Genomic DNA, 144179 nt, shown 5'->3' with positions numbered 1-144179 from the left:
AAGCCATTTGAGGCTATTTTTCATTCAACAGGTCAAGTAATCTTACAATTATTTTTTTTCCTATGTCGTTGGCCAAAAGAAAACATTTGTTTTTACTTTTTAGATTTCATAAATTTTGCAATTCTTAGCGATAGCTAAAACCTTTTTGCCTAAATAAAATAGAATAAATCTTATTTCACCATGAGATATAAAAACATCACGATGTACAACCGATTTTCGTAAATTAATATATGTTATATCCCTTCCTATCCTCCCCCCTCGTTAACGCCAATGGGTTTCGGCTAAGAAATCATGGCACCACCTCCCACGTCAACTTTCATACCACAAACAAACCGACACTTGAGAAGACAAACGTCGCAATCTAAATTTATTTTTCTTTATTTTCCGCTTCACGTAATTTTCGAACTTACCCAAAGTGATTTTTATCCACTTCTTTAGAATATTGTTACAAATTTTTTTTCGATTGTTCATCGATCTTTGATCCATATTCGTTTGTATTTTATAAAGCATAAATTCGTACATCATTCTTATTCGCATTATTAAATCGGTTTACGCTTGTTATTTCAAATCTTGTGGTCTATGACCAATTTCCCATCAACGTAAACGTTAAGTGGAAAATTGGGACTATGAACATGTATGTATAGTTACTTAATAGAAATCGTATTTTCATTTCATATTTACATTTGTCTATCAGTAACCGGTTCTCTCCAAACGAATCGTTCACTTAGAACCGGGATTGTGTCCCATGTGCATGCTGAGTTTAGGTTATTTTATACTTTAGTTATTCGTTCGTTCTTGATCCGTTCAATCTTTTATCTGAGTTATTTCGTTATTTTTGATCTCAGTATTTCATCAAGCTCAGACCAACACTTTATATTAAATTTCGAGGTTTCAACTACTTACTTTGATCAGCTCAAGGTTGCTATTGTAACTTTTCTTTTCACAAACTCCATCGATTTTAATATTTTGATATTAAAATTTCGTTTATTCATTTTATTTCAAATTATTAACTTTTATGTTTGCTAGATGTAATGTTCACTTTATTAAATCTCGATGTTGCCGCTAATTGCGTTGAAAATTTATTCGGAGATTTCCCATTTGTTAGACATCTCGATATTTTGATACTTAAAAGTTTCGTTTATCTAAGTTACTCTCGAACCCAATGCATTATCAATTTACATGTTCATATTTTGTTGGTTAAATGCTATGTTTAGCTACCACGTTATTCTCAACCCCATTATCGCAATTACATGTTACGATTCTAATGCTTTCATTCTTTAGTTTCATTTCACTACGTGAAAATTGACCTTTGGTCACACGAAAAAAGTGTGGCCGTAGGCCTTTAGCCACACACATTTGGTTCAGGTCATATGTGACCAAAGGTCGCGACACCGTGGGTATTATATGGACACACACAGTTTTTAGTGGCCTTATGTAGTTATAAGTGTGGCTAAAGGGTACAGACATTAGTTGCTGGCCATCAAGAAGTCTCTCCAATAAGTGTGGCTAAACGGTAGAAAATGGCCACATAACTATTTACTATGAGTGACCATTGCACGTATAGAGCCACATGAATTCATGTTTCAGTTACATGAATTTTATAATAATGTGGCCAATAGGGTTGTGTTAAGTGTGCATTGTGACCTATACCGTGTGGATATAGCAAAGAAATGACCACTTAAAGTTAATAATAGTGTGGCTAAATATATCATATAGACACTGGATATTACATTAAAAGTGGCTAAAAATGTTTACTTGCCACTCAAACACTCCTTTGTAGATTTGTGGCTATTGTCTTACCGTTTGTCACACATAATGCTTTTCGTAATTTAAAGTGTGGCTATTGTCAAACTTTTTGTCACACATAGTGAGGTATTGTGTGGCTAATCATATCACATAGACGCTGGAGGTTATTGTTAATGTGGCTTAAAAATGTGAACTTGCCAGTCAAACACTCTTTTGTAGTTTGTGGTGTGGCCATTGTCTTACCGTTTGTCACACATAATGATTTTCCTAATTTAAAGTGTGGCTATTTTCAAACTTTTTATCACACATAATTTGTTATCTCCATCAACTTTGCTACCCTTTCGTCACACAACAATGTTTTTGTTGTGGCTAATGGTTATTTATAAACTCTAATGTTTGTAATTTGAGGTGTGTCTATTGTCTTACTTTTGGCCACACCTATTTAATGTGTTCTATGTGGTCAAATAATCTGTAATTAGGCAATATATAATTATTTTTATTTTTTGTGCAGTAATATAAAATAGCTGTAAGCAAGCATGACAAAACAAAATTAGAAACAAATTATATTAACAATAATATTCACTTAAGCAAATGTATACATCTTTTTGTAAGATATATGCAAAATATCTTACAAAATACAAAATAACGACCACCTATATACTAGCTAAGGCGTCGGTTTTCTTTGCACTGCTCCTTGTCTTCTGTTTGGTCACCCTGTCAATCGTTGTGTACTTTGCCTTTGGCTTCTTGCCAGCTCGGTCTGGTTCTTTTGAGGATGGGAGTGATGGTAGCTGGAACAACAGAATATGAAAAACAAATATGTATAATTAATGTCATATTTTGTAATTGAATAGAACAAAATAGTAGGCCTGCAAACGAACCGAACGTTCGTTGAACTGTTCGTGAACCATTCGGAGGGAAGTTCGTTTATGTTCATTTATTTAATAAACGAACGAACACGAACACAAAATTTGTGTTCATTTAATTAAACGAACGAACATGAACACATTTTCCGTTCTTTCATTTATGTTCAATTATGTTAGTTTAGATTATAAACAAATGAACATAAACGAACACAAGTGTTCATTTTTTAAAATAAATGAAACTGAACATAGATATTTGTTCGGTTAAGTTTTCGTATAGGTTTAAAGTTAAAAGGGAACAAACTTCCTGGTCACATAAGATTAAGTGTTCTGGCCAAGCAACAAAAGTACCAGTTGCGTTACGAACAGTCATAATTTCACCTGGCTCACAAGGAATAATTGCTTGTTCCTTTATGGCTTCATCAATACTAACTTTATAACAACCCTCTGGGATTACTTTTCCATGCAACTGTTGTGGAACCGGTGACTAATGAACTGTACCACGTGCCACCTTGTTACGCTTGTCATGCGCGCACAAACGACACTCATACACCTATAAACAAGCATGGGAAATTAAGATGGCTTAGTTGAAGTCAATATATAAGTACATACGGATATGCCATGTTGGTGGGAAATTAACAATGTTTTGCGCAGTATATACCATTATTTCAGGAGGTCGGGAAGCTTCATCCGTAGATACATCAACTTTTCTTTTAAGGCTTCTCCGTTTTACCTAAAAACCATTCAATGAATCAACTTATGGATGGAAATCAATCAACAATTAAAGGGAAAACTGAAATTGCCAAATACTTACTGATGGTGTTTTCGAGCCGTTACTATCTGGAGTGTGGTGTAGTTGTGTTGATGTTTGGTCAACATTGTTCCCTACAGGCTTTATTGGTAATAAAAAAGAAACTGGAATTGTTAGACTTATTAGGTTATAAAATATAAAAATTGAAATTGCCAAATACTTACTGATGTCGCGCTATGGGGATCGACTACCGTTTGGTCAACATTTTTGTCCACGGACTTGGCCTGCAATTAAGTAATAGAAAATGAGCACACTCACATTAGAAACGAATTATAAAAAGTACCGAAATTGTCAAATACTTACAGATGTCGCGATCTTGGGAGCGAGTACCATTTGGACAACTATTTTATCCACAGACTTGGCCTACAATTAACTTATGCAAAATCAGCACACTCACATGGAAAGTTAATTATTAAAAAAATCAATCAAACTATCAAATGCTTACTAGATGAGCGGATTCTTGTTGCACAGCCTCACCTGAGGTTAAGATGTTTCCCATAGAACTGGCCTACAAATCAATTTATTAGGTGATGGAAAATGAAAAATCACATGGAAAGTTTTAATAAACAAAGAAACTGTCAGATACTTACTGGTGCTGGCATTTTATTTTGCCCCACAGCACTAGTACTTTGGTTAGAACCAACCTGAATGGGAACAATATTTACCTACGAACTGTGACAACAAATAGTTCCAGTTATGTATGTTGAATGCATTAATTAATATGTTTATATGTAACATACATCACTTACTTGACTTGCCGAAAACATTCCTTCAAGATGTCTAAACCTGGCCTCAAATGCTAACTGTTCCTTCTCACGGCTTGCTAGCATAGCATTCGTGGATTCAAGTAGAGACGTCAACTTCTTTACCACTTCATCTCTCTACATTGCCTCATACTCAAGTTGGGCAATCCGTTCCTTAAATGAGCCTTTTTACCCGACTCACATCCCAATATTTACCTGCTGTCAATACGTACCCAATCCCTTTTAAAAACCTACCTTTCTCTTTGCCAAGCACTAAGGTGACGGCATATGTGCACGGTTCAAGTGTCAGGGCTCCGAAGGCGATCTGCTCCTCATGCTGAACCTGCAAGAAAACAAATGTCAAACTGCCGATTCCTTAGAAGCATAAAACGTCAGAATTCATGAACTACTGTAAGTAAATAAACACTTTGTAAACGAGTCTATTACGCTTGTAACACGCTTATGTACAAAAACATATATAAATATTCTAATACTTTAGTAAGACGCTTATGTACAAGAATCAAGTGTTGATACAAGTTAGACAGACTCAAGTTTGTTTGAATTGACTTTAACATGATTTAAAATGTTTAATACTAAAACATACTAATTTGGATGCCACACCTTCGAAAACAGCATTCTTGTATCCACCATCTTTGTCCTCCCTTGCTTTCATCCACATTAATGCACGTCTGGGGATCTCATCCGGTTCAATTTCCTTCTTTTTGACCTTTTAAAATATTCAAGAGAAAGCATTAGACACATAACCAACAAATCATTGAACTAAAGAGTGAGGTGATTACCAGTTTCTCTCGAAGGTAGGTATAATTATCCCCCTCGTCCCATGTGATGATCAAAAACATTCTTTGCTCGAGCTTCCTTTATTGAATCCGAGTGTTTCTTCAACCACACATTTAATTATATTTAAAAAAAACATAAACTTCTCTGATAGTGTAGAGGATTTATGCCTGGAACTTCTCTAATAGTTTGTACTCAACGAAGCGATCCCAGTCTTCTTGCCCGGTCCTCGTCCTGTGTCCCTTGGGTATCGCCTTCAGCTTCATAGGTTTATCGATGTTCGGCATAATGTATTTGACATACATTTTTCTTCGGAAATTCCGAAGAAGGTGTCCGAGACGATTCATCACAGAAGGCCTGTGACACGCCTCAATCTCAAAATATTTCTGCATAATATAATACAGTAAAGGTAAATTACTTCTCAAAACATAAAATGCACAAATAAAAATTAAGAATAACCATTATTTGTTCCCACGGTTTATCTCTAAGCTCCTTTGTGACCTCCCTCCAACTTAAATGTCTCAAGCCAACTATTTCCCTTACAACATCCCCTAAAAAACTTGCAAACTTTGATTTGGTTTGGCCAGTGAACCTACCCAGATTATCAATCTCCACTACCGGTCTGACACCACCAGAGTTTTCATAATCGGTATGTAGCTTAGGTAACCTCATCAACCCCCTTGTAGGTTTTTTCGTAGTAGCGAAACTGTTGATGGGTTCGATAGCCATCGTCGCTATATCAGCGTCGTCGTTGGCTTCCTCGCTGGAGTAGCCTTTTAGTGTCATCTGATTGAGCGTCTTCGTCGTTAGCTTCCTCATCGGAGTATAAAACATGTTCTTCTTCGATTTTTTGATCTATAAGCTTCATCTTCGATTGTTTTTTCTGGAGTAGCCTTCAGTGTTGTCTGATTTGTTGAGTGGAAAAGTTTTTTTAATAATTTGGAGTGTAATTTGATTTTTGGAGTGTTAAATAATTTGGAGCCAATTTGGAGCTTATTGAGTTTTGCCTCCCTTTTAATTAAGAACCAATAGAGAATTGGCATAGTTTTTACGGCAGAGAACCTGTGGCTGAAAATAGACACTTTGACAGAAGATGGTTTTTAATATATACTATATAATTAAAGGGGACAAGCGTGTTACTAGCGTATTAGGATATTTATAATGTTTTTGTACATTAGCGTGTTACAAGCGTAATAGACTCGTTTGAACAAATATATACAGTAACATATTTTAACCTGATCGTTTACAAAGTGTTTTTTTGTTTTATTTTTAGATTTAACAAAGTGTTGTTTACGATTTAATAAGCGTATAACAAGCGTTTTTAACAAAGAAAGAGAGCCATTAGAGGATCCATAAAACATTTTAAGAAAGCATTTTAAGATAATCCATAATTACCATTCATCAACAGATGCCATGCAAAAAGTACCATTAATTAAAATACATCACAAAAAAACCAAGAAGAGAGAAGCTAACATCACCATCACTCCGCCTTGTCCTCAGTCTCCGACCCCATCTCCTTAAAACTCATGTTGGTTGACACCGTAGTTACGGTGTTAACCAGAGTCCTATACACTGAGTCGTAGCATGCAGATTGTTGTTTCAGGTAATAAACAGCCTTTGCCTTAAACTCAGTGTCTGGTACCATCAACATGGTTTACATGAGTCGAGGGTCTTTGATTTTTCAAATGTGAGTCTAGCCCTAATCTCTTCGACTGTCTTCAACAAAGTGTCGTCTTTCTCAAGATTCATCCTTGCTTTCACCATGTTCTTCACAGTTTTGTCAGAAGAATACATTTTTATTACTATCCTTTTGAAAATGTTAGTGCGATTGAATAACAAATTAGATGTTACAATATATAGACCTAAAATTTAATTTTTGGTAGTTGAGACAGTAATTTAATGTAGTTAAGTTGATTTGTAGTCTATCCAGTAAGATATACGGAGTAGTTTATTTAAAGCGTAATACAAGCGTGAGATATAGGTTTTTTAAATTTTAATTAACTTGAATGTAGACTATCATTACATAAATATTTTTCCAAGATTTTTGACAGGTGAGTAAGTATAGATGTAATTAAGTTCCGAAATTAATTTTGGCAAGTGTATAATATAGTAATATTTTTCCCAATTTTGACATGTGATATAAATGTAATTAATCTCTAGTTTAAAGAAAAACACATGAGACAAGTGTGAGTGTTTCCCAAGCGTGGGACACCCTTTTGTTTTTTTATTACTGAGTTACTACTATTTGCTTACATATTAATTGTTTGGTCCGTGAGCCTTTTGATTATATATACCTACACCACATTTGGCCACACTATTAAAACATGTGGCTAGTTAAATGTTACAGTTCTTCCTTAGAGTGTGGCTAATGCATGTGTTTTTTTGTCACATGTATCAAAGATCAAACAAACTATGACTATAGGTCACATTTTGCCACATATTTTTATAATGTGGCTAGCTTATGTCACAGTTTTTTTCAAAGTGTGGCGAAAAGTACCTGAGTAGGTATAGAATGGTCACATGAAGAAAAACATGTGTGGCCAAAATATTCTGGAAGGTTTTCAAACGTGGTCAAAGATCTTTTAGCCACACATTTAAGCTGAAGTGTGGCAAATCTCCCAGACCACATGTGTGGCTAAAAGGCGACTTTCACGTAGTGTTTCCTCGTTTATTTCGTTTTCAACATCGATTACTTGGTTTAGACCACGATGATTTCGTTTACTTAACTTAATGTTTTCGCGTTGTCCTTGGCCTGAATATTCTAACAATATGTTTTGTAATGTGTTTACCCTTTTTTTAATTCATTGTTGTTGATTTTCAACGTTCCATATGAGAATTTTAATTATTTACCTAAAGTCTATGTCTTAAACCATACAATAGAGAAAGTTATAAGGACCATCCGACGATAGAGGTAATTATCGGTCGACACGTAATTATCAAAGTCCTCGCATGAAAAATATAATAAGTCTGGTTGTGTGAAATAACTCGAAACTAGGAATGATTTCGGGGAACGAGACAAATACAATATGATAAGAGCATGATGGATACGCCGCAGGTACATCCTATATATAAGTGTCATTGTCATATTTTCTATTTGTGGCGTTCTCTTGGATCATTAAAAGATCGGCGTTATTTTATTTTTTTTATTATGTATGTATAAAATTGTTTAAGCTTCTAACAACTCCGTATATTAGTTGATCTCTTTTAAATTTTATTTTAATTTCGGGACGAAAATTTTTAAAAGTTGTAAGTCCTATAACATTCGTTACTTTTCAAACCCGAAAATCCGACACGTTTTATATTATATATATATGTGTGTGTGTGTGTGTGTTCCATTTGTTAAACTTTATAATTCGTTAACCCTCTTGTTTACAAAATAAAATGTACCAATAGCACCAATATTTCCGTAATCTTTATAATATCTAAACATAACATTAATCTCGTAATGTTTTAAATTAATAATTTATTAAAAAAATTGTTAAAATTTGTTAATGTATAAAAACATATTATAATATCCAACTCCATAACAAAATATACATTCAACATTTCTAATCCCCGATGTGACACCCGACATTTTCAGGTTAACTCCGTTAACTAAACCCAGTTAAATCCTGTTGACTGTGTCAGTAAACCCAGTTAGTTATGTTAACTACGTTAATGAACTCTCATGCATGTAGTGTCATCTATGCATACATTTGAGTTAGTCGTGTCGTTGGTGACTTAAACCAAAGTAACTTGTTACACATGTTATAATAATAATATGTTACATGTACCTTTTACGATAGGTATAATGTTTTATATGATCAATATGTTACATGACTAGTTGTTATATACTTATGTGATTTATAATAAAGTTAGATGATTAAACTTGTTACATTATATGATATGTTACATGCTATGTTGCCTAGGTAGACCAATAACCTTAGAAAATATAATACATAGAAATGGTTTAAAAAGTTGTATCATGTCACCTATTTTAATATAAAAGTTACCTAAGGATGAATTTTATTAAAGTGAGATTAAAAGTTTGTTATTAATTCAACAAGGAGTTACAAACTCTTGGTAATCAAACTTTTCCCTTTCCTTTTTGTCCCTCTTGGCCGAAATCTATCACTCACACACACACAAAACACTTTTGCAAAAACTCTGTCAAAGTATCATCATACACAAGTATTGTTTTGGTGATTCTTGGAAGCAAGATGATTGAATCTTTGGATTAAGCAACTAGATAATCATATTTAACATATATATGTTTTTTGTTTTTCTTTATGTTTTTATCTTAGAAACATGATATTTGTATCCAAATGATTTGGATTATAGAGATAAATAAAGAATGATCAAAGTTTGATTTGATTAAAAGTATTTGTTGTGTCTTGGTATAAACGTCTGAATCTTTTATATATATATATATATATATATATATATATATGGATTTAGATTAATAATGAAAAAAACTTGAGTTTTGAGTTTATAAAATGATTTATTAGTGATTTAGGATCATATAGATATGAAAATCATGATTGTTGTGCACATAGGTTTAGATCTGCTCACTGACAGATTCTGTAACCTAGGTTGTTAGTTGTATAACTTGTTGATATGTTAGTGTTTTTGGTTGATTCTTGATGCTAAGGTCCAGCACTTTGGGTCTAGTTTTCAAAAAGTCAAAAATCATAATTTTGGACTCTGTTTGATTAGTTTTTATGAATTTACAAAATCGGGTTGCAATTGAAAAAGTAATTTTCGGATTTGTTTTGTAAATCGTATAACATGTAATTGAAAATGGATAATTGTGTGATTTCACTACTGGAATGTTATAAATTGAATTAGAAATACAATGCAATTGGTCTTGCATCAATTGGACATATATGGAATTTTTAGCAAATATTTACATTCTGTTATGCTGATAAGTTAGCTGAAATAGGTTGCTGTAGTGTATGAATTTTCATGATGTTTGTGAGTGTTGAAAAATTACAAGAAAATTTTATGCTGTACATAATACTTGAAAGTATATGTGGGAATTAGTTGGTAAATTATTTGCATGTTTTGGCGGGTTATAAAAATAGGTTTTGGTGACTTAAAACCTACCCAAATTTGTCCAACATGCTGTTTGGTAAAAATAGTTGTAGTTTGTACAAAGATTGTTGTGTTATTTTGGAATTTGACTTTATTGGTCAACTTTTTAAATTATTATGAGAAATGAAATTGATAAAAGTGTGACTTATTCATAGGGTTACATGGAAAATGATTAAGTGCAAATTACATGATCGATTATTAGGTTGCGACTATGAATATCTTATGACTATTTTAAGTCTAGATAATTGGTTAAAAGTCACAAACGGGTCGTCGGTCAACATTTAGATTCAACGGTCAATATTTTGGTCAACGATCAACATTTTTAGTCAACGGTCAACAACTTGGACCTTTTGGTCAAAAGACAACGAAAAGTCAAACTTTGGTCAAAGTCAATGGAAAGTCAAACTTTTAATTATCTATGGGATTGTTTGGATACTAAGGATTATAGGAATCGCTTAGCAAATACTTATAGTGCTTATATGATTTAGGCACTAGAACATTTTGTGACGTAAATCAGTGACTTCTATTTTAAACCGCATTCGAGGTGAGTTTTCTCACACCCCCCTTTTTTTCTTTACCTTTTAATAACTATTTTGGGGGTAGCATATATATCCTATCAACAATTCTATTTCTTTATTTATTATTTACAAATTATAATTCGTTACATGGGCTTTTGTGTTTACTTGCTCAAATATTACGTGCATGGATTTCTTCGATAAGTATGATCATACGCCCCCCTTTGCACTAAGGACCGTGTTTCAAGTGGAAAAGGGTCCCCGATCTGAGTAGTTGGTGCACAATCCCAACTGGAAAAATAACCTTCATTTATTCTTTATACTCAGGACCTTTGATTCGAGTGTAAATACTTATTTGCTTTTCACAAGTTTTCATGGAATTGTATGATTTTTATGTAGTATTTAAACTGTGTGAACTCACCAACTATTAAGTTAGTTGATATTATTTTATGTATATGTTACATGAACAATTATTAGAGGATGAAACGGATGAAGACACTAGAACTTAGGTTATATTAATAAACGGACAAGTTGTCAATTGTTCTTGTATTTCCCTTTTATTTCTTGTTACAAACTTGTGTACTTATTGTTTAAATTAACTAATGATAATATTGTCACTTAATAGTGTCACATGTGTTTTGAGCAATCTGTACGTCACACTCGGGCGTATTTTGCTTTAGTCGGGGTGTTACAGTTTCTGGTGACAATGAGATGATGGGTTTGTAGATCGGAACGAGACGGTTCCATGGCCACTTGAATCATTCAATTCTGAGTTCGTTTGATATGGTTTTGGTCTATTCGAGTGATTTCGAAAACAAACCACAAATGTAAGTTTTTGTTAAAAAGGTTTACTTTTCCTGTATGAATTTGCATGGAAATTGGTAGGATGATAGAACAGGTCACGATTATTGATAAAGTAATGAACTTGTGAGTAAATGGGTTAGTTGGTTCGTTTCGGGTAAAACGAGTAGTGTTCGGTTCGTGAAAAGGACGAGTAAATGAAGTTGGATTTGCATGAAACTTATTAGGATAGTAAATCGGACCTTATTATGTGAGAAAATGTAAACTTGAACATAAATAAGTTGTTTAGAATGAAACGGGACAAACTGGTAACATTTGAACCAAGTTAGTGCAATGAAACAATATGGTTAAAGTCCAAGGCTCATTTATTATGCAAGTTGGGCAAAACGAGTCGAAAAGAAGGATGGAAAATGATGGGGGATAAAATCAGATTCAAACGAAAAGTAATCGAATCAAATGAACTAAGTAATCGAATTGAATGGGCAAAGCAATCGAATCGAATGAGCAAAGTAATTGAATCGAATGGACAAAGTAATCGAATCGAATTTATACGATTAGAATCTGCCATTCGATTAGAATCTTCTATTCGATTAGAGTTTGTCATTAGATTAGAATATTTCATTCGATTAGAACTACCATTCGTTTAGAATTTGTCATTCGATTCGAACCGTCATGCGATTAGAACTGACATTCGATTAGAATATGTCATGCGTTAGAACTGTCATTCGATTTGAATTGTGAGTCAATTAGAATGGTGATTCAATTAGAATGATGATTTGATTAGATGATATACTTAGAGATAGTTAATTGATACTTATAATTATTACACAGTTAGCCGTATTACTGTCAATTCATAAAGAAACATGACCCAGTTGAGTTTCTAGCCCCTTTCTCTGTTTATGTTTTCAGGGTTGTGTGCATACTCCTATGTGATTAGTTAATACACTTACCTTAAGTGTAAATGTATGTTATATGAATGATATGGAATGTTAAACGAATGTAGATAAGGTTTAGGAGTACGTATGTATGTATGTATAAATATATAAAGGAAAGGTATGTATGGTTGTATGATAACATATTTATGGTTTGTATGTTTGTATGCTTAAAGGGTTGCAGACCCTAATAATGTATGCAAAGGTTAAAAGGTTGCAGACCTTAATAATATATGCTAAGGTTAAAGGCTTGCAGACTCTTCTAAATTATGAGAAGATTAAAGGGTTGCAGACCCTAATAATATCTGCGAAGGTTAAAGAGCGAAAGGCTCTTTAAAATATAGAGATAATTATGTATTTATAAGTAAGCTAAAACAAGAAAATATGAAAGAACGAAAGTATGAAATAGTGTAAGTATGAAAGTATGAAGGAATGCGAGTATGAAAGTATAAAAGTATGAATGTATGTATGTATGTATGTATGAATGAAAGAAGAAACTTAAGTATGTAATATGTATCTATGGATACGTATAAGTATGTGAATGTAATGTATGTTTCCTGATTTACTAGAACTCACTCAGTGTAACTGACTTTTGGTATGCACGCAAGCAAACAGGACGAAAGAGTTGGCTTGAGGGGGACACATGGCATGTACTGAGCTGACTGGCATCTAGCGAAGAAAAGTTATGATGTTTTATGTTACCATAATTTAAAATTTTAAAGACAAGATTCGAATATTTTGTAACGAATGTTTGAGGTTTTTGTATTCCGCGAAAAGTTTTAATTCACTCAGATATTTAGAACTGTGTTTATGAGTAAATCCAACACCAAAGTTGTAACATCCTACTTTCGATAAGAAATACTAAAATAAATTCCGTTATTTTATAGTGTGTCGTTTATCGGTTTTGATAAATAACTAATAGAAGGTGGGCTTGGACTTTAAAAGATGGGATAAGAGATGGAATGGGCCTTAGGTCCATGGGCTTAAGGGAGTATAAATACCCCTTAAACCCTAATCCTTTCCATTTTTATCCATCTCTACACCATAGCCTACACCATCAAAAACACACACAAACACCATCCTATATCCTGAACCAAGATCCGAAGGCGAAAACCCGAGCTTGTTGGTGCTAGAACGTCGTGACGAACCAAACTACATCAAGACTAGACCGTGTTCCTAAACCGACTCGTTTAAGGTACGTTTATAATAATAAATCATTCATTTAGGTTCGGATTCGTTTAGGAAATCTTAGATCTGTATGAATGTGACGAAAATGAATCAAATGAACTAATTCTCAGTGCAATTCATTAACAATAGATAGGATAATTGAACAGATTATGAGCCGCACCTATATGCATCAATCGCACCCTTTAAAACTGTAGGTTCCTAGCCGGATCTACACGAGATATCTCGTTCTACGTAGGTGCGGAATCCCTACGTAAGACGTTACGAGCGTAGAAGACGATACGAGTTAACACAATCGAACACACGTTACAATAAACAAATACTCGTTATATTGCAACCTTAAACACGTGATATCAATCACTGATTACAGGACTCTCTGACTCGTAAACTCGAATAATAATACTTCTTCTTGTTCAAGCCGTAACCTAATCAATATATATCACGACAACTTCGCCTGGCATGTTCAGGCGAAGTTGTCCCTAACTTCGCTTGTCTAACAAGTTCGCCTATATCAGCGAACTTGTTAGCTAACTTCGCTTACATCAAATACAAAACATTACAAACTCGATTACAGACACTAGACACTGAACTACTAACACCATGCACCAACAGACTCCCCCTTGGCAGTAGCTTCATCTCTTTATCTTCAAGCACGTGTCTTGTAATCTTCAACAATCTTGAATCTTCATCTTTAAGCATTCACTCCTTCTCGTACACATACCGAAACAACTCTTTGATATTTCCTCGCTTCATCTTTCCAAGCAGGAATATAAAAGATTTTCTTCTCATTCAGCGCCTGCAGATCAGCTCGAGACAGGTTCACTAGATGCATCGGATCATAGACTCTCAGCAGCTCTTGTTCATCTTCATCTTCCATCACTGCTTCAGCTGTCTCACAATCTATATACCACCACTTCAACTCTTTGAGCACATCCTTGGGCATTTGTTTCATCGGCACTTCTTTCAAACACCGGATCGGTTTATACTTCATAATCATCCAAGGCTTGCCATCTGCTCTCAACCCTCTATCTTTATCTTTGATAAGTTTACCCTTCTGTGGTTTCAGCAGCTCGAACTTCTTTTCCTTTATACTCTCCTTCCATACTATCTTCCCTATGACTCTAGCCATATTATCATCACTTCGATTTATCAATCCCAATCTGGCTAAGTCTTTCACTTCACATTCTGGCAGTGTGTTCAACGATCTCAACATTCTTTTGAAGTACTGAATACCATCATATCTCTTAATCACGAAGAGCCTCAACTGCTCATCGTATATCCAACAAATAATCCCTTTTCTCGCTTCAGCATAGCCTCTAATGTTGTAAGTCTTCTTAAACATAGTAGGGACCGCTGGTTTCTTAGTTTTGACGAACCACTGAGCATATCCTTCTTTCCATCTAGGCTGCTCTTCCCATTCAGTCTCATCATTTCCCATCTCTTTACTCATATCTGCGTTATCGACTTCTGGAATCTCATGCTCTACATTCTCTTCTACTATCTCTCCCTCTTCTATCTCATCATCAATCATAATCTGTTCACCAATCTTCTCTATCTCATCACTCGGTAATACATCATCATCACACATAAAGTCATCATCCATCTCCTCAACCTCCACTACCACCACATCATCACCACCAGCTGCAGTTGTCGACTCCCCCTGAGTTGTGGATGTCCCAAGAGCTTGTACAGTTCTTGGCAACTCACCACCTGCACCTTTCGATGCATTGGGATCATCGTCTCGATCATTTCTCCTCTTGGTCCTCAACTCATCGCCTTTACAGCTCGTCTCCCCCTGAGATGCCAAGAACTCCTTCAGAGCATCTATGATTTTTCCATGTTCTACCAACAGGGACGACTGCATCTGATTCTCTGCAACTAGGCGTTGAATAGCCTGGGTCTGGATAAGATTAATCCTTGACTGCTCTGCCACGACCCGTTCAAGTGCTGCTATTCGTTCTGAGTCTGATAAGGTTGCATCGAAATCAAACCTCAGATGTGATATATCTTGAGTGTACTGAGGAGGGATTTCCGATGTAACCGGGACCTCAGAAGTAGACGTAACCGCAGGTGGTATCGTCACCGATAACCCTGCAGTGGCCACAACCGTCGACTCAATAAAATGTGCCACGACCTCCGTTGGAGTAAGAGTTGGAGGTGGCAACGATATGATTTCCGGAGCCGAAAGTTGAAATGAAGTGAGTGGGAGGCCAAATGAGGATGAGGTAGCCACCACGGGAATGTCCGTGGCGCTTGGCCTTGTAACCTGTAATGATGAGGGAACCATTGTCATACCGGACAGTGCGGGTGGGGTGAAACGTACCACCCTCGAGCTCTCACCAGCTCCCGATCCTGCACCTGCCTGTTCCCTTCTTGATCTCCGGATCAACTGTTGAACTTCTTCTTCATAGTCTGACTCACTATCATCATCAGCTCTCTTTCTTTTCCCATGAGTCCGTTCATGTGATACCAAAATCCGTCTCGCTTCGGTCAATTCATCATCAGAATTTGAGTCAGCCACCGTTGTAGCTGCCCTAGTAACATTCACACCCGAAGCTTGTGCAACAGAGACTTGCACAATCTCCTCTGGATCAACCCTCTCCATGTCAAAAAATCCTTGACCGCCAAACTCTGCGTCAAGGTCAACGTTCTCCTCCGGTGACACAACAGGAGCAGCAGGTATAGCTTGAGGTGCTCATGCCTGTTGTGGTGCCGGGTCCCGAAACTCGTCCCCTCGAGCAGGCACATACCCCGGGTTGATCAAGTACCCAAATAGTGGAGTATGTCGAGGACGGAGCTCAGGTTTGCTCCTCGCACTGGAGGATCTGCATTGGGCAAAGATCCATTTGCTCACACTTTCTACGTATCGGATTGGTCGGCGCTGAGGTAGCGTTGGAGCAACATGATTCAAGATCATTTGGAGAAATCTTGGATACATGATAAATCTCTCACGCGCCACCGCTCTTCTTTGTCGATCGATCTCGTAGAAGACCATCTGACTAAAGCTGTAACGCTTATTATAAGTCAGAGCAGTCATTGCCGACTGCATGGTCGCGCCCATGCCATCAGTGCCCGCCTTTCTCTCTGACATGCAAACAATCATGACATGCATGAGAAAGCGCCACTGGTCAAGCAAAAATCCCTTCCTTCTCTGCGTATCTCCCAAGGGACCTGAGTATCCCATCCTCAAAAACGCTCCATCACGGAAAGGAGCTCCAAAGTCTGTCGGGTCATTCCTCGTCTCATCTCCAAAACGTAAAGCCGCCCGGATCTGTTCAGATGAGAACTGAACAATGTGATTGTTGACTGTTGCTCGCATCACCGGGGGCTCGACCCTACAATCATATTCCACGGTTTGCCAAAAATCCTCAATGTTTGGCAAGGATATTGGCAGTGTTGTCGTAATCGCGTGGAATATACGCGAGCGTAGTAGGAATGTGATGATTTCGCGGAAATCATCAACTCCGCTCGCCTCCGGGTCTAATGTTATATACATGTTGTGACCCGGGAAGTACTGTCTTTGGTTATCACCACCGTCATCACCGCCTGCACCACCTATAGCAGCCATATCTGCACCAAACAGACTAAGTTAGATAAGCGACAAAGCAAATCACAAGTTCGCCTGTTACCATGAGCGAAGTTGTGATCTTTTCAGTATAGGCGAAGTTAAAGATGGGGCGAAGTTGGGAAACAACTTCGCTTCAACTTTAACTTCGTCTGTTAACTGTTAAGTAAAAAAGTCCAGGCGAAGTTAATGGTAACTTCGCCTAACCACAACATCGCCTCATAAACTGTTTCAAAAATAATTATCAGGCAAAGTTAAACCTCAGGCGAAGTTACGGACAACTTCGCCTAAACTGTAACTTCGCCGAATATGAAACGACATCAGTTAGGTTTATCGAACGACGTGATTTGGTCAATTTTGAGCTTGCGGATCCGTAAAACTTGATTTTATGATGATTTGGACGTTTAGGTTGATTATGAACACGTAAAGATACGTTTGAAAATCGGTTATTAAGGGTTCGAAAAACGAGAACGTGAATCGGGTCAAATCGACCGATGATAAACGTTAATGAACATGATTAATCGATTCGATTACCCTACACACCTTTAAACACGGATTAGAAACTGGAATAAGAACACAGATGAAGATCGATAAGTTCGATGTGGGTTTAGAGGTTAAGTTCGCTGGATAAGTTCGCTGGGTTTTGAAAATAATGAACCAGTTTGACCTATGAATTCCTTTATATAGGGTCAGAGTTGTTCCGGCGAAGTTATGGATAACTTCGCCTATAAATGGCGAAGTTATGCTCAACTTCGCTGGAATAAAAAAAATTTCAAAACAAACCCCATAATTTGAACAATTTGCAATTAAGTTTTAAAACAACCTTTAATGTGTTAAATGATACAATCAAGACCAAGTAACCAGATATAAAATCATACAACTACATAAGTAGAAAAATTTTAAAATTTAAAGTACACGGGATCAAATTTCAGTCTCGATAGGGACTACCATGTTTTAGAAAAGATCCGAACAGGAATCATACTAACTACGTGACTGTCACACAGATCTGTGTTCAGCTTTATTATGACATAAAGAAACAGGTTGTAAGCAGGTAAATAACTTAAAATGGTTTTCATCGTTTCTGTGATACAGGTTCGGTTCAATTAAGCTCAAAACTTAAGTGGGCAACAACTCAGAGATTATGATGTCTCCTATCTATTCTCAAAGCGTATTTGGCTTTCCCCAAGTCACCTCGAGTTGACCTCGACCCGTAGTGTCTGATTAAATAGTAGGAACTCTTCGATCTTTGGACTCTTAATTCCGTTCTCTATCTTGCATCTTGATTGAGAAGTCTTATCATTATGAACTCTATAATGTCTCAATAACTAATTTTTTTTATTTTTATTTTTTTTATTTTTATTTTTTTATTTTTTATTTTTTTTAAGTATTTACACAAACTTCAGATAAACTACTGCAAGTCCCGAATCTGGATCACTGCAGTTTCTTGACACGCTATCTTTACGGGAATCAGAACACTCACGGGCTCGTGTATGACTGGGTAATCGCTTTTCTGCCTATCATTCGGAAAGATATATATGGAGACATGCACAATTGTTAAGGAGTTTCCACGTAAAATCGAGTAGATTTAGTTAGTATCACTTCTACTTTTACGCACCATAAAAAGCTACCATGACATACAATAACTGTTCTAAAGTATTTTAGGCCTAATAACTTCACTAGTTAAGCACACAGAATCAGTATATCTATCACTTTCCAAGGTTGGATCAATTTTCTGTGAAACATAGTAAAGGAACTTCTTACGAAGTAGTAGACTTGAAAAATAATTTCATCTCCCGTAAAAATTTTTAACTTCAATCGCCCCGATCAAATTGAAGTTTTCAGGTAAACGGCTATCTCGAAGATCCAATGGATCAGCTGGACCGACCACATACAAGTATGTGTCCTTCTAACTAAGTATGATCGACTAATTTTCAGCGAAAGAATAAAAACACATCATAAACCGCCCCGGTCACTTTCAGTCATCTGGTTAATGGCTATCCTTATATTCAACAAGTAGAAATGAGGACCAAACATATACGAAGATATGTCCTTCAAACTGAGGCAACCGACATAATTCTAAGCGATAGTGACCTTTTTTTTTTAATAAAGATAAAAACACGGTTACTCGGGATTGATCATCCCATTCAGTTCAAGAAGGTTTTGAAATCTAGTTTTGTCAAACGCTTTCGTAAACATGTCAGCGAAATTATCTAGCGTATCAACCTTTTCGAGCACAATCAGTTTCTTCTCAGCACAATCCCGTATAAAATGATGACGGATGTCAATATGTTTAGTTTTACTGTGTTTTACGGGATTGTTAGTTACTGAGATAGCAGCAGTATTATCAATGCAAATAGGAGTATGAGTGAAATTCAGACCGTAATCGTGCAACTGTTGTTGAATCCTAAGAACCTGGGAGCAGCAGTTAGATGCTGCCATGTATTCTGCTTCACAGGTTGAAATCGCGACTGATGTCTGCTTCTTGCATTGCCATGACACTAATCTGCCACCAAGAAACTGACATCCACCTGTAGTAGACTTCCGACTCTGATTGCACCCTCCATAATCAGAATCTGTGTAGGTGACCAACTCCAAGTCTCCTCCTCTCGTGTACCAGAACCCCAACTTAGGCTTGCCTTTGAGATACCGTAGAATCCTCTTCGCACCCTTCAAGTGAGATTCCTTTGGGTTTGCCTGAAAGCGAGCACAAAGACAAACAGCAAACATTTTATCAGGCCTAGAAGCAGTTAAGTACATTAAAGAACCTATTATTGCCCGATATTGAGTTGGGTCCACGTCTGCATCGTTGTCTGAATCAGCACCCAATTTGTGGTTGACGCAGACTGGAGTATCGTATGGAGTGCTGTCCTCCATCTTGAAGCGTTTGAGAACATCATGGACATACTTAGTCTGATGAATGAACATCGCATCTTTTTTCTGATCAACCTGCAGTCCTAAAAAGAAAGTTAGTTCACCCATAGCACTCATTTCAAATCTCTTCTTCATGACGGCCTCAAACTCTTGACACATTGCGACTTTTGATGCAACAAAGATGATGTCGTCCACGTAGACTTGCACCAGTAGAAAGTCGCTCCCTTTTCTCTTAAAGAACAAAGTGCTATCAATCTTTCCCCGTTCAAAACCATTCTCAAGCAAGTAGTCGGATAACGTTGAGTACTAGGCACGAGGTGCCTGATGTAGTCCATACAGTGCTTTACTAAGCTTGTATACGTGATCGGGAAAGTCTGGGTCAGGAAAACCCGGAGCTTGCTCAACGTACACAACCTCATCGACTTTACCGTTAAGGAAAGCACTCTTCACATCCAACTGAAAAACCTTCATCTCCTTATGTGCAGCAAATGCCAAAAACAAACGAATGGCTTCCAATCTTGCCACATGAGCAAACACCTCATTGTAATCAATCCCCTCTTGCTGATTAAAACCTTTTACAACCAGCCTCGCCTTGTTCCTGATAATAATCCCTTTCTCATCTCTCTTGCATTTGAAGACCCATTTTGTGCCAATCGCATGCACATTCTTTGGTTTTGCAACCGAGTTCCATACCTCCATCTTTTTAAACTGGGCTAATTCTTCTTGCATGGCTTCGACCCACGAGTTGTCCTTGAGAGCCATTTGATAGTTCTTTGGTTCAATCTGGCTGATGAAGCAGGTGTATAAGCATTCGTTGATTATGCCTGAATCTTTAATGCTTGTATAAACACATGTGTGCTCATTCAAGCTTTGTCTTGTTTGTACACCGTCGGACAGATCACCTATCACATTCTCCAATGGGTGATTTTTGTGAACTCTCGTAGTCGGAACCGCACTGACATCTAGATTGTCTTCCAGGTTCGAAGGTAGCTCATCAGTGGGTGATTGTTGTTGAGAGTGAAACGGATTGAAAAATTCTTCTTCAGTAGAGGCAGCAGGGGTATCGACAGCTTTTGATGAGGAAGGCTAACATTCATCATACTTCGGTTTTTGCACATAATTGTCTTCCTCATCAAAAATCATCTTCGAAGCAATTCTTTCATCTACTTCTGCACAATCCAAATAAGGTATATTAAAAGATTTGAAAAGTCTATCATAGTCGAAAACCCCAGCAGGTCCCGTGCTTGGTTTTGGTGATTTGTAACTTGTGATATCAGTGTTACAGACCACCTCAACCTTGCAGGTCGATGTATTAAAGACTCGTCTGTTGGGAGTCCCAACAACGTATCCGACTAAGATTCCTTCGTCGGCTACTTCACCAAATTTAGAATTTGCCTTTAATATCGAACACGGGGACCCGAATGGTTCAAGACCACTCAAGTTGGGCTTTCTCTCATGCATAAGTTCATAACATGTTTTATTTAATCTTTTAACGGTTAACACTCGATTAAGGATATAACAGGCTGTTGCAACAGCTTCAGCCCAGAACACCACAAGAAGTTTCGAATCAGCCAGCATGGTTCTGGCTCCTTCAATAAACGTTCTGTTCTTCCTCTCAGCCACTCCATTTTGTTGCGGAGTATACGGAGCGCTGAACTGATGTTCGATTCCTTTCTATAAGCAGAAGAGCTTCATCTGATAGTTCTTGAACTCAGTCCCATTGTCACTCCTGATGAATTTAACTCTTTTTCCCATAATGTTCTCAACTTTGGTAATCAAATTTATTACCATCTGAACCGTTTCATCCTTTGACTTCAGGAAATATACCCAAGAGTATCGAGAGAAATCATCAGTGATCACCAAGCAATACGATGTTCCCCCTAGACTTTTTACATTCACGGGACCAATGAGATCCATGTGAAGTAGGTCTAGGGTACTGACTATTGAGTTAACCTTCTTGGTGCGATGGGATTTCTTGTGTTGCTTTCCCTTTTTGCACGATAAGCATTGATCTTCAAAGTTGAAATTCTTCAAGGGAACACCCAGCACAAGCCCATTCTTGACAAGGTAGTTCATTTTTCGAAGATGAATATGCCCCATTCTCCTATGCCATAATTCGGACTCCGATTCAGTTGCTTTCGACAGAAGACACGATTCTTCTGTGGTCATCTTAGTCGACCTCATGTCCATTATATACGTATTCTTTTCTCTTGGAGTCTTCATAACAATCCAATCCTCTGGTATCTTAAAACCAGGATATAGCATGATCGCTTCATTCTTGGTGAAATGCACGGTGTAGTCTTTGTCACAAATCTGCGAAACACTCAGCAGATTGTGCTTCAGTTCTTCAACAAAATTTACTTTCTCTAACGTCATCTTTCCGTTAGTCACCGTCCCAATTCCTGTAATCCTACCACCGCTCTCTCCAGTGAAACTCACTCTTCCTCCCTTAACAGGTTTCCAATCGTGTAATAATTTCTTGTTACCCGTCATGTGCCGGGAACAGCCGCTATCCACAACCCATTGATTGTTTGCAGCCCTGTTCAACTGTTCCTGCACGATTAAAGCAAATGATTAAAATCTGGGGACCCAAGACCTATTGGTCTTGGAATAGGTCTTGGGTCGATACATCCCGTACCTTGGCTGTCCAAAGTTAGTATCAGAATAGTTTCTGTAAGTCCTGAAAGGATACCTTCTTGGAGATTGACTATGAGGCCATCCAAACCTTCTAGAATTAAGTGAATTATTACTTATGGTTTGGTTGTTAGCAGTGAAAAACTGAGATCTTTTTCTTTGAAAACCTGAATTAGTCCAATTTCTGAACTTTGATGAGTTTTCAGTTTTACCACTATTATAGTTACTGTTAGATCTGTTTTCAGTTTTTGAAGGCCTCACACCTCTGAATCTCTGCTTCAGAGGGCAATAAGCAATTAGGTGTCCTAATTGATTACATCTGAAACAACTCCTGTGTTCAACTTTTTTTTCAGTAGTTGTTTTAGATGTTGAGGCTGTATTACTGCCCGTTTGTCTCACATATGGTGGGACATACGGGTTTAGTGGAGATTTCTTTTCAGTTTTTTTATGTTTCTCTCCACTTTTTGGTAACACTGCATTTTCTTTTGTCTCACACGACTCAGATGACTTGTCCGAGTTTGATGAGACAGGACTTGGAGCAGAAATCTTAACATTTGAAACAGGCTTACTTGTTTCGCCTTTACTAACTTCTGGTTCTTTAATAGTAACCTTAACCGGAACTGTCTGACTATAATCAACATCAACAGATTTCTGATTACTAGGATCATAAGTGTAATTATGATTGTAAGGTGGTGGAACTTCATGATAACCAATTCCTCCCCTTTTAACTGGGGAACCTTGATCACTAACGAGGTGATCAAGTATAGCGGTGGAATTTCTAAATTTCTCAAGTTTCCTGTTAAGTTCCACCACTTTCACCTGGTGATCAGCTATCTGTTTATCCATTTCAGCTATTAGTTTGGTTTTTTCTTCTAACACTTCATAGCTCAGATCAATTACTTTAATTTTTTCAGCTAGATTTGCTTTAAGACTTCTAATATCTTTTTCACTAGCTTTTATTTTTACTTTATAACTATTTTCTCTAGCTTTAGTGAAATGATGTTCTTCTTTTAAGGTTTTAAATTGAGCATCCAAACTAACATACTGATCAGTTATAGTTGACAATTGTTCAGACATATTTTCACACTTAGTGCAAGGGAGTTTAGTACTTACCTCGTGAGCTGATCTTTCACATCTGCCATACAAGCTTCATTTTGAGCCTCTGCCATGTAAGCTTCACTTTCGCCAGTCACTTCCTCAGTATCTGTAGTTTCGATGTTCGCTACATTTGCCTGTTCGAAGACTTCTTCAACATGCAGATTCCAGTTATATTCCCCATTCTGTCTGGAATCATGGCTCTATTATCATTACCACCCCCATTCTGGTGTGTCGACCTGTTCTGACTACTTTCAACTCTTTCATTCGTGCACTCCTTCGCAAAGTGGCCATTCTGTTGACAGTTGTAACAGCGCACCTTTGACTTGTCAAAACCCGGTCTCTCACCAACAAACTTCCTTCCTGTCTTCTTCATAAACCTCTTAACCCTTCTCACAATCATCGCCATCTGCCACTGCAGATCCATCTCTTCCAGATCATCAGCATCGATCTGATCATAGTCTTCCTCCAATATTGCTGGATCAACAATCTTACCCTGAATGTAATTTTCATACGAAGCAATAAAGGATGCATAGAGAGCAAACTGCTGTTCAGCAGATTTAACACTCATGGGCATCCTTGAGTAGTTGTTGTTCGAAACACTTGGGGTAAAACTACTATTGGTTGCTTGAGGGTTAGAAGCATTTGATCATCCAGCTACAAAGCATACATCACCATTCATGTTGAGAGATACATGACCTTCATGTGTTGAGTTAGCGCCCGACTCTCCCTTTGAGTAGTAAGCAGACGAATCAGACTTCGAACTTGAACTTGTATTAACCTTTGCACCATACATTCCTGGATCTTGAATCAGATCAGTAGGTGTCTCTTTTCGAACCATGTTTAGTTCAAAAGTTCGTAGCATGTTAACTGCTGTTTCCAGGTCATAGTCAGCAAAGTCTTTGTCTTCTCTCATCAACACAGTGTACATCTCCCATTTCGGTGGGAGAGCATCAAGAATCTTTTCAACAATTTCATCTTCTTTGTAAGCAATTGAATAATTGTTGAGTTTGGTCATCAGATGATAATATCTAGTGATGATATCATCAAGTGATTCATTCTTCAAGTACTTGAAGACCGAGAATTGGGTTTTAAGTAGTTTAATCTTTGAAGCACGAATTCCCACATTACCCTCAAAACGGTTTTCAAGAGCTTCCCAAAGCTCTCTAGCAGTCTTATACTTTCTGAAGGTGTGTAGAATCTCTTGTGGAAGAGCCATAGTAATCGCAGCATGAGCTTTGCTTTCAGCCTCATACATTTTCTTCTCTTCTTCTTCCATCTCTTTGTATTTCTTTATCTGATCACGACCCTCATACTCAGCAGTAGGTGGAATGTAACCATCTTGTATGCATACCCACATCTTAGCATCTTGGTACTTGACATATTGTTCAAAACGATCTTTCCACGCTACATAATCGGTTTTCTTAAGCATCTTCGGTGCCTTTGTAGCCGAACCCGCTTCCACTTCCATCTTAACTAGTTTCGTAATGTTGATTGAAGACATCTTTCACGAAACACACAGAAACCCGAAAAATAAAAATTTTATTTTTAACAGTACTGTAGGCGAAGTTGTGGATAACTTCGCTTAAGTCTGAACTTCGCTGATTCTGAACTTCGCTTTCTTTTTAAATTCGCCTGATTTAGCGAAGTTGTAGATAACTTTGCTTAAGGTAAGCGAACTTGTGAAGTAGGCGAAGTTGTGGGTAACTTCGCTGATACAGGCGAACTTGAGAAGGTAGGCGAAGTTGTCGATAACTTCGCTTAACTTTATATCTTCGCTGAAACCCTACGAACAGTGACGACAACTTTGCCTGATGAACACGATGAATATGCAGGTTAGATTTCTGGATTTTACGAGGTTTGTGAAGGTGTTAAGGTTGTTTATGATTGTAGGAGGTGAGTATAACACAAAAACTCAGAAAACTCGTCCCGCGAATAGTCGAACGGAACGATTTCTACACCCGCATGATAATCCCGAACCACACAATCGAGCAAAAGCTCTGATACCAATTGTAGGTTCCCAGCCGGATCTACACGAGATATCTCGTTCTACGTAGGTGCGGAATCCCTACGTAAGACGTTACGAGCGTAGAAGACGATACGAGTTAACACAATCGAACACACGTTACAATAAACAAATACTCGTTATATTGCAACCTTAAACACGTGATATCAATCACTGATTACAGGACTCTCTGACTCGTAAACTCGAATACTAATACTTCTTCTTGTTCAAGCCGTAACCTAATCAATATATATCACGACAACTTCGCCTGGAATGTTCAGGCGAAGTTGTCCCTAACTTCGCTTGTCTAACAAGTTCGCCTATATCAGCGAATTTGTTAGCTAACTTCGCTTACATCAAATACAAAACATTACAAACTCGATTACAGACACTAGACACTGAACTACTGACACCATGCACCAACAAAAACGTAATATTTGGATGAATGGATGGCTAGGGTTTGTAGGCGCTGCTAATCCGAGTTCAATGATACCGAAATCGTGTTGTTTCATCGCGAAACGAGGGGTTAATTGCAGATCTGATGAAGGTTGACTGCGTATGTTCTTGACGATTTTGACTTTGACCCTTGAGTCCAAGATCTGGATAAGAACCGTGGATAGTTCGTTATAGTTGATCATTCGTTACGCGTTCATAACGAAAGGGACACATTCGTGTGACTTGATAATGAATGAGCCCTTAATTCGTTACACTACGTGAATATTGGCTTTTGGCCACACACATGCTCTGGGCGGTTTACCACACCTCGGTCTAAATGTGTGGCTAAAGGTCGCTTTCACCACACATTTGTTATTCGTGTGACTAAAAACGCACCTATTAGAACTAAAAACACACATGTTAGAACCTTTAGCCACATAAATTAGATTTTTGTGACAAAAAATCACACAAGTTGGAACATTTAGCCACACTATTTCAATTCATGTGACAAAAAACACAGTTGTTCGAAACCGTTAGCGACACTTTCATAAAAAAATGTGACTTTTACTAGCCACACTTAGTAAATTATGGCCAAATATGATCTACGCTCACAGTAGTTTGATAACGATGTGGTTAAAAACTAATACATATGGCCACACTTACAGGTATATGTGATCATAGAGTATTGTTTGTTAGCCACTTATAAGTTTTATGTGTGGCTAAAAGTTAATGGTGACAACAAACAAAACGTGTGACCGTTCGTAGTTAATGGCCACACTTTAATTGTTTCATATGTGGCTAAAAGCTTATACATATGGTCACACTTACGGGTTTATGTGACCATAAAGTATTATTTTATAGCCACTTATAAATTTTTATGTATGGCTAAAAGCTAACAGTTACATTAAAACAAAAGTGTGACTATTAATAATTAATATCCACATTCTAATTCTTTTGTGTGACCAACCAGACATCCACCCTTTAGTATCCAATCTGAACCCTAATCCATCACCTGCTGCTAATACTTTCATCACTCATTAACGTCGATTGAAGCTCATCTTGGTTAGGTAGGTGATTTATACTTTAATTTTGAGAAATTTGGGTGTTCTAGGTTTTGAATGTAAGCAATTAGGCCTTGGATTCAATCGATTAGTATTCGTTCTAATTTAAACAATCTTGATACAAGTTTCGAGTGACGTTTTTGAATCTTTACTTTTTATCATTGTTGGATTTATATTTTTTTACGGGGGTTTTTAACATGATTAATTAAAACCCTAGTGATGTCATAAACATGCTAGGGTTTGAGTTTTGTTGAGAACAGCTGGCTGACAGATTCGTTCTCATTTATTTATTGGTATGTAACTCGCTGTAAGACAATGATTATTGATCGATTGTTGATTTTAGGATATAGTATTCAGAGTTTAGTTTCCTGAAAGGTAAATTTTGTAATTTTTGGATGATTGTTGAATACCTTTTATGATTTTACAAAAACATATGTCAAAGCTTATTCGGGGAGTTATATTCTGGTCCATTTTTCGGACACAATAACTCCCAAATGACAAACCCAAACGGGTTGGTTCCACTTCTGGAACTTAGTATTATGAGTTTAAAAGATAACCCAATTGGTCTTACACAATTTGGTTTAATGAGTTGATAGAACCATTAAATAATTTTTGTTGCGCGATCTGCTGAACTGTTTGAGAAACCTGATTCATATAATAAAAATTGTGAGTTTTCTATGGTTGAATTATTGTGAGTTTTCTATGCTTGAGAGTACCTATCTGTAATGGTTGAATTATTGTGAGTTTTCTATGCTTGAGAAAAATATAATAAAAATTGTTTGAGAAACCTGATTCATATATCATACTGTGGTAAATTTTGTAGAATTTATTCTTAATATTTTCTTTGTGAATAAAATCAGTTTGTACATGCAGAATCTGTCTCGTGAATTGAATGATCATAAGCTAAGTTGTATGATGAATATTTGGTTGCTTTGCCATGATATGATGTGTAGATACATGTTAGGACTTTCGGTACTGTTGACATTACTAATAATCACCAATGATTCATCGGGTCAAGTTTGTGTTTGTGTGTGAGTTCATACGTGGGTCTTAGAGTCATGTGTTGTTGAACATACTCTCATAACTTAAAACACTTGTACTATGTAACGGTTAGCGAGTCAAATGCATTCATTTGGTTTTGAGAAAACTCTGTTACACGTGACACCAGGTTTTGGATTGAAAACACGGACATACTTGCAAACTGGTTTTGAAAACACTAAACGCTTGCCTATACTTGTTTTCTGGATTGAAAACACAAAACGTTTTGAAGTATTGGTTATGTAACCTGCTGAAACGGGCAAAAACGAGCTGAACTGCTGATTTTTTATTGCTGAATTACTGCAAAACTGGTCAAAACATGCTGAAACGAGCAGTTAATTGTTGAAACGGACTGAAAAATCGATGAAACGAGCTGTTTAACATGATGTTTGTTGTAAAAACGAGCTGTTACGTGCTGAAACAAACAGAAAACTTGCTGAAACGAGCTGTTTAACATGCTGTTTGCTGTTAAAACAAGCTATTAAGTGCAGAAACGGAATGAAAAGTCGCTGAAACGAGCTGTTTAACATGTTATTTGCTGTAAAAACGAGTTGTTGAGTGATGAAACGAGCTGTTAAGTGCTGAAACGGACTCAAAAATCGCTGAAACGAGTTGTTTATCATGATGTTTGCTGTAAAAACGAGCTGTTACGTGCTGAAACGAACTGAAAACTTGCTGAAACTAGCTGGTTAACATGTTGTTTGGTGTTAAAACGAGCTGTTATGTGCTGAAACGGAATGAAAAGTTGCTGAAACTGTCACACCCCAATTCCGGGCCTATGAGTGCGACCACGAGTTGGTACCATATTTGTAAATAAATCAGAGTAGCGGGTTATTGCGGAAGACTTAATAAAACATAAGGTTCTTTCTTATAAATATTTACAATACAAAAGACGAGACAAAAGTCTCGTTTAGTATTTACTTGTTTATATGTTTTACAAAAAGATTATATTTTAATATTTAAACAAAATTATCCGAGCCATCGGATTCTTGAGCTTCTTCGTTTCCACAAGCTCTAATCTTGATTACCTGCAAAATGTTATAAAAATACGTCAGCGACGAATGCTGGTGAATATGCTGACGCTAAAATATTTTCTTTACTTAACTACCCCTCGAGACCACGTAAGCCTCGGCCCATATTGGCTTAGGAATAATCAAGTTAAACAATCATTATAAACTCGTGTCTCTACACTAGGTCACCTCAGCAAAACACCGCAGCGTTTCGACGTACTTAGGTACCATAAATATACACAAGGTCATTCTCACTCGAACATATTTGGTTCGGCCCATCGTGGCTGGAGGTTGTGATCAGGCGTGGTGCGATGTGCCCACCGCATACCACATATGTAAGGATCCATACAAACGTATACCACAGCCTGAGGGCTAGGTTTATATTTTTATTTACAATGTTTTTAGAGACACGTAGCCTCATGTAAAGTTTTACACATAACACGTTTGTTTAAAAATAAGTTTGTAAAAGTGGGGCGTATTCACCTTTTCAATAGGATCAACTTCCAACACCGTCCGTGAATCTTTCCTTGCTATCTCGCACTTATAGTACGAGTATAACCTTTGTTAGTCAGATACACGATCCCGCTTAATACCTTTAGTCTTATTTATCTAGATGAACCTTTAATTCAATATCTCATTTTACTTTAAAACCTTTAGTTGAAAAGTAATATTTATAAACCTTTAGTTTATTCATAAAACCAGACGTTTCTTCTTCTTTAAGAAACGTATTCATTTCTTTATTGTTTAAGTATACTCATTATACTTAAATAATATATTTTATAACAAAGAATATTTATATACATATATATACTCATATATATATATATATATATATATATATTTTATTTGTCTTTCTTTATTTTCTTTGTTATTTATTTCTTTCTTTATCGAGAATAACATCGACTTGGGGTATTAAGCCTTTATAATATTTTATTATTATTTTGGTCGGGCATTATGCCTACCTTGTTTGGCTTAGAAATACCCTTTATACTCGGACAGCTCTTCGATTCTATCCTTCTTATCAACACACACTTGACCAACCCTTTGACACGCTTATCGAGACACCAACACGTACTTCGAGGTAGTCATCGGGATGTCGGGGCAGCGCCTTCTTCTTGTTTGGAACGTCTTCGGGGAGTGGTATGTATATCGGGATAATAGGCACGAAAAACGAGGTAACGGGGCACGGATTTCGAGATAGATTGATGGCACGAACTTCGAGGTTTAGAGAGAGAGTAGTGAGAGAGTAATGTGTGTGTTTTTGGTGTGATTTCAAATGAATCAGTAGCCCTCCTATTTATAGCCAAATTTTGACCCCATCGCGGTACGCGATGGGTCACTTGGCAGGCCTATCGCGTACCGCGATATAGGCCTGCTGAGTCACATAGTACACCTGCCACGTGGCGGACGTGTTGCCATGTGGTGACACGTGGCGACAACCGTTGCCACCGTGTGCCACATGGCACACGTTTCACAATCTGTCACACACCCCATCGCGGTACGCGATGGGTCGAGAAAACAGATTTTTCATTTAAGTCCTTGGAGTTTGGAATTTGGCAGAATTGGTCCCTATACTTTAGAAAATTGACATTTTTGGCCCGATATTTACGTGATGTTACATCCTCCCCACCTTGAAATAAATCTCATCCTCGATATTGCTTACGAGAACAAGTGGGGATATTTCTTTCTCATTTCGGACTCGAGTTCCCAAGTATACTTAGGCCCTCTTCGTGAGTCCCATCTTACTTTTACGATTTTCAAAGTTCGCCTTTTTAATTTCTTAGTTTTTGATTCTTCAATTTGAATTGGTCTTTCAATGAATTTTAAATTCTCGTTAATTTCTACGTCTTTTAGTGGCATTGAAAGAGATTCTTCGGCTAGACACTTACGCAGATTCGAAACATGGAATACATCGTGTATCCCTTGCATTTCCTCGGGCAGTCGAAATCTATATGCAACAGTGCCGATTCGTTCAAGTATCTCGAAAGGTCCAACGAATCGAGGACTTAACTTTCCTTTCTTTCCGAAGCGGACTACGCCTTTCCATGGCGAGACTTTCAAAAGAACTTTGTCACCGACACTAAATTCTAACAGCTTACGACGGACATCGGCGTAACTCTTTTGGCGATCATGTGCCGTCTTAAGTCGTTCGCAGATTTGCAGAACTTTGTAAGTGGTTTCTTGGACTATCTCGGGTCCAGACAATTGATTGTCTCCAGTTTCAGACCAGCACACGAGGGTCCTACATTTTCCACCATATAACACCTCGAATGGTGCGGCTTGAATACTTGTGTGATAACTATTGTTATACGAAAATTCCATTAGGGTAAGTGGCCGTCCCAACTTCCACCTAAGTCTATCACACAAGCGCGGAGCATATCCTCCAACGTTTGAATTGTCCTTTCGCTTTTCCTATCAGTTTGTGGATGATAGGCGGTGCTAAGGTTTAGCTTTGTACCGAGTGCTTGTTGGAAGCTTTTCCAAAAGTGAGACGTAAAGCGACTGTCTCGATCAGAGATTATAGATAGCGGTACTCCATGCAAAGCAACAATGTTGTTTACATAAATACGCGCTAATCTATCCATTGAGTACGACTCATTTATAGGAATGAAGTGTGCGGATTTTGTTAAACGATCCACAATCACCCATATAACATTATGTTGTCGAGTCATTTTTGGGAGTTTGGTTATGAAGTCCATGGTTATTAACTCCCAATTCTATACGGGAAGTTCGGGTTGCTGAAGCAGTCCCGAAGGCTTTTGATGTTCAGCTTTGACTTTCAAGAATGTTAGACATTTCGCAACGTGCGAGGCGATGTCCTTTTACATTCCATTCCACCAGTAGTTTGACTTGAGGTTTTGATACATCTTGTCACTACCGGGGTGCATCATGTACTTGGTTTTATGGGCTTCATTCAAAATCTTCTCACGCAAGTCCCTAATGATTGGTACCCAAATCCGGTTTCCCATTCTAAGGATACCATCGTCACCTTTGACTAACGAGTCAATGGTGCCGTTACATTTTTCATCAGAGATCTTGTTTTCATTGATTGCTTGAGTTTGAGCTGATTTGATTTGGTCAATAAGATCGATTTGAAGTTCTAGCCTTAACGCTCGGACTCTTTTTGGCTTTTCGTGCTCTTTACGACTCAAGGCGTCAGCCACAACGTTGGCTTTACCTTCATGATAAATGATCTTACAGTCGTAGTCGTTAAGAGTTCCATCCAGCATCGTTGGCGCATGTTAAGCTCTTTTTGATCAAAGATATGCTTCAAGCTTTTATGATCAGTGTACACGACAAATCTTACTCCATAGAGATAGTGCCTCCATATCTTAAGTGCAAAGATTATGGCGCCTAACTCTAGATCGTGAGTTGTATAATTATTTTCGTGCACCTTGAGTTGACGAGAGGTGTAAGCGATTACTTTCTTTCGTTGCATTAGTACACATCCTAAGCTAGAATGAGATGCATCACTAAAGACAGCAAAGTCTTCGGTACCTTCTAGCAAGGCCAGTATAGGAGCTTGGGTAAGCTTTTGTTTAAGTATATCGAATGCCTCTTGTTGTTTAGTTCCCTATTCATACTTGATATTTTTACGAGTCAAAGAAGTTAGGGGAACAGTGATTCGTGAAAAGTTTTCGATTAACCTACGGTAGTAGCCGGCCAATCCCAAGAAACTTCGAATCTTGGTTGGCGACTTTGGGATCTCCCACTTAGAGATAGCTTCAATCTTAGCGGGGTCCACTTGAATACCGTTAACGTTTATGATATGACCAAGAAGTTGAACCTCGTGCAACCAGAACTCGTATTTCGAGAACTTAGCGTACAACTTCTCGGTCCTAAGTATTTCAAGTAAGGTTCGAAGGTGATTCTCATGATCGTCCTTAGACTTTGAATAAATGAGTATGTCGTCGATGAAGACGATAACAAATTTATCCAAGTAAGGCTTACATATTCGGTTCATCATGTCCATGAACGTAGCTGGCACATTAGTAAGTCCGAATGGCATAACGGTGAACTCGTAATGGCCATACCTTGTTCGAAAGGCGGTTTTTGGAATGTCTTCAGGTTGAACTTTGAGTTGGTGATAGCCGGAACGAAGATCAATTTTTGAAAAGAAGCTAGCACCTTGAAGTTGATCAAAAAGGTCGTCGATTCGAGGAAGCGGATATCGATTCTTGATTGTGACTTTATTGAGAGCTCGGTAGTCGATGCACATGCGCTTGGACCCGTCCTTCTTTTTAACGAATAGTATCGGCGCTCCCCATGGCGATGAACTTGGTCGTATGAATCCTTTCTCGAGAAGCTCGTCCAGTTGTTTCTTCAATTTCTTCATCTCGGTTGGTGCGAGGCGATATGGAGCTTTAGCGTTCAGAGCAGTACCAGGAATAAGATCGATTCTAAACTCTACTTCATGATCGGAGGAATGCCGGGAAGTTCGTCAGGAAAGACATCGGTATAATCAGGAACGTCTTTGATTTCCTTGGGTTTTGATTCTTCGGTGACGTAGGCCATGAATGCTAAGCATCCTTGATTTAAACATTTGTTAGCCCTTATCATGGAGATTAGGGTAACTCGGCCAGCGTCTTTATCCCCTTCAATTCGAATAGTTCGTTTATCCGGGGCTTGAAGTTCAACGGTCTTGCTATTGCAGAGGATATGAGCATGGTTGTCGGATAACCAATCCATACCCAATACAACATCAAAACCAGCAAGAGTCATGGGTAGCAATTTAATAGGCAAAACATAACCGGCTAATAAGATTTTTCCGTTTTCTAAAGCTTCGGAGATTTAATAGTTTCGCCACTAGCGGTCTCGACGCTTAGAGTTTATTTAGTTTAATTAACGGTTCGTTTAATAGACTACAAAAGTTATAATCTATAAAACTTAAGTTGGCTCCTGAATCAAACAAAACTCTAGCATAAGCATTGTTAAGAAGGAACGTACCGGTGATAGTTTCCGGCATGTTGGCCGCTTTCTTCGTATCAAGGACGAATACTCTTGCATTGCCCTTCTTGGGCTCGTTCTTCTGACCGCTACCACCCACACCACCAGTCGTGTGCTTGTTCTTGAGACACTCGAAACTAAGATGTCCCATCTCTTTACAGTTGTAGCAGGTCATCTTCTTTTTCCAACAATCGGCTGTAGCGTGGCCGGGTTTGTGACATGATTCACAAAGTCGTGGAGTTAAATGGCATCTACCCCTATGATACTTCTTACAGATTTTGCATTGTGGGATGCCGGGGTTGAAGCCTAACCTTCGTTGGTCAACTCCCTTACCCTTGAAACGGGTATTCCCTTCCTTCTTCGGGTCTTGCGTCGTCACGACCTTCTTATCCTCCTCTTTATTGCGGATCATTCCGCCCATCAGATACCCAACCAACTCCATCGCAGAGTCGGCAGTTTGTGGAAAGTGTGACCTCACCATGTCACGAATTTCTCGTGGTAGTCCCCATATGTAACGAGTGACTTTTCTGGATTCGGGGGTGACCAGCTGGGGAACCAAAAGACAATATTCATGAAATTTCGTGTTGTACTCATGAAGGTTCGTTCCAACCACCTTGTGAGTCAAAAACTTGGTTTGAATTTGATCTGTCTCGTGCATCGGACAGAATTTTGACATCAACAGCTCTTTAAACTCGTTCCAGGTCAAACTATACATCACTTCTCTTCCTCTACTCATCATCAGCGTGTTCCACCACTCTAGTGCCTCGCCTTTGAACATCAGGCGAAGTATTGGATCTTCTCTTCATTTGAACACTTGCTTGTAATAACTATCGTCTCCATCTCCTCGAGCCACCTCACAGTTGTGATGGCTCCCTTGTCACCATGGAACTCTTTTGGTCCATAGTACTTAAAGTCTTTAAACGAGCATCCACCAATCTTAAGTTTCTTAAATTATTTTCTAACGCCCCCATCGGCATATGACTCATGCTCACTTTCTTCCTCATGTGAAGGTTGAGTACGGGGTTTAGAAACATATTTGCGGGAAGGATTTTCAGAATGTGTATGTTTTGTTTGTCTAGATTGGGATCGAAATTCAGATTCTTCCCTAACAGCTTTTCTGATCATTTGTTGGATTTGATTCATATATTTGTCGGGAATTTGTTCCTCTTTCTCGGGACCTATCCCTTTTTCTTCTCGTCTCTCGACTTTCTTTCGGGAAACCTCTCGGTTATCACTTTGTCTAGACATACTTTTTATTTTTCAATCTCTTTACTTTTTATCTGAAATTTAACATATTTCTTTTCTTAATATACAAATTTATTTATTTCACATTCATATACATATCATAAATGATATGTATATTATTTTACAACACCCTTATATATTGTTTAAGCGATATAGAAAGTCCAATCTTTATTACATATGATACATATATTACACATATCATAAAAACTATTTAACACATAACTTTTTTTTATGCCACCATCATTCTTCTTAATCCCTCATGAACTTCTTCATAACTTTCGTCAACTTGTTGCATTTGCGAAGAAGCTTGTCTCCTATCTTCTTCTTTTTCTTTCCATCAACATCAATCTTCTTCCTAAGGTCATCAGTTTCGTGCAAGGCTCGGTCCAAATGCTCCTCCTGGGACTGAGGCATGTCAGTCGGATACCCGTATCTTGGTGGTGGGTCGCGGTAACCCATCATCACAATGTCATAGTGGTTCTTGGGATCAGGGTATGGAGTTGCAGTCTCATCGGAGGGATAATTGAAGAATGCATCGGCTGCTTCATTTTGCTCACGAATCTCATTGGCCGGTTCTTCAATGGATGGAATCTCACCTTGGTATGGTGGGAAGCTTGATGACGCCTTACACTTGAGTTCATGGAGAAATTGCATATACGGGTCGACCGAACCATAGCTTGGAGTTGAGTTTTGTTCTTTGGTCGATGTGGTTATTTCATTTGGATTGTCAGGATATTTCTCCTCAGGGTCGGTTTCCTCTTCCGGTTCCTCTTCTAGTTCTTCTTCGGTCATTGCCGGCATGTGGATCTTCTCATATGGCATCGTCACTCTCATCTTGGGCTTATGAGATGGCCCTTCCTTGTTGATGCGGGAATCAGCAGAATCCATAGTTGAAGTGCCGGTATGCCACCTTCATTGATCAGAGTGGCATTGCATCCAGTCGGATGAAGGAGACTTGGGTTCCTCCTTGATTGGTATATTGGAGAGGAAAGCATACGAAGGATGGGGATTTGGTGGTAAATGTGTTGATCCTCCAAATGGGTAATATGGTGGAATTTCGGTTGGTTGATATGTCGGGATCTCGGTAGGATGATATGTTGGGACCTCGGATGGTTGATACATCGGTAGACTTGTTGGATGGTAGCTGGAATGTCTTGGTGCTTGGTACACATGATATGTAGTGTTGTCTAGATGGTAGATTGGACTTGGATTGGGGTTTTGGTTATGTTCTTCGTTAGAGTTGAAGAATGATTCAAAGTAATCCTTGCTCATGATGCCTTGTGGGAATTTGTAATACTTCCTTGCTCTTCTTGCTTTATTTTCATAATACTCTATTAACTTCTCATAAGACATCTTGATAGGTGGTTTAGAATTTGGAGAGGGAAAGAAAAGGTTACCAACCAATCTTATCCCTATTCAAATAAGCAATTAAATATTCCCTGTGCTTGGATTGAAGCTTGGGTATTGTTTTATAATACCCAATTCGCTAAGATTGATGGCTCTGATACCAACCTGTCACACCCCCATTTCGGGCCTAGGAGTGCGACCACGAGTTGGTACCATATTTGTAAATAAATCAGAGTAGCGGGTTATTGCAGAAGACTTAATAAAACATAAGGATCTTTCTTATAAATATTTACAATACAAAAGACGAGACAAAAGTCTCGTTTAGTATTTACTTATTTATATGTTTTACAAAAAGATTATATTTTAATATTTAAACAAAATTATCCGAACCATCGGATTCTTGAGCTTCTTCGTTTCCACAAGCTCTAATCTTGATTACCTGCAAAATGTCATAAAAATACGTCAGCAACGAATGCTGGTGAATATGCTGACGCTAAAATATTTTCTTTACTTAACTACCCCTCGAGACCACGTAAGCCTCGGCCCATCTTGGCTTAGGAATAATCAAGTTAAACAATCATTATAAACTCGAGTCTCTACACTAGGTCACCTCAGCAAAACACCGCAGCGTTTCGACGTACTTAGGTACCATATATATACACAAGGTCATTCTCACTCGAACATACTTTGGTTCGGCCCATCGTGGCTGGAGGTCGTGACCAGGCGTGGTGCGATGTGCCCACCGCATACCACATATGTAAGGATCCATACAAACGTATACCACAGCCTGAGGGCTAGTTTTATACTCTTTTTTACAATGTTTTTAGAGACACGCAGCCTCATGTAAAGTTTTACACATAACACGTTTGTTTAAGAATAAGTTTGTAAAAGTAGGACGCATTCACCTTTTTAATAGGATCGGCTTCCAACACCGTACGTGAATCTTTCCTTGCTATCTCGCACCTATAGTACGAGTATAACCTTTGTTAGTCGGATACACGATCCGGCTTAAGACTTTTAGTCTTATTTATCTCGATGAACCTTTAGTTCAATATCTCATTTTACTTTAAAACCTTTAGTTGAAAAGTAATATTTATAAACCTTTAGTTTATTCATAAAACCCGACGTTTCTTCTTCTTTAAAAACGTATTCATTTCTTTATTATTTAAGTATACTCATTATACTTAAATAATATATTTTATAACAAAGAATATTTATATACATATATATGCTCATATATATATTTTATTTGTCTTTCTTTATTTTCTTTGTTATTTATTTCTTTGTTTTTCGAGAATAAATCGACTTGGGGTATTAAGCCTTTATAATATTTTATTATTATTTTGGTCGGGCATTATGCCTACCTTGTTTGGCTTAGAAATACCCTTTATTACTCGGGCAGCAGTTCGACTTTATCCTTCTTATCAAGACACACTTGATCAACCCTTGACACGCTTATCGAGAAACCATCACGTACTTCGAGGTAGTCATCGGGATGTCGAGGCAGCACCTTCTTCTTGTTTGGAACGTCGTCGGGGAGTGGTACGTATATCAGGATAATAGGCACGAAAAACGAGGTAACGGGGCACGGATTTCGAGATAGATTGATGGCACAAACTTCGAGGTTTAGAGAGAGAGTAGTGAGAGAGTAATGTGTGTGTTTTTGGTGTGATTTCAAATGAATCTGTAGCCCTCCTATTTATAGCCAAATTTTGACCCCATCGCGGTACGCGATGGGTCACTTGGCAGGCCTATCGCGTACCGCGATATAGGCCTGCTGAGTCACATAGTACACCTGCCACGTGTGACACGTGGCAGGCACCGCGCCATGTGGCGACACGTGGCGGACGTGTTGCCACGTGGTGACACGTGGCGGCAACCGTTGCCACCGTGTGCCACGTGGCACACGTGTCACAATCTGTCAGACACCCCATCGCGGTACGCGATGAGTGTCTCTCTTGACCTGTCGCGTAGCGCGATGGATCAAGAAAACAGACTTTTCATTTAAGCCCCTGGAGTTTGGAATTTGGCAGAATTGGTCCCTATACTTTAGAAAATTGACATTTTTGGCCTGATATTTACGTGATGTTACAGAAACGAGCTGTTTAGCATGTTGTTTGCTGTAAAAACGAGTTGTTAAGTGATGAAACAAGCTGTTAAGTGCTGAAACGGACTGAAAAATCGATGAAATGAGCTGTTTATCATGATGTTTGCTGTAAAAATGAGCTGTTACGTGTTGAAACGAACTGAAAACTTGCTGAAACGAGTTGTTTAACATGTTGTTTGCTGTTAAAACGAGTTGTTGTGTGCTGAAACGGATTGAAAAATCGCTGAAACGAGCTGTTTAGCATGTTGTTTGCTATAAAAATGAGTTGTTAAGTTCTGAAATGAACTGAACTGGAACATAAACTTTAATGACAAAACTAAAACATTTACTCTGTTGTCCTTGTTAAAAAAAAGACCCGAAACCAGTTTTGTCTCGCTCCGACCTTGACCCAGACCCGTTATGACCCGAACCTTTTGACCCTGACCCGTTCCGACCCGAACCATAACAACCTTTTTTTTGGTTGACCCGTTCCATCCCTGACTCGTTTCGACCCAACCCAACCCATTTTCCACCCCTATGTTTAATTTATATCGACGGGTTAGGCGAGTTGTACCTCTTAAAACACAATTTAAAATTATATGCATAATGGGCCATTAGAGATTTCTAGGCCTAATATGGCCCATTAGGACATGTATGACTTGTTTTTGTCTATTATGGTCTAATATGACTCCCTATAACACGATATAACCCTTAAATATCTAAAGTTACATATCACATGCCATAATAGGCCACTAAGAGATTACAAGCCCTAATATGGCCCATTAGAGCGATTATGACATGAAAAAGGCTATAATGGGCCACTAACACCAACAAGGACCAATAAGACCTATTTATGAAAGTATCACATGTTATCGGCCATTAACATCTAACTATGACTAATGACATTCGTATACAACCTTCTTAGAGCAACTATGATGTGATAAAGGCTATAATGGGCCAGAAACACCAGTTAATGTCCAATAAGGCCCATTGATGAAAGTATGACCTATTATTGGGATTTAACCAAACTATGACTCACTAAACTCATATTCAAACCTTTTAGAGCAACTATGATATGATAGAGACTTCAATGGGTCACTAACAACAATCAAGGCCAAAGACGGCCCATTAATGCAAAGTATGACGACCAACTATGACTCACTACGCTCCTATACAACCTGTTAACGTAACTATGACATGATAGAGACGATATTGGCCATTAACAACAATCAAGGCCCAATATGGCCGATTAATAAAAGTATGACATGTTATCGGGCGTTGACACATGCCTATGGCTCACTACACTCATATACAACCCTCTTGTAGCAACTGGGTCATGATAGATGCTATAATGACCACTAATACCAATCAAGACCCATTGATGAATGTATAACATGTTGGGCCATTGACACAAATCTAGGCCAATTAAGGCCTATTGACGAAAGTATGGTGTGTTTCAGGTATTAACACCTAACCATGACTAATGACACTCCTATACAACTCTTTTAGAGCAACTGTGACATGATAGATGCTATAATGGGACACTAACACCGATCAAGAACTAGTATGACCCACTAATGAAAGTATGGTTTATTGGGCGTTAACACTAATTACTACACTCTTATACAACTTTTTTAGAGCAACTGTAAATATCACTTGTATTTATTTTATATGTTTTTATATTTAAAATACAATTTTTTATATTATTTAAGGTTTAATTAGTTGTTTTATATATATGTATACATATATATATATATTTACACTAACAACTCTTTATTTTAATTATTAAAAATAAATTAAATTCATATTTAGTTCATATTAATTTCACTTCCCTCAAACTTTCAAATTAAATTCAACCCCCTATTTTCTTCAAAAAATTTTGAATTACCCTCCAATTCTTAAATTTAATTTGACCACATATTTAACCTACCTTTTTTTTCTTTCTCTTAATTCCTTCTTATTATTCTTCTTCTTCATCTCTTTACACCCACCATAATTCTCAATCCTCTAACTCACTCAATTCTTAACCAAATCATTTGATTCTGGGCTCTATTCTAATTATTTTTGCAAGAGGAATTCACGTGTGGTGTCGGTTTCCATCAATTCTATCTCGATTTTTGCCGGATTCGTGTTGAGTGTGAAGAACCCTAAGAACCAAGTTTGGGGATTTTCAATTTTAAGTGTTATTTCTTGTAATTGAACCTTAGTACATCTTCTTTCATCGCTAAAATGGTATGTATTTCACTTGTTTGATGACAACAGTTTGCTGACAGATTCTTTTTTGTTTATTTATTGGTATGTAACTTGATGTTAAACAATGATTACTGAACGATTTTTGATTCTATGATATAGCACTATGAGTATAGTCTCCAGAAAGGTAAAGTTTGTAATTTTTGGGCACGTTTTGAATAGTTTTTATGATTTTACAAAAATACTGGTCAAAGCTGATTCGTGGAGTTATATTTTGGCATGCCTTTCCGACACCATAACTCCCTAATGACAAAACCAAACGGGTTGTTTCCAGTTCTGAAAGTTAGTATTATGATTTTTGAAGACAACACAATTGGTCTTGTACAATTTAGATTAATGAGTTGATAGAAAAATTAAACAAGTGTTTGTTGTGCAATCTGCTGAACTGTTGGTACATATCTGTAATGGTTGAATTATTGTGATTTTTGTATGTATGAGAAAAATATAATAAATTTAGAAATGGATAATGCTGTTTGGACTCCTACCGAAGCTGGGACACAAGCCCAAGGCATGGATCTGGTTCGAGAAAGGGTGGACGAAGACTTGGTTGAGCCTGAACCCGGTCCTTAGTTGTGGGTCATAGGGCGGGCAGCTTTATCTGATCAAGGGCCGGGGCACAAGGGTCCTAGTAAGGCATGTCTGCAATGCGTTCGGCATTCCTCCGGAGCTCCTTTGTCACTCTACAATCCTCCTAACTTCAGTGTGGGCACCTGATATCTATGAGGGTTCACCCACCCCGGTTGCAGCATTCCTTTCTATTGCGCCTAAAATCTCTATTTTTGCTAATATTTCACGTCTTTCTATTTATGGTTCTCAGAACTTCCATTTTCTTTCTTCTACACTAGGAACATAGCCGCGGTTGTCGCTTCGCTTCCTTTGCCACCGGCCATCGAGATCACCAAGAACTTCTATATATAACACCAACCGCGGAACAGGAGCATGCGTTACACACGTCGTCAGCTAACGGACGCAAGCGGTTCGACATCAATCAATTCCTCTGACATCACCGGGAGGAGTTCCCTATATCTAAGTCTTCATTGGACGGTTCGGATGGACTTCGCCGTTCTTTCCCAACTAAAATAGAAAAGGCTGTATCACATCGAGATGCCGATTCCGAGGACGACTCCCATACAATTCTTGCGAGAGCTGGAGAAGCGTCTACGAGTAAAGCACCGTATACATATAACTGCTTGCCACCTACGCTCCGCCATCCATTCCAAGTTTAGGAACCTAGGTAAAATCGCAAGAATTGAAAAGTCCTCCTTTGAAAGGGATGAGAAAGACAGGTTCGGAAATGGCCGGATTAGCAGGAGGAAGGGCGGCCCAAGCCAAAAATATGATGAATAGAAGGAAAGGAGATCAGAAAAATAGGCGGTCGACTTATAGTATAGGTCGGATGTTTCACCTACCAATTGTATAAGTAGGATTTTTGGCAAGCAATAAGCACTTAAATAATACAATTCAAGTGTACCATCTTCTTTCTCATTTCGAGAAAAAGGTGCGGAAGGAAAAGGAAACAACGGAGGGATCGGTAGAGAAATTCGGCATGGCGCTCACTAAACCTCCGTAATATCTAACAAGTCGAGTCTTATGTCGGTCATATAGAACACCAACACAAAGAAAAAGGGCTGAAGAAACCAGTCCATGACTTAACATCAGTAGAATGCTACCTCCAATTCCCTCTTTTGAAAAACCTAATTCATATATTCTACTGTGGTAAATTTTGTTGAATTTATACTTAAACTTTTCTTAGTGAATAATATCAGTTTGTACACGCTATAATCTGTCTCGTGAACTAAGTGATCATAAGTTAACTTGTATGATGAATGTTTGGTTGATTTGTCATGATACGATGTGTGAATACATGTTAGGACTTTTTAGTAAAGTCGACATTGATTATTATCACCAACGAGCCATCGATTCAAGTTTTTGTTTGAGTATACATTATGTCTAATGTGATTGTGCGTGATAGTCGTCGTGCTTTGAGATTTCGCCTCACATTAACCCTTTACTAGTTATGATGCTAATATTTTAACAATTTTAGGTTCAAAAAGTTAGAGCCGAAATGAAAAAAGTTGAAAGGAAGTCAAGAAACGAGTTGGAAGAACGAGTGTAACGAATGGAATAAATGGAAAAAGAACTTAAGGAAAATGAAGAAAGGAGGCAAAAACAATTTGATGAGTTTATGAGAAAGTTTGAGGTCGGTAGTAATTAGTAGTAGTTTCAAATATTTTGAATTCGTAACTTATTAGTGAAGGTTTGTTAATGTAAACTTGTTTTGAATTTATGTTATTGTGTTTGTTAAAGTTATGAAATAGCCACATCTATTTATGTGTGACCAAAAGTATGATAATAGCCACACTTTATATTATAAAAGCATTATGTGTGACAAACGGTAAGACAATGGTCACACCACAAACTACAAAAGAGTGTTTGACTGGCAAGTTCACATTTTTAGCCACATTGAGAATAACCTCCAGTGTCTATATGATATGATTAGCCACACAATACCTCACTATGTGTGACGAAAAATTTGACAATAGCCACACTTTAAATTATGAAAAGCATTATGCGTGACAAACGGTAAGACAGTAGCCACACTATAATCTACAAAGGAGTGTTTGAGTGGCAAGTAAACATTTTTAGCCACTTTTAATGTAATATCCAGTGTCTATATAATATAATTAGCCACACTATTATTAAATTTAAGTGACCATTGCTTTGCTATATCCACACGGTATAGGTCACAATGCACACTTAACACAACCTTATTGGCCACATTATTATAAAATTCATGTGGCTCTATACGTGCAATGATCACTCATAGTAAATAGTCATGTGGCCATTTTCTACCGTTAACCACACTTATTGGAGAGGTTTCTTGATGGCTAGCAACTAATGCCTGTAACCTTTAGCCACACTTATTACCACATAAGGCCACTAAAAACTGTGTGTGGCCATATCATACCCACGGTGTCGCGACCTTTTGGCCACATATGACCTGAACCAAATGTGTGTGGCTAAAGGCCTACGGCCACACTTTTTTCGTGTGTCCGAAGGTCAATGTTGGTGCATAGGTGTCAGTAGTTCATATGTCTAAAGTCTGTAATCGAGTCTGTAATATTGTGTATGTAATTGTTTGTTTAGAAGCGAAGTTGTTGACAAGTTCGCTTAGGCGAACTTGTTAACCAAGCGAAGTTGTTGACAAGTTCGCCTAGGCGAACTTGTTCAACGAGCGAAGTTATAGACAACTTCGCCTGAGGCGAAGTTGTCGTGTATTTAAGTAGTTTAACTGTTTACGGTTTAGTGGTTAATCAGTTGGTCAGTTAGCATTTTAGTTGATCGAGTTCAGTTACGTGTGAGTCTATTGACGTGAGTCTGTAAGCATCTCGGTTTGAGTTATCAATATAACGTGTGGTTGTTCGTATTGTGTGTACGTGTGTTCGTGAGCTAATCTTCTACGTCCGTAACGATCTACACAGGGATTCCGCACCTGTGTATATCGGGATATCTCGTGTGATCCGTCCAGGGAACCTACAATTGGTATCAGAGCATTTGCTCGATTGTGTGGTTCGGGATATTCACGCGGGTGTAGAATTCGTCTCATTTCGGGTATTACCGGGACGAGTTTGTGGTGTTTTTGCTCATTCTAGCTTCCTACCAGTGTGTTTAAGCCTTCAAATCGTCAAAATCGTCGTTAAAATCCGTTTTTCAGATCTGCAGAAAGTTCAAGTTCGTCAGGCGAAGTTGCTGTTCATCAGGCGAAGTTGCCGTCAGGATTCGTAGGGTTTCAGCGAAGATATAAGGAGAAGCGAAGTTATTCACAACTTCGCCTACCTCCTCAACTTCGCCTAACTCAGCGAAGTTCTTCTCAAGTTCGCCCAGTTCAGCGAAGTTCTCTTCAAGTTCGCTTACTTTCTAAGTTCGCTTATCCTAAGCGAAGTTATTCTCAACTTCGCCCAGTTACGCGAATTTAAGAAGGATCCATCGAAGTTATTACTTAAGCGAAGTTATACTTAACTTCGCCTACAGTACTGTTTCGAAGAAATTTTTCTAACTTCGCCCTTTTTCAAAATTTTTCGGGTTTCTTAGTCTTCAAGAAGGATGTCGTCAATCAACATTTCAGAGCTTGTCAAGATGGAAGTTGAAGCGGGGTCAGCTACAAAGGCCCCAAGGCTGCTAAAGGGAACCGACTTTGTTGTGTGGAAGGATCGGTTCATACAGTATGTTAAGTACCAGGATGCGAAGATGTGGGTATGCATCCAAGATGGATATATTCCACCGATCATGGAGTATGAGGGTCGAGACCAGATCAAGAAATACAGTAAAATGGAAGAAGAGGAGAAGAAGATGTATGAAGCCGAAAGCAAGGCTCATGCTGCAATCACAATGGCTCTTCCACAGGAGATCCTCCATACTTTCAGAAAGTATACATCAGCTAGAGAGCTTTGGGAAGCTCTTGAGAGCAGATTCGAAGGAAATGTAGGCATTCGGGCCTCAAAGATAAAGCTGCTTAAAACTCAATTTTCAGTCTTTAAGTACTTAAAGAACGAATCTCTTGATGATATTATCACTCGATATTATCATCTAATGACTGAATTGAGTAACTACTCCATTTCCTACCGAGAAGAAGAGATTGTGGAAAAACTTCTCGATGCTCTCCCACCAAAATGGGAGATGTATACTGTATTGATGAGGGAAGACAAGGACTTTCCTACTTACGATCTTGAAACCGCTGTGAACAAGCTCAGAACTTTTGAGCTTAATATGGTAAGAAAAGAAACATCTATGGATCAGGTTCAAGATCCAGGCATGTACGGTGCGAAAGTAAACTCCAATACAAATTCAAAGACTGATTCTGCCGCCTACTACTCGAAGGGTGAGTCGGGTGCCAATTCTTCACAGGAGGGGCAAGTGTCAGTAAACTCGAATGGGGATGTTTGCTTTTATGTGGGTGGATCAAGTGGTACTCAACAGTCAGCAAGCAAGATTAGTGGATCTTCAAGTTCCGCAAGCAATAATTACTCTAAGATGCCAATGAGCGTCAAATCTGCTGAAGAGCAGTTTGGCCTCTATGCTTCATTTATTGCTTCTTATGAGAATTATATTCAAGGAAAGGTGGTTGATCCGGCGATGCTAGATGAAGACTACGACCAGATCGATGCTGATGATCTGGAGGAGATGGATTTACAATGGCAGATGGCCATGATAGTGAGGAGAGTGAAGAAGTTCATGCGAAAGACGGGGAGAAAGTTTGTTGGAGGCAGGCCAGGATTTGACAAGTCTAAGGTGAGGTGCTATAACTGTCAACAAAACGGGCACTTTGCCAAAGATTGCAGAAACGAGAGAGTTGAACGTGGTCAGGGCCGGTCTGCACAGCACACTGGAAGTGCTAAAGATGTCAATGCCATGCTGTCTAGAGAAGCAGGTGAATACAACTGGAACCTGCATTTAAATGAAACTAGTGAACAGGCTAATATGGCTAAGGTTGAGAGTGAAGAGCGTGAAAAGACTACCGGAGAAGAGAAAGCTACTGGTAAGGAAAAAGCTTTCATGGCAGATAACAATGATCAACGCTCCGAGGTAAGTTCTAAATCTATTTGTACTAAATGTGAGAATTTGTCTGAGCAACTTGCTACCATAACTGATCAGTATGTTCGTTTAGATGCTGAATTTAAAACTCTTAAAGAAGATCATCACTTTACAAAAGCAAGAGAAAACAGTTACAAAGTTAAAATTAAAGCGTGTGAAAAGGATGTTAAAAGCTTAAAAACTAAACTTGCTGAAAAAATTGAAGTTATTGATCTTAGTTATGAGGTTTTAGAAGAAAAGACTAAACTGATTGCTGAACGCGAAAAGTAGATTGCTGACCACCAGGTAAAAGTGGTGGAACTGAACCGAAAACTAGAACAGTTCAGAAATTCCTCAGCTATTCTTGATCACCTTGTTAGTGATCAAGGTACCTCTACAAAGAGAGGAGGAATTGGTTATCATGAGGTTCCACCACCGTATAACCACAATTACACTTTTAACCCTAGTGTACAGAAATCTGCTGATTTTGAAGTTCCTCAGACAGCTCCTATCAAGGTTACAAGTAAAGAATCAAGTGTTAGTAATGGCGAAACGAGTTCGCCTGTTTCAAGTGTAAACATTTCTGTTACAAGTCCTGTCTCATCGGATTCGGATAAGTTGTCCGAATCAGGTAAGACAAAAGAGAAGGTAGTGTTACCCACTGGTGGAGATAAAAATAAAACTTCTAAAAAGAGTACTCCACTCAACCCGTACGTCCCACCTTATGTGAGACGAACGGCCGGTAACACTGCCTCGACATCCAAAACAACCTTCGAAAAGAAAATGGAGTATAGGTGTTGTTTTAGATGTAATAAGGTAGGACATCTTGTTGCAGATTGTCCTCTGACGCCTAAATTCAGAGGCATGAGACCTATTAAAACTGAGCATAAGTCTACTGGTAATTTTAATACTGTTAAAAATGAAAACCCTTTAAAGTTTCAAAATGTAACTAATTCAGGTTTTCAAAGAAACAAACCTCAGTTTTACAATGCTGATCACCAAACCGTAAGATATAATACTTTCAATACACATAGGTTTGGTAGGCCTCACATTCAATTTCCAAGGAGATTTCCTACTAGGACTGACAGGAATTATCAAAATGCTAACTTCGGAAAGCAGAAGTACGGGATGTATAGGTCCAAGACCAATTGGTCTTGGGTCCCTAGATTCTAATCATTTGCTTTATTGTGCAGGAACAGTTGAACAGGGCTGCCCACAGTCTTTGGATTGTAGATAGCGGCTGTTCCCGGCACATGACGGGCAACAAATACTTGTTGCACGACTTAAAACCTGTTCAGGGAGCCAGAGTTAGTTTTGCTGGTGAAAGTGGAGGAAGAATTACTGGGAGAGGAACGGTGTCCAATGGGAAGATGACACTTGAGAATGTGAATTTTGTGGAAGAGCTGAAGCACAATCTGCTGAGTGTGTCGCAGATTTGTGATAAGGAGTATACTGTTCACTTCACGAAGAATGAGGCGATCGTGTTGAAGCCTGGTTTTCAGATACCAGACGAGTGGATAGTGATGACAGCTCCACGTGATACAAATACATATGTGATGGATATGAGGTCTACTGAAATGGCCACGGGAGAATCATGTTTAATGACGAAAGCAAGCGAATCAGAATCCGAACTATGGCATAGGAGAATGGGGCACATTCATCTTCGGAAGATGAACCACATTGTCAAAAATGGGCTTGTGATGGGCGTTCCCTTGAAAAGTTTTAACTTTGAAGACAAATGTATTGCATGCAAGAAGGGAAAGCAACACAAGAAATCCCATCTCACCAAGAAGGTCAACTCTATTGCCAGTACTCTAGAACTGCTTCACATGGATCTTTTCGGTCCAGTGAATGTACAAAGTCTAGGAGGTACTTCTTACTGCTTGGTGATCACTGATGACTACTCGCGATATTCGTGGGTATATTTTCTGAAATCGAAAGATGAGACGGCTCAAATGGTGAAGAATTTGATTACCAAAGTTGAGAACGTCATGAGTAAATCAGTAAAGTTCATCAGAAGTGACAATGGGACAGAGTTCAAGAACTTTGAAATGGAGATCTTCTATCTTCAGAAAGGAATTGAACATCAATACAGCGCTCCGTATACTCCGCAACAGAATGGAGTGGCTGAATGGAATAACCGAACTTTAATTGAAGGGGCCAGGACTATGGTGGCAGATTCGAAGCTTCCTGTGATGTTCTGGGCTGAAGCAGTTGCTACAGCCTGCTATGTTCTGAATAGGGTGTTAACCGTTAAGAGACTTGGTAAAACTTGCTACGAGCTTATGCATGGAAGGAAGCCTAACTTGAGTGGTCTTGAACCATTCGGGTCCCCTTGTTCGATCTTGAAGAAAAATTCTAAATTTGGGGAAGTAGCCGATGAAGGAATATTAGTCGGTTATGTTGTTGGTACTCCCAACAGACGGGTCTTCAATACTTCGACTTGCAAGGTGGAGGTGGTGTGTAACACTGACATCACAAGTTACCAACCGCCAAAACCTAGCAATGGACCTGCTGAGCTTTTCGACTATGTTAAGCTTTTTAAGTCGTTTAACGTACCGGATTTGGAGATTTCTGAAGAAGAAGAAAGAGCTGCGACGAAGATGATACTCGATGAGGAAGAAAATCTATTACAAAGACAGCTGATTGATAAATGTCAACCTTCCTCATCAAACACTATCGATACCCCTGCTGCCTCAACTGAAGAAGAATTTATCAATCCTTTTCACTCTCAGCATGAAACAACCATTGATGAGATCTCTTCTAATTTGGAAGATAATTTGCATGTCGGTTCTGTTCCGACCACGAGAATTCATAAAGATCACCCTTTGGATAATGTGATTGGTGATGTGTCCTCAGGTGTACAAACGAGAAGTAGCTTGAATGAACATACCTGTGTTTATACAAGCATTAAGGAGACATGAATAATCGATGAATGCCTGTATACCTGTTTTATAAGCCAAATTGAACCGAAAAATTATCAAATGGCTTTAAAGGACAGCTCGTGGGTCGAAGCCATGCAAGAAGAGTTGGCTCAATTCGAGAAGAAGGAAGTTTGGACTTTGGTTGAAAAACCAAAGAATGTGCATGCGATTGGCACAAAATGGGTGTTCAAGTGCAAGAGAGATGATAAGGGGATTATTATTAGAAACAAGGCGAGGCTAGTAGTCAAAGGTTTTAATCAACAAGAGGGGATTGATTATAACGAAGTGTTTGCTCCTGTCGCTAGATTGGAAGCCATAAGATTGTTTTTGGCGTTTGCTGCTCATGAAAAGATGAAGGTGTTTCAGCTAGATGTGAAGAGTGCGTTTTTGAATGGGATAGTTGATGAGGTTGTGTATGTTGAGCAACCTCCGGGTTTTCCTGACCCAGACTATCCAGATCACGTGTACAAGTTGAGCAAGGCTTTGTATGGATTACATCAGGCATCTCGTGCCTGGTATGCAACTTTATCGGATTACTTGCTCGAGAATGGTTTTGAAAGAGGGAAAATTGATAGCACGTTGTTCTTCAAAAGAGATGGAAGCGACATCCTTCTAGTTCAAGTCTACGTGGATGACATAATATTTGCTGCATCAAAAGTCTCCATGTGTCAGGAGTTTGAAGCCGTCATGAAGAAAAGGTTTGAAATGAGTGCTATGGGTGAACTAACTTTCTTTCTAGGATTGCAGGTTGATCAGAGGAAGGACGGGATGTTCATTCATCAGACGAAGTATGTTCATGATGTGCTCAAGCGTTTCAAGATGGAGGACAGTTCTCCATATGATACTCCAATCTGCGTCAATCACAAATTGGGTGCTGAAGTAGACGGTGATGCAGATGTGGACCCAACTCAATATCGGGCGATAATAGGTTCTTTAATGTACTTAACTGCATCTAGGCCTGATATAATGTTTGCTGTTTGTCTTTGTTCACGTTTTCAGGCAAATCCAAAAGAATCTCATTTGAAAGGTGCAAAGAGGATACTGCGGTATCTCAAGGGCAAGCCGAAGCTGGGGTTGTGGTACCCGAGAGGAGGAGACTTGGAGCTGGTCGCTTACACAGACTCTGATTATGGAGGGTGCAATCAGAGTCGGAAGTCAACAACTGGAGGTTGTCAGTTTCTTGGTGGCAGATTGGTGTCATGGCAATGCAAGAAGCAGACTTCAGTCGCAATCTCAACCTGTGAGGCAGAATACATGGCTGCATCCAACTGCTGCTCTCAGGTTCTTTGGATACAACAACAGCTGCGCGACTATGGTCTGAATTTCTTACTTACTCCTATTTGCATTGATAACACAGCTGCTATCTCAGTAACTAACAATCCCGTGAAACATAGTAAAACTAAACACATTGACATACGTCATCATTTCATACGGGATTGTGCTGAGAAGAAACTGATAATTCTTGAAAAGGTGGATACTCTTGATAATTTCGCTGATTTATACACTAAAGCGTTTGACAAATCCAGATTTCAAAACCTTATTGAACTGAATGGGATGATCAATCCCGAGTAACCATGCTTTTCTTGTGTTATTTAAAAAAAAAAAAAAAAAAAAAAAAAAAAAATGTCACTAATCGCTTAAAAATTATGTCGGTTACATTAGTTTGAAGGACTTGTCTTCGGATATGTTTTGGTTCTCATTTTCTACTTGTAGATTTTGAGGATAGCCATTAACCAGATTACTGATAGTGACCGGGGCGGTTTATGATGAATTTTTCGTTCTTTCGCTTAAAATTAGTCGATCATACTTAGTTAGAAGGACACATACTAGTATGTGGTCGGTCCAGCTGATCCATTGGATCTTCGGGATAGTCGTTTACCTGAAGACTTTGTTTTGGTCGGGGCGATAAATGTTAATATTTTTTTTTTAAAGGGAAATGAAATTATTTTTCAAGTCTGTTACTTCGTAAGAAGTTCGTTAGCTATGTTAAACGAAAAATTGATCCAACCTTGGAAAATGATAGTATACTAATTCTGTGTGCTTAGCTAGTGAAGTTATTAGGCTTAAAAGGCTTTAGGACAGCCATTGTATGTCATGGTAACTTTTTATGGTGCGTAAAAGTAGATGTGATACAAATTAAATTTACTTGATTTTATGTGGAAACTCCTTAAGAGTTTTGCGTGTCTTCATGTATATCTTTCCGAATGATAGGCAGAAAAGCGATTACCCAGTCATACAGAGCCCATGTGTGTTCTGATTCCCGTGAAGATAGCGTTTCAAGACACTGCAGTGATCCAGATTCGGGACTTGCAGTTAATTTATACTTTGAAGTCTATGTTTATTAAAAAAAAAAAAATCTATATTTGGAGTTATTGAAACATATTAGTGATGATAAAATCAAGACTTCTCAATCTTAGAGTAAGAAGATGAACGAGAACCAGAAGAAGAGTATTTACAATTTAATCAGACACTATGGGTCGAAGTCAATTCGGGGTGACTTGGGGAAAGCCAAATATTCTTTGAGGATAGATAGGAGGCATCAATATTTCTGAGTTGTTGCCCACTTAAATTTTAAGGATTAATTGAACCTAACTCGTATCACAGAAATGATGAAAACCATCTTAAGTATATTACCTGCTTACAACCTGTCTCTATATGTCATAATACAGCTAAACACGGATCTATGTGACAGTCACGTAGTTAGTATGATTCCTGTTCGGATCTTTTCTAAAACATAGCAGTCCCTATCGAGACTGAAATTTGATCCCTTATACTTTAAATTTTTTACGTTTTTGTACTTAGATAGTTTTATGATTTTTTAACTGGTTACTTAGAATTGATCATGTCATTTATTTCTTCTAGGAAAGTTTTATAACTTAATTGGAAAATTGTTAAAATTATAAGGTTTGATTTTGTAAATATATAGGCGATGTTGTTAAACAGGCGAAGTTGTGGTTAACTTCGCCTAGGCGAAGTTATCCGTAACTTCGCCTGAATAACTCCGCCCATATATAAGGATAATAAACAGTCATTCTCTTCATTATTTTCAGCGAACATATCCACTGTTACAATCATTCTCGGCGAACTTATACTAAACCTTCGTGTTATCTTGTTCTTCGATTTCAAAACGATCTAAAGGTTGTTAGGGTTCGTTTATCACATGTTTATGTTCTTAGATTAAGTTAAGGTTGTTTCGACAACCGGGTTATTAACCTCGAACCGTCGGACCTTTAAACCGATTTCCAAAACTTGTTGTCACGTGTTAATCACCATACCGATCGTCAACATGTCCTTAAAAACTTGTTTTAAGGGTCCTTAATCGTCTAAACTAGCCGAAAACATCAACTGCACGTAGTTCCATGAATCTCACTGTCGCCGATTCAGATTCAGGCGAAGTTAGGGTTTAGGCGAAGTTATCCGTAACTTCGCCTGGAGCTTAAGTTCGCCTGAGGCGAAGTTATCCGTAACTTCGCCCGAAGCTTAAGTTCGCCTGTAACTTCGCCCAGAACTTAAATTCGCCTGAGGTGATGTTGTGATGAGGCGAAGTTAACATTAACTTCGCCTAAGATCAATTTTACTTATATTATTTAGACGAACTTAAAGCTGAAGCGAAGTTGTTCCCAACTTCGCCTCAACTTTAACTTCGCCTATACAGAGTTTATCACAACTTCGCTCATGGTAACAAAGCGAACTTGTGCTATGTCTTTGTGTCGTTCTAACTTGGTTAGTTTGTTGCAGATGTGGCTGCGATAGCGGGTGCTGGAGGTGCAGGAGGAGACGATGGGGATAACCAACGTCAATTCTTCCCGGGTCACAACATGTACATTACACTTGACCCGGAAGCGAGCGGCGTTGACGATTATCGCGAGATAATTACTTTCCTCCTGCGCTCGAGGATTTTTTACGCGATTACCAACACTCTACCGATATCTCTACCGAACATCGTAGACTTCTGGGAGACGGTAGAATATGATTGCCGTGTTGAGCCCCCGGTGATGAGAGCTACGGTGAATAATCAACAGGTTCAGTTTAACTCTGAACAGATCCGGGTGGCGCTACGGTTCGGAGACGAGACTCGAGACGATCCAACTGAGTTCGTAGCTCCATTTCGTGATGGAGCATTTCTTCGAATGGGCTACTCCGGTCCATTAGGAGACACCCAGAGGAGGAAGGGTTTCCTTCTAGACCAGTGGCGCTTCCTCATGCACGTTATGATCGTGTGCATGTCGGGGAGGAAGGCGGGCACAGACGGTATGGGTGCGACCATGCAGTCTGCCATGACTGCACTGACCTATAACAAGCGTTATAGTTTCAGTCAAATGGTCTTTTACGAGCTTGATAGACAAAGACGGGCGATGTCTCGGGAGCGGTTCATCATGTACCCACGCTTTCTACAGATGATATTGAACCATGTGGCTCCGAGTCTACCTCAGAGACGCCCGATCAGATACGTCGAATCAGTGAGCAAACGTATCTTTGCTCAGTGCCGCACGTCAAGTGCGAGGAGAAATCCTGAACGTCGTCCCAGGCATACTCCTCTATTTGGGTTTTTAATCAACCCAGAGTATGTTCCTGCTGGCGGGGACGAGTTCAGAGATCCTCAACCGCAACAGGCAAGAGCAACTCAAGCTGTACCTGCTCCTACTGTGCCTGTTGCATCAACTGCTGAGGATATAGACCTTGACGCTGTTTTTGGAGGTCAAGGCTACTTTGACATGGATCAAGTGGAAGAGGTGCAAGTCTCAGCTGCACAGAGTTCGGGTGTAAGTGTTACTAGAGCAGCAACTTCGATGGCTGACTCATACTTGGATGAGATTATGGATGAGGGGAGACGGTTGATGGTGTCTCGAGAAAGAACGATTGGGAAGAGGAAGAGAACAGAGGATGATGATGAGTCGGAAGAAGAAGAGGACATTCATAAGTTGATAAGAAGATCAAGACGGGAGAGGACAGGTGCTGGCATGGGAGCTGGAGAGACTTCAAGGACTGTACGATTTGCTCCGGCCGCACTGTCTGGTATGTCCATTGTTCCTTCTTCTATACAGGTGACGAGTACAAGCGCTGCGGATGTTTCCGTGGTGGCTACATCAACGGCTGGCATTCCATCCACCGCTACCATCCAGACGTCGACTCCGGAGATCGTGTCTCAACCACCGCCAACGCTTACTCAATCGGTGGTAGCTGCTCGTTTTGTGGAGTCAACGGTCGTCACAGCTGCAGGGCTATCAGGTATGGTACCACCTGCGGTTACGCCTGCTTCTGGAGTCTCGCCTTCGCCAATGTCAGACACAGAAAGGATAGCTTCACTTGAGCGGATCGTGGCAGAACAGTCGAAGACTATTCAAAGCCTAGTGGAAGCAAATCAGCTACAGGCATCCCTCCTGGTTGAGCACGGGAAAATCATAGATGCCTTGAAGGAATTCTTGGCATCTCAGGGGGAGATGAGCTGTAAGGGCGACGAGCTCACAACGAAGAAGAGGAATGACCGTGACGATGATCCCAATGCATCGAAAGATGCAGGTGGTGAGCTGCCAAGAACTTCTGAAGCTCTTGGTACTTCCACAGCTGAGGGGGAGTCTACTGACGTGGCTGGTGGTTCTGGTGATGATGTGGTGTTAGTTGAAGATGATGTGATAGATGCGCTGAAAGAGCTGGATGATGACATGTTCAGTGATGAGGTGTTGTTCGATGAAGATGTGCTGCCGAGTGACATGATTGAGAAGATTGGTGAGCAGATTGTGATTGAAGATGGAATAGAAGAGGGGGAGATAGTAGAAGAAAACGTTGAACACGAGATCCCTGAGGTTGAGAAAGCCGACGTGAGTGCTGAGATGGATGAGACTGAGTGGGAGGAGCAGCCTAGGTGGAAGGAAGGCTGTGCTCATTGGTTTATTAAGACCAAGAAGCCTGCTGTTCCAGCCATGTTCAAGAAAAGTTATAACATCAAAGGCTATGCTGAGGCGAAGAAGGGAATCATCTGTTGGATTTATGACGAACAGATCAAGTTGTTTGTGGTGAAGCGTTATGATGGCATTCAATACTTCAAGAGAATGTTGAGATCCCTCAATACGTTGCCGGAATGCGAGGTGAAAGATTTGGGCAGATTGGGCCTGATAAACAGAAGTGACAACAATATGGCAAGAATGATTGAGAAGATTGTGTGGAAAGAAGGCGTAAAAGAAAAGAAGTTTGAACTATTAAAGCCACAGAAGGGAAAGCTCGTGGAGGATACAGAGAGGGGATTGAGAGCAGATGGCAAGCCATGGATGGTGATGAAGTACAAGCCGATCCGATGCATCAAGGAGGTTCCAATGAAGAATATGCCTCAAGATGTGTTGAAGAATCTGAAATGGTGGTATGTTGATTGCCAGACTGCTGAAGCCGTGATGGAAGACGAAGATGAACAAGAAGTGCTGAGGGTGTATGACCCGATGCATCTTGTTAACTTATCGAAAGCTGATTTGCAAGCGTTGAACGAAAAGAAGATATTCTACATTCCTGCTTGGAAGGATGAAGCAAGGAAATATCAGCGAGTAGTCACGGTGTGTGTGAGAGAAGGAGTGCACGCATGAAGATACAGGATTACGAGACAAGAGCTGAAAGATCAAGATATGAAGCTACTGCCAAGGGGGAGTCTGTTGGTGCATAGGTGTCAGTAGTTCATATGTCTAAAGTCTGTAATCGAGTCTGTAATATTGTGTATGTAATTGTTTGTTTATAAGCGAAGTTGTTGACAAGTTCGCTTAGGCGAACTTGTTGACCAAGCGAAGTTGTTGACAAGTTCGCCTAGGCGAACTTGTTCAACGAGCGAAGTTATAGACAACTTCGCCTGAGGCGAAGTTGTCGTGTATTTAAGTAGTTTAACTGTTTACGGTTTAGTGGTTAATCAGTTGGTCAGTTAGCATTTTAGTTGATCGAGTTCAGTTACGTGTGAGTCTATTGACGTGAGTCTGTAAGCATCTCGGTTTGAGTTATCAATATAACGTGTGGTTGTTCGTATTGTGTGTACGTGTGTTCGTGAGCTAATCTTCTACGTCCGTAACGATCTACACAGGGATTCCGCACCTGTGTATATCGGGATATCTCGTGTGATCCGTCTAGGGAACCTATAGTCAATATTCACGTAGTGTTATCTATCCATTCGTTAATAATATAGCGAATCTGATAATTCGTTATATGCTCATTCACGATGCTAAGATAACGAATCAAGTCATGTTCAGATAATGAATCGGAATGACGAACCAGATGATGACAAGATGACGAACTAGGATAACGAACCAGACCATGTTAAGATAACGAACCAGAATAACGAATCAGGTTACGAATCTAATCATGAAAGATAACAAATTAGTTAACGAATCAGGCTTAATTCGTTATAGTAAACGGGTTAGCGAATTAGATGATAATTTAAAATCCTAATGAAAAATGTGTTAAGACAGTTAATGCAAATGAGCAAACGAGTTAGCGAATTAGGCTTAATTCGACCCCAGCCAGGGGCTCTGCCCCTTGGACCTTGATAGGGCCTAGAACCCCGATGCCAGGGGCGCTGCCCCCGGACCCCTGTTTGTTGAGGGTTATAATTAAACTAGAAATACGATATGAGAAGTGGTAGTTAATTAATACGTGTAATTATTATACAGTTAGTCGCGCACAGCTAAGGAAAGGAATAACCATTAACGGTGAACGTAACCGAGTTCAGGTGAGTTTCTAGCCCCATTTCCTTGTTATGTTTTCGGGGCTGTGTGCATACTCGATGTGATAGTTAATACACTTACCTTAAATGGTAAGTGTATGCCATGTATGATATATATGTTGTTTATGTATGTAATGAACGAAAGGTTGCCGGTACGTGAACGATCTTCGGATATTGCACGTATTGACAAGGGAGGTATTTATATGATAGTTGAATGTGTATGTTAGATATATGTATAACATATGAGTATGTATGAATGATAAAAGAAAGAATATGTATGTTACGGGTATGTAAAGACAGAATGTACGAAAATGAAGAAATATGGGATCAGACCCTAATAATATCTAAGATAGAGAAGAAAGGGATCAGACCCTAATAATATCTGAGATAGAGAAGAAAAAAGGGATTAGACCGTAATAATATCTGAGATAGACAAGAAAGGGATCAGACCCTAATAATATCTGAGATAGAATGAACAATAATTATATAGTATGAAAGTAATAAAGTATGAACGTATGTATGAAATTATGTACTGAAAGTAAATTAGTAAAGTAATTATTATGCATCTGTATAATTGAAGGTATGTGTGTGTATTGTATGATATATGATTAACTAGAACTCACTCAACGTAGTTGACTTTTAGTAAGCACGTAGGTGAGTAGGATGAGACAGGTGGCTTGAGTAGGGACACATGGCAGAAGAATAAGAGTTTGGCATTTGAAGACTTATGATGTTTTATATTTAATGTTTTAATTTTGAAAGACAAGAATGTTTTAAGACAAGTTATGAATTATTATGTAATTCTTATTAAAGTTTTATATTCCGCATAAATTTTAATTAACTCCAAATTTAGAACTGTGTTTATGAGTAAATTTAACGTCCAATGTAGGGCACCGGGAACGGGGCCTTACAAAAGTAGGCAATCGGGAACGGGGCCTTACATCGGGTTAACCCGATTAACACGGTTAATACTTTTGTCCCGATTAACCCGACTATAATTAGCTTATTCAGGTTCGGGTTTGGGTATTTTGGATACCCCTAACTATGGCTATTGTTGGCTACTGCCAATGATCTTCAGCATGAACTAATCGGGGTGAGACACTTAAATCCTTTATTTTTTTAAAAGAAGATAAAGGTTTTGGGTTAAAGTTTCATCTTTAAAATGAAAAATAATAAAATTAATTAAAAAAAGTTATGGATTAGGTCAAAGACTTTTCTCATCTATGATGGGTTCCTTCGTAAGGGTAGACTGAGATGATCAGGTTGATAAGTAGTTTGCAAGTGATCCAAACGACCGTTAGAAAAATTGTTTTTGGCGCTTACTCTGCTTACGGTCAAAACTTAAAACTATAAATCAACTTTCAATAAAATGGAGGGAAGGCCGGCTCAACGATTTTGGTGGCCTAAAGCGAGTGAAAAACCCGAGGCCCTTATATAAGAAATTTAGTGTTGTGCTTTCCAAAACAAAATTTCATCTCGCTTCACATTTTTTTAAATGAATAGGTTAATTTTTAAACTAAAATAGTTTCACTTTTGTTTAGATACTCTATTTTATAACATAACCTAGTACATATTTTTTTAAGCCGACCATAATTTAGATATGTTGAAGCACATCATAATGTAACTTGGTCAGGGAATACTAAAAAATAGCATGTGGACGACAACATACGTTTGTTATTCACAACATTGGCGCTTACACAATATCATTATAATGATACACATATATCATTTTAATTTCGAAAAAAAACAAGTTGGATAAATAAGATAATGTCGAATATTAACCTTACGAATTCGAAACAAGTTTTGATCGCTAATTAAGAACTACTGCATATGCTCAAATTATTATTATTATTATTATTATTATTATTATTATTATTATTATTATTATTATTATAACAACTGATAAGATGATTCTTATAGGCATTTTGGCTTTAAAGTTGTCCTATTTCTTGGGGTTCCAAAAAAAATTAATTATTGGAGTAGCATGTGAATCGATCTCTGGTCACTAAGACGAAAAACAAGGACAAAATATCACTGCAGTAAAGCATGATCCTGGAAATGATATCAAAGAAAATTATATCATTCTGTTTAAAATGGGGTCTCAAATTTTTGGAGGCCCAAAGCCCTAGCTTTGGTTTGGAATATGGTTGGGCCGGCCCTGATGGAGGGAATCGACTGTCATCCTGTGAAATATTGAAGGATCATTGGCAATGCGGCCACACCATAACGACGATAACGGGTAACAGTGTCACCATAACGACATTTCTTCTAGTGTATCTTTCTAACTTTTCCATTCTTGGAAGGCCAGTGAGAAAAATCCCCTGACGTGGAAACGTGTTAAAGAAGCCCTTATGTTTTAATATAAAAAATAAAAAATAGAAAAATAAATCATAATATTTTTGTTTTAAAATGGTAGGGTTGAAACTTGTGATCATATTTTATTGGATACGCATATTATCAAATTTGTTTTGTTTGATTGTATCTTTCCATATGTATATTTTAAACGAGGAAAATCTTGAATAACAAATTTATAAGATATCCTTTCGTTTCAAAATAATGGTACTCAAATATCCATTTTTATCTACAAAACAATGAATGACCAAATGCAGGAAGATTACTTTGTTACAACACCGTTACTGCACGGCAAATGGAGATGTGGAAAGAAATTCAAATGATGAACAATGCAACAAAATAGGGAATGCTTCTTTCATAAGTACTTGTTTCAATGGTCTTAATGCTCTCCCAGGTACTTTAATAAGTTCATGTCTTGTAATCATTATGTTTATTCAAAGAAACCTAATTTCTATAATTCTGATGGTTGTTTTAGGAATTGGACTAGTATCAATCCCGTACACATTGGCAGAAGGAGGATGGTTGAGCTTGATACTACTTTTCGTAATTTCAAGCTTGACCTTCTACACAGGATTATTGATCCAAAGATGCATGGATGCTGATCCAACAATAAGAAGTTACCCTGATATTGGAAATCGCGCATTTGGGAAAACCGGGAGAGCGATAGTATCAATAACTATGCACCTAGAGCTCTACCTAGTCGCAACGAGTTTCCTGATCCTAGAGGGCGATAACTTAAGCAACATATTTCCAGACATGGATTTAGATGTCTATGGCTATCGTGTTGGTGCAAAAAGTGGATTTATTGTTCTTGTTGCGCTCATTATACTCCCCACATGTTGGTTGGACAACATGAACTTTCTTTCCTACATATCAGCTAGTGGAGTTCTAGCCTTCATGATCATCTTAGGCTCGGTCTTCTGGGCTGGTGCAGCGGATGGTATTGGTTTTAAAGAGAAGGGTAAGCTCGTAAATTGGAATGGAATGCCATCAGCTATTAGCTTATATGCATTCTGCTATTGTGCTCATCCAGTTTTCCCAACCTTATATATTTCCATGAGAAACCAACGTCAATTCCCGAAGGTCGTATAATCATCGCTGATAATTGTTAATTAGGTGCAAAATTATATTTCAATATTTGCATCCATTCTTACTAAAAAAAAGGTTTTGTTGTACGTTTCTATGTTTCAGGTCCTGTTCCTTTGTTTTGCATTCTGTACAGTTACTTATTCATTGATGGGAGTTATTGGTTATCTTATGTTTGGTTCCAAGGTAGAGTAAGAGATTACCTTAAACCTTCCAACAAATAATATAAGTACAAGAGTAGCCATATGGACCACCCTCGTTACTTCGATAGCTAAATATGCACTAATGCTAACACCGATTGCCAACAGTATTAAAGCACAGTTTCAGGCTTCTGACAATAAAAGGATGTGTAGCATTTTAATTAGAACAATTTTGATGATTAGCAGTGTTGTCGTAGCCCTGTCCCTTCCCTTTTTCGGGTATATGATGTCATTAGTGGGTTCCCTATTAAGTGTGACAACTTCGATAACAATACCATGCTTGTGTTACTTGAAGATATCGGGAGTTCATAGGAGAATTGGAGTTGAGATGGTGATTGTTGGGCTTGTTCTATTAAGTGGCTTAATTGTTGCTGTTGTTGGTACTTATGTATCATTGGTAGATATAGTAAAAGCCATCTATGAGTAATTGTGCTACTTATCCTCATTTTGGATAATTAGAAGTCTAGTTTTGATCTCTATTGAATTTTATATTATTTTGAATTATGTTACATATAATAAGTGAATATTTTTTCTGTTAAGATCACTTGAAATGCCGCGATTGTTAGCCATACAGTTTGATGTGAAAATGTGAATGAATGAATTCAAAAAAAAAAAGCTTCAGGGGCAATGCTTGTTGCCGCTAATTACCCTGTTTATCGTCGCAAAGATTTTAGCAGTGATGAGTTGCCGCTAAATCCCAAACTATCGCCGCTAATATTGAAAGTTTCGCCGCTAAAGGGTTGCCGGAGAAAAATTTGCTATAGGTAGATTTCCACTTTTTTAAGGCAACAATCACAATTATTAATCAAATAAACTTGAAAATGAAAATATTACATGATTTATTTATTGAAATTGGATAAACATTTAGCGGCGACAAGGAGCAATAGCAACGACATCTTCAGAGGTGTCGCTATTGCTCCCCGTCGTCGCTAAAAGTGTCGCCTCTAAAGAACAAATTTCTTATAGTGATTGGTAACCGTGTTAGAGCATTCTCATCCAACCACTATTTGATATGAGTGGTGTTTTTATAATTTAGAGAGTGATTTAAGGTGTTATGAGTGAATAGTTTTTATATTTAGAGAAATTAGTGGTTTTTCTGTATATTTGAAAAGCTATCGTTCATCCATATAATTTTTTAATATTTTTTGAAAGTGGCTGTGAGTGAGGGAAAGAGAAAAGATAATGATAAAAGTATTAGAAAATATTATTTAATTGAAATGGAGAGAAAAAATGTAATGAGTTTTAATGTAATTTTTGGTTTAGAGATAGAGATGGGATGAGAATGCTCTTAGGGTATAAAAATAACAATAAATATGCTAGCCTATATGTGAAAGCCGATTGGACCGATCAAAATTAACTTTTCTTTTATGATTAATTTTATGCTGAGGGTAAGTTATTAACACGTGATTTGTGGAAAATAGATTTGGTGAATCACAAGAAATTGAAAAGATCTCGAGATCCCTAGGATTTCAGGGTTAAACTTTATCTTCAATATAATAGGGTTCTTAAAATTGTGTTCACGAAGTTGTGATTTATGGTTTGGGTTCTTGGCGTTAAGTGTTCTCGGGTTTGAGTTTTCAGGATTATGATCTCAGAATTGTGTTCTCGGAATCCAGGTTCTCGGATATAGTTCTCGAAATTAAAGGGTTTTTGAAATACACATTGTTCTCAGAATTACATAGTTTTTCAGAATACGTACTGTTTTCGGGATTGAAAGCTAATTTTTGGATTTTAACAACTTTTCAAATGAACCTTAATAACTAAAGTAGTTCACTTTCATGTATCCACCAATAGCTGGATTCCATCATGGGTACTACCACTTGTGTTCCTCGTCTGCTCTCTTCTGATGGGTTTGTGGTGTGGAAGTATATGTTCGAAACATATGGCAAGATGAAAGATGTTAAGATATGGAGGAGCATTCTTATGGGTCCAAGACCCATCACTTATGATATGGATGATGCAGCTAAGACTGTTGCTCCTAAGCCTATTGAGATGTACACTGATGAAGACTTTGAGAAGATAGAGGAAGATGAGAGAGCTCTTGATACCTTGACCATGGCATTGTTACCTGACATTGCTAAAGGTTTTAGAGAATTGAAGTCTGCTAAAACCCTATGGGAAGCATTAATAGAAGTTTATGAGGGTAATGAAGACATGAAAACGAGTAGACATGACATGCTAAACCAAAGGTTTAACATGTTCAACCATGCTCTTGGGGAATCCTTGGAGAGATAGCTTCAAAGATTTATCACTCTACTCACTGAATTGCGTACTGCGGATATGAGGCTAACTATTGCTGAAGTCAATAAAAATTTGTTGAATTATCTTCCAAGAAACTGGGATATGAATGTCGTCGTTGTCAATAAAACCAGAGATTTGGCCCGTCTTACACTTTCAGAAGTTATTGCTATAATCAAATATTGTGATATGGATGATAAGTTGCGGGCCATCAGCCATGCAAGCAGTCACATCAGTGCAGGATTGGGAGCCTCATCAAACAATGCTTTTGTCTCTCAAGAAAGTTTCTATCTGCTCGAATACTCCTCCAACCAGCCAACACCACCCACTTTCTACCAACAAACTCAATCAAGATCAACATCAACTCCACCTCATCATGCACCATCCTACTCAACCTACTCCACCGGCATACATGCCAAATTTACCCCACAAATACCCATTATTTCCAAGGAGACTGAGGAGAACATTGACTTGATGGCTGGTTTCATGAACTATTATAATTCTTTTCATGAACTAAGTGACATATCAGTCTCAAATACATATTATCATGAACTAATTTTATATGACTAATGTTAGTGACTAATAATAAGTTGCTAATGCTGTGACACCTTAGTTGAGACTAAATATCAGTCCCAAATGTGTTTAAAAAATTAAGGTTTTGCTGGAAAATTATTGGCGATTGAACCAGTCCCGAATATGTAATTAAAAATTACTCAAGTGTATAGTGACTAATAATGAATCTCTAACATAGAAGAAACATATTAGAGATTGGGAATAAAATAGTAGGGACTGATGTTTGGTTGGAAACTCATTGGTACCAATAATGAACGCTGAGCTTGGTTAAATTCATCATGAAGATGTGGAAGAGATGAATATTTCTTGGTAGATAGCTATAACAGTATTCAGGGCAAAGAATTTCAACAAGAATTCTTGGAAAAACAGTTGGTCCATGCATATAGACAAGAAAGTTGGTTTCAAGAAAGCCAAGCTGACGTGCTACAACTGTCATGAGTTGGGACATTTTGCTCGTGAATGTACCAATCCTGCAAAGGAAGGAAACCAGGAGAGGGATCTTGTTCAGCTGGAACTAAATTGTTGGGTCGTCTAACCATAACAACGGGAAGAATATGGTGTCACAGCAGTTTAACTGGAATAATCAAATGGGAGCTCTCAATTTGGCAAATAGCTCTACTAATCTGACACAAATTAAGGAAGATGAAGATGAAGCGAAGAATGAAAAGATAGATCAAGAATCTCACTTTGCTTTTATGACTTCTACTCCCAACTCCTCTTAGGTAAGTTTTAATTTATTTACTAAAGTGTGCCTAAATAAAGTAGCATCATATAGAACACACAACTCAAACTTAATTAGAGGACTATAAGACACTAGAAGAGACATTTTCACATTAAAAAAAGAACGATAAACTTTTTTATGGAAAATATTGAAGCACAAAAGAAAGACTCCAAACTTAAAATTGATTTAAGTTAAAAGTGTTGTGTTTATCTAGATGTGACACTCGTCAATTTCAGGTTAACTCCGTTAATTCAAACTCCGTCAATTCAAACTTAAGAACACTAGAACTATAACACACATCTCATTTCATTTAAACTAGGGTTTTAAATGACGCTTGACAATCACTACACATGTAGTCTTTCGGGATTGCACCGAAACGCAAACGAGTTGACTCAAACCATTGGTGAACAAACGACAAACATCAAAATAATAAGTAATTGATAATTATGTGTTAGGTTTATGTGTTACTTGATATGTTATGTGTAATGCTAAACACAAGAAGCAAGAACTAATTGTTTACACTAGAAATTTAATAACTAGAAGTAGAGGGGCCATTGTGTAACATAATTATTATTAATTAATAACAAAACCCTACACTCCCTCCCTCTCGCTCACAACCGATCGGCCTCCCTCTCCTTTCCCCTTGGCTGCCGTAAACATACACACACATACATACAATCTTTTCAAGCTTCTTGAAGGAATTAGAGAGCTAAATAGGTAATTAACAACTCCTCTATGCGTTCTATATGTTTAATTTGATATTGAATGGGTTAATCCAAAACCCTAAATCACGAAATTGATTATTAGGATGAGTTAGGGTTTGATTATATGCTTGATGATGATTTGCTAATGAAATTGATAACTAGTTGTGTTATTGTTGTTTGATAATCACTTGTTCTTTGATTTTAAACTTTCAAGAAAAACCCTAACTATGTGTGTAATGTGAGATTGATATGCATGGTTGGTAAATATTGTGTCTAGAGTGTTATATGCATGGATTATGGTTCATAGATTGTTGTTATGTTGAGTTTTGATGTAAACTGGTACTGGACAGATTGTTAAGTTTATGTTTAGACGACTGTAACTGAATTTTAATGTGGTAATTGGTCGCAATTCTTAACACTAATGTGTACTAGGTTGAGTCTAGTTTCTAAAAAGTCCAAGTTTGTAATTTTTGGACGTGTAAAAGTTAACTTTTATTATTTTACAAAACTGAAGTGCAAGTCTGAATTGTAAGGTCTGCTGTTAGGCTGTTTTGTAATTATCATATCTCATAAACTACAAGACCAAATGGGTTGGTTCCACTTCTGGAAGCTAACATGTTGAGTTAAGAACCTAACCCAATTGGCCTTGCATTAATTAGAATTACCACTTAACGGCAATAAAAAATATCATTCTGTTGCGCATGATTTTGACTGCTGTGAGTTTACTGTAATGTTTCGGTTATTGTGAGAAATCTATGTGAAATAAAAATACAATAAAAGTATTTCTGGAAACCTAACTCATGTGTGTTTTTGTGACGATTTTTGGTAAATTAATTGATATGTTATGATCTGTTGAATTAAGTATTCTTTCCAAGTAGAATTCTGTCTTGATAAAACTAGCTGTTGAACTATGTGAAAATACATGAAACGTGTTTGTTGATCGATAATTTCTATGTTTTGACTAAATTGCCCCTTGTGGGGAATAATTTACTAGTAATGTACAATGTTAGTATTTGATGCTTAAGTAGTTGTATACATATGTAACGTGTCACCAATTTGTTAGTCAAGTCCACATAATTCACAAACGAAACACGGAACGTATCTCATGCATAGGTATTATGTGCCAAGTCTAGAGACTCAATAATAGTTCCAACACTTAGAAAATCTCATTCTTGTTTTAGAGCGCTAGTGAGGATTTTATGTGACGCGCATCTCTTGGTTGACTTGTTTTTGAATTCTTCGCAAACAGTGAGTTTCACGTTCCCCTTTTACTCTTTTAAACGCTTTTTACTTGGGGGAGATAACATACTCCAAAATGCTTTAGATTTTGTTATTAGTTATATATCACTTGTAAAGGCTAAGTGGCAAACGAACCAACTAAAGTCCTTCATAACATCGAACCGTTTAGTATTTGTATAATAGCGAGTCATTGTTGAGTAGTACTACTGGGTTTGACAAACCCCACCCAACTCTAAACTCGACTGGAGGTCGAGTGGGTGTAATCTTGGCTAACACATTTTCCATGGTCGTGGTAGACATGGTGGCAAGGCAATTGATAAACAGTCAGCTTCGGTGTCGAACACTTAGTAATACTTGTCTTATAGGTTAGCTACCTATGAATATATAATTGATTTAACATTATCTGGTAACGCAAACGCAAAACGTAAACGCAAACGCAAACGCTTTATTTATATAAACTTGTGAACTCACCAACCCTGTGTTGACACTTTCAGTATGTTATTCTCAGGTAGCCGAGGCGGGCGCGCGGTATAGGAACATGCATTTCATTGAACTCTATCGTTTTTGCAAACTTGTTTTTAAACTGTTATTAATTGGGTTTTATGTTGTCCTGCGTGACGCAACTCTTGGTTTACGAATTTACGCTTCCGCACTTATTTACACTTAAATGTTTCGTGGTTTGAAAACTTTACTTATGGTGTTTGATTATAACTAATGATTCCGATCCTGTTAGTTCATACTCTCTGACGGTAAAACTCCGTTAGTGGATTTTGAGGGTGTGACAGATTGGTATCAGAGCCATTGGTTATAGCGAACTAGAATTTGCATGCATACTAGACAATAACCGCAACGACCCATTAGTTATGATCTTACGCACTACATATAAGTATATAGATATGATATATTTTTAGTTACTCATTTTCTTTATCTCTTAACCAGATTCACTCGTACGCGCGTAACCCATACACGACTTATCCTGTAAGAATGTCGACGCCATCGTCATCATCATCCGACCCGATGCCTCACGCCCCTAGAAATGAACCACATCTTCCCACTCATCACCACCTCGAGTAGTCCCGGCACTAGCAGCCCCCACACCGAAGAGGTATCGCCCATCTGGAGACGTGTACGAGGACAATGGTCACTGGAGTTGGTACATCGAGTCTAGTCGAGCGGATAGTTCATTGTGTGCAAGTTCCACCGCTACCTCTCCCAGGTTGTCCTACATCCTTCAAAACGCTACCACCCCTGACACTCCCGATGGAGCGCGCTTTCGCAGTCCTCGTTTCTTGTTTAGAGCGTGAGGTTGACATTATACACTCGACTAGAGCAAACGTGAGAGAATTGAAAGAGAATGGAATCGATGTCCGAGAGAGAATTTCCTTCCTAACCGAAGCCATGAAGGAAGTTCAAGATGCTCATGTTCAGCAAATGGAGATAATGAACAAAATGCAAGCAGAGATGATAGATTTGCGTGACCAAATTTTTAGTGCAAGAGCCCTTGCAATGACAGCTCTGGCCCGATGCGACACACTAGGGGCGCAGATTGCCGCGGATGCAGAAGAACCTGAGGAAGAACCCGAGGAAGATACTGAGGAGCATACACACTCGGACGTGTCCTCAGGCGACGACATCTCAGGATGATAACACCTAGATGTCTGGAAGAAACGCTGGTCATGGTCGCGGTAACATTAACCTAACCACAGCAGAACTCCAAACCCTATTGAATGACCATGCGGCGGCAGCTCTAGCTGCGCATGTTCAGAATCAAGCCGGAGGTCCAGCCGGAGCCTGTACTTTCAAGAACTACCTGGATTGCAAGCCCAATTCGTTTAAGGGTACTGAGGGAGCCATAGGTTTCCTGCGTTGGGCTAAGAAAACAGAATCAGATTTCGAGATGTGTAGCTGTCCACCCGCCAGCAGGGTCAAATTTGCTGCTGGAACACTGGAAGATTCTGCTCTCACTTGGTGGAACTCCAATGTGCAAATTCTTGGGTTGGAATTGGCGAACGCTATGAACTGGGAAGAGTTCAAGACTATGATGCGGGAAGAGTATTGTCCTAGAGAGGAAATCGCGAAGTTGGAGTCTGAGTTTTGGTCGTTGAAAATGGTGGGTTCTGAGATTGAAGCCTACACCACCCGTTCCCACGAGCTAGCAGTAATGTGTCCACGGATGGTAGACCCGCCGAGTAAAAGAATCGAGATGTATATCGATGGGCTGGTACCACAAATTCAGGGTATGGTGACGTCTTCCAAACCGGCTACAATTCAACAGGCGATCCGATTAGCCCACAAACTGACGGACCAGGCAGTGACACAAGGTGCGTTACTGTAGGTTCCCAGCCGGATCTTCACGGAAGTATCTCGTACTACGTAGGTGCGGAATCTCTACGTTACACGATACGAGCGTAAGATGAGTAATACGTTAAAACCAAACACGAACACGTTACAATACTAAAAAGACACGTTGTATTGTAACACTTCAACACATGATATTCAATCACACACACACGTTCTAGCCTTGTGAAAAAACCAAGCCGTAACCTAACTTATATATGCTACGACAAATTCGCCTAACAGACTAGGCGAAGTTGTCATTAACTTTGCTTATCCACAAGTTCGCTTATAACAGGCGAACTTGTGAGACAACCTATCTAAACCAAAACAAATCAAACTAACACTATTACAGACACAAAACAAAACACTAGATACTGAACTACTGACATCATACACCAACAGACTCCCCCTTGGCAGTAGCTTCATATCTCTATCTTCAATCACGTGTCTAGTAATCCCAAAATCTTGTATCTCCCGTCTTCAAGCATGAACTCCCTGTCTTACACAGACAGAGACAACTCTCTGATATTTCTTGGCTTCTTCTTTCCATGCAGGAATATAGAATATCTTTTTCTCGTTCAGTACCTGCAAGTCAGCTTGAGACAAATTTACCAAGTGCATGGGATCATACACTCTCAACACTTCTTGTTCATCTTCATCCTCCATAACCGCTTCAGCTGTGTGACTATCGACATACCACCATTTAAGATTCTTTAAGACATCCTTGGGCATTTGTTTCATCGGCACTTCTTTTAAACACCGGATCGGCTTATACTTCATTACCATCCAAGGTTTGCCATCAGCTCTCATTCCTCTGTCTTTATCTTCAACAAGTTTCCCTTTCTGCGGCTTTAACAACTAGAACCTTTTCTCTTTTATACTTTCTTTCCACACAATCTTCCCGATAATTCTAGCCATATTATCATCACTTCTGTTTATCAACCCCAATTTGGCCAAATCCTTCACCTCACACTCAGGCAAGGTATTCAATGATCTCAACAACCTCTTGAAGTACTGAATCCCATCGTAAAGTTTAATCACAAATAGCCTCAACTGCTCATCATACAACCAGCATATAATCCCCTTCTTTGATTTAACATACCCTTTGATATTATAACTCTTTTTAAACATAGTCGGAACCGTTGGCTTCTTTGTCTTTACGAACCACTGAGCGTAGTCTTCTTTCCATCTCGGCTGCTCTTCCCATTCAGACTCATCAATTTCCATATCTTGACCCACATTTGCCTTATCAACTTCTGGGATATCATGTTCTACATTGTCCTCCACAATCTCTCCCTCTTCAATCTCATTGTCAATCACAATCTCAGCTCCTATCTTTTCAATTTCCTCAACCAGTAATACATCGTCGTCACCTACAGTTTTATCAACCAACATCTCCTCATCATCCACTACCAACACATCATCACCCCCTGATCCACATGTTGCACCAGTTGACTCCCCCTGAGATGTGGAAGTCCCAAGAGTTTGTTCAGTTATTGGCAACTCACCACCTGCACCTTTCGATGCATTGGGATCATCGTCTCTATCATTACTCTTCTTCGTCCTCAACTCATCGCCCTTGCAGGTCATCTCCCCCTGAGATGCTAAGAACTGTTTTAAAGCATCAAAAAGTTTACCGTGCTCAACCAGGAGGGACGACTGAATCTGGTTTTCTACAACAAGGCGTTAAATAGCGTGAGTCTGGATCAGGTTGATTCTTGACTGTTCTGCCACGACCCTTTCAAGAGCTGCTATCCTGTCTGAGTCAGATAAAGTTGCATCAAAATCAAATCTCATATGAGAAATGTCTTGAGCATACGGTGGAGGGATTCCCAAGGTAGCCGGAACATCAGAAACAGGCTGAAAAGTAACCGCAGGTGGTATTGTAACAGATAACCATGCAGTGGCAACCAAAGTCGACTCAACAAATCTTGCAACAACCTCGGATGGAGTAAGAGTAGGAGGTGGCAAGGAAACAATTTCTGGAGCCGAAACTGAAAAGTAGTGGGTGGAATGCCAAAGGAAGATGATGCAGTTATCACGGGAACACCCGAGGTGATCGGTCCTGCTACAGTCATCGATGCAGGGACCATAGTCATACCAGATAAGGTGGGTGGAGAGAAACGAACCACCCTCGAGCTTTCACCAGCTCCCGAGCCTTCACCTGTTCTGACCCTTTTCGATCGACGAATCAACCGATCTAACTCCTCCTCAAAGTCAGATTCACTGTCATCTGTGTCTTTCTTCCTTTTTCCATGAATTCTTTCTTGGGCTACCAGAATCTGTCTTGCTTCAGCAACATCATCAGCTGAGGAGTCAGAGTCGGTTCTTTCAGAATCAGCTACAGACGTAGCTACCATCGACACATCAACACCAGAAACCTCTGCTACTGAGACCTGAATCTCGGCCTCAGGATCAACTCGTTCCATATCAAAGAACCCTTGGCCACCAAAAGCAGCTTCAAGGTCTACTTGTTCCTCCGGTGCCACAACAGGAGCAGCAGGCAATGCTTGCTGTACCACAGGTGGTGGTTGAGAAACAACAGCCTGTTGCGGTGCTGGATCCCGAAATTCGTCTCCATGAGGAGCAACATACGCCGGGTTTATCAAATAACCAAATAACGGAGTATGTCGTGGACGAAGCTCTGGTTTACTTCGAGCACTCGACGATCTGCATTGTGCGAATATCCTCTTGCTGACACTCTCTACATATCGAATGGGACGACGCTGAGGTAGTGTAGGAGCCACATGATTCAAGATCATTTGTAAGAATCTTGGATACATCAAGAATCTTTCACGAGCTACCGCATGTCTCTGACGGTCTATTTCATAAAACACCATCTGACTGAAGCTGTAAGGCTTGTTGTAAGTCAGTGCTGTCATTGCCGATTGCATCGTCGCACCCATACCGTCCCTACCAGCCTTACGACCCGACATGCACACGATCACCACATGCATGAGAAAACGCCATTGATCCAAAAAAAATCCCTTACGTCTCTGAGTGTCACCCAATGGACCAGAATAGCCCATTCGTAAAAATGCACCATCTCTGAATGGAGCAATAAAGTCTGTAGGATCATCTCTAGTTTCATTCCCTAACTGCAAGGCGACCCTTATCTGTTCAGATGAGAACTGCACCTCCTGATTGTTAACTGTGGCGCGCATGACTGGGGGTTCGACTCTACAATCATATTCTACCGTTTGCCAGAAGTCTTCAATGTTCGCAGAGAAATGGGCAGAGTTGTAGTAATAGCATGGAAGATACGCGAGCGAATAAGGAAAGAGATGATCTCGCGATAATCATCAACACCGCTAGCATCCGGATCCAACGTGATGTACATATTGTGACCCGGAAAGAATTGACGGTTGTTATCACCCCCTTCGTCACCACCAGCACCACCCGCTCCTGCTACAGCTGCCTGAACCCAATAACTTCGCATGCGGCAGCTGTTCTGCTAAAAACACATCAGAAACGTGCCAGAAACACCAAAACGCATATCTCGAACCATAGCATAAGAGCTTAAGGCTCTGATACCACTTGTAGGTCCCCCCGGGGCGTCGCTGATCGATACGAGATCCGCACGATGTCTAGTAGTGCGGAATCCTCCTAGACTCGTTTATGGTGTAGAAGACGAAGAACACGATTACACACAAACAAACACACGAACAAACACACGAATGGGATAAACGAATCTGCTGATCTTTTATATAATAACCAAACCACGTTACAAACCGAACAAAAACAAAGACACGGCCGACCCGAGGTGAGCTCTACCTCGGGCCGTCCCACACGACTCTCCCTCTTTGTTTCTCTCTAGACAATTGAACTGATCACAAAACACTCTGACTTTCTGGATACTAAACCCTAAACAAGACACACATATATATAGATAAACAACTTCGCGGGCTTGGGCTTGGGCCAGTAGGCGAAGTTGTTATAACTTCGCCTATGGCGAAGTTGTTCTAACTTCGCCTAAGGCGAAGTTGTTCTAACTTCTCCTATGGCGTCTCCGCTGGTCAGAATTGCATAGTGACGGTCACAAAATGCACCAACAGTTACCACCTAGAGGTTCAACCTCTAAAACCCATGACAACTTGAGCACTGACAACAACAACAACAACCCGAGTAATGGAAAGAGGAAATTTGACAACACCAGGTCCTCATCATCGAACCCCTCACAGCAACAACACTACCGTAAGCCCGAACTCACTCGGAGCTTCAATAATCAGGGTTACAACAATAACAACAACGGTGGCGGGCAGGTTTCGAGTGGCTATGCTGGGAAATACCCGAAATGCAACAAGTGCAACTATCACCATGCTGGCTCATGCGACTATATCAAGTGTCTGAGATGCAGAAAAATGGGTCATCAGGCCAAGTAATGTAGGGGAGACCTAGCGGTAAAGGGTGCTCCTAAACAGCCTACGGCGACTAAAGGGTGTTTCGAGTGTGGTCAAGAGGGTCATTTCAGGAAGGATTGCCCCAAACTAAAGCAGAATGAGAACAATGGAGGCAGCAACAGTGGCGGAAGTAGTGGTAAAGGTAGAGCTTTCATCATTGGGTCGGGCCTGGCCCACAGCGATCCGAATGTGGTTACCGTTAAGTTTCCTGTGAATGACTATTTTGCTTCTGTTTTGTTTGACACTGGAGCTGATAGGAGCTTTGTATCGAAAGCCTTTAGTAGACTCTTAGACGTAACTCCAACCTCGTTAGATGCTAAGTTTCCTGTTGAACTAGCGGACGGTAAGTCTATAGAAACAACTCATGTACTTGCGGGATGTAAGTTGAAACTGTCGGGTCATACTTTTGATATCGACCTCATACCTTTTCACTTGGTAGTTTCGATGTCGTTGTCGGCATGGACTGGCTATCCGAGAACCGAGCTGAGATTATATGTCAAGACAAGATAGTCCACATTACTACCCCTTCCGGCAAAATCATTTCGATCCAGGGCGAGAAGAGCGGCATGACCACCAGCGTCATCACCCTCATGAAGGCGCAGAAATATTTACGAAAGGGTCATCCGGCAATTTTAGCCCATATTGTCGAGAAACCCGCGGAGGAGAAGCGAATCGAAGACATACCGATTGTGCGAGATTTTCCGGAAGTCTTCCCGGAGGATTTTCCTGGACTCCCACCTATTCGACAAGTCGAGTTCCAAATCGAATTGACCCCTGGTGCAGCACCCATAGCACGAGCCCCATATCGGCTCGCACCGGCGGAGCTTCAAGAGTTGTCCACTCAATTGCAAGATTTGTTGGATAAATGTTTTATCCGACCTAGCTCATCACCAAGGGGAGCCCCTGTCTTATTTTTCCAAAAGAAGGACGGGACTTTCCGCATGTGCATCGATTACCGAGAGCTGAAAAAGGTGACGATCCAAAACCGTTATCCCCTACCCCGAATTGATGATATTTTCGACCAACTTCAAGGATCGAGTTACTACTCGAAGATCGATCTGATTTCTGGTTACCATCAATTAAGAGTGTGCGAAGAAGACATTTCAAAGACGGCATTCAGAACTCGGTACGGTCACTACGAGTTTTCGGTTATGCCTTTTGGCTTAACCAACGCACCAGCCGTATTTATGGATCTCATGAACAATGTATGCAAGACGTACCTCGACAAGTTTATGATTGTTTTCATTGATGATATCCTCGTCTACTCCAAGAACAAGACCGACCATAAAGAACACCTGAGGTTAATTCTGGAATTACAAAAGAAGGAACAACTGTACGCTAAACTCTCGAAATGCGAATTTTGGCTTCGCGAGGTTCACTTCTTGGGACATGTGATCAATGAGAATGGTATCCATGTCGATCCCGGCAAGGTAGAGGCCATCAAAAACTGGGAAGCACCTAAGACTCCGACTGAGGTGCGACAATTCCTAGGACTGGCTGGCTACTACCGACGTTTCATCCAGGGATTTTCAAAGATTGCTCAACCCCTCATCGCATTGACACACAAGGGTACTAAGTACAATTGGGGTGACGCGCAGGAATCCGCTTTCCAACTATTGAAAAACAAACTCTGTAGCGCCCCTATCCTAGCCCTCCCCGAGGGAACGGAAAACTTTGAAGTGCACTGTGATGCATCGATACAGGGTCTCGGTTGCGTGCTGATGCAACTCGAGAAAGTTATAGCCTATGCCTCTTGACAACTACGGATTCACGAGAAGAACTACACGACCCATGACTTGGAACTCGGAGCTGTGGTGTTTGCTCTTAAGATATGGAGGCATTACTTGTACGGTACCAAGTTTACCATTTACACCGACCACAAGAGTCTCCAACATATCTACGATCAGAAGGAGTTGAACATGCGACAGCGTCGTTGGGTCGAGCTATTTAAGGATTATGATTGTACCATGAAGTACCACCCGGGTAAGCCAATGTAGTGGCCGATGCTCTCAGCAGAAAAGAAACCGATAAACCTAGACGAGTGCGAGCATTACAACTCACGATTCACGCCAACTTACCTGATCAGTTTCGTGATGCTCAACTCGAAGCGTTGAAATACGATAACCTCCCATCGGAACTCATGTGGGGCATGGACAAGCAGCTTGAAACCAAATCGGACGGGGTCCGATATTTCAAAAACCGGATCTGGGTCCCTCGATATGGAGAGCTGAGAACCCTAGTGATGGACGAAGCACACAAGTCCCGATATTCCATTCACCCTGGCTCAGATAAAATGTACCATGACCTAAAGGCACTTTACTGGTGGCCAAACATGAAAGCCGACATTGCCACCTACATGAGCAAATGCTTGACTTGTGCAAGAGTCAAAGTGGAATATCAGAAACCATCTGGTCTGCTACAGCAACCGGAACTTCCAACGTGGAAATGGGAACAAATTTCCATGGATTTCATCACGAGATTACCCAAAACACCGACGGGATGCGCTACCATCTGGGTGATCGTTGACCGGTTGACTAAGTCTGCACACTTCTTAGCAATCAAGGAGTTGGACAAAATGGAAAGAATGACTCGCATCTATATGAAAGAAGTAGTGTCTAGAAACGGAGTGCCTGTCTCTATCATATATGATCGAGATTCTCGTTTCACTTCGCACTTTTGGAAGTCACTACAGAGTGCACTAGGCACCCACCTTGATATGAGCACAGCATACCATCCTAAGATGGATGGGCAAAGTGAGCGCACCATTCAGACCTTGGAAGACATGTTGTGTGCATGCGTGTTGGATTTCGGAAAAAGTTAGGAACCTCATTTGCCTTTGGTAGAGTTTTCGTATAATAACAGCTACCATGGAAGCATTAAAGCAGCGCCGTTTGAAGCGTTGTACGGACGGAAGTGTCGATCACCTCTTTGCTGGGCGGAAGTGGGTGATAGCCAAATCACTGGTCCCGAACTAGTGCTCGAAACCTCATAAAAGATTGTCCAAATCCGAAATCGCATGGCAGCAGCACGAGATCGCCAAAAGAGTTACGCCGACAAGCGCCGAAAACCTCTGAAATTCCAAGTGAATGACCAAATTTTACTCAAAGTCTCACCTTGGAAAGGTGTGGTTCGCTTTGGAAAGCGAAACAAACTCAACCCACGATACGTTGGCCCATACCGGATAACGGAACGCGTTGGTCCAGTGGCATACCGATTGGATTTACCAACAGAACTCAGTGGCGTACATAATATTTTCAATGTATCCAACTTGAAGAAATGCCTTTCTGACGAAACCCAAGCAGTTCCTTTGGACGAGTTGCAAGTTGATGAACAGCTACGATTCATCGAAGAACCAGTCGAAGTTTTGGATTGGGAAACCAAAACACTCAAGCACAGCAAAATTCCAATCGTTAAGGTTCGTTGGAACTCGAGACGTGGACCAGAGTTCACGTGGGAACACGAGGACCAAATGATGAAAAAGTATCCTCACATTTTTGAAGGGTTGACCAAACACCAAAAACCGCGAAAGCCGTCAAACCGTCAGAAATCACTAGAGGTATGAATTAAATTTCGGGACAAAATTTCTTTCTACTAGGGGATGATATGACAAACTGAAAAATTTTCTGCTTTTTCAGACACCCATCACGACTTGACTCAAATTTTCGGGACGAAAATTCTTTCAACATGGGAATGATGTGACACTCGTCAATTTCAGGTTAACTCCTTTAATCCAAACTCCGTCAATTCAAACTTAAGATCACTAGAACTATAACGCACATCTCATTTCATTTAAACTAGGGTTTTAAATGACGCTTGTCAATCACTACACATGTAGTCTTTCGGGATTGCACCGAAACGCAAACGAGTTGACTCAAACCATTGGTGAACAAACGACAAACATCAAAACAATAAGTAATTGATAATTATGTGTTAGGTTTATGTGTTACTTGATATGTTATGTGTAATGCTAAACACAAGAAGCAAGACTAATTGTTTACACTAGAAATTTAATTACTAGAAGTAGAGGGCCATTGTGTAACATAATTATTATTAATTAATAACAAAACCCTACACTCCCTCCCTCTCCCTCACAACCGATCGGCCTCCCTCTCCCTTCCCCTTGGCTGCCGTAAACATACACACACATACATACAATCTTTTCAAGCTTCTTGAAGGAATTAGAGTGCTAAATAGGTAATTATCAACTCCTCTATGCGTTATATATGTTTAATTTTGATATTGAATGGGTTAATCCAAAACCCTAAATCACGAAATTGATGATTAGGATGAGTTAGGGTTTGATTATATGCTTGATGATGATTTGCTAATGAAATTGATAACTAGTTGTGTTATTGTTGTTTGATAATCACTTGTTCTTTGAATTTAAACTTTCAAGAAAAACCCTAACTATGTGTGTAATGTGAGATTGATATGCATGGTTGGTAAATATTGTGTCGAGAGTGTTATATGCATGGATTATGGCTCATAGATTGTTGTTATGTTGAGTTTTGATGTAAACTGGTACTGGACAGATTGTTAAGTTTATGTTTAGACGACTGTAACTGAATGTTAATTTGGTAATTGGTCAAAATTATTAAAACTACAGTGTACTAGGTTGAGTCTAGTTTCTAAAAAGTCCAAGTTTGTAATTTTTGGACATGTAAAGGTTAACTTTTATTATTTTACAAAACTGAAGTGCAAGTCTGAATTGTAAGGTCTGCTGTTAGGCTGTTTTGTAATTATCATATCTCATAAACTACAAGACCAAATGGGTTGGTTCCACTTCTGGAAGCTAACATGTTGAGTTAAGAACCTAACCCAATTGGTCTTGCATTAATTAGAATTACCACTTAATGGGAATAACAAATATCATTCTGTTGCGCATGATTTTAACTGCTGTGAGTTTACTGTAATGTTTTGGTTATTGTGAGAAATCTATGTGAAATAAAAATACAATAAAAGTATTTCTGGAAACCTAACTCATGTGTGTTTTTGTGACGATTTTTGGTAAATTAATTGATATGTTATGATCTGTTGAATTGAGTAATCTTTCCAAGTAGAATTCTGTCTTGATAAAACTAGCTGTTGAACTATGTGAAAATACATGAAACGTGTTTGTTGATCGATAATTTCTATGTTTTGACTAAATTGCCCCTTGTGGGGAATAATTTACTAGTAATGTACAATGTTAGTATTTGATGCTTAAGTAGTTGTATACATATGTAACGTGTCACCAATTTGTTTGTCGAGTCACACATAATTCACAAACGAAACACGGAACGTATCTCATGCATAGGTATTATGTGCCGAGTCTAGAGACTCAATAATAGTTCCAACACTTAGAAAATCTCATTCTTGTTTTAGAGCGATAGTGAGGATTTTCTGTGACGCGCATGTTGGTACATGTTTGTCAGTAGTTCATAGTCTTGTAATTGTAATCGAGTCTGTATTGTAATTGTGTATTTGATTATGTTTTTGTTTGTGTAACTAGCGAAGTTGTCAACAAGTTCGCTCAGGCGAACTTGTTGAACAAGCGAAGTTGTCAACAAGTTCGCTCAGGCGAACTTGTTGAATATGCGAAGTTACAGACAACTTCGCCTGTGGCGAAGTTGTCGTGTATATATTGATTGTTACAGCCGAATCGTCGAGGTTAAGCAGTTTAGGGTTTCAGTCAAGTGTTCGAGTTTAAGCAGACGTGTTTGCTAGTTCCAGTGTCTGTAATAGTGACTACGAGTCACGTGTTCGGTTAATAATATTACGTGTTTGATTCATTGCTTGTGTTATTCTTTATCTACACTCGTAATCTACCTACGCAGGGATTCCGCACCTGCGTTGTTAGAGAACATCCCGTGTACGATCCGTCCGGGAACCTTCAATTGGTATCAGAGCCAATCGGCTCGATTGTGAGGTTCGGGATTTCACGCGGGTGTAGTTTCGTCTCGTTTGACCTATTCGCGAGACGTATTTTTGTTGGGATTGTGTTCTACTAGTGCTTGACAGTCATTTTCAAGCCTTAGCATTGATCGGGAGCTTCTGGTTTGAAGAAAACAGATCTGGAAAAACTTCCAGGTTCATCGGGCGAACTTGCTGATCTTCAGGCGAAGTTGTTGAATTCAGGCGAAGTTGCCGTCACTGGAATTAGGGTTTTTGGCGAAGATATAAGGTTTGGCGAAGTTAACCACAACTTCGCTCAACTCATAAGTTCGCCTTAGCGAAGTTATCCGCAACTTCGCTTCACACTTAAGTTCGCAGATTTCATAAGTTCGCCTTAGCGAAGTTATCCACAACTTCGCTTACTACCCAAGTTCGCTCAACTCATAAGTTCGCCAGAGCTAAGCGAAGTTAACTTTAACTTCGCCAATTCAAGCGAATTAAAGACCTCAGCGAAGTTCTCTGTTCAGCGAAGTTGACCTTCAAGCGAAGTTATCCTTAACTTCGCCTACTGAGCTGTTTTAATATTTTCTTGTTTTTTTTCAGGTTTTTCAGGTTTTACAAGGATGTCATCGATCAACATCTCCGATTTGGTCAAGATGGAAGTTGAGGCAGGGTCAGCCACTAAGGCCCCGAGGCTTATGAAAGGAACTGACTTCGTGGCATGGAAGGATCGATTCATCCAATACATCAAATACCAGGATGCCAAAATGTGGGTGTGCATCCAGGATGGATATATCCCTCCTACTATGCAATACGAAGGCCGTGACGTAGTGAAGAAGTACAGTAAAATGGAGGACGAAGAAAAGAAAATGTATGAGGCCGAGAGCAAGGCCCATGCAGCGATAACAATGGCACTTCCTCAAGAAGTTCTCCATACGTTCCGAAAGTACACTTCTGCAAGAGAGCTTTGGGATGCTCTGGAAAACAGATTCGAGGGGAACGTAGGTATCCGTGCCTCAAAGATTAAACTCTTGAAGACCCAGTTCTCCGTCTTCAAATATTTGAAGAATGAATCTTTGGATGATATTATCACCAGATACTATCATCTAATGACAGAGCTTAGCAATTATTCGATTGCCTACCGAGAAGAAGAGATCGTCGAAAAGCTTCTCGATGCTCTCCCACCGAAGTGGGAAATGTACACCGTCCTTATGAGGGAAGACAGAGACTTTCCTAACTGTGATTTGGAAACTGCAGTAAACAAGCTCAGAACTTATGAGCTCAATATGGTTCGAAAAGAAACACCAACAGACCAGATACAAGACCCTGGTATGTATGGTGCAAAGATTAACTCAGGCTCAAGCTCGAGACCTGAATCTGCAGCTTTTTACTCAAAAGGGGAGTCAGGTCCCGACTCTCCTCATGATGGAAACGTTTCTGTAAACACGAATGGTGATGTATGTTTCGTTGCTGGAGGATCTAGTACTTCAAAGCCTCAAGCATCCACAAGTAGTTTTTCTGTAAATGCATCAAGCAATAATTATACCAAGATGCCTATGAGTGTAAAATCTGCTGAAGAGCAGTTTGCAGTCTATGCTTCATTTATTGCTTCCTACGAAAACTACATCCAGGGGAAGATTGTGGACCCTGCTGTTCTGGATGAGGATTATGACCAGATCGATGCTGATGATCTGGAGGAGATGGACTTGCAATGGCAAATGGCCATGATAGTGAGGCGAGTCAAGCGTTTCATGAATAAAACGGGGAGAAAGTTCGTTGGTGGTCGGCCCGGGTTCGACAAGTCCAAGGTAAGGTGCTACAATTGTCAACAGTACGGGCACTTTGCCAAGGAATGCAGAAATGAGAGGGTTGAACGTGGACAAGGTCGACCTACACAACACTCAGGAGTTAACAGAGAGATAAATGCCATGTTGACCAGAGAGGCAGGAGAGTACAACTGGAATCAACGCCCAAGTGGTTCTGGTGAACAGGCTAACATGGCTGAGACTGAAGCTGAAGAATGTGAGAAGGTTGAAGAAACAGAGAAAGCGAATGAAGAAGAAACCGCTTTCATGGCAAATGACAAGGATAATCGCTCCGAGGTAAGTCTTAAGACTGTTTGTACTAGTTGTGAGAATTTGTCTGAGCAACTCACAACGATAACTGATCAGTATGTCAAATTGGATGCTGAATTTAAAACGATTAAAGAAGATCACCATTTTACTAAAGCCAGAGAAAACAGTTATAAAATTAAAATTAAGGCTTGTGAAAAAGACATTCAAAGTTTAAAAACCAAACTTGCTGAGAAAGTAGAAATTATTGATCTTAGTTATGAAGTTTTGGAAGAAAAAACTAAAGTGATTGCTGATCGGGATAAACAGATTGCTGACCACCAGGTAAAGGTGGTGGAACTGAACCGCAAACTTGAGCAGTTCAGGAATTCCTCGGCCATCCTTGATCACCTCGTGAGTGATCCAGGTACCTCTGCAAAGAGGGGAGGAATCGGATATCACGAAGTTCCACCACCCTTTAACCACAATTATACTTATAATCCAAGTGTTCAGAAATCTGTCGATTTCGAAGTTCCTCAGACAACTCCAATCAAGATTACAAAACCAAGTGTTAGCTGTGGAGAAACAAGCTCGAATGTTTCTAGTGTGAATATTTCTGTATCAAGTCCAGTCTCATCAGATTCGGATATGTTGTCCGAATCTGGTCAGACAAAAGAGAAGGTAGGTTTACCCACCGATGGAGATAAAAATGGAGTAGCTAAAAAGAATACTCCACTCAATCCGTACGTCCCACCTTATGTGAGACAAACGGATAGTAAAACTGCCTCTACATCCAAATCAACATTTGACAAGAAAGTGGAGAGACGATGTTGCTTTAGATGTAACAAATTAGGGCATTTAGTTGCAGACTGCCCTCTGAAGCCGAGATTCAGAGGTGTGAGGCCTAACAAAACTGAGAATAAGCGTAATTTTGTAAATGCTAAAATTGGAAACTTTTCAAATGTCAAAAATGTACCTAATTCAAGTTTTCATAAATACAAACCTCAGTTTTTCAACCAAACCACAAGATATAACTCTTTCAATTCTCATAGGTTTGGAAGGCATTACACTCAATCTGCAGGGAGATTCCCTAACAGGACGTACAGAAATTATCCTGATGCTAACTTGAGAAAGCCAGGATACGGGATGTATCGATCCAAGACCAATTGGTCTTGGGTCCCAAGATTCTAACTCTTTGTTTTTTTGTGCAGGAACAGTTGAACAGGGCTTCCAATAATCTTTGGGTTGTGGACAGCGGCTGTTCCCGGCACGTGACTGGTAACAAGAATTTGTTACAAGATTTAAAACCTGTTCAAGGAGCGAGAGTCAGTTTTGCCGGTGAGAGTGGAGGCAAAATAACAGGAAGGGGTACGGTATCTAACGGGAAGATGACGTTAGAAAATATGAACTTTGTTGAAGAGCTGAAGCTCAATCCCGAGTAACCATGTTTTTTTTGTGTTTATTTAAAAAAAAAAAAAAAAAAAAAAAAAAAAAAAAAAAACGTCACTATTGCTTAAAATTAGTCGGTTACCTCGGTTTGATGGACATATCCTCAGATATGTTTTGGTCCTCGTTTCTACTTGTAGAGAATGAGGGTCGCCATTAACCAGATGACTGAAAGTGACCGGGGCGGTTATGATGTGTTTTCTTTCTGTCGCTGAAAATTAGTCGTTCATACTTAGTTACAAGGACACATACTAGTATGTGGTCGGTCCAGTTGATCCATTGGATCTTCAGGATTGCCGTTTACCTGAAGACTTTGTCGTGATCGGGGCGATTGAAGTCAAAATGTTTTTTTTGGGAAATGAAATTACCTTTCAAGTCTATTACTTCGTAAGAAGTTCTTTGCTGTGTTTAACAGAAAATTGATCCAACCTTGGAAAATGATATATATACTGATAGTGTGGGCTTAACTAGTGAAGTTATTAAGCTTAAAAGACTTTAGAACAGTCATTGTATGTCATGGTGATTTTTATGGTGCGTAAAAGTGTATGTGATGCTAACTTAAATTACTCGAGTTTACGTGGAAACTTCTTAAGAGTTTTGTATGTCTTCATACAGATCTTTCCGAATGATAGGCAGAAAAGCAACTACCCAGTCATACACGAGCCCGTTAGTGTTCTGATTCCCGTGAAGAAAGCATTTCAAGACACTGCAGTGATCCAGATTCGGGACTTGCAGTGGTTTAATACTCCGAAGTCAATACGAATGTTTGTTTAAAAAAAAACATTAAAAAAAAAAAAAAAAAAAAAAAAAAAAAAATTGTACTTATGAGAAATAGTAACAATCAAGACTTCTCAAGTCTGGAGTAAGAAGAGACCGGGAAGCAGACAATGTGTATCTACAGGATAATCAGACACTATGGGTCGAAGTCAATTCGGGGTGATTTGGGTATAGCCAAATACGCTTTGAGAATAGATAGAAGATATCATTACCTCTGAGTTGTTGCCAACTTAAATTTTTGAGCTTAACTGAACCTTAATCCGTATCACAGAAACGATGAAAACCATTTAAGTTATTTACATGCTTACAACCTGTCTCTTTATGTCATAATACAGCTAAACACGGATCTATGTGACAGTCACATAGTTAGTATGATTCCTGTTAGGATCTTTTCTAAAACGTGCTAGTCCTTAACTAGACTGAAATTTGATCCCTTATACTTTAATTTTTTTTTAGATAGTTTTATGTTTTTTTTTACTGATTACTCTTGGTTGAGGTTGAGCATAGGAACGTAATAGATACCTTGAAGGAGTTCTTGGCATCTCAGGGGGAGATAAGCTATAGAGGCGATGAACTGAGGACTAAAAGAAGAAAAACTGAGGACTAAAAGAAGAAATGATCAAGACGATGATCCCAATGCACCGGAAGGTGCAGGTGGTGAGTTGCCAAGAACTACTATAGCTCTTGGGGCTTCCACAGCTGAGGGGGAGTCTGCGGCTCGTGATGATGTGGTTGCTGTTGGTGATGATGTGGATGTGTTTGAAAATGTTGAGAGTGTTGATGATGTGATAGATCCACTGAAAGAGATAGACGATGTGCTGTTTGATTAAGATGTGCTGCCAAATGATATTATTGAAAGGAACTCGACGTGATTGATATGTGTTTGATCAAGATGTATTGAAGAGTCTGAAATGGTGGTATGTAGACTGCCAGACTGCTGAAGCCGTGCTGGAAGACGAAGACGAACAAGAAAGTGCTGAGGGTTTGTGATCCGATGCATCTTGTTAACTTATCGAAAGCTGATCTGAAAGTACTCAACGAGAAGAAGATCTTCTACATTCCTGCTTGGAAGGATCAAGCTAGGAGATATCAAAGTGTAGTGTCAGTATGTGTGAAAGAAGGGGCGCACGCTTAGAGATGCAGATTACAAGACTCGAGTTTTGAAGAATCAAGATATGAAGCTACTGCCAAGGGGGAGTCTGTTGGTACATGTTTGTCAGTAGTTCATAGTCTTGTAATTGTAATCGAGTCTGTATTGTAATTGTGTATTTGATTATGTTTTTGTTTGTGTAACTAGCGAAGTTGTCAACAAGTTCGCTCAGGCGAACTTGTTGAACAAGCGAAGTTGTCAACAAGTTCGCTCAGGCGAACTTGTTGAATATGCGAAGTTACAGACAACTTCGCCTGTGGCGAAGTTGTCGTGTATATATTGATTGTTACAGCCGAATCGTCGAGGTTAAGCAGTTTAGGGTTTCAGTCAAGTGTTCGAGTTTAAGCAGACGTGTTTGCTAGTTCCAGTGTCTGTAATAGTGACTACGAGTCACGTGTTCGGTTAATAATATTACGTGTTTGATTCATTGCTTGTGTTATTCTTTATCTACACTCGTAATCTACCTACGCAGGGATTCCGCACCTGCGTTGTTAGAGAACATCCCGTGTACGATCCGTCCGGGAACCTTCAGCGCATCTCTTGGTTGACTTGTTTTTGAATTCTTCGCAAACAGTGAGTTTCACGTTCCCCTTTTACTCTTTTAAACGCTTTTTACTTGGGGGAGATAACATACTCCAAAATGCTTTAGATTTTGTTATTAGTTATATATCACTTGTAAAGGCTAAGTGGCAAACGAACCAACTAAAGTCCTTCATAACATCGAACCGTTTAGTATTTGTATAATAGCGAGTCATTGTTGAGTAGTACTACTGGGTTTGACAAACCCCACCCAACTCTAAACTCGACTGGAGGTCGAGTGGGTGTAATCTTGGCTAACACATTTTCCATGGTCGTGGTAGACATGGTGGCAAGGCAATTGATAAACAGTCAGCTTCGGTGTCGAACACTTAGTAATACTTGTCTTATAGGTTAGCTACCTATGAATATATAATTGATTTAACATTATCTGGAAACGCAAACGCAAAACGTAAACGCAAACGCAAACGCTTTATTTATATAAACTTGTGAACTCACCAACCCTGTGTTGACACTTTTAGTATGTTATTCTTAGGTAGCCGAGGCAGGCGCGCGGTATAGGAACATGCATTTCATTGAACTCTATCGTTTTTGCAAACTTGTTTTTAAACTGTTATTAATTGGGTTTTATGTTGTCCTGCGTGAAGCATCTCTTGGTTTACGAATTTACGCTTCCGCACTTATTTACACTTAAATGTTTCGTGGTTTGAAAACTTTACTTATGGTGTTTGATTATAACTAATGATTCCGATCCTGTTAGTTCACACTCTCTGACGGTAAAACTCCGTTAGTGGATTTTGAGGGTGTGACACTATATGCTAAGAAATGAATAGCAGATTTAACAACTAAATTGGATCAACTCAAAGATAAGTTTGAAAAGGCTGATTTTTAATTTTAAGAAGTTTTATATGTCTGGAAAAGTTGTTCAAAATATTATTCTCAATTAAAGTGGAAAGATATGAATGGTGAGGGTTTGGGATATGATAAGGTGCCTTCTCTATTCAATGATAATTATATATAGATTCCTTCAAATAAAGATGAAATGGAGATGGAGAAGCATTTAGTTTGTGGTAAACAAAAATTGAATGATAATGTTGAAAAGGGTTCCATCAAATTATTTGAACCATGATTTGAAGTAGTGAATGATTCTAATGCTTCTACTTCACGTGTAAATAAAGTAATTATTGAGGATTGGACTGAAGAAGATGATGATTTACCTGCTTCTAATAATGAAAAACTTAATATTGTTTCTTCACATTCTGCTGCTACTAAATTGTGAGTGTGGGCTATGTTTTATGAGTAAAGAACCTTGTGTTCCGAAATGTTCGAAAACTTTTAATTTTGTTTTGAATAATGGTGTGTTGTCAAATAATTTTATTGTGCGTGGTAAAATTCGAAAATACGTGCTACCCAAGTCTTTAAAAGAAAACAAATCTTGAAAATGTACATGTGGTGGTATAATTTAAAGGAACCAAAAGGACAAGCAAATTGACATATACATTCATGACCAAGAGCTGTCCACAATAATTTTCTTGTCAAAAGACAAACATGTATTAAATGTGGCACTCCACGTCACATAGCCTGAATTTATCATTATCGTCCATGTATTTTTTATTACATACAAGATTAGAAGAAAATACCTTGGACTTTCATAGTGTAAGAATTATTCAAAGTCAAAGGTTAAGTCTTCTTTCGGTGATTCGAATGCTGCAACAATAAACTGTCAAAACATAAAAGGTAATCCTAAAAACTTTTCAAAAGAAAGGGAAAAATACTTCCTCAATTGCTTTAAAGAATGGAAATTTCAATACCTACTTATAAATGGTTACTTAAATCAGTAGCAAGTCAATCACCAAAACCCACTTGTCTCTCTTCATCATCTTTAGTGTTTGATAGTAATGAGGATATGATTTGGCAACAATTTCCATGTTTGAATAAGTTAGGCTTACCCAATACAACTATAGACTAGGTACCTAAATCTAACTAATCCAGGACGTTATGCATGAACATCTATGGAGGAATATCATTTGACTTTGGTATGTTGGTAGTAACTGTTCCAGGCACATGACAAGAGACACCTCTCAACTGCACAACTATCAAAATTTTAATGGAGGGTATGTGTCCACTGCGAGAGGAGAAAAGGGAAATATCACTCAAAAGGGTACCATAAGAAATGGCTTGTTAAGCTTTGATGATGTTAACTCTGTTCTCGAGTTGAAACGTAGCTTACTTAGTATGCCACAAATTTGAGATAAAGGTTATCCAACTCATTTCACAAATAAAGAGTGTTTAATTTTAAAACCATGTATTGCCATACATGAAGATTGGATTTTCGTATGATCTGAAAGAAAGGGAAATGCATATATGATAAACATAAATCAAGTTTTTTCGGATGAATCATTTGTTTATTTTCTAAAGTTTCTTAGCATAATGCTATTCTATGGCGTCGTGGTCTTGGTCATGCTATTATGAAAATTTTGAACCGTATTGCTAAAGGAAACAGTGTCCTTGGTCTTCCAGAAAAAGATTTTCAAACTATTGAGAAATATGTGGTTTGCACTCTAGGGAAACATCATCCAAAGCCACACAAGTCAAAGTTTATTAATTCAATTGATTACGTATTTCAATTGCTTCATATAGATCTATCTGGTCATGTGAATGTGCTAAGCATTTCACGTAGTTCGTTTTGTTTGGTTATTACTTATTATTACTCATGTTTTACTTGGTTTTTCTTTTTGTCAAACAAGTGTGAAACTGCAAAATTAATCAAGTTATTTTTGGTGATTATGGAAAATCAACAAATCAAAAGGTTAAGAGTATGTGTCTCGAATCATTAAGTACTCCTTAGCATAATAAAAATGTTATTTTGAATCATTTCTGTGCTCAAAAGGGAAATTTAAGGTAATACAGCGCGGCTCGTACTCCTTAGCAAAATGGTATAGCTGAAAGAAGAAACAAATGCTTAATTGGAGCAGCCTTCACGATGCTCTGTTTTCAAAATTATCAACGTTCTTTTCGGCTGAGGCAATCAACATGGTCTTTTATGTAAAGAATCGAGTGCTAATCAACAACCGGCACATTAATACGCCATATGATCTCATGTATGGAAAGAAGCCCACTGTCATGCATTTCCACGTTTTTGGCTGTCCATTTACTATTTTACATCTAGAATCCCCGCCAAAATTTGACTTAAAAGTTGATGATTGCTAATTTGTTGGATATGCTAGAAACAAGGGCTAACATATCGTGCATACCTGTACATGAAAAGGTGCAAACACAAAACATGTATACATGTACACGACACAAAAGGTTATCGTGTACTTGTTTCCTGTAGGTTCCCTGGACGGATCACAACAGGATATCCCGATATACACAGGTGCGGAATCACTGTGTAGATCGTTACGGACGTAGAACACAAACACACGAACACACGAATACGATACGAACAAACACACGTTATATTAATAACTCAACACGTGATATAATCACAGTTACAGACTCTCGACCTCACGTCACTTGACTCACGAACAATAACTGACTTACACCAACCTCGAACAACTAGCCGTAACCTATATAAATACACGACAACTTCGCCTCAGGCGAAGTTGTCCATAACTTCGCTTGGTTAACAAGTTCGCCTAAGCGAACTTGTCAACAACTTCGCTTGGTTAACAAGTTCGCCTAAGCGAACTTGTCAAAAACTTCGCTTTAAACAAACAAATACATAAACAATATTACATACTCGATTACAGACATTAGACATATGAACTACTGACATTTATGCACCAACAGACTCCCCCTTGGCAGTAGCTTTATATCTTGATCTTTCAGCTCTTGTCTCGTAATCCTGTAACTTCAAGCGTGCACTCCTTCTCTAACGCACACCGACACAACCCTTTGATATTTCCTTGCTTCATCCTTCCAAGCAGGAATATAAAAGATCTTTTTCTCGTTAAGCATCTTCAGATCAGCTTGCGATAAGTTAACAAGATGCATCGGATAGTAAACTCTAAGGATCTCTTGTTCATCCTCATCTTCCATCACTGCCTCCGCTGTCTCACAATCAACGAACCACCACTTTAGGTCTTTGAGCACATCCTTGGGCATAAGCTTCATCGGTACTTCTTTAAGGCACCGGATTGGTTTATACTTCATAACCATCCAAGGCTTTCTATCAGCTCTCAAACCTCTATCCTTGTCTTCAACAAGTTTCCCTTTCTGTGGTTTCAACAGCTCAAACTTCTTTTCCTTTATGCTCTCTTTCCATACGATTTTCCCTATGACTCTAGCCATATTATCATCACTTCGATTGATCAACCCCAATCTGGCTAAGTCTTTATCCTCACATTCAGGCAGTGTGTTTAACGATCTCAACATTCTTCTAAGGTACTGAACTCCATCATATCGTTTAATCACGAAGAGCCGCAACTGCTCATCATAAATCCAACATATAATCCCTTTCTTTGCTTCAGCATAGCCCTTAATATTGTAACTCTTTTTGAACATGGTAGGGACTGCCGGTTTCTTCGTTTTGACGAACCATTGAGCGTATCCTTCCTTCCACCTCGGCTGCTCTTCCCATTCAGTATCTTCAACTGCCGTCTGATCACCCATATCGGCCTTCTCAACCTCTGGAATGTCATGTTCGACATTTTCCTCTACTATCTCGCCTTCCTCAATCTCATTCTCAATCTCAATCTGCTCACCGATCTTCTCAATCACATCACTCGGCAGCACATCTTCATCAAATAACACATCGTCACTGAACATATCATCGTCAAGTTCCCTCAACGCATCTATCACGTCATCATCACCACCAGCCGCGTCGGCAGACTCCCCCTCAGCTGTGGAAGTACCAAGAGCTTGAGAAGTTCTTGGCAGCTCACCACCTGCATCTTTCGATGCATTGGGATCATCGTCTCTGTCATTTCTCTTCTTCGTCCTGAGCTCGTCGCCTTTACAGCTCATCTCCCCCTGAGTTTTCATTCTTTCGCTTAAAATTAGTCGATCATACTTAGTTATAAGGACACATACTAGTATGTGGTCGGTCCAGCTGATCCATTGGATCTTCGGGATAGCCGTTTACCTGAAGACTTTGTTTTGGTCGGGGCGATTAATGTTAAAATTTTGAAAAAAAAAAAAAGAAGGGAAATGAAATTATTTTTTTTTTCGATACGAACAAACACACGTTATATTAATAACTCAACACGTGATATAATCACAGTTACAGACTCTCGACCTCACGTCACTTGACTCACGAACAATAACTGACTTACACCAACCTCGAACAACTAGCCGTAACCTATATAAATACATGACAACTTCGCCTCAGGCGAAGTTGTCCATAACTTCGCTTGGTTAACAAGTTCGCCTAAGCGAACTTGTCAACAACTTCGCTTGGTTAACAAGTTCGCCTAAGCGAACTTGTCAACAACTTCGCTTTAAACAAACAAATACATAAACAATATTACATACTCGATTACAGACATTAGACATATGAACTACTGACATTTATGCACCAACAGACTCCCCCTTGGCAGTAGCTTCATATCTTGATCTTTCAGCTCTTGTCTCGTAATCCTGTAACTTCAAGCGTGCACTCCTTCTCTAACGCACACCGACACAACCCTTTGATATTTCCTTGCTTCATCCTTCCAAGCAGGAATATAAAAGATCTTTTTTCTCGTTAAGCATCTTCAGATCAGCTTGCGATAAATTAACAAGATGCATCGGATCGTAAACTCTAAGGATCTCTTGTTCATCCTCATCTTCCATCACTGCCTCCGCTGTCTCACAATCAACGAACCACCACTTTAGGTCTTTGAGCACATCCTTGGGCATAAGCTTCATCGGTACTTCTTTAAGGCACCGGATTGGTTTATACTTCATAACCATCCATGGCTTTCCATCAGCTCTCAAACCTCTATCCTTGTCTTCAACAAGTTTCCATTTCTGTGGTTTCAACAGCTCAAACTTCTTTTCCTTTATGCTCTCTTTCCATACGATTTTCCCTATGACTCTAGCCATATTATCATCACTTCGATTGATCAACCCCAATCTGGCTAAGTCTTTATCCTCACATTCAGGCAGTGTGTTTAACGATCTCAACATTCTTCTAAGGTACTGAACTCCATCATATCGTTTAATCACGAAGAGCCGCAACTGCTCATCATAAATCCAGCATATAATCCCTTTCTTTGCTTCAGCATAGCCCTTAATATTGTAACTCTTTTTGAACATGGTAGGGACTGCCGGTTTCTTCGTTTTAACGAACCATTGAGCGTATCCTTCCTTCCACCTCGGCTGCTCTTCCCATTCAGTATCTTCAACTGCCGTCTGATCACCCATATCGGCCTTCTCAACCTCTGGAATGTCATGTTCGACATTTTCCTCTACTATCTCGCCTTCCTCAATCTCATTCTCAATCTCAATCTGCTCACCGATCTTCTCAATCACATCACTCGGCAGCACATCTTCATCAAATAACACATCGTCACTGAACATATCATCGTCAAGTTCCCTCAACGCATCTATCACGTCATCATCACCACTAGCCGCGTCGGCAGACTCCCCCTCAGCTGTGTAAGTACCAAGAGCTTGAGAAGTTCTTGGCAGCTCACCACCTGCATCTTTCGATGCATTGGGATCATCGTCTCTGTCGTTTCTCTTCTTCGTCCTGAGCTCGTCGCCTTTACAGCTCATCTCCCCCTGAGATGCCAAGAACTCCTTCAAGGCATCTATAATTTTCCCATGCTCAACCAGAAGGGATGACTGTAGTTGATTTGCTTCTACTAGGTGTTGAATAGTCTTAGATTGCTCTGCCACGATCCGCTCTAGTGAAGCTATTCTTTCTGAGTCTGAAGTAGGCGAAGGCGAGACATCAGAAGCAGGCTTAACCGCAGGTGGTACCATACCTGATAACCCTGCAGTAGTGACGACCGTTGACTCTACAAATCGTGCCGCAACCACCGACATAGTAAGCGTTGGAGGTGGTAGAGACACAATCTCCGGAGTCGTCATCTGGATGGTAGTGGTAGATGGAATGCCAGCAGATGATGTAGCCACCACGGGAACATCCGCAGTGCTTATATTTGTAACCTGTACAGAAGTAGGAACGATAGACATACCAGACAGTGCAGCTGGAGCGAAACGTACCATCCTTGAAGTCTCTCCAGCTCCCATACCTGCACCTGTCCTTTCCCGTCTTGAACGTCGTATCAGCTTATGTATATCTTCTTCCTCTTCTGACTCATCATCATCCTCCGTCCTCTTTCTTTTCCCAAAAGTTCTCTCTCTAGACACCATCAACCGTCTCCACTCATTCATGATCTCATCCAAATCTGAGTCAGCCATCGACGTTGCTGCTCTAGTAACACTCACACCCGAACCCTGTGCAGCAGAGACCTGCACCTCTTCATGTGTATCAATTTGATCCATATCGAAATAACCTTGACCTCCAAAGACAGCATCAAGATCTATATCCTCTGCAGCCGACACAACAGGCATAGCAGGGGCAGCTTGAGTTGCTCTTGCCTGTCGTGGTTGAGGATCTCTGAACTCGTCCCCAGCAGCAGGAACATACTCTGGGTTGATTAAAAACCCAAACAGTGAAGTATGCCTTGGACGACGTTCAGGCTTGCTCCTCGCACTCGAAGTACGGCATTGAGCAAAGATACGTTTGCTTACAGACTCCACGTATCTGATTGGTCGTCTCTGAGGTAGATTCGGAGCCACATGGTTCAATATCATCTGGATGAAACGTGGATACATAATAAACCTCTCACGAGCCATCGCTCTCCTCTGTCTATCGATCTCGTAAAAGACCATCTGACTAAAACTATAGCGTTTATTGTAAGTCAGTGCAGTCATTGCGGACTGCATGGTCGCACCCATACCGTCAGTGCCCGCCTTCCTTCCTGACATGCAAACTATCATGACGTGCATAAGGAAGCGCCACTGATCAAGTAGAAAACCCTTCCGTCTCTGTGTATCGCCTAATGGACAAGAATAGCCCATTCGGAGAAACGCTCCATCACGAAACGGAGCCACAAACTCAGTTGGGTCGTCCCTCGTCTCTTCTCAAAACCGTAACGCCACCCGAATCTGTTCAGAATTGAACTGAACCTGTTGATTGTTCACAGTCGCTCGCATGACCGGGGGCTCAACACGACAATCGTATTCTACCGTCTGCCAAAAGTCTTCGATATTTGGTAAGGATATCGGCAGAGTCGTCGTGATAGCATGAAAAATCCTCGAGCGTATGAGGAAAGAAATGATCTCACGGTAGTCTTCAACACCGCTCATTTCCGGGTCTAAGGTGATGAACATGTTGTGACTGTAGGCTCCTGGACGGATCGTACACGGGATGTCGCTAACAACGCAGGTGCGGAATCCCTGCGTAGGTAGATACGAGTGTAGAGTATGTAGAGATCGAACACACAAGCAATAAACCAAACACGTTATATTGATAACAAACACGTGACCCGAGGTCACTATTACAGACAATGACACGTAACACACGAAGTGAACAGCTGAAACGAAAACCCTAAACGACCAACGCTAAAACTGTTCCGCTGAACAGTTTATATACACGACAACTTCGCCATAGGCGAAGTTGTCAATAACTTCGCTGGTTCAACAAGTTCGCCAGAGCGAACTTGTTGACAACTTCGCGTGTTACAAATATAAACATAATCAAAACATAATTGCATTACAGACTCGATTACAAATGCTAGACTATGAACTACTGACACACATGTACCAACAGACTCCCCCTTGGCAGTAGCTTCATATCTTGATCTTCAAATCTTGAGTCTTGTAATCTTGCATCTCTACGCATGCGCCCCTTCTCTAACACATACCGAAACCACCCGTTGATATTTCCTAGCTTGATCCTTCCAAGCAGGAATATAGAAGATCTTCTTCTCGTTGAGCACTTTCAGATCAGCCTGCGATAGATTAACAAGATGCATCGGGTCGTAAACCCGAAGTACTTCTTGTTCATCCTCATCTTCCATTACCGCCTCAGCTGTCTCACAATCCACGTACCACCATTTTAGATCTTTGAGCACGTCCTTGGGCATGAACTTCATCGGTACATCTTTAAGGCACCGGATCGGTTTGTATTTCATGACCATCCAGGGTTTTCCATCAACTCTCAGACCTCTATCCTTGTCTTCGACAAGTTTCCCCTTTTGTGGTTTCAGTAGCTCAAACTTTTTCTCTTTAACGCACTCTTTCCACACGATCTTCGCAATGATTCTAGCCATGTTGTCTTCACTTCTGTTTATCAATCCCAATCTGGCTAAATCTTTTACTTCACATTCTGGCAGTGTGTTTAGAGATCTCAACTTTCTCTGGAAGTACTGAATGCCATCGTATCTCTTGATCACGAAGAGCCGCAGCTGCTCGTCGTATAACCAGCAGATAATACCTTTCTTGGCTTCCGCGTATCCCTTAATATTGTAACTTTTTCTGAACATCTTAGGGACCGCCGGCTTCTTCGTCTTTACGAACCAGTGGGCACAACCCTCCTTCCATTTCGGTTGTTCCTCCCACTCAGCATCTTCCTCCGCGTTCTCATCACCCAACTCTGGTCTCTCAACCTCCGGAATCTCGTGTTCCACGGAGTCATCAACAATCTCCCCTTCCTCTATCACGTTTTCAACCGTAATCTGCTCTCCAATCCTCTCGATCTCATCAACTGGCAGCACATCATCTTCAATCATAAACTCATCATCCTCCTCATCCAACTCTTTCAATGCGTCGATAACATCTTCAACATCAGCATCATCATCAACCGCTACCACGTCGTCACCAGCTGCATTTGTAGACTCCCCCTCAGCTGTGGAAGCCCCAAGAGCCTGAGAGGTTCTTGGCAGCTCACCACCTGCACCTTCCGGTGCATTGGGATCATCGTCATGATCTTCTCTCAGTTTCGTCCTCAACTCATCTCCCCTACAAGTCTTCTCCCCCTGAGATGCCAAGAATGCCTTGAAGGCATCTATAACTTTACCGTGTTCAACCAGGAGGGCTGCTTGTAGTCGATTGGATTCCACTAGGCTTTGAATGGTCTTTGACTGTTCAGCAACAATCCGCTCTAGTGATGTAATCCTCTCGGAATCTGAAGTAGGCGTTGGAGTTGGCGGGACATCAGCAGCAGAAGTGACCGCAGGTGGTACACTTGGTAACCCTGCAGTAGTAGTGATGGTCGACTCAACAAATCGTGCAACTACCACCGGTGGATTAAGCGGTTGGGGTGGTAGAGACACAATTGCTGGGGCCGACGTCTCGACAGCAGTAACCTGTGCTGTGGAAGGAATAAGAGACATACCAGACAAGGCAGGTGGAGCAAAACGTACCAGCCTCGAAGATTCCCCAGCTCCGGAACCCATACCTGTCCGTTCTCTTCGTGAACGTCTGAGCACAATCTGCACTGCCTCCTCTTCATCAACTTCGTCCTCATCCTCGTCTACAGTTCTCGGCCTCTTTCCCGTAGTTCTCTCCCGAGACACCATAAGTCGTCTCGCTTCAGCAAACGTTCGTCTAGATCGGAGTCAGCTACCGAAGTAACTGCTCTAGTAACATCCATAAACTGAGGACCCGAGACATCCATATCAAACAAACCATGTCCGCCAAAAGCAGCATCAAGATCAACGTCTTCAGCAGTAGACACAGCAGGAGATACCGCAGCTGGCACAGCAGCAGAGGCAACAGTAGATACAACAGGCGCAGCTGATACAGCATGTGGTGCTGCCGCCTGATGTGGTTGCGGGTCTCTGAACTCGTCCCCTCCTGCAGGAACATACTCCGGATTAATGAGATACCCGAATAATGGAGTATGCCTGGGACGCAGCTCAGGCTTGCTACGAGTGCTCGAAGTGCGGCACTGAGCAAAGATACGTTTCGTCACGCATTCGACGTATCTAATCGGGCGTCTCTGCGGTAGCGACGGAGCGACATGATTCAAAATCATCTGTAAGAAACGAGGATACATTGTGAATCGCTCGCGCGCCACAGCCCTTCTCTGACGATCGATCTCGTAGAATATCAGCTGACTAAAAGAATATCGGCGGTTGTAAGTCAGCGCTATCATGGCTGACTGCATCGTCGCGCCCATCCCATCTGTTCCTGCCTTCCTGCCGGACATGCATACAATCAATACATGCATCAGGAAGCGCCATTGATCCAGCAAAAACCCTTTCCTCCTCTGCGAGTCCCCCAGCGGACCCGAATAACCCATCCTCAAATAAGCTCCATCACGGAAAGGAGCTACGAACTCCGTTGGGTCATCTCTTGTTTCTTCACCGAACTGCAGAGCCAACCGTATATCTTCCGAGGAAAACTGTATGTGATGACCATTTATGGTTGCTCGCATCACCGGAGGCTCAGGCCTGCAATCATAGTACACTGTCTGCCAAAAGTCTTCAATGTTAGGCAGAGAAATGGGCAGTGTATTTGTGATCGCATGAAAGACTCTTGATCGCTGGAGAAACGTGATAATCTCCCTGTAGTCTTCTACGCCTCGTGCGTCTGGATCTAAAGTGATGTACTGGTTATGGGCTGGAAAGAATTGTCGTTGATCATCACCGTCGTCACCACCAGCACCTCCAACAGCAGCCATATCTGTACAAAACAAAACAAGTTAGAGAACAGTTAAGCAACTCACAAGTTCGCTTTGTACCACGTGCGAAGTTGTGATTAAACCTGTACAGGCGAACTTATAGGTGAGGCGAAGTTGGGAACAACTTCGCTTTATCTGTAAGTTCGTCTAAAAACTGTTAAGTAAATTGGTATAGGCGAAGTTGATGATAACTTCGCCTTGTCACAACATCGCCTCAGGCGAACTTGAGTTCAAGGCGAAGTTACGGATAACTTCGCCACAGGCGAAATTAAGCTTCAGGCGAAGTTGCGGATAACTTCGCCTTAACCATAACTTCGCCTGAATCTGAAACGGCGACTGTTCAGATTCAATCGGCCAAGATCCGATGTTTTCGCACAAATTTGACGATCCAGGAGTAACGAACAACACATAATAATGGTGTTAAGACGTAAAGCTCGTCCATGAACACGTAATACACGGTTGAAAAACTAGGTTTTGAAGGTTCGACGACCCGAGGTCTCGAACCGGGTAAAACTATAACGAACGAGTAAGTTTGGGAATGATATTGACCACACCTACCGTCAATAAACACTAGAAACAGAAATCAAAGATCAAAATCGAAAAGCAAACAAGATCTCGGATAATATGGTATTTGATAGTATGTTCGCCGGAAAACTGAAAATAATGGAACTGTTCCAGATTTAAAATTCCTTATATAGGGCGGAGTTTGTTCAGGCGAAGTTACGCTTAACTTCGCCTAGGCGAAGTTAATAACAACTTCGCCGAATTCAACAACTTCGCCCGTAATTTCAAAATCAGCCCTTTAAGTTTGAAGAATCTTGCACTTAACATTAGAAGTTTCCAAAAAGAGTTAAACAAATATGATCAAGACCCAGTAACCAATGATAAATTAATATAACTACAAAAATAGAAAAACTTATAAAATTTTAACTAAATAAGGGATCAAATTTCAGTCTAGTCAGAGACCACTACGTTTTAGACAAGATCCCAACATGAATCATACTAACTATGTGACTGTCACTTGGATCCGTGTTTAGCTGTATTATGACATAGAGAAACAGGTTGTAAGCATGTAAATAACTTAAATGGTTTTCATCGTTTCTGTGATACGGATTAAGGTTCAGTTAAGCTCAAAATTTTAAGTGGGCAACAACTCAGAGATAATGATGTCTTCTATCTATTCTCAAAGCGTATTTGGCTATACCCAAGTCACCCCGAATTGACTTCGACCCATAGTGTCTGATTAACTTGTATATACTCGTTGTCTGCTTCCCGTTCTCTTCTTACTCCAGAATTGAGAAGTCTTGATTGTTACTATGTCTCATAAGTACTAAAAAAAAATATACATGTACAATAATAATTTTTTTTTTTTTTTTTTTTAAACCAAACATTCTTATTGACTTCGGAGTACTAAACCACTGCAAATCCCGAATCTGGATCACTGCAGTGTCTTGAAATGCTTTCTTCACGGGAATCAGAACACTCACGGGCTCGTGTATGACTGGGTAGTTGCTTTTCTGCCTATCCTTCGAAAAGATATGTATGAAGACATACAAAACTCTTAAGGAGTTTCCACTTAAATAAAAGTAGTTTAAGTTAGTATCACATACACTTTTACGCACCATAAAAATTACCATGACATACAATGACTGTTCTAAAGCCTTTTAAGCCTAATAACTTCACTAGTTAAGCACACACAATCAGTATATATATCACTTTCCAAGGTTGGATCAATTTTCTATTAAACATAGCACATTTACTTCATACGAAGTAATAGACTTGAAAAGTAATTTCATTTCCCATTAAAATTTTGATTTCAATCGCCCCGATCACGTCAAAGTCGTCAGGTAAACGGCAATCCTGAAGATCCAATGGATCAACTGGACCGACCACATACAAGTATGTGTCCTTCTTACTAAGAATGACCGACTAATTTTCAGCAACTGAAGAACACACGTCATAACTGCCCCGGTCACTTTCAGTCTTCCGGTTAATGGCTAACCTCATTCTCTAAGTCGAAACGAGGACCAAAACATATCCGAGGATATGTCCATCAAACTGAGGTAACCGACTAATTTTAAGCAATAATGACACATATTTTTTTTTTTTTTAATAAATACACACAAATACATGGTTACTCGGGATTGATCATCCCGTTCAGCTCAATTAGGTTTTGAAATCTGGATTTATCAAACGCTTTTGTAAACAAATCAGCAAAGTTTTCCAGTGTATCAACCTTTTCGATCTTGATCAGTTTCTTCTCAGCACAATCCCGTATGAAGTGATGACGAATGTCAATATGCTTAGTTTTACTGTGCTTCACGGGATTGTTAATTACTGAGATGGCGGCAGTGTTATCAATTAAAATAGGAGTGAGTAAGAAATTCAGACCATAGTCGCGCAATTGTTGCTGAATCCACAAAACCTGAGAACAGCAGTTGGATGCTGCCATGTATTCAGCTTCACATGTTGAAATTGCAACTGATGTCTGTTTCTTGCACTGCCAGGAAACTAATCTTCCTCCAAGAAACTGACAGCCTCCTGTTGTTGACTTCCGACTCTGATTGCATCCCCCATAATCAGAATCTGTATATGCCACCAGTTCAACGTCTCCTCCCTTTGGGTACCACAACCCTAGTTTCGGCTTGCCTCTGAGATACCGCAAAATCCTCTTCACACCTTTCATGTGAGATTCCTTTGGGTTTGCCTGAAAACGAGCACAAAGACAAACAGCAAACATTATATCAGGCCTAGAAGCAGTTAAATACATTAAAGAACCTATTATCGCCCGATACAGAGTTGGGTCCACATCTGCGTCACCATCTGATTCAGCACCCAATTTGTGATTGACGCAGATTGGAGTATCATATGGAGAACTGTCCTCCATCTTGAATCTTTTCAGCACATCATGAACGTACTTCGTTTGATGAATGAACATCCCGTCCTTCTTCTGATCAACCTGCAATCCTAGAAAGAAAGTTAGTTCACCCATAGCACTCATCTCGAATCGTTTCTTCATGACAGCCTCAAAATCCTGACACATGGATACTCTTGATGCAGAAAAAATGATATCATCCACGTAGACTTGAACCAGTAGGAAGTCACATCCTTCTCTCTTCACAAACAACGTACTGTCAATCAATCCCCTTTCAAAACCATTTTCCAGCAAGTAGTCCGATAACGTTGAATACCAGGCACGAGGTGCCTGATGTAACCCATATAACGCCTTGCTCAACCTGTATACGTGATCAGGAAAGTCTGGGTCAGGAAAACCCGGAGGTTGCTCAACATACACAACCTCATCAACTTTCCCGTTTAGAAACGCGCTCTTCACATCCAACTGAAATACCTTCATCTTTTTAAATGCAGCAAACGCCAAAAACAATCGAATCGCTTCTAACCGGGCGACAGGAGCAAACACCTCATTGTAATCAATACCCTCTTGCTGATTAAAACCTTAAAAACAACCAGCCTCGCCTTATTTCTTACGATAATTCCCTTATCATCTCTCTTTCACTTGAACACCCATTTTGTGCCTATAGCGTGCACATTCCTTGGTTTTTCAACCAAAGTCCAAACTTCCATTTTCTGGAACTGAGCCAACTCTTCTTGCATGGCTTCGACCCACGAGCTGTCCTTTAAAGCCATTTGATAATTCTTTGGTTCAATTTGGCTTATAAAGCAGGAGTACAAACATTCGTTCAGTATACCCGTTTCCTTAATGCTTGTATAAACACAGGTGTGCTCATTCAAGCTACTTCTGGTTTGTACACCGGAGGACACATCACCTATAATATTCTCCAATGGGTGATCTATGTGAATTCTCGTGGTCGGAACAGCACCGACATGCAAATTATCTTCCAAATTTGAAGAGATCTCATCTATGGTTGTTTCTGGTTGAGAGTGAAAAGGATTAATAAATTCTTCTTCAGTTGAGGCCGCAGGGGTATCGATAGGGTTTGATGTGGAAGGTTGAGATTTCTCAAACATCTGATGTTGCAATAGATTCTCTTCCTCATCAAGTATCATCTTCGTCACAGCTCTTTCGTCTTCTTCAGAAATTTCCAAATCAGGTACGTTAAACGACTTAAAAAGTTTAACATAGTCGAAAAGCTCAGCAGGTCCATTGCTTGGTTTTGGCGGTTGGTAACTAGTAATGTCGGTGTTACAAACCACCTCCACCTTGCAAGTCGACGTATTGAAGACCCGTCTGTTGGGAGTCCCAACAACATAACCGACTAGGATTCCCTCATCGGCTACTTCACCAAATTTCGAATTAGTCTTCAAAATCGAACAAGGAGACCCAAATGGTTCAAGACCGCACAAGTTGGGCTTCCTTCCGTGCATAAGCTCGTAACAAGTTTTTCCAAGTCTCTTAACGGTTAACACCCTATTCAGAACATAGCAGGCTGTAGCAACTGCTTCAGCCCAGAACATCACAGGAAGCTTCGAGTCTGCCAGCATAGTTCTGGCTCCTTCAATTAACGTTCGGTTCTTCCTTTCAGCCACTCCATTCTGTTGTGGAGTATACGGAGCGCTGTATTGATGTTCAATTCCCTTCTGAAGACAGAAGATTTCCATTTCAAAGTTCTTGAACTCTGTCCCATTGTCGCTTCTGATGTATTTAACTGATTTACTCATGACGTTCTCAACTTTTGTAATTAGATTCTTCACCATCTGAGTTGTCTCGTCTTTTGTTTTCAGAAAATATACCCACGAGTATCACGAGTAGTCATCAGTTATCACCAAGCAGTAAGAAGTACCACCTAGACTTTTTACATTCACTGGACCGAAGAGATCCATATGAAGTAGTTCTAGAGTACCGGCAATAGAATTAATCTTCTTGGTGAGATGGGATTTCTTGTGTTGCTTTCCCTTCTTGCATGCTATACATTTGTCTTCAAAGTTAAAACTTTTTAAGGGAACGCCCATCACAAGCCCATTCTTGACAATGAAGTTCATCTTCCGAAGATGAATATGTCCCATTCTCCTGTGCCATAATTCTGATTCTAATTCGCTTGCTTTTGTCATTAAACAGGATTCTCCAGTGGCCATTTCAGTAGACCTCATATCCATCACATATGTATTCGTTTCACGTGGAGCTTTCATTACTATCCATTCGTCTGGTATTTGAAAACCAGGCTTCAATACGATCGCTTCATTCTTCGTGAAATGGACAGTGTAATCTTTATCACAAATCTGCGACACACTCAGCAGATTGTGCTTTAATTCCTCCACAAAGTTTACATTCTCAAGTGTCATTCTCCCATTCGACACAGTTCCTCTACCGGTAATCCTTCCTCCGCTCTCACCAGCAAAACTAACTCTTGCTCCCTGAACAGGTTTTAAGTCTTGCAACAAGTGTTTGTTGCCTGTCATGTGCCGGGAACAGCCGCTATCTACAATCCAAAGATTGTTGGCAGCCCTGTTCAACTGTTCCTGCACAATAAAACAAAGAGTTAGAATCTTGGGACCCAAGACCAATTGGTCTTGGATCGATACGTCCCGTACCCTGGCTTTCTCAAGTTAGCATCAGGATAATTTCTGTAAGTCCTGTTAGGGAATCTCCTTGCAGATTGAGTGTAATGCCTTCCAAACCTATGAGAGTTGAAAGTATTATATCTTGTGGTTTGGTTGAAAAACTGAGGTTTGTTTTTATAAAAACTTGAATTAGTTACAATTTTGCACTTTGAAAAGTTTTCATTTTTAGCAGTAACAAAATGACGCTTATCCTCAGTTGTATTTGGTCTCACACCTCTAAATCTCGGCTTCAGAGGGCAATCTGCAACTAGATGTCCTAACTTGTTACATCTAAAGCAACATCGACTCTCCATTTTCTTGTCAAATGTTGGTTTGGATGTAGAGGCAGTGTTACCAGCCGTTCGTCTCACATAAGGTGGGACGTACGGATTGAGTGGAGAACTCTTTTTAGAAATTTTATTTTTATCTCCATCGGTGGGTAACCCTACCTTCTCTTTTGTCAGACCAGATTCGGACAACTTATCCGAATCCGATGAGACTGGACTCGAAACAGAAATATTCACACTAGAAACAGGCGAACTAGTTTCGCCACAGCTAACACTTGGTTCTACACTTGTAATCTTGATTGGAGTTGTCTGAGGAACTTCAAAATCAACAGATTTCTGAACACTCGGATTATAAGTATAGTTGTGGTTAAAGGGTGGTGGAACTTCGTGATATCCGATTCCTCCCCTCTTTGCAGAGGTACCTTGATCACTCACGAGGTGATCAAGGATGGCCGAGGAATTCCTGAACTGCTCAAGTTTGCGGTTCAGTTCCACCACCTTCACCTGGTGGTCAGCAATCTGTTTATCCCGATCAGCAATCAATTTAGTTTTTTCTTCTAAAACTTCATAACTAAGATCAATTATTTCAATTTTCTCAGCAAGTTTAGTTTTTAAGCTTTGAATGTCTTTTTCACATGCTTTTATTTTAACTTTATAACTGTTTTCTCTTGATTTAGTAAAATGGTGATCTTCTTTAATAGTTTTAAAATCAGCATCTAAACGGACGTACTGATCAGTTATCGTAGTGAGTTGCTCAGACAAATTCTCACAACTAGTACAAATATTCTTAGTACTTACCTCGGAGCGATTATCCTTGTCATCTGCCATGAAAGCGGTTTCTTCTTCATTAGCTTTCTCATTTCCATCAACCTTCTCACATTCTTCAACTTCAGACTCAGCCATGTTCGCTTGCTCACCAGAACCACTTGAATGCGGGTTCCAGTTGTACTCACCTGCTTCTCTGGTCAACATGGCGTTAATCTCTCTGTTAACTCCAGAGTGTTGTGTAGGCCGACCTTGTCCTCGTTCAACCCTCTCATTTCTGCATTCCTTGGCAAAGAGCCCGTACTGTTGACAATTATAGCACCTTACCTTGGATTTGTCGAACCCGGGCCTACCACCAACAAACTTTCTCCCAGTTTTGTTCATAAACCGTTTTACACGCCTCACAATCATTGCCATTTGCCATTGCAAATCCATCTCCTCCAGATCATCAGCATCGATCTGGTCGTAATCCTCATCCAGAACAGCAGGGTCCACAATCTTCCCTTGGATGTAGTTTTCATAGGAAGCAATAAATGATGCATAGACTGCAAACTGCTCTTCAGCAGATTTTACACTCATAGGCATCTTGGAATAATTATTGCTTGAGGCATTTGCAGAAAAACCATTTGAGGATGCTTGAGGCTTTGAAGTACTTGATCCTCCAGCAACGAAACAGACATCACCGTTCATGTTCACAGAAACATTTCCTTCACGAGAAGAGTCAGGACCTGACTCCCCTTTCGAGTAAAAAGCAGCAGATTCAGGCCTCGAACTTGAGCCTGAGTTAATCTTGCACCATACATACCAGGGTCTTGTATCTGATCTGTTGGTGTTTCTTTTCGAACCATATTAAGCTCATAAGTTCTGAGCTTGTTTACTGCTGTTTCCAGATCATAATTTGGAAAGTCTCTGTCTTCCCTCATAAGAACGGTGTACATTTCCCACTTCGGTGGGAGAGCATCGAGAAGCTTTTCAACAATCTCTTCTTCTCGATAGGCAATCGAATAATTGCTAAGCTCTGTCATTAGATGATAGTATCTAGTGATAATATCATCCAGTGATTCGTTCTTCAAAAATTTGAAGACGGAGAACTGGGTCTTCAAAAGTTTAATCTTCGATGCACGGATACCCACATTCCCCTCGAATCTATTTTCAAGAGCATCCCAAAGCTCTCTCGCAGAAGTGTACTTTCGGAACGTATGGAGAACCTCTTGAGGAAGTGCCATTGTTATCGCAGCATGGGCCTTGCTCTCGGCCTCATACATTTTCTTTTCTTCGTCCTCCATTTTGCTGTACTTCTTAACCACGTCACGGCCTTCGTATTGCATAGTTGGAGGGATATATCCATCCTGGATGCACACCCACATTTTGGCATCCTGGTATTTAATGTATTGGATGAATCTGTCCTTCCATGCCACGAAGTCAGTTCCTTTCATCAACCTCGGGGCCTTAGTGGCTGACCCCGCTTCTACTTCCATCTTGACCAAATCGGAGATGTTAATTGACGACATCCTTGCGAAAACCTGAAAAACCTGAAAATAAAAAAATAAAAAAAATATTAAAACAGCTCAGTAGGCGAAGTTAAGAATAACTTCGCTTGAAAGTTAACTTCGCTGAAAAGAGAACTTCGCTGGGTCTTAAATTCGCTTGACTTGGCGAAGTTAAAAATAACTTCGCTTAGAATGAGCGAACTTAGGAGGTAAGCGAACTTGGGTGGAAAGCGAAGTTGCGGATAACTTCGCTAAGGCGAACTTATGAGGTAAGCGAAGTTGTGGTTAACTTCGCTAATCCTTATATCTTCGCCGAAACCCTAATTCCAGTGACGGCAACTTCGCCTGAAGAATGGTAACTTCGCCCGAAGAACGGTAACTTCGCCCGATGAACAAGGAGACTGTTCAGATCTGATTTCGTCAATCCAGCAGTTTCCGATCAATGCAGTGGCTTGAAAATGACTGTCAAGCACGAGTAAAACACAATCCCAACAAAAACACGTCCCGCGAATAGGTCAAACGAGACGTTTTCTACACCCGCGTGAAATCCCGAACCTCACAATCGAGCCGATGGCTCTGATACCAATTGTAGGCTCCTGGACGGATCGTACACGGGATGTCGCTAACAACGCAGGTGCGGAATCCCTGCGTAGGTAGATACGAGTGTAGAGTATGTAGAGATCGAACACACAAGCAATAAACCAAACACGTTATATTGATAACAAACACGTGACCCGAGGTCACTATTACAGACAATGACACGTAACACACGAAGTGAACAGCTGAAACGAAAACCCTAAACGACCAACGCTAAAACTGTTCCGCTGAACAGTTTATATACACGACAACTTCGCCATAGGCGAAGTTGTCAATAACTTCGCTGGTTCAACAAGTTCGCCAGAGCGAACTTGTTGACAACTTCGCGTGTTACAAATATAAACATAATCAAAACATAATTGCATTACAGACTCGATTACAAATGCTAGACTATGAACTACTGACACACATGTACCAACAGTGACCCGGAAAGAATTGCCTCTGGTTATCACCGTCATCTCCTCCAGCACCTCCAGCACCGGCAACAACAGCCATCTCTGCAACAAGCGAACCAAGTTAGATAAACATTAAAGCATAACACAAGTTCGCTTATAACCATGAGCGAAGTTGTGATAAAGACTGTATAGGCGAAGTTAAAGTTTGGGCGAAGTTGGGAACAACTTCGCTTCAGCTTTAAGTTCGACTAAAAATTATTAAGTTTAAAAAAAAGGTTCCAGGCGAAGTTAAAGTTGGGGCGAAGTTGGGAACAACTTCGCTTCATCTTTAAGTTCGCCTCACCACAACATCGCCTCAGGCGAATTTAAGTTTCAGGCGAAGTTGAACGGATAACTTCGCCTCAGGCGAATTTAAGCTCCAGGCGAAGTTACGGATAACTTCGCCTAAACCTTAACTTCGCCTGAATCTGAAACGGCGACAGTAAGGTTAATCGAAATCCGGAAAACTGGTGTTTCGATTAACTTTGACGATTGAGGAGGCTCAAACACATGATATTAATGATAACTGGACGATTGTTTTGTTAATGAACACGTATAAACAAGTTTTGAAATCGGGTAATAAAGGTCGATCGACCGAGGACACGAAACAGGTCGAAACGACCTTAGATTAACATCTATGAACATCGAATATCAGATATAGGAACCCAAACAACCTTTAAATCGGTTTGAAATCGAAGAAAGATAACAAAGATGATTGACAGATAAGATCGCCGGAAAATCAGTTAAGTTCGCTGGATTTTTGCAGAGTATAAGTTCGCTGATAAAATAATGAGCGATTTGACCTTAAGTATTCTTTATATATGGGCGGAGTTATACAGGCGAAGTTACGGATAACTTCGCCTAGGCGAAGTTATTCACAACTTCGCCTGTTTAACAACATCGCCTATATTTACAAAATCAAACCTTATAATTTGAACATTTTTCAATTAACTCTTTAAAACTTCCCTTTAAGAAATAAATGACATGATCAATTCTAAGTAACCAGTTAAAAAATCATAAAACTATCTAAGTACAAAAACTTTAAAAATTTAAAGTATAAGGGATCAAATTTCAGTCTAGTTAGGGACTACCACGTATTAGAAAAGATCCGAACAGGAATCATACTAAGTATGTGACTGTCACATAGATCCGTGTTTAGCTGTATTATGACATAAAGAGACATGGTGTAAGCAGGTAATATACTTAAGATGGTTTTCATCGTTTCTGTGATACGAGTTAGGTTCAATTATGCCTCAAAATTTAAGTGGGCAACAACTCAGAAATATTGATGCCTCCTATCTATCCTCAAAGCGTATTTGGCTTTCCCCAAGTCACCCCGAGTTGACCTCGACCCATAGTGTCTGATTAAGTTGTAAGTACTCTTCATCTGGTTCCCGTTCTTCTTCTTACTCTAAGATTGAGAAGTCTTGACACTTTCAGCTATAGAATGTTTCAATAACTCAAAATTTTTTTTTTTTTTTTCGAACAAATTTACATAGACTTCAGAGTAGTAAACCAACTGCAAGTCCCGAATCTGGATCACTACAGTTTCTTGAAACGCTATCTTCACGGGAATCAGAACACACATGGGCTCGTGTATGACTGGGTAATCGCTTTTCTGCCTATCATTCGGAAAGATATATATGAAGACATGCAAAACTCTTAAGGAGTTTCCACGCAAAATTAAGTAGATTTAGTTTGTATCACGTCTACTTTTACGCACCATAAAAAGTTACCTTGACATACAATGACTGTCCTAAAGCCTTTTAAGCCTAATAACTTCACTAGTTAAGCACACAAAGTAGTATATCTATCATTTTCCAAGGTTGGATCAATTTTCCGATTAACATAGCAAACGTACTTCTTACGAAGTAGTAGACTTGAAAAATAATTTCATTTCCCTTTTTTTTTCAAAATTTTAACATTAATCGCCCCGACCAAAACAAAGTCTTTAGGTAAACGGCTATCCCGAAGATCCAATGGATCAGCTGGACCGACCACATACTAGTATGTGTCCTTATAACTAAGTATGATCGACTAATTTTAAGCGAAAGAATGAAAACTCATCATAAACCGCCCCGGTCACAATCAGTAATCTGGTTAATGGTTATCCTCAAAATTTACAAGTAGAAAATGAGGACCAAAACATATCCGAAGACAAGTCCATCAAACTGATGTAACCGACATATTTTTAAGCGATAGTGACCTTTTTTTTTTTTAAATAACTTAAGAAAACATGGTTACTCGGGATTGATCATCCCATTCAGCTCGATAAGGTTTTGAAATCTTGTTTTATCAAATGCTTTAGTATAAAGATCAGCGAAATTATCAAGCGTATCCACCTTTTCAAGCACTATCAGTTTCTTCTCAGCACAATCCCGAATGAAATGATGACGTATGTCAATATGTTTAGTTTTACTATGTTTCACGGGATTGTTAGTTACTGAGATAGCAGCTGTGTTATCAATGCAAATAGGAGTAAGTAAGAAACTCAGACCATAGTCGCGCAACTGTTGTTGTATCCAAAGAACCTGGGAGCAGCAGTTGGATGCTGCCATGTATTCTGCTTCACAGGTTGAAATTGCGACCGAAGTCTGTTTCTTGCATTGCCACGACACCAACCTGCCTCCAAGAAACTGACATCCTCCTGTTGTTGACTTCCGACTCTGATTGCACCCACCATAATCAGAATCTGTGTAGGCGACTAGCTCCAAGTCTCCTCCTCTCGGGTACCACAACCCCAGCTTCGGTTTGCCCTTGAGATACCGCAAGATCCTCTTCACACCTTTCATGTGAGATTCCTTTGGGTTTGCCTGAAAACGAGCACAAAGACAAACAGCAAACATTATATCAGGCCTAGAAGCAGTTAAGTACATTAAAGAACCTATAATAGCCCGATACTGAGTTGGGTCCACATCTGCATCACCGTCTGACTCAGCACCCAATTTGTGATTGACGCAGATAGGAGTGTCGAATGGAGTGCTGTCCTCCATCTTGAATCGTTTGAGCACATCATGGACATACTTCGTCTGATGAATGAACATCCCGTCCTTCTTCTGATCAACCTGCAATCCTAGAAAGAAAGTTAGTTCACCCATAGCACTCATTTCAAACCTTTTCTTCATGACGGCCTCAAAATTTTGACACATGGAGACTTTTGATGCAGCAAATATAATGTCATCCACGTAGACTTGCACCAGCAGGAAGTCGCTTCCATCTCTTTTGAAGAACAACGTGCTATCAATTTTCCCTCTTTCAAAACCATTTTCGAGCAAGTAATCTGATAAAGTTGAATACCAGGCACGAGGTGCCTGATGTAATCCATATAACGCCTTGCTCAATTTGTACACGTGATCTGGAAAGTCTGGGTCAGGAAAACCCGGAGGTTGCTCAACATACACAACCTCATCAACTTTCCCATTCAAAAACGCACTCTTCACATCTAGCTGAAATACCTTCATCTTTTCATAAGCAGAAAACGCCAAAAACAATCTAATGGCTTCCAACCTTGCGACAGGAGCGAACATTTCATTATAATCAATCCCCTCTTGTTGATTGAATCCTTTCACAACTAGCCTCGCCTTGTTCCTTATAATGATCCCCTTATCATCTCTCTTGCACTTAAACACCCATTTTGTGCCTATAGCATGCACATTCTTTGGTTTTTCAACCAAAGTCCAAACTTCCATCTTCTCGAATTGAGCCAACTCTTCTTGCATGGCTTCGACCCACGAGCTGTCCTTTAAAGCCATTTGATAATTCTTCGGTTCAATCTGGCTTATAAAGCAGGTGTACAAGCATTCATTGATTATTCCTGTCTCCTTAATGCTTGTATAAACACAGGTGTGCTCATTCAAGCTACTTCTAGTTTGTACACCGGAGGACACATCACCAATCACATTCTCCAAAGGGTGATCTTTATGAATTCTCGTGGTTGGTACAGAACCGACATGCAAATTGTCTTCCAAGTTAGAAGAGAGCTCGTCAATGGTTGTTTCATGCTGAGAGTGAAATGGATTGAAAAATTCTTCTTCAGTCGAGGCAGCAGGGGTACCGATAGTGTTTGATGAGGAAGGTTGACATTTATCAATCAGCTGTCTTTGTAATAGAATGTCTTCCTCATCAAGGATCATCTTCGTTGCAACTCTCTCTTCTTCTTCAGCAATATCCAAAAACGGTACGTTAAAAGACTTGAAGAGTTTAACATAGTCGAAAAACTCAGCAGGTCCGTTGCTTGGTTTTGGCGGTTGGTAACTTGTGGTGTCGGTGTTACACACCACCTCAACCTTGCGGGTCGATGTATTGAAGACACGTCTGTTAGGAGTCCCAACAACAAAACCGACTAAGATTCCTTCATCGGCTACTTCACCAAATTTAGAATTTGTCTTCAAAATCGAACAATGGGACCCGAATGGTTCAAGACCACTCAAATTGGGCTTTCTCCCATGCATAAGCTCGTAACACGTTTTATTAAGCCTCTTAACCGTTAAGACTCTGTTCAGGACATAAGAGGCTGTAGCAACAGCTTCAGCCCAGAACACCACAGGAAGCCTCGAGTCAGCCAGCATTGTTCTGGCTCCTTCTATTAACGTTCTATTCTTCCTTTCAGCCACTCCATTCTGTTGCGGTGTATACGGAGTGCTGAATTGGTGTTCAATCCCTCTCTGAAGGCAGAAGATCTCCATCTCAAAATTCTTGAACTCCGTTCCATTGTCACTTCTGATGAACTTAACTGTTTTACCCATGACGTTCTCAACTTTGGTAATCAAATTCTTCACCATTTGAGCCGTCTCATCTTTCGATTTCAGAAAATATACCCACGAATATCGTGAGTAGTCATCAGTGATCACCAAGCAGTAAGAAGTACCTCCTAGACTTTTTGCATATACGGGACCGAAGAGATCCATGTGAAGCAATTCTAGAGTACTGGCAATAGAGTTGACCTTCTTGGTGAGATGGGATTTCTTGTGTTGCTTTCCCTTCTTGTATGCTATACATTTGTCTTCAAAGTTAAAACTTTTCAAGGGAACGCCCATCACAAGTCCATTCCTGACAATGTGGTTCATCTTCCGAAGATGAATGTGCCCCATCCTCCTGTGCCACAGTTCGGATTCCGATTCCCATCACAAGTCCATTCCTGACAATGTGATTCTTCCATGGCCATTTCAGTAGACCTCATATCCATCACATAAGTATTTGTATCACGTGGAGCTTTCATCACTATCCACTCGTCTGGTATCTGAAAACCAGGCTTCAACACGATCGCCTCATTCTTCGTGAAATGAACAGTGTACTCCTTATCACAAATCTGCGACACAGTCAGCAGATTGTGCTTCAACTCTTACACAAAGTTCACATTCTCAAGAGTCATTTTTCCATTGGACACCGTTCCTCTTCCAGTAATTTTGCCTCCACTTTCACCGGCAAAGCTAACTCTCGCTCCTTGAACAGGTTTTAAGTCGTGCAACAAGTATTTGTTACCCGTCATGTGCCGGGAACAGCCGCTATCTACAATCCAAAGACTGTGGGCAGCCCTATTCAACTGTCCCTGCACAATAAAGCAAAGGATTAGAATCTAGGGACCCAAGACCAATTGGTCTTGGATCTATACATCCCAAACTTTGGCTTTCCAAAGTTAGTATCTCGGTAACTCCTGTAAGTCCCATTAGGATATCTCCTTGGAAATTGAGTGTGTGGCCTTCCAAACCTATGTGTATTGAAAGTATTATATCTTGCGGTTTGGTTATTAGCATTGTTAAACTGAGGTTTGTTTCTGTGAAAACCTGAATTTGTTACATTTCGGAACTTTGAAGGGTTTTCATTTTTAGCAATATTAAAAATACCATTAGGCTTATGCTCAGTTTTAATAGGCCTCACACCTCTGAATCTCGGCGTCAGAGGGTAATCTGCAACAAGATGTCCTAACTTATTACACCTAAAACAACACCTATGCTCCATTTTCTTTTCAAAGGTTGTTTTGGATGTCGAGGCTGTGTTACCGGCCGTTCGTCTCACATAAGGTGGGACGTACGGGTTGAGTGGAGTACTCTTTTTATAAGTTTTATCTTTTTCTCCACCAGTGGGTAACACTACCTTCTCTTTTGTCTTACCCGATTCGGACAACTTATCCAAATCTGATGAGACTGGACTCGTAACAGAAATTTTCACACTTGAAACAGGCGAACTCGTTTCGCCACTACTAACACTTGGTTCTTTACTCGTAACCTTGATTGGAACTGTCTGAGGAACTTCAAAATCAACAGATTTCTGAACACTAGGGTTAAAAGTGTAATTGTGGTTATAAGGTGGTGGAACCTCGTGATAACCAATTCCTCCCCTCTTCGCAGAGGTACCTTGATCACTAACAAGGTGATCAAGAATAGCTGAGGAATTTCTGAACTGCTCAAGTTTTCGGTTCAGTTCCACCACTTTCACCTGGTGGTCAGCAATCTGTTTTTCTCGTTCAGCAATAAGTTTGGTCTTTTCTTCCAAAACCTCATAACTTAGATCTATGACTTCAATTTTTTCAGCAAGTTTTGTTTTTAAGCTTTTAACATCTTTTTCACACGCTTTTATTTTAATTTTGTAACTGTTCTCTCTTGCTTTCATAAAGTGATGATCTTCTTTAAGAGTTTTAAATTCAGCATCTAAACGAACATACTGATCAGTTATGGTAGCAAGTTGCTCAGACAAGTTCTCACATTTAGTTCATATAGGTTTAGAACATACCTCGGAGGACTGGTCCTTGAGATCTGCCATGAAAGCTTTTTCCTCTCCAGTAGCTTTCACTTCTCCGGTGACCTTCTCACATTCTTCATTCTCAACCTTAGCCATATTTGCCTGCTCAAAAGTTTCATCCGAATGCAGGTTCCAGTTGTATTCACCTGCTTCTCTAGACATCATGGCACTGAAATCTTTACTACTCCCATTGTACTGTGCAGACCTGCCTTGACCACGTTCAACTCTCTCGTTTCTGCACTCTTTAGCAAAGTGGCCGTTTTGTTAACAGTTATAGCACCTCACCTTAGTCTTGTCGAACCCAGGCCTGCCACCAACAAACTTTCTTCCTGTCTTCCTCATAAACCTCTTCACCCTCCTCACAATCATGGCCATCTGCCATTGTAGATCCATCTCTTCCATATCATCGGCATCTATTTGGTCATATTCTTCATCCAGCATCGCTGGATCAACAACCTTCCCTTGGATATAGTTCTCATATGAAGCAATAAACGAAGCATAGAGGCCAAACTGCTCTTCAGCAGATTTGACGCTCATTGGCATCTTAGAGTAGTTATTGCTTGAAGAACTTGAAGAGCCACTACTCTGGCTTGCTGTCTGTTTAGTACCACTTGATCCACTGGCTACAAAGCAAACATCCCCATTTGAGTTTACTGACACATACCCCTCCTGTGAAGACTTGGCACCCGACTCGCCCTTCGAGTAGTAGGCGGCAGAATCAGTCTTTGAACTTGAATTGGAGTTTACTTTAGCACCGTTCATGCCTGGATCTTGAACCTGATCCATAGATGTTTCTTTTCTTAGCATATTAAGCTCAAAAGTTCTGAGCTTGTTGACAGTGGTTTCAAGATCATAAGTAGGGAAGTCCTTGTCTTCCCTCATCAGTACAGTATACATCTCCCATTTTGGTGGGAGGGCATCGAGAAGCTTCTCAACTATTTCTTCTTCTCGGTAGGAAATAGAATAGTTGCTCAGCTCAGTCATTAGATGATAATATCGGGTGATAATATCATCTAGAGATTCGTTCTTCAAAAATTTGAAGACGGAAAACTGAGTTTTGAGCAATTTGATTTTTGAAGCTCGAATTCCTACATTCCCTTCAAATCTGTTCTCAAGAGCTTCCCAAAGCTCTCTAGCTGATGTGTATTTTCTGAATGTATGGAGGATCTCCTGTGGAAGAGCCATTGTGATTGCAGCATGGGCCTTGCTCTCGGCCTCATACATCTTCTTCTCTTCCTCTTCCATCTTACTGTACTTTTTGATCTGGTCCCTACCTTCGTACTCCATTACAGGTGGAATATAGCCATCTTGGATGCACACCCACATTTTCGCATCCTGGTACTTTACATATTGGATGAACCGATCCTTCCATGCGACAAAATCGGTTCCATTCAGCAACCTTGGGGCCTTTGTAGCTGACCCCGCTTCAACTTCCATCTTTACAAGCTCTGAGATGTTGATCGACGGCATCCTTCTTGAAGAGCAGAAACCTGAAAAATAAAATAAAAAAAATTTTTTTTTTTTAATAAAGTACTGTAGGCGAAGTTAAGAATAACTTCGCTTAAGTAATAACTTCGCTGGAGCTTTCTTAAATTCGCGTGACTGGGCGAAGTTGTGAATAACTTCGCTTAGGGTGAGCAAACTTAGGAAGTAGGCGAACTTGAAGAGAACTTCGCTGAGTTAGGCGAACTTGAAAAAGTAGGCGAAGTTGTGAATAACTTCGCCTCTCCTTATATCTTCGCCGAAACCCTACGTATCCTGACGGCAACTTCGCCTGATGAACAACAACTTCGCCTGACGAACAACACAGTTTCTGCAGATCTGTAAAACGGATTTTAACGAGGTTTTTGACGGTTTAAAGGCTTGAACACCCTAGTAGGAGGTTAGAATGAGCAAAAACACCGAAAACACGTCCCGCGAAAAGTCGAAACGGGACGAAATCTACACCCGCGTGAATATCCCGAACCACACAATCGAGCAAAAGCTCTGATACCAATTGTAGGTTCCCTGGACGGATCACACGAGATATCCCGATATACACAGGTGCGGAATCACTGTGTAGATCGTTACGGACGTAGAACACAAACACACGAACACACGAATACGATACGAACAAACACACGTTATATTAATAACTCAACACGTGATATAATCACAGTTACAGACTCTCGACCTCACGTCACTTGACTCACGAACAATAACTGACTTACACCAACCTCGAACAACTAGCCGTAACCTATATAAATACACGACAACTTCGCCTCAGGCGAAGTTGTCCATAACTTCGCTTGGTTAACAAGTTCGCCTAAGCGAACTTGTCAACAACTTCGCTTGGTTAACAAGTTCGCCTAAGCGAACTTGTCAACAACTTCGCTTTAAACAAACAAATACATAAACAATATTACATACTCGATTACAGACATTAGACATATGAACTACTGACATTTATGCACCAACATTTCCCAAACAAGAACACGAACCTGTTACTACCAGGTATAGACGATAATATGTAGTTGTTTTGAAAGACATGATCAACAACCTGTTTAGTGGAACAAAAGTCATCCAAAGTTCACAAAAGTCTTAAATAAAGTATAATCCATAATCCTTAACAAACTTAACATAAAAAATCCATAAAAGTCTAATCAAAACACCTATTAAAACACAAATTCAAGTTCCCAACTTCCAAGTTTCAGTTGTTCTTTCACCCTGTCTTCTCAAATCTTCAATTCCAAAAAATCAAGCCTGAACACAAAATATTCATATAAGCATGGACAATTGAACATATTTATATCGTTAAGAAACATTACTAGAAAGTTTTGGCATGGGTTACCTTAGGATTGTTCACTGTTTTTAGAAAGCAACACTACTCGAGCATTTGGAGTTGGTAACTAAGGATTTTTCATTGAGTTGGAAGCATTTAATTCTGAACTAATTAATGTTAAGTGGCATTATCTTCTATAAGCTCATCTACATTAACTTTGTTAGAACCTAAAAGTACAAACAAACATATACCACTAATACAATACTATGTAAAAAACATATAAAAATCAAGTAAATATGAACACTACAATATTCTCTATATAGCCAATATTTTATGCATATTAGAGCCTCAACGGTAGTTTTACTATGTGAACTTTGTTACTCATTAAGTACTCTTCCAGTTGCACTAAATGTAGACTCCAATGCGACAATAGATACCAGAATACTCAAAAAGCCACTTACCACCATCCTCACAAGTATGGGATGTCTAAAATCATTTGTTTTTCAAAAAGCCAACACATCAAATTCTGAGTTCGTATCAACTCTTGACTCCTCTAAGTACAATTCTAGCTCTGACTTTTTGTAAGTTTTAAAATCTTTAATTTGAAAATTATCAAAATCCTAAAAATAAATAATAGAAACTTAGTTAGTCAATAAATAAAAAAACAACACACACACACACACACACACACACACATATATATATACGAGAATGCTGACGTACAAATGAAAATAGTGTTTCTAAACGTAAGAATCAAGTAGAGTAATTATATATACAAGTAGAGTAATTACATAACTACTCCACTTGTATATATAATTACTCTACTTGATTCTCACGTTTAGCACGTTAATTTCATTTGTATTTGATCCAAACCCTATATATATATATATATATATATATATATATATATATATATATATATATAATGATGTACCTCAAGTCTTGCACTCACTCCGCAAGCATATGTTGGCTTGCATCACTTTTATCCTTAGCCCCTTTGCTAGTATTTAAAGCACGTGATGAATCATTGTTTATTCATGAAAACTAGAATGACAAAGTTGATCAACATTTGTTATTCACTACTTTCCACTCCATATACTTTTGAATAACTCCAATCGATAAAATGCAACTTATATCTAGGATCCAAAACCGCAACTATGGCTAATATAAGACTAAAATCATACCAATATATCTGAAACTTCCCCATCATCAAGTCCTCCATTTTTTATATATACACATCTTTTGAATTCATCCCATTATACAAAGACAAATAAACCATAAAAACATGTAGATAGTATAAGTTTGCAGTTGGATGTTTGGTAAACGAAAAAACATTTTTCACATCATAAAATACTCCAAGAAAAGAACATAATTTTCAATCTTGTCCCACTCTGATGCATTTGGACATTGATTATAGTTGGAATCACTCAATTCTCAATGGCAAAAGACACGTCGATAGTGAAGAGCATCATAAAGTATTAAAAAGGAGGAATTCCACCTAGTAACAACATCTTGCCTTAACCCCATTTTCTAATCAATAGAAAGCAACTAAACACATTTCAAAAACTTTTCTTTCTTTGTTGTGAACCTTTCACATATTTGATACTCTCTCTTACTTTATATACACAATCATCAGTTACCTTTAGCCCATCTTGTACAATTAGGTTCAATATACGTGCACACCATATTAAGTGAAAAACAAGCACAAGTGGTGACTTTGTATTCATTTGTTGTCTCAAAATCCCAATGAAAGTTTCATTAGATTACGCATTATCCAACGTCACACTAAATGTTTTTTTTCTATACCTCACTCTAATAGAATAGAAAACACATTTTCACATAAAGCAATGCCAGTATGAGGTGGTGGCATAGAAGAAAATGATAACTTTTTTTTTAGCAAAACCAATTATTATCAATAAAATGAACTATAATTGCTAAATATCCAGTTAAGCATATCCCCAGGTGATTCCATAGTAATGGCTTTGATCTTTTCATTTTCTCTATTTAACTTATGTAGTAAATCATATTTTAAGGTATTTCTAGAGGGAATATTCACATCGAGTTGCAAGTACTTAAACAAATCTCTATATGCCTTATACCCAACAAATGACAAAGGTAATCCATGCATCACAATAGCATCTACAAGCATGTCAAGAAACGTATTTTGAGAAAAGTTGATGACTTTAACTTCATGTCACTATTTAAAAGCATTCCACCAACATCTTTAAAAGATGAACCAAAGCAACTTTTTTTATGTGTTACTTATGATTGCCCGTACCTTGCTTACTATCATACATGATAAAATGTTTGCATTTCTTGCACTTTGGAAACCTTAGACCTATTTCTTTCTTAGTATGTTTGGTAAAGCAATGCAACACAAGAGATCTTCCTATTCGTTGTTTCTTTTCCCCTGAGTTACTATCATTTATATATTTTTCTTCTACTTGCACCGACTGAACCTCATCATATTCCATGTTCATATTAATTAATGATTCATTTTCTAAATCAAATTTGACCAGTCTCCATCTACAATAGAAAAAAATACATAAAGTTACACAAAAATAAAATACCAAACTTGAACCAAAATAAGTGTAGTTGAATCAACGAACATACCGTTGATTTGGCCTTCTTATCCTTCATCTTCTTCTCCATATTATTTTGTGAGTCACACATAATTACCTAAATACTAACAAATGTGAATATAAACGAAGAAACTTAATAAGAAAACAAGCCCTAATCAGAATCCTAAACTAACATGTCAAATGAAATTAAACTAAAAAACCTAATAAGAAAACAAGGCTTAATTGGAATCCTAAACACCTAAATCTAACAAAATTAAACACAAAACTTCAAAAATTTCATCATCCATATGAATATTCATCATATATATGTAATTAAACATATGAAATAAGCGATGACGTGAATAGATCTGATGTGAGAGAAGACTTACGTGAAGAAGATGAGGTACGTGGAGGTTGGACTAACGTTTGGATCATTAGTGTTGTAACCCTAGAGAGGAGGTCGGAGCCGTCGGACAACCGGAGGGAGGAAGACGGGCTGCTAGAGGGTGGAAGATGGACTGCCAGAGAACTATGCACCGCTGAGGTTTTGTTCAGTATCGATTGTGTAATATGAAAGAAGAATTAAGGTTAACATGCTTAAGTAACTTGGGCTGGCAATTATATTATCTTATAACTTTTAATTATAAAAAGATTAATTGGGTACTAACGGGTATTTAACAGGTAAACATGTATTTTATCTGATTAGACACGAAAATTAATAGGTACTAACGAAACATATTAAGGGCTTACCCAATACATGTTAAGATCGTCTAGTTAGGCGTTGTGTATTTGTGTACAAGTATAAATTGCTATCCCTACTAGAAACACAACCTATAGAGTTTATAATAAGGCTACAAAATTAATTGTGGAATCTTTTGATGTGCAATGGTTAGAGAAAAATGACATAGATGCACGGGTTGGACCAGATTGGTTATTTGACTATGACACCTTGTTCAAACCTTTTAATGCCTTTCTGGATGTACCTATGGGTACTACTAAACAAGGTACTGGTCTAACTATGAAGAGGATGTGACAAATGAGAAATCCACTGTTCTAAGCAGTAATCCACTAGGAATGTATGATCAATCATGCTTCACCTTCCTCTCCAATTGTTCAAGAGACAACTACTGGAAACAATGCTACTATAGAATCTTTAGGAGTTAAGAATTAATCTGCCAACAATTTCAATCAACCCATGAATGGAGTCGAGATTCCTCAATCATTTGGAAGTTCATTATTTCAAGACCCAATTTCATATGAGTATTATGTGACTGCTCCAACTCAACAAAATGGTTTAGATGCAAATTTGCCAAATCTTCCTCGGTCTTCTGTAATTCCTGATTAAATGATTCCAACTTTAGCTATGAGCAATCATCCAATTGAGAATATTGTTGGCCCGGTGGATGCCGGTGTCATGACAAGAAGCCAGAGTGAAAACATACACAAATGTGTGTATTCATGCTTTATTTCTCAAATTGAACCGAAAAACATTAGCTGGGCTTGGGTTGACGTAATGCATGAAGAATTGAATCAATCTGAGAAGTTGGGGGTATCGAAATTGGTTATGAAGATAGAAGGAAAGAAGTATTTAAATAGCAAATGAGTTTATCGAAATAAACAAGACAATAGTCGGGTCATTGTTCGTAGTAATGCATAGTTAGTGGTTCGAGGTTTTCGTTAGGTTGAAGGTTTGGATTACACCTAGGTATATACTCATGTTGCATGTATGGAGGCTATTTGTATCTTTCGAGCGTATGCTTCATATATGGGTTTTCCTATTTATCAAATGGATGCAAAGACTGAATTTCTGTATGGAGAAGTCAAGGAAGAAATTTATATGGATCAGCCACCTCGTTTTGTGGATTCGATTCATCCGGATCATGTGTACAAATTGGATAAGGCGTTATAGGGGCTGCATCAGGCTCCTCATGCCTGGTATGCCACTCTGTCTGATCATAGTAGATCGTGGCTATACTCGAGGAACAATTGACCAAAACTTATTAGAAGGGTTGGAAAAAATATAATTTTGGTTTAAATCAATGTGCATGACATCATTTTTGGATCAACTAGTGAAGATTTGTGTAAAGAGTTTGAGGTTGTTATAAAGAAGAGGTTCAAAATGAGTTCACTTGGGGAAATGAAAATGTTTTTGAGTTTATACGCTAGTCAAAATTCAAATGGGATTTTGCTACATCAAGGAAAGTATGTTGAAGATATCCCTAAGAAGTTCGGGTTGCAAGATTCCAAGATTGCATCTACTCGAATGGCGGGAAGACCACCTTTTTAATCAGGTTTTGATGGGACTCCTGTAGATGAAACAAATTATCGATCCATGATTGGTTCCCTGATGTATCTGACGGCTAGTCAACCTAACATCATATTTGCTGTTTTTCAATGTGTTCGTTATTAGGCTAATTCTAAATTATTTTATCTGACTGTTGTTAAACGCATTTTTATATATCTTAAAAGGAGACCAAAGATAGGTCTTTGGTATCCTAAAATTATTGAATCTGACTTATATGCATTTGCTAACAGCAATTATGGAGGTTGTGATATTGACAGGAAATCAGCGTAAGATGGATGCCAGTTTTTGGTATAGGATTATGTCTTCACAATTCAAGAAGCATCATACATTGTCAACATCAACAGTTGAGGAGCTGAATACATGGCTACATCTGCTTGCTGCTCTCAGCTTATTTGGATGCTACATCAATTGTTGAATTACGGTTAGGAATTTCTTGGTACTCCCATATTTTTTATAATGATTTCTATACAAATTGTTAAAAATCTTGTTCAAACACTCTAAAACCAAGCACATTAATATCAAAGTTTAGTTCATTCGAGACGGTTACGAAAGAAAACTGATTCAACTGCAACAAGTCCACAGTGATAATAATGTGGCGTACTTATTTACCAAACCTTTTGGCACAACTCGATTAATGTGCTTGTGGGATTCCTGAAAATGCTTTGTTGCGATGACTAATTTTTGTACTTAGATTAAGGGGGTGTTTGTTTTTTCTTCAAACATCTTCAAGGGAGCTAATGTCTGCAGGCGCGCAGACATTACCCTTGAAGACTGTTTGTTTTTTTTCTTAAAACAGATCTGAAGTTATCTTCTTTCATCTTAAAAGAAAAGCAAGGAAATCTTGCTTAAAACATCTTCACAAAAAAACCCTACTCTTCTCCCTTTGCAGCCACCCTCTCATCCACTGCTCCTACCACCGTCCGCCAACACCACCACCCACCGTACGCCGCCACCACCACCCCCGTACCCCGCCGCCACCGTCCACCACCATCCACCGCCACCACCACCGTCCACCACCCACCATCCATCACCACCACCGTCCACCACCCACCATCCATCACCACCACCGTCCGCCACCACCACCACCATCCATCACCACCACCGTCCACCACCCACCATCCACCACCGCCACCACCACCACCATCCATCACCGCCACCACCACCGTCCACCACCCACCATCCATCACCACCACCGTCCACCACCCACCATCCATCACCACCACCGTCCGCCACCACCACCACCATCCATCACCACCACCGTCCACCACCCACCATCCATCACCACCACCATCCATCACCACCACCACCATCCATCACCGCCACCACCACCACCACCATCCATCACCCACCACCACCACCATCCATCACCACCACCGTCCACCACCAACCAAAACCATCCATCACCACCACCCATTGTCCACCACCACCATCCACCGCCACTACCCACCGTCCGCCGCCACTACCACCATCCACCACCACCACCTTCCACCACCCACCAAAACCAAATCGGCATGGCAAGCAAAGACTAAAAACTAGATGTAACTTGAATAAATGACTTTTATCTTGTGAGATAAGTTTGACAGTTATGCAGACAGTATCAGCTTATAAAAACAAACAGTCTTATATTTTCAGCTTGCAGATCTTCAGACCACATCTTCAGTTGCAGACATGAAAACAGATGAAATCAGCTTGCAGACAGTTTATGTCTGCAAAAACAAACAGCACCTAAATTTGTACATATTTCTTTTTCTTTTATGCAAAAATTTAGGAGGGGGGATAAGAAAATAAATTTGGTTTTAAAAAGGATTCACTTTAGCATTAAGTGGGAAGTGATATGAATTTTCGTTCTAACGGCCAGTCGACACACGTAAGGTACTGTAGCTGAAAGGTTTAGGTTCAATGTTCAATGTGTCGGTAGACTCAACCCTTGAGAATGAATAGTCTATTCAGTCTATTGACTTGTTGGAAATTAATTAACTTGAGAATACATACGCTTACCTTCAATTATGTTTCCAAAGATACATAATAATTACTTTACTAATCTACTTTCATTACATAAGTTCATACATACGTTCGTACCTTATTACTTTCATACTATATAAATTACTGTCCTTTTCTATCTTGGATATTATTAGGGTCCGATCCCTTCCTTTTCTATCTCAGATATTATTAGGGTCTGATCCCTCTTTCCTTTGTCTATCTCAGATATTATTAGGGTCTGATCCCTTTCTTGTCTATCTCAGATATTATTAGGGTCTGATCCCTTTTTACTTCTCTATCTCAGATATTGTTAGGGTCTGATCCCTTTCTTCTCTATCTCAGATATTATTAGGGTCTGATCCCTCTTTCTTCCTCTTCGTGCATACTGTCTTTACATACCCAAAACATACATACTTTCTTTAATCATTCATACATATTCATATATTGTACATATATCTATCATACACATTCATCTATCATATAACTACCTCCCTTGATAGCACGTGTAATATACACAGATCGTTCACATACCGACAAGCTTTCATCCACTTTAAGATATACATACATAACATATAAGCCATACAAGGCATACACTTACCTGTTAAGGTAAGTGTATTAACTATCACATCGAGTATGCACACAGTCCCGAAAACATAACAAGGAAGTGGGTCTAGAAACTCACTTGGATCCTGTTTCTTTCTCCGTTAATAGTTAATCCTTTCTTTAATCGAGCTCTGCTAACTGTATACGAGTTGCAGGTATCAATACTCATCCTATTGTATTAGATTACTTTTACTTAGATTTTAAGCGAACTTAACATAGGCGAATTTAGCATTAAGCGAACTTAGCATTAAGAGAACTTATATACACAAACTTAACATCCGGAGAGCTTAGTTTCCAGCGAACTTAGTGTCCAGCGAAGTTAAGCGTTCAGCGAACATATCCGTAGACGAACATATACGACGAAGTTGGTCAGCAGGCGAACTTGCTTGCAGGCGAAGTTGTACAACAGCAGTTTCGGGTTTGATTCTAACCCCATAAACATCTCAGTTTTAACGTGAAATCCTTTGATACGATGTTAATAATTCCTGTAAACGTTCCCGTGGCCATTTTAGATAAAACACGACCCGAAAACGCATAAAGTTTGGACCTTTAAGAATAAAGTGTTCAATACTGGGTCTAGGGTTTATTTTAAACGAGTCATAAGCAGCCGTAAGTTCGTTTCTAACATCAAGTTTGCTACTTTAATACTCGTTTATACCCGATCTATACTAGGTTCAAGTTTCAAGGCTAACCGTTCATAAAAACGTACTTTAAAGATAAAAGACATACCTTTACGTGTTTTAAGGTTACGGTTTAGCTTGGTTATGAAATTTAGGTCTTGTATCTATCTTGTACTACGAGGATCTATCAAGAATTGACGTTTGTTTGGCTCAGCTCTCACCTCTCTCTCTCTCTCTCGTCCGTATATATATATATATATGGTGATATGTGTGTGTTCTTGAGTGTGTAGGCAAATATGGAAAGATAGAATGAGGATTAGGGCTGTGGGATGATTTAAGGGGGGTATTTATATCCCTTAAAGCCCATTGACCTAAGGCCCATTACCCTTTAATCCACTTTCACTAATCCAAGTCCATGACCCTTTCTTTATTTAATACTAGTTCATTATTATTTAACACACAACAACTTAACCAAATCTTTCTTTATTTAATATTATAATATTTGGGATGTTACAAGTCTTCTTTCCTTAAAGAGGTTTTATCCCCGAAACCTAACTATCTACTTAAATAGATTAGGGTAAATCTTGCGCATCTCATCCTCAGCTTCCCAAGTAGCATCTGATCCCTTGCGATGTTAACATATATCTTTTACCAAAGGTATAACCTTGTGGCGAAGTTGCTTCTCCTTGAGATCAACAATCTCTATCGGTTGCTCAATGTAGTTCAGCTGTTCATTAACCTCGATGTCCATCAGTGGCACGTGAGACGTGTCATCAGCCATACATTTCCTCAGATGAGAAACATGGAAGGTTGAATGATTTCCTTCTAATTCATCGGGTAAATCCAGCTTATAAGCTACTTCACCCACACGATCTACAATCTTAAACGGTCCAATGTACCCCGGACTCAACTTTCCTCTCTTTCTAAAGCGAATGATCCCCTTCCATGGTGAGACCTTAAGCATCACGTTGTCACCAACGTTAAACTCAATCGGTCATCGTCGCTTGTCGGCATACGACTTCTGTCTGTCTTGAGCAGCTTTCATTCTAGCCTTAATCTGATCGAACTTCGAAGATGTCTCTTGTACTAATTCTAAACTTCCCATCTCTTTCTGACCAATTTCTCCCCAACACACGGGGGTTCTACAACGACTACCGTAAAGCATTTCGAAAGGCGACATTCCAATACTTGAATGATAATTGTTGTTATAGGAGAACTCTGTCAGATGCAGATGATCATCCCAACTTCCTCCGAAGTCTAAAACACAAGCACATAGCATATTCTCAAGGGTTTGGATAGTCCTTTCGGACTGCCCATCTGTTTGAGGATGATACGTCGTACTGATGTTCAGTCTTGTTCCCATGGCATCATGGAATTTCTTCCAGAATCTCGAAGTGAATCGAGTATCTCTATCAGACACAATCGACAGTAGCACTCCATGCTTAGATACAACCTCTTTGATGAACAAACTTGCTAACGTTTCTGACGAGATGGCCTCTCGTATAGGCAGAAAGTGAGCACTTTTGGTCAAATGGTCCACAATCACCCAGATGGTATCATGATGCTTAGCTGTACGGGGTAGCTTAGTTATGAAATCCATAGTGATGTGTTCCCACTTCCATTCGGGTATCTCCAAAGGTTGCATCTTCTCATAAGGCTTCTGATGTTCATCTTTGACTTGTAAACAAGTTAAGCACTTACTAACATAATCCACCACGTCATTTTTCATCCCTGGCCACCAGTAATCCCTTTTCAAATCTTGGTACATCTTAGTGGTTCTTGGATGGATTGAGTACCTTGACTTGTGAGCTTCATCTAAGATTCGACCTCTGAGATCTCCATGGCGTGGAATCCACATACGGTCAAACCTATTCTTAACACCATGAGTGTTTTCCATCAATTAGTCTTGCTGACCGAAAATCCTTTCTTTCTTCACTAGCCCTCCATTTACCAGAACCTCTAACTGCACCTTGATGATTTCTTCAAAAATACTTGAGTTCATAATCAACTGGTATGACTTCACTGTTGCAAGGACTTCCTCATTCTTACGGCTTAGCGCGTCGGCGACCACATTAGCTTTACCAGGGTAGTACTTAATTTCGCAGTCGTAATCCTTTATCAATTCTAACCACCTTCTCTGTCTCATGTTCAATTCTTTCTGCTCGAAGAAGTACTTTAAACTCTTATGATCTGTGTAAATGGTACACTTAGTACCAAACATATAATGTCTCCATATATTAAGAGCATGCACTACTGCTGCAAGCTCCAGATCATGTGTTGGATAAGTGCTCTCGTGAACCTTCAACTGTCTGGACGCATATGCTACCTTTCCTCGTTGCATCAACACGCAACCTAGCCCTTGATGTGAAGCATCAGCACAAACAACTAAATCCTCGTCACCATCAGGCAGAGCAAGCATTGGTGCTTGTGTGAGCCTTTTCTTTAATTCTTCGAAAGCTTCTTCTTGAAACATACCCCAACTGAATACTACCAACTTTCGGGTCATACTGGTCAACGGTACGGCTATCTTGGAGAAACCTTCGATGAATCTCCTATAGTAACCAGCTAACTCTAAGAAGCTTCGTATGTTAGTCGGGTTCTGCGGAGTCTTACAATTCGTTATCGCCTCAATCTTAGCTGGGTCCACGGTAATCCCTTCAGGATTTATCACGTGACCTAGGAATTGCACTTCTCATAACCAGAACGCGCATTTTGAGAACTTAGCGCATAACTTCTCTTCCTTCAGAGTCTCCGATACCTCTCTCAGATGCTCTGCATGATCAGACTCGCTTCTAGAATAAATCAATATATCATCGATGAAGACGATAACTGACTTATCTAACATTGGCCGACATACCCTATTCATCATGTCCACAAATACTGCGGGAGCATTCGTTAGACCGAATGACATCACGAGGAACTCGTAGTGTCCATACCGCGTACGGAACGCTGTTTTAGGGATGTCTGCCTCTTTCACCTTCATCTGATGATAGCCTGATCTGAGATCTATCCTTGAGAACCAACTTGAACCTTGCAGTTGATCAAACAGATCATCAATCCTTGGCAATGGATATCTATTCTTTACCGTAAGCTTGTTCAACTCGCGAAAGTCTATGCACATTCTCATACTTCCATCCTTCTTCTTCACGAATAACACTGGTGCGCCCCACGGGGAAACACTTGGTCTTATAAAACCTTTGTCGAGGAGTTCTTGCAGTTGGGACATCAATTCTTTCATTTCGGACGGTGCTAGACGGTAAGGCGCCTTCGCGACGGGCTTGGCCCCTGGTACTAAATCCATCTGAAATTATATCTCTCGCTCCGGTGGCAACCCCGGAAGATCCTCAGGGAATACTTCTGGGTAGTCACACACGATAGGAACATCTTTCATTTCTTTCGTCTCAGCCGTAGCGTTGACAACATACGCCAGGTAGGCACCGCACCCTCGCCTTAACAAACCCGCGGCTTTTATCATCGAAATGACATTAAGCCCAGAACTTTCTTTGTCACCATAAACCGTCACCACACTACCATCCAAGGACTTTAACCTTATTATCCTACTCTTACACATTATCTGAGCTTCATACTCAGACAATCAATTCATTCCCAAAACCACATCGAACCCTCCTAAGGTCATAACATACAAAGTAACAGGGAACTCATGTTCCTCTAATTCTATCTTACAGTCCTTAACCATTTTCATTATTTTAACCGAAGTGTCACTAGCGGTTTCTAATATAAAGGTCTCATACACTCGGCAACATTTCATTTTAGCTAATTTACTAAATGGTGTGGCTACGAAACTTTTGTTTGTACCTGAATCGAATAATATTGAAGCGGAAATACCGTTTACTAGAAACGTACCTGTGACAACATCTGGAATCTGCTTGGCTTGTTCTTGGGTTAACATGTAAGCTCGGGTCCTCGGCCTAGTCTTATCAGCGTCATTCTTTCCACTCCCTCCAGCTCCACCATCGGTGCATTCCTTGGCAAAATGGCTCGGTTTTCCGCACTTGTAGCATGCGGGTTTTGAAGTACAATCGGGAGCACAATGTCCCACTTTTCCACACTTATAATAGGCATTTGATCCTAACCTGCATTCCCCACTGTGAGCCTTACCACACTTATGACAAACACCAGATCCCTTACCCCACTTACACTCACCACCGTGCATCTTTCCGCATGTCTTACACGACCTCTTCTCCCAAACTCTCGGCTTCTTGTTCTTAGGGTTCCACATTTGAGTACCGGGTCGTTTAACAAGATTGACCCGCTTCTTATCTTTCTTCTCTTCTTCCACCACAACATCATCCGCAGCCAGGTATGCATAAACCATCTCTTCGAGCTCGACAGCAGAGTCAAAGGTAGCAGGTTTACTCGTCCTGACTAGCGTGCAGACTCTATGTGGCAATCCCCTCACATAACACTTAATTCTTTTAGCCTCAGTGTTAACCATATCGGGTACCAACCTAGACATTCGGTTGAACTCGGTGGTATACTCACGATGTGTCATCGTTCCGGCTTTCAGGTTCAGGAACTCCATCTCCGCCCTTTCAACTTCGGCGTCAGCACAGAATCTCTTCATCACTAACTCTTTCAGATCCTCCCACTTTAGAGCCTTAATCTCATCACGGGTCATCCTCTTCTCCAAACTCTCCCACCAATACATAGCTTCGTCCCCGAATGATTGGGTGGCATAACCGACGGCTTGGTCAGGACAGCACTCGCTGATTCGGATAATTTTATCCATAGCGGTTATCCATTGAAGGGTAGCGATTGCGTCTCCCAAACTAGTTAGCTTCGGCGGGTCACAACCTTTGAAGGACTTATAGTTGCACCCACCTCGGCCCCTCTTCCTATCATCAACCTTCACATACTTTACCACACTCGAAGCCTCCCTCTCTCTTTCATCATCCTTCCTACCATCTCTTCCCGCCCCTTCAGCAGTTCTTTCACGGCCTCCAGCAGACCCTTCAGGATTCAAGTTCTTCACAGAAGCTGCTACAGCTTGAACAATGCCTACTTGAACTGCAGGGTCGAGTTTATGCCCTTCATTGTTGTTTGGGTTTCGCCCAGCAGCGCTTCCTTCACCTCCTGTGTTGGAAGCTGTTTCAACTGAAGGTTGTTGGACACGACGAGGCCTGCTACGATGTCCAGTGCGGCCTCCTGCTCCAGCAACTGCCCCATATCCAACCATCGTATTCTAAAAAGGAAAACACAAACGTCATCACTCAAGGAACTATTTAGTACAAGGATAGTAAGGCTAACAGGTAATAATAGTAGCCTGCTGTGATTAGCTGATCACGTTACTTTCCGTGTCCTATACACTTCCCCTTTATGAGTCTATTTGTGCTAGGTTCTACTCTTAAACAGTTAATCAATCAAACAATCAAGAAATCCTATCCTTAACATACACATATCCTTTCTTTAGCAGTTAAGCTAACATTAACATTCATATTTAATCATACACTTTACCTTTACTGAGCTTGCTTGAGTGACACATGGCTATCTTGAACTGACATCTTCTTTTCTTTTCTTACTTAAATCCTATTCTCTGTTCGAGTCTAAGCATGTAGGATGCTTAAATCTCTCGAACTTTGCTCTGATACCAACTTGTAAGGCCCCGTAACCGGTGCCCTACATTTGGTGTTGGATTTACTCATAAACACAGTTCTAAATATCAGAGTTAATTAAAACTTTACGCGGAATATAAAACTTCAACCATAAAACATTACATAGCTTTCAAATCTTGTCTTATCAAGCATTCATAGTCATTTAAAAAAAACATAGTCTTTAAAACATCATAACATTTCCTTGAGACGCCAGTGTCTTCAATTCGATGCCATGTGTCTTCATCAAGCGAACTGCCTCAATCTACTCACTTGCGTGCATACTGAGTGAGTTCTAGTTAATCACACATTATATAATACATACGCTTACCTTCAATTATGCATCCAAAGATACATAATAATTACTTTACTAATCTAATTTCATTACATAAGTTCATACATACGTTCGTACCTTATTACTTTCATACTATATAAATTACTGTCATTTTCTATCTCGGATATTATTAGGGTCCGATCCCTTCCTTTTCTATCTCAGATATTATTAGGGTCTGATCCCTCTTTCCTTTGTCTATCTCAAATATTATTAGGGTCTGATCCCTTTCTTGTCTATCTCAGAAACTTCTCTTTCTCGAAACTTCTTGATATCACACATATCATCTTTCTCTATCTCCGCCTGGAAACAGTTTCTTGATCACACAGATCATTTTCTTCCTCATATCTTCTTGGCTCACTCAGAACCATTCCGCGATAACACTTATCGTCTTCTCTCTTTTTCTACGGCTCACACAGAACCTTTACACGATCACTCAGATATCTTCTTTCTCCTTATAAGGTTCGAACAGAACCTTCCGCTGATCACATACGGTGATCCACCCTTTGTTCTTTCTTTCTTCTGTCTACGGTAATCACTACCGAACAATACACTGCCTCTTCTTCCATGCCTGCCCTCCACCGACCGACACACTCGCCAGCGGCGAAGGCTTCACCAACACGAGGACTAGGCTCTGATACCAAATGTTGGTTTAGGCCCCAAAAAAAACACACTAACACACACAATTTGAATGATTGTTTACTGTGTATTTGATAAATGCTAAAAGGGTTACATCTTTTAATGAATAAACAAAGGCTTTATATAGCCATAGAAGATAACAACGTGAAAATAAACAAAACTAACTAAAAACTAGCTACTAAACATATGACTCGGTAATCACCCTACAAACTAGGACAAATACATACTTTTTCAAACTTAAACTAACAAACTATTATTAAATTATTCTCACATGCATGACCCGATTGCATGACCCATTTTACCCGCAACAGTAAACGAACCCGATTAATCCAACAGGCAACGCCTCTTTCATAAGTACTTGTTTCAGTTGTGTTCCTGAGTTCATTTAAGAAAAGAAAGGCAAGGAAAAGAAAATTTTTTCTTCTTATCTTTTCTTTTGGTATCTCCTCTTTCTCTTCAACTTATTTTCCTTCCTAATCTTTTCAATTTGGAAAGATACATATTCTTTTATTTTACTCGTCATTTTCTCTTCTCTCCCCTCCTTTTCTTTCTTTAAATGAAACTCGGGAACACCTTTTTTAAATTTTCCTTCATTTTCCTTTTTTAAATGAAACTCGGGAACATAATATATTTTTTCCATCCCTTATTTTCTTTCCCTTTCCTCAGTTAAATGAAACTCGGGAACATAGTGTTACTCCATGTCTTGTAATCATATTTTCATTCACAGAACCCTAAATTTAATTTATCATTTTTTTAGGAGTTGGAATAGTATCACTTCCATATGCGATGGCATAGGGCCAGCTCTGAAAATTCATTAAAGTACTTATATTGATTAATTAAAGTACTTGGCATTTTTCAAATTTTAGTAGGCCTATAAGTCTTTGGTTAATTCTAATAAATGGGGTTTAAAAGGTGTTTGAGTAATATAAAAATAGTGTTATTATAAACATTCGGGTATTCTACATATATAACATCAGGAATTTTTAAAAATTTTGTGCCCCCAAAGAAATCGTGCCTCGGCCGGTCGCCCGGTTTGCACACCCCAAGAGCCGCCCATGCGATGGCGTCAGGAGGTTGGTTGAGCTTGATACTACTTTTTGTAATTGCCGGCTTGACCTTCTACACCGGATTATTGATTCAAAGATGCATGGATACCGATCCAACAATAACAAGTTACCCTGATATTGGGAACCGCGCATTTGGGAAGATCGGTAAAGCTATAGTATCAATAACTATGAATATAGAAGTCTACTTCCTGGCAACAGGTTTCCTGATCCTAGAAGGTGATAATTTAAGCAACTTATTTCCAGACATGGATTTTGATGTTTATGGCTATCGTATCGGTGCCAAAAGTGGATTTATTGTTCTTGTTGCACTCATTATACTTCCCACATGTTGGTTAGACAACATGAACATTCTATCCTATGTATCCACGAGTGGAGTTCTTGCCTCGATGATCATCATAGGATCGGTCTTTTGGGTTGGTGCTGCTGATGGTATTGGTTTTCATGAAAAAGGCAAACTCATGAATCAGAATGGAATTCCTACAGCAATCAGCTTATATACATTATGCTTTTGTGGTCATACAGTTTTCCCAACCCTATATACTTCCATGAGAAACCGACGTCAATACTCAAAGGTACGTTTTAATATCATCATTGTCCATTGATGTGCCTACAATAACATTTCTCTCCATTCTAACCAAAACTGCTTGTTGTTCTACTATGTTGCAGGTCTTGCTCCTTTCTTTTGCCTTGTGTACAGTTACTTACTCATTGATGGCCGTTATTGGTTATCTTATGTTTGGTTCCATGGTCGAGTCACATATTACCTTAAACCTTCCAACATACAAGATAAGTTCAAGAGTGGCCATATGCACCGTCCTCATTACCCCGATAGCTAAATATGCACTACAGATAACACCAATCTTAAACGCTATTGAAGCGTGTTTTCAATCTTCTTATTATAAAAGGGAGCGTAGCTTCATAATTAGAACATTTTTGATGATTAGTACTGTAATCGTAGCCCTGTCCTTTCCCTTTTTCGTGTATCTGATGTCACTTGTTGGTGCCCTCTTATGTGCCACAACTTCAATAACAATACCATGCCTGTGCTACTTGAAGATCTCGGGAATTTACAAGAAAATCGAGGTTGAGCTAGTGATTGTTGTGTTTGTTCTACTAAGCGGCTTAATTGTTGCAGTTGTTGGTACTTATGTGTCTTTGGGGGATATAGTAAACCATCTATGAGCAGCATGTTAGATCGACTTGAGAACAACGTTGGCCTTTTTTTTATCATTATATGTTCTTTGCTATAGTATTCTGTAACTGGAATCCTAGAAAATATTATTAGGATAAGTTTGAAAAAGGTTGTATTTCGTGTAGATTACTTCCAACTTTTTAACAATATTTCCTGATAACTGTTCCTAAACAAATTCTAACCATACTTCAATGTGTTCGATTAATCGGGTTTGTGGATGGATCAGACGAGTCACGGGTCATTATGTGTCGTTAATCGTTTGCACGTTAGTGTGACTTGGTTAAGAGTTTGACCAAGTAACGTGGTGGAAAATGTGGGTTATTTAAGAATTTGAACAATACAATATTTACAAAGAGATCATGGAGGAACATGGTAGAGTTCACGTGGGATTGTTTCTGTTCTTTTATATTTAAGGTGGAGTGCCAGATAGGTTTATGTATTAAAGCATTCTTGCATCCTTTATCTCTATCTCTAAATCAAAAATTACATTAAAACTTACTATATTTCATCTATTCATTCTAATTAATAATACATTTTATACCTTTATTACTATTTTTTATCCTTCCCTCACTCACAACCACTTTTAAAAAATATTAAAAATTTATATGAGGTGAACAGTAGTTTTCAAATATACGAAAAAATCACTTTGTTATCTAAAATAAAAAAACGGTTCACTCACAACATCTTAAATCACTCTCCAAATTATAAAAACACTAGTTTTTATCCCCGTATTACGGGGGTTGTATTTCTTTTTCGTGTCTAATATTCATATTTTTTGCATTTTAACATTATTTATTATAAAAATAGTTAATAATATACTTATGGTTTGATGATGAAATAGTTTCACAAATAACTGACATGTTATAACCCGTTTATAAACTATGGGTTTGAGACTCATTGCTCGCTTATTTTTTTTACTATAAAATTCTTTCTTATTAAAAATAATATTTTTTTAAAAAAAAATGGATATAAATATTTAGTATATCCCTATTTTATATTATTTGCATATCAAATACTTGGTGAGATTTATATTTAGAATAGTGGGATGTTATAAACCGTTTAAGGTTATCTGGGTATGGTGAGACCCATACCGTGAATTCGGGTAAAATGCATGAAAAGTCTTTATTTACAAATAAAACAATACGGTGGCTTCAGTAATGTAAGAAACAATCATAGACCTTTTAAATGTTTCGTTTATTTACGGGGGTTGTTAACATTATTTGTTTATAATATTTATATAAACGGGTTTTTTTTACTATAAGATTGATTTTTTAATTATAAATAATATATATCTTTTTTAAATAAATTATATATTAATTTTTAATATATTCCTACTTTTTAGGATTTTTATATCAAATATATGGTGAGATTAGTTTTTAATTTAATGAGATTTTATAACCCGTTTAAGAAATTATGGGTTTGATTAGACCCATACCCATTAATTCGGGTCAAATGCATGAGAAGCCTATATTTAAAAATCAAGGAAATCTTGTGACTCCAAAAAAAGGGGGAGCGACCACATCGCGACACGTAGGATTTTTATGTTTTCGTTAATATATATTATAGATTTCTCACATAAAATAGGGGGTTGGATGAGAATGCTCTTAGACGTTATTTTCTTTTGTACTGTACTTCTAATTTCAGAGAAATAACCAGAGAAAAATTGTCCCAAATTGTGTATATAGTTTCTGTTTTGTTCAATAGGGGCATGAGACAATAAGCGTAGGGCTCATGGAATTCACTTTGACGGTTAGCGCCCTCTACAATAATATAAATACTTTGGTTGAGCAAAAATAGAAAGACCCGTATGTTTTAACAAGCAACAAAATATATAAGCTAATTTTTTTTAAGTACGATTAATGTTGTAACAATAAACATAACAATAATATGGTTTAGTCAATGTTGCCCCGGCTAGTGGTTAACGTCAGACAAGGGTGATGGTTGCCGGCTTGGATAGTGGCTACTCAGGGGTCGTCACTTGTCTGCCTCTACATAATTTTCACTAAAGAAGGAACGAGCTTGGAAGTTAATCGGCCATATGTTTTTGTACGTTTATTTAGTTGTTATTTTCTTCGTTTTAGTTTTTAAATTTTAGTTTGGGCTTAATATTTTCTATGGATTTTAGATTAAAAAAGGATTTTTGACCCAATATATTTAAGATAATTAAGATGCATATCTAATTTATTAATAAATTGAAAAATATATATGAGACATATATAAATAATAAAATTTGGTCCCGAAAATTATGGTCATCGACCGGTTGTCAGAGCCAATTCGAGGTCTCATTAATCTTTAATGGGCCACCTTGCTCGATTTTTGGTTCGTGCATACTTCGTTACTCGCTGATGAGTCCTTCACTACAACTAGTGAACCCTAAATCCCAAGCATAATAGGTCTCTTGTAAGAGCTCTTCAATTCAAACTTACCCATTACTTGCCTTCCCTTTCCTTTGCAATAAACCAAGTCAGCTAGTTCTTTTAATCCCCCACCACCACTCATTTCTTGAGTGTCAAACACATTCTCAGATATATCAAAGACACCCTTGCATATGGTCTTACCTCGAAGTCCATCACTTCAAATCTTGAATACTCTAATGTTGACTGGGTTAGAAGTATTAAAACTCGTCGATCCACATATGGTTACTCCACATTTCTAGGTGGAAATCTTGTTTCATGGAGTGCTAAGAAACAACTCACCGTTTCCGGATCAAGCTGTGAATCTGAGTATCGTGTTATGGCCAACACCGTTGCAGAATTTATATGGATTACCCATATGCTACATGAAATGCATGCTCTTCCTCTGGATCGCCCGACCTTGCTTTGTGATAACAAGAGTGCTCTTTTCCTCACACAAAATTTGGTTTCTCACAAACACGCAAAACATATTGAGCTTGACTACCTTTTCATCCGTGAACTTGTTACCTCCGGTGTAAAGTCAATAATTTGTGACTTGCGATATCAAAATGCGAAATGCGTTAAATATATTATGGTCAAGAAAATAATTAATGTGGGTGAGAAATCCAGATATGTGACGAGAGATTCAGTGCACGAGTTTAACTTCAACGGGGAGGAGATGTTCTAGAATGTTTGGTTTTAACTATAAATAGGACTTCATTGCTAGTTTTTATGTGTTTGTTTTGTATGGTGAAATCACCCACCCAAAAGGAGCTCAACTTGGGTGGGGTCGGTCGTTCATTAATATATCAAATTTTTAACTTATAATGAGATCGTTCACTATCCTTTATATTATCTTTACATTAAATGTTCGGTCGTTTGATTTACCACACCCGTCTCGCACGTTTATCAATAACAAATCCGTTCATTGTCGGATTATTTTTTCAGAACCTACACTTGGTATCAGAGCGGGTTTGAATCAACTGATTCAAATGTGTTCTTGATATTCGGATTCTATTTCCGATATAACCCGAACCGAGACGTAAATTTCTTGAAGACCCGTTCTAGTTTTGAAAATAAAGTTTAAAGATCTTGGAAATAAAGTTGGAAATAATCGTGCTAGGAGTTCATCTTTGTAGATCCGACGTTTCAGGACAGTTCCGCCATGCGCCGAAATTCTGGCAAGCCTACAGTTTTTCTCCGGCAACGACTCCAGAGATTGGAGACGCAAAAATAAAACTCCAATATTCAGTTGGGTGAGTGTCGGTTATCTCTGATTCTTGCAACTGTGGGATGAAGCCAGTGGTTTTGGTTTTGGTTATGGTTTTGGTGGCCGGAAATTGGATTTAAGGTGGCGGCGGTGAACTCCGACGAGTTTTTCAGCAAGGGTTGATTCGAACCGAATCGAGTTGATTCGAACCGAATAGAGTTTTATTTGAATCTGATTAAATTTTATTTGAATCGAATCGAGTTTTCAAAACTCGACTCAATTCAAAGGAAAACTCGATTCGATTCAAGGTCGTTTTTCCGGCAAAGAGATCCGGTCACTGGTCAAAGTAGTACACATGCCGGCGGCTCGTTTTTCCGGTAGGCTGGTGGTTTTTGGTTGTGCATGGCATGGGGTTGTATGCTGATGATGACAGTTTGGTGAACGGCTAGGATTGTTGGCTACTAAGACAGATTCTTGTTGGTGGCTATCTTGTGTGACCCTAGGGTCTTAGGATATCATCATGACCTCATAATTGGTCCATAATCATACGGGCCACCCTAGCACCAGGTGAAAGATTCTATTTTTGAAACAATGAATATTGTGTGGTTATTGGGATTTGGTGAACATAAGTGGACTGTTCTAGGATGACTTGGACTATTGGGTTGAAATGACTCAGATCTAGCATGTTAAATTTTTTTCTTGGGCCCTGATTCAACATGTAATTCTTTTGAATTTGATAATTTTAGATAAATGTATACAAGAAAAAGAGAACCGAGCCACGTGTTTGCAAGATGTTTTTGGGCCGAGACATAATTATATGTTCGGATTGACCAAACTGAAGAAAGTCAAAATTGATAGGGGTTTCGTCTTTGTTTAATTGTGTTCAAAGCTTGTTATTTTTATATTATTTTTAAGGCGTTCGAGAAGTTGGAACCGGGTGGTGAACTTTGAACTAATTGGATATGGATTTGGATTTAAAGAATAGTTAATAAGCTTTGTCATTCGAACGTTGAAGCCGGTATTTCGATATCGATTTGTGGATATTCGAGCTATTCTCAAACTATATTGCATATGATCCGAGAGAATGAATAAATAAGGGAGGACTCCTTCAAGAATGAAATTAGGTGGGTCATACCTTGAGGGGGTGAATAGAAACGAAGAGGCTTCGGTTTATCGGGTGATTCGTGAAGATGCGAGACACGGTTCAAAAAAGTTTTGATATCACAAGTTAAGGGGTGATTGTAAGGACAATAATTTGTGACTTGCGACATCAAAATGCGAAACTCGTTAAATGTATTATGGTCAAGAAAATAATTAATGTGGGCGAGAAATCCGGATACGAGACGAGCTTCGGTTCACGAGTTTAACTTTAACGGGGAGGAAATCTTCTAGAATGTTTGGTTTTAGATATAAATAGAACTTCATTATTTGTTTTTATGTGTGTGTTTTGTATGGTGAAATCACCCACCTAAGGGGAGCTCACCTTGGGTGGGGTCGATTTATTTATTAATATATCAAATCTTTAATCGATAATGAGATCATTCACTATCTTTTAATTATCTTTACATTATATGCTTGGTTGTTTGATTTACCGCACCTGTCTCACACGTTATCGAGAACAAATTTGTTCGTTGTGGGATCCGGTTTTGGGACCTACATCCAGCAAATTATATACCAAGTTTGTTCCAACCAAGCTTTAGGTTGCGCATATTTTTACAAAGAGCGTCTCTCGACTGTAAGTTGAATTATTTTGCTCCATGCTTGGTCTTGGTCCGTCACATACCGTTCTTCTTGAAGGGTTGTTAGACACTAATATTTATTTAATTCTGCTTGTACACATTAATTATGTCATTTGCTTAAATTTTTGTGTATGTGTATATTGATTTTGTAAAAATAGATAGCACCCCTCAACTTAATATAGAGTTATAAATTTTTAATAGTAGCCTTCCAAATAGATAGACCAAGAACAATTAATAACTTGGGCTATTAGCTTTTTTTCATTAAATTCTTCTGATAACAAGGAATTAAAAACTACAGGAAACACGTACAATACCATTAACCCACTATTCTAATTAACCATAATTCTAATCAAGTGACACGGAAAGTGGTTCGGGTATTGTTGGTTCATAGGGGTACGAAAATTGGATTTCTTCACTGGTGCCAAAATTAGGTAGTTTTGTTGGTGGGTATGCGCAACGGAAAACTAGTTGGGTTTCAAACTTGGCAACATAGATATTATTGAGCTCAAGTCTAAAGGAGGCTTATTCGGTTGAGAAGGCAATTCGAAGAAGGAAGTTAACGGTGATACAGGTTGTGCGGGTGGTGAAAAAGCAAAAGAGATTTTGGACCTAGCCAATGTCTCTTTGAATGTTGGTATTTCATTGCGGGAAGAAAATTGGATCGAGAATAAAACACCATTAATTCAGAGTCGATTCGAGATGGCTAGTTTTATAAAGAAAGGGGGCTATTATCTTATTTTGACATCTTTATACGCCACATATAGACCAATACACGATTTATAGGTTTCCAATTTTAAAACGTTTTGTATAGTATATGCGACGTATAGGTTCAATTTTCATGTTATTGAACTTGATGTGAGATTGCTCTTATTCTTTAATATATTAATGTTCAATTGATCGAACATACCTTCATTTGTTCAGATAACTCATGGGCGTATTCAAGGAACAACTCTTGGGTATTTTCAATTTCCATAAGGATGGAATTCAATTTTTTATTTTCTGTATTCCAATTTTCGTTAACAATGTTGTTTTTGACAACTATGTTTTTGGCGAATATTCTAACAAATAGGTGGCGCTAGAAATAAATCCGGTTTTAACATTTATTCACTTATTTATTGCTTTGTGTTCACTTTTTTTGCCCTGCCATTGTTTCAGGAGGACTTCGGCGTACACTCTTCTTAAGGGACAGGACTACTACACTTGAAAAAGGCAAAGCATCACTTTGTTTGTTTGTTAGCCGTTAGCTTTATTAAAGGCCAACCCTTACGTTTTTTAAGAGTGATGTGCTAAAAATGTATATAAAATTTTTAACTAAATTAACTTAATTATAACACTAAGTAATACTCTAAACTCTCTAAAACTCGACTAAACTACTAAACGACAAGTGAATCTGCCGACTCTAGTAAAGCTAAGTAAGTCTAGATATTGAACCCACAAGATTATCTACATTACGTAAATCAACTAATTAAACTCGAAAAACCGACACGGCTATTTACTTTTATGATTGTTTGAGGGGGGTTTTAAAATTACTAATCTATACTATATATAATACACCAATCATCATCATCATCGTACTCAGTATATCCCACCAATAGCAAAGCTATAGTAGGGTCTGAGGAGGGTAAGATGTAGACAGCCTTACCTCTACCCCATAAGGATAGAGAGGCTGCTTCCGGTGAGACCCCCGGCTCGATAGTAGTTTTGCATCAAGCCTTGGACATAAGGCACATAGCACTCAATCATCGGGACACCGGCTGATCGGTGCATGTACCCTTGTCTTTCGGCTATCAACGCCACTACATGATGCCTGATTAACCGTCCGTCACTTTTAACGTTATTTTCACGAGATTAGTAAAATAACGTCAAAATTAGTGCAATTTCACTTTTGCCCACCCGAGGGTTCACACATATATACATCATATGTGCGCACCGCAAGCAGGGCTCGTATATATAATACACCAAAGAGAGGTAAATTAAGACACTTCAAATTAAGGGATTTACAAGTGATGCTACATATGGTACAACCTTAAATTGGGGCAAAAGAGTAATTCTCACAATAAAACTAACTTTTATTTAATATAGTTACCATATTGGTCCATCAATTATAATTAAACTTAAAGAATAATTACAACAATAACCCTTAATCTATTACCCATATATTATTTTAATTTTCACTTTTAACCCAAATTCCCCCATAATTTTTAAAACTTGAATAACTTTTTCATACTTTAATATTTTTTTAAAAAAATACCACCATAAAAACGAGCATATTTTATCTTTAATTTGAGTATGATATTGTCATAGTTTTTTTCAGTTAAAAAAATACATTTTATGTATATGTGTTGCGGTCTGTTTTTTATTGTTTTAAATTAAACCGTGAACCAAACATTTTGCAACAGTTTTTTGTCATCGAAAACCAATACAGAACTTTTGAAAATTGAAAACTGGCTAAAAGTGAAAGAAAAAAAATCAACAGTCAAATCAAACCGATGAACGGTTTTACGGTTTCAAACCGAACATTAAACACCCATTAATTTATTACGTGATTATCAATGTTTACGTTTTCCGCTGCATGGCGCGGGCACCCATCTAGTGTTAACTAATAAATTAACCTAATTTAGAAAAAGACAAGTAAAACGAAAGACAATTTAATTCGACTGACTCAGATGATGATAAAAACCACCTATGCTAGAATCCCTAAATTGCAGTTATCAATTTATTTGGAAAATATTTGTTATGAAACTAGGATCATAAACAGACGCTTAAAAGAAAACCTGAACATGACCCCTGACCATTCTCAAGAAGACATCTATGGGTTTCTAATGAGTTTTAAGACACACAAGTTTTATATATTTGACTCTCTTATGGTTATCTAATTAATTATAAACGAGTACCTTTATAATGAAATCCTACCTTTCTGCGCGGAAGTCAAAGGTAGTTTAATAAACTAAATTGACTTGATTGACAATATTAACCAATCAAACCTAGACGGACTCCTTACGAAGAACTGAATCTACCAATCTTAGTCAACAAAGATTTAACAAATAACCTATCACTTTACAGCTCTTTAGGTTAGCATCACACTTTTATTTGTTTAATTAACAATACTGTTCCGATGATCTTATTCGAATTCAATCATAAACTAGTCAAAAACACAGTAAATGACCTAACAAACTCATATTCTAAGAAACAATCATCAAGGATAATATGAAATAATAAAACTAATCAATCAAAACTAAGAACACATATGCATTAATTAAATAAAACAAAACCGATTATTGATTCATAAAATCATAACGAAATGCATAATCCGAATAAAACTTAAACATTAACAAAGGTTCATCGATAGCATAGGTAGTCTATAACGTTTAGCCTAGCATCGGAAAATCAAACAAAATAATCATAAAAGAAATCATGGTGAAAAACAGTAGAAATGAAATACTAATGGTGATAAAACCCGTAGTCTTCGATCTTGATCAAATAGCACTTCACCGGATGATTCCTTGCCTTCAAAACTGCCAAATTATGCAATCCTAAGCTCTAGTAAACTCCAAATTTGGCTCTGGTTCATAGGGTGTTCTTCAGGTTAAGGTTAAGGGTGTTTGTATAGTGCAACTAGGCCGTAAACCTGACAAAACGGAGAACATTCTATAGATATTGGTTGTAGGCGCCGCGCGACCAGGAAGCTCTATGCTGGCCGCGCAGCATGCTTTAGGGGGTGACCACTGGCCAGTCGACTGGCTATCTCTCTGGTTCCTTCATGATTCGTTCGGGCTTCTCGTTTAAGCTTTTGACTCGTTTTTCTCCTTTTTCAACCACATTCAACTTCCTGAACCTACAAAACACAAATATGTTAGTAGTATACAAATCTTTACTAAAAACCAAAAAAAAACTAATAAAATAATACAATAAATATATTAGGGAAATATAAATAATTATTAGTATATCAAGGATTTTATGATCTTTGATGGTGAACACTACTACCCGGCACAACCAAATAACGAGTTTGTCATTGTGGTCAACCTTTATACCTGGAACAAAGAAATCTGGGATACGTATACGGGGCTCAAACTTGACCTTCATACGAGAAACAAAGCAATATGAGGTACGTGTATGTTGTCAAACTTCACCTAATTGGTCAACCACCTAACTCGATAGTTCTGTATGAAACTAACCAGGTATGGAATTCCTTCAGCTTACACCTTTTCAATAGTTGTTATAGATTTATAACAACGTAAAAATTTCGAGTTCAAAGTATCAACTTTTCAAAGTCTAGGGACTAAAATTGCCAAATGACCAAACTTGAGGGTTAAAAATGAAAAATCTGTTTTCCTGACCCATCGCGCTACGCGATGAGTCAAAAGAGACTCCCATCGCGGACAATGTTTGACACGTGTGCCGCGTGGAACACGGTGGCACTATGTGCTGCCACGTGGCAACACTGCCGCCACGTGGAGCGGCGCCTGCCACGTGTCAACACGTGGCAGGCCTACACCTCTGTGTCAGCAGGCCTATATCGCGGTACGCGATAGGCCTGCCCAGGGACCCATCGCGTACCGCGTTGGGAACCAAAATTTTGCCTATAAATAGCGACCAAGGGCATTCCATTTCTGCATCCCAAAATCAGCTCCTACCTCTCTCTAGTCCCTCTCTAAAATCCCGACAAATCATATAAACGATTTCCTCAATAAACGTGCCTCGAATCTCTCATTTGTGTACCAACGTTTCCTTAAGAAACTGTGCCACCCTCCACCCACATAACAATAAGGTGCTGTTGAAATGACAATGAATCTCGATAAGCGTGTCAACGAGTATTGAACTTTGGTGTAATCATTTGACGATCGAGAAGTAAAGCGGCGTCGGAGTGCTGCTCAAGTCCCTAGGATTTCGGTACGCCACTAAGGTTAGGCGTAATATCGAATTCAATATAATTTAATATTATATTCAAGGCTTAAGCCTTAAGTCGAGGATATACTCGATACCTCGATAAAAGAAAAGAAAAGAAAACATAACAAAGAAACAAATGAAAGTATGATTGTTGAATATTGTGATAACATATATATGTGTGTAAGTATATATGTGTATATTCTTTGTTATGAGAATATTATTTAATGAATAAAGAGTATTCTTAAATAATAAAAGAAAAGATTACGTTTCTTGGAGAAGAAGAAACGTCGGGTTTTCAATATAAACTAAAGGTTTATAATTTACTTTTAAACTGGAAGTTTTTAAGTAAATAAAGAATTGAACTAAAGGTTCAATCGAGGATTGAGATATAAGACTAAAGGTCTTAAACCGGATCGTGTATCCGACTAACAAATATTTATACTCGTACTATAGGTGCGAGATAAAGAAAGGGAAAGACCCTTGGACGGTGAGTGATGCCGATCCTAAAGAGACAAGGTGAATACACCCCCCAAACTTTTAAACTTGTTTTCAAAATGAGTCAAACTTGTTATGTGAAATTGTTTACAAGGAACTATGTGTTCCTAAAACCGTTATAACTATGGGTATAAACCTAGTCCTCAGGCTGTGGTATACGTATGTCTGGATCCTTACATAGGTGGTACTATGCGATGTATGGGCATGATCGCACCACCCTTGGTCGTAGGACGCTCTCCTGCAGAGAGTACGACCGTATGTGTATATTTACGGGTACTTAACTAAGTCGAACGCTGCGGTGTTTGTTGAGGTGACCTAGTGTAGAGGCTCTAGTTTATAATGTGTTGTTTGACTTTGTTATTCCTAAGCCACGTTGGGCCGAGGCAGGCGTAGTCTCGAGGGGTAATAAAGTAAAAGAATTTATTTTGCGTCAGCGTGTTCACCATCATTCGTTGCTGACGTATTTTCTTACATTTTGCAGGTGAACAAAGTTAGAGCTAGGAATGACGAAGTACTATGATATCCGATGGCTCGGATTTTATTTATGAACTTAAATATATGGTGGTTTGTAAAACATAAACAAGTAATCTTTTGTACAACTTAAACGGGTGTCTTTATAATCCCGTCTTTTGATTGTAAATATAAATATTACACTTTCGATCCTTAAAGTTTTATAAGTCTTCCGCAAATTAACGTAACTCTGATTTATTTACAAATTATGATACCAACTATTGGGTCACATGCTTAGGCCTAGATTGGGGGTGTGACAAGATTATATGTCTCGATCTATATAAGTTGGTGGCTTGGGTTGTTACGTAAGCACGTGAGCATGGTTACCTGACGATCGGAGAAGAAAGTCATAGGGCCATCGGCGGTGGCCATGAAGGTAAATCTTGAATGTGACTACGATGGCGAACAGAAGAATATCGCCAATATTGGTCATGTTAATAGCAAAAAGATAAATAAATAATAATTTGATTAAGGTGGTGTTTGGGATTCCTTATTGAAACCTCCTTTTGGCAATTTTAACTTTTGGTAGAAGTTAATAGTTTAAAAGGTGTTTGGTAACCCATAAGTTCTTTTAGATTTTAACTTCTTAGATAATGTAAAAATGAGGTTTTTGAAAAGTTAAGGAATTCCAACTATATGAACTTTTGAGTTTGGTGAGGATGAGTATTTTCCATTACACCCTTCTCAACTACAATCCTAAACATTTTTTATAAAAAAAACAACTTAAAAAATGTCATATTTTTTTGTCATTTTACATTAATAAGGTTAGTCAATATTTTTTTAAAACAACTGTAAGGCCAATAATTTGTGATTACTTAAAGTTGGCGTGAATTCCGGATCCGAGACGAGAATTTTGGTGAACACGTTTAACTTCAACGGGAGAAAACTTCTAAATTG

The 144179-nt window shown here is 39.2% G+C and overlaps 2 pseudogenes across 1 annotated transcript; both read left to right on the top strand.

The window, feature by feature from the left end:
• The first annotated feature begins 59832 nt into the window (after positions 1-59832).
• On the top strand, positions 59833-132144 carry LOC143628546 (amino acid transporter AVT1I-like; annotated as a pseudogene). Its single transcript, XR_013152767.1, has 2 exons — positions 59833-60676; positions 131523-132144. The product of XR_013152767.1 is annotated as an amino acid transporter AVT1I-like (transcript).
• On the top strand, positions 130688-131578 carry LOC143628543 (amino acid transporter AVT1I pseudogene; annotated as a pseudogene).
• Positions 132145-144179: the final 12035 nt, after the last annotated feature.

This window comes from Bidens hawaiensis, unplaced genomic scaffold (genome assembly GCF_021521415.1).
Source record: "Bidens hawaiensis isolate Kalapana, Puna unplaced genomic scaffold, B.hawaiensis_p1.1 tig00005028_1, whole genome shotgun sequence".
Lineage (NCBI taxonomy): Eukaryota > Viridiplantae > Streptophyta > Magnoliopsida > Asterales > Asteraceae > Bidens > Bidens hawaiensis.
The sequence above is the reverse complement of the archived record's forward strand: the minus strand, read 5'-3'. Positions and strand labels throughout refer to the sequence as shown.